General features: G+C 43.1%; 2 protein-coding genes and 1 non-coding gene across 4 annotated transcripts in view; 1 reads left to right on the top strand and 2 right to left on the bottom strand.

Annotated features, from left to right (window-relative positions):
- Positions 1-1,507: 1,507 nt before the first annotated feature.
- Positions 1,508-109,085, top strand: LOC121541403 (solute carrier family 12 member 2-like). 2 transcript variants are annotated; one of them, XM_041850389.2, is made up of 27 exons: positions 1,508-2,563; positions 56,787-56,906; positions 63,156-63,231; positions 63,650-63,745; positions 67,535-67,674; positions 68,404-68,514; positions 68,782-68,890; positions 69,330-69,457; positions 69,632-69,716; positions 69,825-69,991; positions 75,014-75,121; positions 75,384-75,507; positions 75,847-75,948; positions 77,777-77,932; positions 79,350-79,449; positions 81,488-81,599; positions 82,564-82,704; positions 83,209-83,315; positions 84,071-84,150; positions 85,230-85,370; positions 91,922-91,969; positions 93,051-93,167; positions 93,649-93,760; positions 97,875-97,961; positions 106,943-107,078; positions 107,395-107,462; positions 108,724-109,085. In XM_041850389.2, exons 1-27 carry the CDS (start codon positions 2,006-2,008, stop codon positions 108,857-108,859), a joined length of 3,465 nt encoding a protein of 1,154 aa, XP_041706323.2. In that variant the 5' UTR covers positions 1,508-2,005; the 3' UTR covers positions 108,860-109,085. The 2 variants fall into 2 exon arrangements, with proteins under 2 accessions (XP_041706323.2, XP_041706324.2); XM_041850390.2 differs by lacking the exon at positions 91,922-91,969.
- A 31,016-nt stretch (positions 109,086-140,101) lies between these two features.
- LOC121541404 (F-box/WD repeat-containing protein 2) overlaps positions 140,102-144,179 on the bottom strand; it is a 6,693-nt gene continuing 2,615 nt past the window's right edge. Inside the window, exons 4-9 of the mRNA XM_041850391.1 lie at positions 143,463-143,685; positions 142,806-143,000; positions 142,298-142,431; positions 141,783-141,869; positions 141,418-141,587; positions 140,102-141,176 (exon numbers count right to left, since the gene is read on the bottom strand). Coding sequence (XP_041706325.1) covers positions 140,888-141,176; positions 141,418-141,587; positions 141,783-141,869; positions 142,298-142,431; positions 142,806-143,000; positions 143,463-143,685 — 1,098 coding nt within the window. The 3' untranslated portion in view covers positions 140,102-140,887. The remainder of the gene's footprint in view (positions 141,177-141,417; positions 141,588-141,782; positions 141,870-142,297; positions 142,432-142,805; positions 143,001-143,462; positions 143,686-144,179) is intronic.
- Positions 142,560-142,695, bottom strand: LOC121542273. Its single transcript, XR_005995880.1, has one exon. It is a non-coding gene; the product is annotated as a small nucleolar RNA SNORA84 (small nucleolar RNA).

The following is a 144,179-nucleotide window of genomic DNA, read 5'->3' on the forward strand; positions in this document are numbered from 1 at the left end:
CTTTTACCAAATAGGGCTATCTTCTGTATACTCCCCCACCTTGTCACAACACAACTGATTGGCTCAAATGCATTAAGAAGGAAATCAATTCCACAAATTAACTTTTAACAAGGCACACCTGTTAATTGAAATGCATTCCAGGTGACTACCTCATGAAGCTGGTTGAGAGAATGCCAAGTGTGCAAAGCTTCTTCAAAAAGGGGGAACATTTGTTTTTTTATCAATTGTATTGCCTTTGTGACTCAATTCAAATCAATTGTTCACAAAAAATGCATTATAGCTGTTGGTAAAGTGTTATCACACGTTTGGTTGGCTTGGAGAGGGTAGAGTGTGTTGTAGAGAGGGGACGATCAGGAATTAGGGGTGTGGTGTCACATTGCTGACGATCCATTGATATAAATATGATCTATGCATGTAGATGTAACACTAAACACACCCACAACAATGTGCCCTGAACAGCCACTCTCCAGACAGCCCTCCAAAATCCTTTTGCATCAGTAATATAGCCTACAAGAAAACACTCAAACACACAGCAATCCGATCTCTTTGTTTCTCCTGTACCTAATCTTGACTACAAACACCAATACAGATTAGGATTAGATATACTTCAATCATTATATGAATAGTTTTGTTGTTGTGGGGGAAAAAGTCATCTCAACATGTACTGTAAAGTTAGGGTGGCCCCTAATTGAATTGGTGAAAAACAAAAAGTACAACAGCTGGCGCGTTTTGACCCAGACAACCTCCAAACACAGACCAATTACGGCTTGGCATAGTGTAAACCTACAGATCTTTATCTTGCTAGAGGCTACAACATGCCCTCTCCGTTGTTATAACAAACAGGTGGATGAGTTTTAAAGTTTAGGCACAAGCCTTTATTTACAAAACTACACCTTATGACAAGAGTTTAGAAAATGGTAGGGTGGGCTATGTCTACATCCCGTCTCCACATATTGTTTACATTAAAGGCATTCCACCAAAAGTTCCAAGCACATCTGCCAAGTAGATTAAATTGGAAAAATAAGCCACACATGACCATAATGGAGGATACTAACTACACCATAATGATATGTTTGACTATAAAGTAACTTTGAACTGAAAAAAAGTCACTGACTTAAATTATTACATTGCAATAAGCTCAGGCCAAATTCTCCGTTTTGTCTGGACATTCTGTAAATTACACTGTATGAATTGACATTACTTCAAACTTGTAATGTTTTCTATGATCAGAATTTGTGGTAGGCAACTTTAATTTCATGGTCATACTACTCATCTCTGGTTTGTTGCTTTATTGATTGTATACCTTTTTCGCCACCGCACCTACAGACTGTAAATGTAACTGGTACAGACTTCGTATAAGGTACAACAACAAAAAATGATACACGCCTTCCCCTCTTTTCCCTTTAAAAAAAGATGAGCTGAAATCTCGCGAGCTTTACCTCCCGTTTGGAACCCACCCTTCAGTATATTTGACAATGCCCTACTGCAGCGTGTATTGCAGCGAGGATGCAATGTGAGTCTAGGAAGAGTTGCGCCAAGGTCAATGCAGCATCCACTCTAAAAAGCACCGAAAACATCACACCGCGGATTTTATTCGCTTTTGTACAACTGTGCTGAAAGCGAGAGGACCGTGAAGCGTTAGCCAGCGCTGAAAGTTGATGCCTTTTCCTCGCTTTTTTGAAGGTATATAGTGAGGCAAATAGCAAGCCATCCTTCTCCATTTGTAACTCTCCACATGTCTGTGGACTACCTTTTTGAGAAAGGCAGAAATACTATTCGCATTTTTCTGAATTCAGAAGCACCGCGTTTCTGTGGGAGCGAATATCCCGACGGTCTTCCTCCACTTGGATGGTATCAGGAGAGTGAGCTGCCTAACTTCCTTCTATGTCGGAAAGAACTTGGGTTTAGAAGCAGTGTAGCTTTGCTATTGTACAGGAGTTGTGCCGGACATTTAGCTAGCTAGGTTTGTTTCTGCAAGCTCGTTCATTCATCGGTAATATTTGCCATGTCAGCGCCATCCTCCACGCCTCCCGCTCAGGGAGAGAACCAGGCGCCAGAAAATGAGGGACTGACCGTGGATACAGGTTTGAAGCCCGCCGGCCCGACACCCAGCTCGAGTCGGTTCCAGGTGGACCTAGTGGCTGAAGCAGCCAGCGCCGCTGATAAAACGCCCTGCTCGGATGAGTCCACGCTCGCATCTGGCGACAAAGCCACCCCCGCCCCCGAAGGTTCGGAGCCAGCGGCGGGTGGCGAGGAGGCAAAAGGCCGGTTCCGAGTGGTGAACTTTGTGGATCCGAGTGGAGCGAGCCCACCAGAAGTAGTGCCCGCTGAAGGTTTCCAGAATGGAGACACCGTAATGAGCGAGGGCAGCCTGCATTCTTCGACAGGAGGCCAGCATCACTACCACTACGACACCCATACAAACACCTATTACCTGAGGACTTTTGGCCACAACACCATCGATGCTGTGCCCAACATCGATTTCTACCGGCAAAGTGCTGCTCCACTGGGGGACAAGCTGATAAGACCCACCCTTTCGGCGCTGCACGACGAACTTGACAAGGTAAGCAACCACGAATGTATGCTTTTTACAAGGATGCTAGCCCCGTAGCCCGTGCTAGGACAGATGCCGCGTTCAAAACAACTGGGAACTGGGAAATCTCCGACTTCAGTGCGTTCAAGACAACTGGGGAAAAAACGAGCTCTGACTGGGGAAATGGGTTTTTAACTCGGAATTCCGAGGCGGGAAATTTGGGCCTCTTTCTAGAGCTCTGACTTTTCGACCTGAAGATCACTGACGTCATGATTCGACCTCATACTTTTTTTTTACGAGTTCCTAGTTGTCTTGAAAGCACAGATGTGGCTCTGTGCAAAATGTAATTTTGACATAGTTGCGGTCAAGCCTATATTGTTTACAGTGGCTCATTTTACAGTCTCTTATACTTGTTTTAAAATGATGGCTAAGTAGCTACATGCCTGTTATTGGTAACATTGGTGAGACGTCAGTGTATGGAAAGGAGCAGCTTTGCGCATTATTCGATAGAAACTCATGTACACGTTATTCGTTGTACTTGAATAGTGTGGTTACAGATTATTTGGATATCAGTTTACGCAGCGCAGAGAACGCACAGTTTCAGTTCACAAGAATGAACGCTTTTGTCATAAAGTAGGAAATAGTCACTACAGGAATTGACAATCAATAGGATGTTTTACTTAGGTAAACAAATGTTTTTGCTATGGCCTGTCATCAATATTTCAGTGTATCTGACAGTTCCACTTGAGTACTGTGAGCACATTTAAAATACCCAAATGCATGACAACAGGATGATTTTGCGGGACAGTGTAGCCTACATTCATAAAAACATTTTGCAGCACCCCCCCCACCCCCTCAAAGTTTGTATTGACAGATGTAGCCTATAGATGAATGTCATTATAGAATATGCATACAATGCATCCTCCAATTGCAACGTCTGCCTATGCCCACACAAATTGTCTCCAGAAAATGTAGTATTTTTACCCTCAAACACCAAGTTAGGCATACCTAACATCAATGGGCCATGGCATCATCACAGTAAATTGTGAATGATTCACGTTTTACCAGTGAAATGTCCAAATTGCATCTGCATGCCAGTTATTTGATCTCAATCAGTTTTATGGGAATAGAGTGCATTCGGAAAGTATTCGGACCCCTTCCCTTTTTCCACAATTTGTTACGTTACAGCCTTATTCTAAAATTGATTAAATATTTTTTCCCCTCATTAATCTACACACAATACCCCATAATGATGAAGCGAAAACAGATTTTTATAATTTTTAAGTAAGTATTCAGACCCTTTGCTATGAGACGCGAAATTGAGCTCAGGTGCATCCTGTTTCCATTGATCATCATTGAGATGTTTCTACAACTTGATTAGAGTCCACTTGTGGTTAGGGCTGTTAAGGTGACCGTATTACCGCCACACCGGCGGTAATACGTGACCGTTTAGTCACGGTAATTAGGCTTCTCCAAGCTCTGATGCTGCTGATGGTCATTAGTAGCCTACCAAACTTGCTAACTGCCTGGTACTCAGCACTCTTATTGTCCCTCAAATCACTCTGACATCAATGCAAATGTAATCGAAAATCGAATCAAACACTTCATATGATAGCTCATGTTGCGCAACATTTCTATAGGCTATGCAATTGTGTGAGAAAACAGAATGATGGCCTCTATTAAAAAGAGGAGGATCCCATCACCTTTCTATAGGCTAGGCCTACTATATTTATTTCTCAACGTTCCTAATATTAAGCACATTGCTTCTCTTTACAGCAGGAGTTAGTAGATTGACACAGGCTAGTGCTTTTGCTGTTCGTTAGGCCTACTCATCTTGTTGGCTGACCAAAAGTAAATGTGGTCAGTTCTTCCAATATCTTCAATATGCGCCTCGAAATTAGATAAGGACGCGCGCAGTTGCATCCCCAATGTGTCAGTCTTCACTTGTAGCCTGTGAGAAAGACCCGAGCACGTAGGGAGAAGGGGGGAGAAAAAAAAGAATTATTCAGCCCAAGGGCACAACAGCCACTGGCCGCAAAGGCATGGATTTTTCTAGGGGGCATTACGGCCACAAAAAGGGGATGCCACTGGGAAATTCGAGGCATTATCAGGTGATTGTCAAATTGTGAATGAGAGACTGAAGTTTGTACAGCCTGCACAAAAAACTAAGCAGAGCTCATGCCATTCATGCGACTTTTTTCAAATCCTCATTAGTCGCATCATGCAGCCTTAGAATATATAAAAAATCAGAACATACAGTGGCTTGTGGAAGTATTCACCCCCCTTGGCATTTTTCCTATATTGTTGCCTTACAACCTTGAATTAAAAGGGATTTGTTTGGGGGGTTTGTATCATTTGATTTACATTTTAGTCATTTAGCAGACGCTCTTATCCAGAGCGACTTACAGTTAGTTAGTGAGTGCAAACATTTTTTTATACTGGCCCCCTGTGGGAATCGAACCCACAACCCTGGCGTTGCACAGCATGCCTACCACTTTGAAGATGCACAATAGTTTTTATTGTGAAACAAACAAGAAATAAGACAAAAAACAACTTGAGCGTGCATAACTATTCACCCCCCCAAAGTCAGTACTTCGTAGAGACACCTTTTGCAGCAATTACAGCTGCAAGTCTCTCTTGGGGTATGTCTCTATAAGCTTGGCACATCTAGCCACTGGGATTTATGCCCATTCTTCAAGGCAAAACTGCTCCAGCTCCTTCAAGTTGGATGGGTTCCACTGGTGTACAGCAATCTTTAAGTCAAACCACAGATTCTCAATTGGATTGAGGTCTGGGCTTTGACTAGGCCATTCCAAGACATTTAAATGTTTCCCCTTAAACCACTCGAGTGTTGCTTTAGCAGTATGCTTAGGGTCATTGTCCTGCTGGAAGGTGAACCTCCGTCCCAGTCTCAAATATCTGGAAGACTGAAACAGGTTTCCCTCAAGAACTTCCCTGTATTTAGCGCCATCCATCATTCCTTCAATTCTGACCAGTTTCCCAGTCCCTGCCGATGGGTCTCGTCATGGTATCTTTGTGCATTCAAATTGCCATTGATAAAATGTGGTTGTGTTCGTTGTCCGTAGCTTATGCCTGCCCATACCATAACCCCACTGCCACCATGGGGCACTCTGTTCACAACGTTGACATCCGCAAAACGCTCACCCAAACGACGCCATACACATGGTCTGCGGATGTGAGGCCGGTTGGACGTTCTGCTAAATTCTCTAAAACAACGTTGTAGGTGGCTCTCTGGCAACAGCTCTGGTGGACATTCCTGCAGTCAGCATGCCAATTGCACACTCCCTCAAACCTTGAGACATCTGTGGCATTGTGTTGTGACAAAACTGCACATTTTAGTTGCCTTTTATTGTCCCAAGCACAAGGTGCACCTGTGTAATGATCATGCTGTTTAATCAGCTTCTTGATATGCCACACCTGCCAGGTGGATGGATTATCTTGGCAATGCAGAAATGCTCACTAACAGGGATGTAAACAAATTTGTGGACAACATTTGAGAGAAATAAGCTTTCTCTGCATATGGAACATTTCTGGGGTATTTTATTTCAGCTCATGAAACATGGGACCAACATGTTCATGAAGAGCTACAAAAGTAACTAAATAGCTGTAATAGATTGTGTGTGTATATATATATATATATATATATATATATATATATATATACACACACAGTGGGGAGAACAAGTATTTGATACACTGCCGATTTTGCAGGTTTTCCTACTTACAAAGCATGTAGAGGTCTGTAATTTTTATCATAGGTACACTTCAACTGTGAGAGACGGAATCTAAAACAAAAAACCAGAAAATCACATTGTATGATTTTTAAGTAATTAATTTAATTAATTTGCAAAGAGTATTTGACCCCCTCTCAATCAGAAAGATTTCTGGCTCCCAGGTATCTTTTATACAGGTAACGAGCTGAGATTAGGAGCACACTCTTAAAGGGAGTGCTCCTAATCGCAGCTTGTTACCTGTATAAAAGACACCTGTCCACAGAAGCAATCAATCAATCAGATTCCAAACTCTCCACCATGGCCAAGACCAAAGAGCTCTCCAAGGATGTCAGGGACAAGATTGTAGACCTACACAAGGCTGGACTGGGCTACAAGACCATCGCCAAGCAGCTTGGTGAGAAGGTGAAAACAGTTTGTGCGATTATTCGCTAATGGAAGAAACACAAAAGTACTGTCAATCTCCCTCGGCCTGGGGCTCCATGCAAGATCTCACCTCGTGGAGTTGCAATGATAATGAGAACGGTGAGGAATCAGCCCAGAATTACACGGGAGGATCTTGTCAATGATCTCAAGGCAGCTGGGACCATAGTCACCAAGAAACATGGAGGTGGAAACATTATGCTTTGTGGGTGTTTTTCTGCTAAGGGGACAGGACAACTTCACCGCATCAAAGGGATGATGGACGGGCCAAATCTTGGGTGAGAACCTCCTTCCCTCAGCCAGGGCATTGAAAATGGGTCGTGGATGGGTATTCCAGCATGACAATGACCCAAAACACACGGCCAAGGCAACAAAGGAGTGGCTCAAGAAGAAGCTTATTAAGGTCCTGGAGTGTCCTAGCCAGTCTCCAGACCTTAATCCCATAGAAATTATGTGGAGGGAGCTGAAGGTTCGAGTTGCCAAACGTCAGCCTCGAAACCTTAATGACTTGGAGAAGATCTGCAAAGAGGAGTGGGACAAAATCCCTCCTGAGATGTGTGCAAACCTGGTGGCCAACTACAAGACCTCTGTGATTGCCAACAAGGGTTTTGCCACCAAATACTAAGTCATGTTTTGCAGAGGGGTCAAATACTTATTTCCCTCATTAAAATGCAAATCAATGTATTAAATATTTGCCATGCGTTTTTCTATATAGAATCGTGAAAATTGTAATGCATATTGTATCAGCACCTACAGTATTGTGATCAATATCGCTGAAGACTACATCCCGTATCCTGGCTAGCAGATTGTAATGGGCTAATGTGATACTCCATTAGCCGTTACAGGTTAGGTACTTTTTGGTGTAGCACAGAGAATTTTTGACCAACCTTAACTTGTTGATACTTCCTCAATTCCCAATTTGGAAGAAAATGTCTTCTATACGTCCATGCCTAGTTGATCTTCTCTCATTGATTGAGACAGGTGAATGTCATCATGACATGCGGCACTTTGTTGTGGACACCCACCTGTCTCAATCAGTGAGAGTAGATTTGAAATAGACAAGATGGCGACATACACATTGTTGGATTACTTCATGGAGCAAAACTATTTAATTTAATAATGGTGCATTTTCTAAATTCAAACGAAACCGCTGCAACTAAACATGGACATTTCGACGAAAGTATCAACAAGCTAAGGTTGGTTGAGAATTCTCTGTGCTACACCAAACAGTACCTGTCTAATCAAGCCAATCAGCAAGCTGGAACAGAGTAATGGTCTGACTAGGCATATTTTGAATAGCTACAGGTATCCCTGAAAACATATATTTACCAGCCCTCTGGTTTACCTATTTCCGAGAAACTTTTCCTGTCTCCTGGAGCGAAGAGGCTAGAGAACATCATGCATCTCGCAGCTCAGCTATCTGTTCTGATGTACACTATCTAGCTACTTATCCTCAGTCACTCAAATCATTGTTGCTTTGGTGAAGCTATGCTGTAAGTATTCTATTGGCATTTTGTTATTTGCTTGAAGACATTTTACTTGGCTTTTGATGTGGTCGGTCAAGACACACCCACTTCCTGCTTTGTAATATTAGAAGTTGCCTAACATCATTCTCAAATAGTTAATTGCGTCCTAATTTAGAGTACCTGACATTTGACAATGATGGTTAAAATTGATATCATTTGAATGTCGAGTAGCCTATGGGTTTAGCTGAGTACTGAAGTCTTTCACACTTTACCATGACAACGCAATCCTAGGCACACTGGCCAGTGTCCACAATGTCAGCCCTTTCATTTGGTCAGCAAATCTACCGAAATCCTTCTCTATTTGAAACGCGCCCCTAATAATACCCCAAACGTAGCTCTCAATTCCAGCGCATTACTGCTAAGCGTTGACACCATTTCCCTGGCATGCCCATGGCATTGATATGGCATGCCAGCCCTGAGCGCTCCATATCGTTCTGTTCAACTTATTGGAAGATGAAAGGAAAAACAACGGAAGGCCGTGTGCCATGTTGACATTCCAGGGTCTGTTATGTCTCAGAGACATCATGGTAAGGAGGCGGGGTCCGTTCCCGATGGACACACGGGAGGACGCTCAAGTTTAACTGTCAGCATGACCCCTCCCTTTATCCATTAGCCTTTGTCTCGGCTCCATATCTCCAGACGTGATTTTCCACATTCCACCAATGTCCTCTCAATCCCTACATTTTGGGTCATATTTTATTTGAGATGTTCTTGTGGTGTCCATTCTAACTGCCAGTATGGATGGAGAGTGGAGACAGTTCCCATATGCCTTTTGGAACTGTAAGCCTTACAGCTTGTATGTAGAGTACACAGTTATGATCTTCGTAAGACGTGGGACAGTATATTTAGCATGATGAACTTGTAAAGCAACAACCCTCAACATGTTAGCTTTGACATGGGTCCTTTGTGGGCAATTGTGTGCCATGCTCTGGTGACCCAGTATATAACAGGCTACATGAGGGGTAATGGTTCATTGAAACCCAAACTGAAAATCTATTCTAGTCATACTACAATCTCAGTGTCCTACTATAGTAGTGCAATCTCTCCTCCTTAGTTTCCACTATTGGTTTATGCGGTTCGATCTGTGGTCGTCTCCTTATCCCAGCATTGATATGTATCCCAGCTGCATAATACATTACCATAGACCTTTTGACATCCTGTTTGAATACATAAACACATTCCTCATTCCTCCCTTTTCTTGAAGTAGGTTAATGACTGATCTATACGTGATTGAATAAATGAAAGCAAGGTGTCCATCCTATACTGCTTTCACCAATCCAACTCTTTCCAGATTTGCATTTACTTTAAGAAAGCGAGGAAGTGCTGTTTTTTTCTACTATTCCAAACAGGGCCTTAGTCAGCATATTGTTGTACTTGTCACCATTTTTGTCCTGGTGGCATCAGTTGAACATGTGGCATTTTTGGCCAAATGCGTGCGGTTGTACATCGGCAGCTGTCAGTAACCGGACACTGGTCAAATTTACCATTATATTTTGCTATGGCTAGGCCTATAAATATAGATGTCACATTTTTCTGCATGCTTAAGCCGAAGCTTAGTGTTTTCTGTATTATAAACTAAGGCCAACCCTTCCTCCTATGCTCCTATTCATCAATTGGTATCAAGAGAGCAACACGGTGTGTAGACATCCAACGTTTTAATGAAAAGTAGCATCCTATTGGTCCAAGGTCATGTAGTTGGAAGAGCAGCCCTATTGTATGCAGATGGACTATATTAAAGTTATTTCACCACCTTAGAATTACTTGTACTGGTAGTGTTAACTGATACTCCTAGTATAAAATTTGAGGGCATTTGCTATAGTTGTCCACATACGCTATATGTTCTAATCAGTCAACATCAATGAACCCTAACCCTTTTTGCTGGATTTCTTTTCCCGCTCTGTGCCACAGAGCGGGAAAATTCAGTCTGTTCGTGCCTGTAGCTTCAAAGCCAAGGTCTCACTACTACCATTGAAAAGTTTTTCCCTTTTATTATCAGTAGAGTGAGCTAAATGGAAATTCCACTGTACCCAATCGAACTGTGCCTGTGGACCTACACAGAAATCAATCAGTCAACCAATTAGCCATTGTTAGTGTTGCTAAAAGGGGACTTGTCAAGTGATAGACTGCAACGTTAACTGACCATTGCTAGGCACACTGGCTCCATTCCACACACAAACTCTCAGTGATGCAACCAATGGCAGTTGCAGATTCCACTGAAATAGAATAAAAAGGGGCATCATTCTGCATTTGTAATGTGGCACTTTTCCGATACTACTGCTGCTGCCACCCGTTTTTTGGCGGGGTAGATGGTAGCCTTTTACTGTGTTCCGATTGGGCCCTGAACCTGTTACTCGGCAGTAGCAGCAATAGCCGCATGCAACTCATTATATTGACCAGCAAGAGGGGAAACCCTGACAGGGCAGATTTATTCAGTGCCGGGCGGCCAAGCAGAAGCGGATTGTGCTGAAATATTGACGTCTTCCCACTGCCACTACAGTTGACGAGCCCAAACAGCCAGCTAACTTCCAACTATAGTATGAGTCAGTACTGTGTGGCTTCTTGGCCTTAGTAATGGGGGACCAGGCATGGAGTAGACATGTCTGCCTGTAATGTCTATCTATATCCCAGTTAGATGTTTAATGTAATTTGAACATGTGGCCCAGTGAAAAGAGAGCACAGCTTACGGTAAGTAAGCCTTTGGTATTGGCTAACCTTTGTCAATGTTTAAAGCCTTTTGGATGCAATGCCCTTATTGCTCCGATTACGACCTCTTGTGTATTTCCAGTTCAAGTTGGGTACAAAGTCTGCAATATGCCCATGCCATCACTGTCTGTTACAATCCAATTACAGTCATGTCAGCATGTGGGTTTTGTTCTCATACATTCTTTGGATGGTGATGCTGAGTGCCGGTACTTTTGTGTTCCCATTGGCTCATGTTGTTAGACGCTGACCAATCCATTCTTTAGCAGTTAGCAAATGTAGTGTGAAGTCTTGACCCCCTCCCTCTCTCTGTGGAGTGTTGGGTAGGCAGGGCCTCATCTTTAAGAAGAGGCCATTTTAATAGGGCATTGTCGACAGACCTGTGTTCCCCCCCTATAGACATTGTTGTGCTTTTCAGTGGCTTTTCTCATTGAACTGAATTCCCAGTTATGCGTTTTCATGGACACCAATAGGAAGCCCTCAGTGGTGGGGAGACCAAGGGACATGTCAGGTGATGTGACACCTGACTTTTGTTTTTATTGTATGGTATGTAGCCACATGAATGATTGGATAGTCCCTTATTTGACATGATCAGTCTTCTGAAATTACAGGGCCCTTAAGTGCAACGATTTTGGTTGCATATGTTCATAGATATTAGGCTTGGGCGGTATACCGTGTATACTGAGGTATTTGGAAATAGCCAAGGGGATGGTTTTTCAATACCGTCAATACCATTGAAACTATTTATTTGAAGTTTTTCAATAAATTGTCATATTTGTAGCTACTTTAAGTAAATACCTGCAGTCAACTTGTGCAATACGTTAGGAGTTAAAGCAGATCGCATTCTTCATTTCACCTGAATTCAGTGGCCACATGCTGTTCGTCCCATCCCCGGACGCTTAATCCCGTTTTCTAAACGTTATGTGTTTGTGCCACACTAAACCTGTCACTGATAGTCACACTTCTACTCAATACAACACATATTGAATTTAACTTCACACTGTTCACTGTATAATAGAATATTGCATAAAATGGCTAATTTGCTCATATTTGCAAAGGCCTACATGGAATGGGAGGAAGGAATATACATGCATGCCATTGTGGCAGTAAGGGGAAAAAACACTGCATGAAGCCTACTCTTCAGCTAACACCTCGACACACACACTCCCTCCATCACACACACTCTCCCACAAACATACACACACTGCTCCCGACTTAAAACATGTTAGGCACCAAACAGAATGTAAGGAGCATAAGAAAGAGAGATTTTGATATACACCACCGGTCAAAAGTTTTAGAACACCTACTCTTTTCAAGGGTTTTTCTTTATTTCATTTTTTTTCCTACATTCTAGAATAATAGTGAAGACATCAAAACTATGAAATAACACATGGAATCATGTAGTAACCCAAAAAGTGTTAAACAAATCAAAATATGTTATATTTGAGATTCTTCAAATAGCCACCCTTTGCCTTGATGACAGCTTTGCACACTCTTGGAATTCTCTCAACCAGCTTCACCTGGAATGCTTTTTCAACAATCTTGAAGGAGTTCCTACATATGCTGAGCACTTGTTGGCTGCTTTTCCTTCACCCTGCCGTCCGACTCATCCCAAACCATCTCAATTGGGTTGAGGTCGGGGGATTGTGGAGGCCAGGTCATCTGATGCAGCACTCCATCACTTGCCTTCTTGGTCAAATAGCCCTTACACAGCCTGGAGGTGTGTTGGGTCATTGTCCTGTAGACAAGAATTAGTCCCACTAAGCCCAAACCAGATGGGATGGCGTATCGATGCAGAATGCTGTGGGAGCCATGCTGGTTAAGTGTGCCTTGAATTCTAAATAAATCACAGACAGTGTCACCAGCAAAGCACCATAACACCACCTCCTCCATGCTTTACGGTGGGAACTACACATGCGGAGATCATCCGTTCACCCACACCACATCTCACAAAGATTTGGACTCCAGACCAAAGGACACATTTCCACCGGTCTAATGTCCTTTACTCGTGTTTTTTGGCACAAGCAAGTCTCTTATTTTTATTGGTGTCCTTTAGTAGTGGTTTCTTTGCAGCAATTCGACCATGAAGGCCTGATTCACACAGTCCCCTATGAACAGTTGATGTTGATGTGTCTGTGACTTGAACTCATGAGGCTGATAACTCTAATGAACATTTCTGGGTCTTCATTCCTGTGGCGGTCCTCATGAGAGCCAGTTTCATCATAGCGCTTGATGGTTTTTGCGACTGCACTTGAAGAAACTTTCAAAGTTCTTGAAATGTTCCGTATTGACTGACCTTCATGTCTTAAAGTAATGATGGACTGTCGTTTCTCTTTGCTTATTTGAGCTGTTCTTGCCATAATATGGTCTTGGTCTTTTACAAAACAGGGCTATCTTCTGTATACCCCCTGCCTTGTCACAACACAACTGATTGATTGTCTCAAATGCATTAAATTCCACAAATTGACTTTGAAGAAGGCACACCTGTTAATTGAAACACATTCCAGGTGACTGCCTCAGGAAGTTGGTTGAGAGAATGCCAAGAGTGTGCAAAGCTGTCATCAAGGCAAAGGGTGGCTATTTGAAGAATCTCAAATATATTTTGATTTATTTAACACTTTTTTGGTTACTACATGATTCCATATGTGTTATTTCATAGTTTTGATGTCTTCACTATTATTCTACAAAAAAATAAAGAAAAACCCTTGAAAGAGTAGGTGTCCAAACTTTTGACTGGTATTGTATATCAAGGTCAATGAGAGAAGTGAGATTCTCCATTAGTTGTTAATTTTCTAAAAATCTAAAGGCACAACCTAGATTCAAGCCAATGTGTTAAGTAGATTAATATGTTATTACTCCAACCTTGTGAAAGTGACAAACTGACACGTTTTCATTTGTCAAAAACAACTTGATATCGAAGGAGTGCCTTTTGATTTGACAGCCTGCACATGCACAGTTTGTCGCGAGACGACCCTTATACCTGATGACGTGTTTCTGCGCATGGGCTTAGCTAGCCAACGTCGACATGACAATGCTTAGAAGCGTGATCGCGGATTTCTATTGGTGAAGCAGTTTCTACGTATCTTCATACTAAACCATCTTTGGTAATGCATCTCAAAAGGTAGTGCTTTTACACAATGTAGATACCTAATATTCCACAAATGATCTGTCATTTCAATGACAGGTTTTTGTGTCAAGAGTTTAGCTTTTCTATAATAAACATCTTTACATGGTCAAATATTAGTTTCTAGAGCACAACATGTGCTTCAAAAGTAGCTAGAATTCATATAGGCCCAATATGCTATATCTCAATATAAAAATTAAAAGATATCTTCTGGTGCTCCTAAATTGTATGTTGTGCTCCTAACTTGTTTAAGTTGGGGCACCAGTGCTACCCAGGTCCACCCAATCAGATTGATCAAAAAAACTAAAAGAAAACAAATGTATATATTTTTTTACTGCTCTTGTCAGTGTTCCAAATGGGACATTATATGTATTTTTACCTAAACATGCAAACACCATCAGATATAATTAATAGCAAGCAGTGCATTGTGTTAGTCAGATTTGCTGAAGTGAGCTCCAATGTTCAAAAAGTGCTGTAATTTCTAAACTATTCAACCAATATGGATGAAAATATCCTCAAATTAAAACTGACAGTCTGCACTTTAACGTCATTGTATCATTTCAAATCCAATCTGCTGGAGTACAGAGCCAAAACAACAAAAATGTTGTCACTGTCCCAATACTTTTGGAGCTCACTGTATAACAGAACAGATGGGTGTAGGGTCTGAGTACACCCAAAGGAGGGCACTACGTTCATCCACCTCTGGCCTGCTAGCTCCAATACCTCTACGGAAGCACAGTTCCCGCTCAGCCCAGTCAAAGCTATTCGCTGCTCTGGCACCCCAATGGTGGAACAAGCTCCCCCACAACGCCAGGACAGCGGAGTCACTGACCACCTTCCGGAGACACTTGAAACCATACCTCTTTAAGGAATACCTGGAATAGTATAAAGTAATCCTTCTTCCCCCCCAAAAAAAAAGTGGTTGTCCCATCATAAGTTGAATGCACCAATTTGTAAGTCGCTCTGGATAAGAGCGTCTGCTAAATGATGTAAATGAATGACAATCACTGCACATTTTGCTCTCAGCCTCATGGCAAAATGTGTAGAATAGCATGAGAGTAGCTATAAAACTGCACCTTTTTCACATTGCCCCATGGCGAAATGTGTAAAATTTCTGCAGGGCCACCCACCAATGAATTTCTGGCCACGCCACTGGTGCTACCAATTAAATGTTTTAATTTAGAGCCCTGCACAAACTCGTTCTGGGGGAAGTTGAGCATCTCCGGTTATCGCCCTCTTGAGAAGGGGGACATCTTCCCTTCTTGTTATTACATTTCCGTTGTACCTTTTGGAGGAGCTCCAGCTAATACTACATAATTTCTCTCCATGGCAATACCAGTCCCGTGGCCAGGGCTTGCAGTCAACAGGTTGTCTCCCGTGGCCCTTTTCAGAGCAGGAAGCCTGGTGATCAGGCTTTATTAACTGATTGAGCTGGAAGTGACAATGTAGCGAGCATGCAATCCACAGATAGGCTTTGACCTCAATGTCCACCCATTACTCTCACTCATTATAGGCCTACTCTCAGATGATAGGAAGCAGAAGTTGTGTGTAGTGTGTTCCGATTAGAACTGTTACGGTGACCGTATTACCGCCACATCAGCAGTCAAATTCAATGTGACCGTTTAGTCCTGGTAATTAGGCTTCTGCAAGCTCTGATGCTGCTGATGGTCATTAGTAGCCTACCACACTTGCTAACTGCCTGGTACTCAACACTCTATTGTCCCTCTAATCACTCTGACATCAATGCAAATGTAATTGAAAATCTAATCAAACACTTCATGAGAGCCCATGAGCTCATGTTGCGCAACATTTCAATAGGCTATGCAATTGCGTGAGAAAACAGAGTGATGGCCTCTATTAAAAAGAGGATCCCATCAGCTTTCTATAGGCTAGGCCTACTATATTTATTTCTCAACCTTCCTAATATTAAGCATATTGCTTCTCTTTAAAACAGGAGTATAGCCTACCTGGCTGGCATGAAAATGATGATGCTATTTACAGTTGAAGTCGGAAGTTTACATACACCTTAGCCAAATGCATTTAAACTCAGTTTTTCACAATTCCTGACATTTAATCCTAGTAAAAGTTCACTGTCTTAGGTCAGTTAGGATCACCACTTTATTTTAAGAATGTGAAATTTCAGAATAATAGTAGAGATTTTATTTCTGCTTTTATTTCTTTCATCACATTCCCAGTTGGTCAGAAGTTTACATACACTCAATTAGTATTGGGTAGCATTGCCTTTAAATTGTTTAACTTGGGTCAAACGTTTCGGGTAGCCTTCCACAAGCTTCCCACAATAAGTTGGGTGAATTTTGGCCCATTCCTCCTGACAGAGCTGGTGTAACTGAGTCAGGTTTGTAGGCCTCCTTGCTCGCACACGCTTTTTCAGTTCTGCCCACAAATGTTCTATAGGATTGAGATCAGGGCTTTGTGATGGCCACTCCAATACCTTGATTATGTTGTCCATAAGCCATAACTTTGGAAGTATGCTTGGGGTCATTGTCCATTTGGAAGACCCATTTGCGACCAAGCTTTAACTTCATGACTGATGTCTTGAGATGTTGCTTCAATATATCCACATAATTGTCCTTCCTCATGATGCCATCTATTTTGTGAAGTGCACCAGTCCCTCATGCAGCAGAGCACCCCCACAGCATGATGCTGCCACCCCCATGCTTCACGGTTGGGATGGTGTTATTCGGCTTGCAAGCATCCCCCTTTTTCCTCCAAACATAACGATGGTCATTCTGGCCAAACAGTTCTATTTTCGTTTCATCAGACCAGAGGACATTTCTCCAAAAAGTACGATCTTTGTCCCCATGTGCAGTTGCAAACCGTAGTCTGGCTTTTTTATGGCGGTTTTGGAGCAGTGGCTTCTTCCTTGCTGAGCGGTCTTTCAGGTTATGTCGATATAGGACTCGTTTTTCTGTGGATATAGATACTTTTGTACCCGTTTCCTCCAGCATTTTCACCTTTTGCTGTTGCTCTGGGATTGATTTGCACTTTTCGCACCAAAGTACGTTCATCTCTAGGAGACAGAACGCGTCTCCTTCCTGAGCGGTATGACGGCTGCGTGGTCCCATGGTATTTATACTTGGTTACTATTGTTTGTACAGATGAACGTGGTACCTTCAGGCGTTTTAAAATTGCTCCCAAGGATGAACCAGACTTTTTTTTCAGAGGTCTTGGCTGATTTCTTTTGAATTTCCCATGACGTCAAGCAAAGAGGCACTGAGTTTGAAGGTAGGCCCTGAAATACATCCACAGGTACACCTCCAATTGACTCAAATTATGTCAATTAGCTTATCAGAAGCTTCTAAAGCCATGACATCATTTTCTGGAAAGTTCCAAGCTGTTTAAAAGCACAGTCAACATAGTGTATGTAATCTTCTGACCCTCTGGAATTGTGATACAGTGAATTATAAGTGAAATAATCTGTCTATAAACAATTGTTGGAAAACTTACTTGTCATGCACAAAGTAGATGTCCTAACCGACTTGCCAAAACTATAGTTTGTTAACAAGAAATGTGTGGAGTGGTTAAAACTAGTTTTTCAATGACTCCACCCTAAGTGTATTTAAACTTCCGACTTCAACTGTAAGTGCATAGATGATTGTATTTTTCCCCCCGCTGACCCTGTTTCGAGAATGGTGCATGATAAAGGTCCATTTTAAATCAAAACAAATTTCACACATATATATTATTTAGTATACAGTGGGGGAAAAAAGTATTTAGTCAGCCACCAATTGTGCAAGTTCTCCCACTTAAAAAGATGAGAGAGGCCTGTAATTTTCATCATAGGTACACGTCAACTATGACAGACAAAATGAGAAGAAAAAAAATCCTGAAAATCACATTTTAGGATTTTTTATGAATTTATTTGCAAATTATGGTGGAAAATAAGTATTTGGTCAATAACAAAGTTTCTCAATACTTTTATATACCCTTTGTTGGCAATGACACAGGTCAAACGTTTTCTGTAAGTCTTCACAAGGTTTTCACACACTGTTGCTGGTATTTTGGCCCATTCCTCCATGCAGATCTCCTCTAGAGCAGTGATGTTTTGGGGCTGTAGCTGGGCAACACGGACTTTCAACTCCCTCCAAAGATTTTCTATGGGGTTGAGATCTGGAGACTGGCTAGGCCACTCAAGGACCTTGAAATGCTTCTTACGAAGCCACTCCTTCGTTGCCCGTGCGGTGTGTTTGGGATCATTGTCATGCTGAAAGACCCAGCCATGTTTCATCTTCAATGCCCTTGCTCATAGAAGGAGGTTTTCACTCAAAATCTCACGATACATGGCCCCATTCATTCTTTCCTTTACACGGATCAGTCGTCCTGGTCCCTTTGCAGAAAAACAGCCCCAAAGCATGATGTTTCCACCCCCATGCTTCACAGTAGGTATGGTGTTCTTTGGATGCAACTCAGCATTCTTTGTCCTCCAAACACGACAAGTTGAGTTTTTACCAAAAAGTTCTATTTTGGTTTCATGTGATCATATGACATTCTCCCAATCCTCTTCTGGATCATCCAAATGCACTCTAGCAAACTTCAGACGGGCCTGGACATGTACTGGCTTAAGCAGGGGGACAGGTCTGGCACTGCAGGATTTGAGTCCCTGGCGGCGTAGTGTGTTACTGATGGTAGGCTTTGTTACTTTGGTCCCAGCTCTCTGCAGGTCATTCACTAGGTCCCCCCCGTGTGGTTCTTTTGCTCACCGTTCTTGTGATCATTTTGACCCCACGGGGTGAGATCTTGCGTGGAGCCCCAGATCGAGGGAGATTATCAGTGGTCTTGTATGTCTTCCATTTCCTAATAATTGCTCCCACAGTTGATTTCTTCAAACCAAGCTGCTTACCTATTGCAGATTCAGTCTTCCCAGCCTGGTGCAGGTCTACAATTTTGTTTCTGGTGTCCTTTGACAGCTCTTTGGTCTTGGCCATAGTGGAGTTTGGAGTGTGACTGTTTGAGGTTGTGGACAGGTGTCTTTTATACTGATAACAAGTTCAAACAGGTGCCATTAATACAGGTAACGAGTGGAGGACAGAGGAGCCTCTTAAAGAAGAAGTTACAGGTCTGTGAGAGCCAGAAATCTTGCTTGTTTGTAGGTGACCAAATACTTATTTTCCACCATAATTTGCAAATAAATTCATTAAAAATCCTACAATGTGATTTTCTGGAATTTGTTTTCTCAATTTGTCTGTCATAGTTGACGTGTACCTATGATGAAAATTACAGGCCTCTCTCATCTTTTTAAGTGGGAGAACTTGCACAATTGGTGGCTGACTAAATACTTTTTTCCCCCACTGTATGTAAAGACGAGATGAAATCAAGAATAGTGTGATGGGTGACAATATTAGCCTATTACTTGTGAATTATATTTTTTCACTTGTGAATGATGCCCAGTTTAAGGCAAACAGCGCATGCTTTTTTTTTTCTTCAACTTTTTCAAATCATAGTCACACACCTCATGTAGCCGAGCCCATAAGCCTATATGTTTTGATAAGGTTTGTATCACAACCTAAAGTGGCCAAATAATTTCTTAAAATGAATCACGGATTAACCGCTTTACAACGGGTGTACAGCCTATCTGTTATACATACGCAGCGCGTGAGTTTCAAGTTTGGGGAAGATTATTTTCACCACAAAAATGCACCTTTTATAATAAAAGCATTACATGCATAATCACATTTGTGGTTGCTTTTGAGAATGTGTTTACCTGCTAATGGAACATTCGCGCTTATAGCATGCTGCCATGTGCGCATATAATTTGACGAAATAGCCTAATAGTTTATCAACATTTTAAGCTAAACGTTCTCGTCTGTTGTGTCAGGCTCATTGCTTAAAACAGGTTTTTTGATGCTAGTGGTTGTATTAATTTGGGATCAATGGCATCCGACAACTGTCCCGGACTATGTTTGGAATATTTATTTCTCGCACAGAATAGAATAGGCCAACTTTTGTACTATGGGGGATAGTAGATTGACATAGGCTAGTGCTTTTGCTGTTCGTTAGGCCTACTCATCTTGTTGGCTGACAAAATGTAAATGTGGACAGTTCTTCCAATATCTTCAATATGCGCCTCGGAATTGGATAAGGACGCACGCAGTTTGGTGTCACTCCCTCAAATCGTTTGGAGAAAATATCCTTTCTATTTTATTCAGCTATGTTCAATTGTATTCTTCATACTATAAAATAATGCCATGGAATTCTAAGTAAATCTTGTCTGCTAAATGAACTAGTGTAGCCCACAGCCATATGGCATAGCCAGATCAGGACTTAACATAAGGACAACGCAGAGTATGCTATTCTGTTCTTTTGAAATAGACTACATTTTCTTCATATCATGTTTCTTTAGACCTGTCTAAACTAAATAATGTATTTATTGTGATGTTGTAGGCTATATTACATGGATTTATTAGACTTTTTAAAATGTAGATGTTCCAACGGTCTGCATCAGTGGCTTGTAGGCTAAGCGTGGAAGCCAGGAGATGCTAAATGCGTTTGTTAATTAACGGTCAATTACCGTGAGGCCGGCAGTTATTTGCTTGACAATCACCGGCTGACAAAATGTAATGACCGCCACAGCCCTAGTTCCGATGATTGCACAAAGGAAATGGCAGCTGAGGTGAAAATGCGCTTCCTTAGATCTAGGCTAGATCTCATCTAGATAAGCCCGATGTTTGACGTCTTTTCAGCATTAATAACCTGTTATCAGTTGTAGCTTCTGGTCCCACATGCTTGGAGTTCGATCAAAGCTGAGCATCGACGCTGGGAGCCTCAGCCTGCAATGGCAGAGGTCTGTCTGTCACTCACGCTAGTGTTTTGTGGTGACTTGTGACGTAGGTCGTCTGGTGGCTGTCACCATGAGTTTAATACAAATAGAGTTAAATGGCCAAAGAGTAGAGGTCAGAGTGCACCCTTCAAATTGAATAGGCCTAAGTGATGGCTGTGACTTCTACTGTAACCATTACAAGCCCAATGTTGCACTACATTTGAATTAGGGTTGGGTGGTTTCAGAGATTTTCATGTCATCATCCTGTCCTTCTCTTAACAAAGGCAATGAAATTAACAGATAGCAGTGGCAGCTGTACAGAACTCATCCAAAGGGCTTTGACTTTTCAAACACGGCAGAAAGCTTACACAATATGATGCCCCGTCACCTTATTCCTTCAGTAACTTTATTTAGATAACTAGCAAGTTATACTTAGGGGTCACGTTAACGCAGAATTCCTCATTTTTCACGCAGGGAAACAAATATTTGAATCACGTAAAATCTCTTGCTGTGTTTTGTAAACGCATATCTAAAATGCTTCTTATTGTAATTTCTGCTCGGCTTCAGACTAATTTTGTGCTTCAGTTGCACTTCTCCACTCTGAGAATTTACGAATGGCAGCAGATCAGCATACGGCGCTCTGACTGATGTGTAGCTTTTTTCTCTGGTACTTTTTTCTCAGTGTAGCCAGCCTACTTTTCTCAGGTAGATTAACAAGATTAACTTCAAGCAAAACATTAGGACATGTAGTGCTACATTCGTTCTATGATAAACATTAGAACCATGATGGCCATGCATCGTTTTTGCAAAAAAATACCTTGCTTTTTCATCGTAAGCTCATTTGCTTGTTTGGCTGCCAGCCAAATAGCGTAGCACTTCTGAAAATAAAGCTACTTTCTACCAAATGTGTTGCACTAATATATTTTCTGTGAAGGAAAACTATAGTTGCACGTCCCTGATCACTCTGAAGCAAAATAATCACTGACTTCAAAGTTGTTTTTAAGGCATTACATTTACTTTAGATTAATACATGGCTACTAGCAGTAGGTGTTTATATTTAGAGATGTAGCTAATGTGTTTTGTTTCCACTTCCTCAGGTGTATAATATATAATATTAGTGAACATAAAGATGAAGACAAATTCATCTCGATTGAACAAAAAATAAAGGAAATTCTGGAGCCCTATTTTGACAGTAAAATATAACAAAAATAGCCTAATTGTCAAGCCAAAATTCATGACAATCACTGGATTAGGTTGCATCAAAATATTTAGTATCATGCATTCCTGCTTGGAGATGTTAGATGTAATAATTGATTTATTAAATACCATCACAGTTGTCTATTACACTTCTTAATAAAGCATTGTGATTGACTTTATAAGATGACAAAAATGTATTGTGTGACGCTGCAATTTCTTTTGGGGTGCCACCAAATCATGGGCTGGTGCCACCAACTGAAAAAGTTAGTGGCACCAGTGCCACCAGGGGAAAATGTTAATCTGGAGCGCTGTCTGAGGTAAGACTTGAGTTTGAGTTTAAGTTTATTTTTACAGGGACAGTGCACATTAATCAACGTTTCAGTAAAAGTGCCGGTTTTAGCCAGCCGGCTAATTTTCAACCGCAGTCCCTTGCACCGTTTGTCGTTGTTAAAATGGGAAGCTGTCATGAAGTTAGCTAGCTTGCACAAGGGAGGCTATGTGCAGTAGCCTAGCTGGCTAGGACCAACTCCACGTGGGCTTGTGTTTATGTTCTCTCTCGCTCTCTCGCCTCGCCCCCCCCCCTCTTTGCTGGTTGTGCCCAAGATTGCATGCAGTGTCAGAAACAGGAAGAGGAAGCAGGTCCGGGGCTTCTGGTCTAGCCTGCGACTGGAGAGGGAGGCCTTTTGTCTCAGTTCTAGACTGTGTTGTGGGTCTGCAGCTGGTGTAATGTATACACAAGCCATTTGGCAGTCACTTGTAAGTGGTTGTGCAAATGTTCTTGTGTGAGTCTGGCTTCTCTCTTATCCCCGGCCATATTTTGTGAGAGTCACAGTAAGAATGATTACAATATTTTCTTGGAGTAGGCTACTCTCTCTGGGAAGGACATAAGATGGCACTGCCACACAGTCACAGATTGAGGGGGTTGGTTCAGCTGTGTCTGACAAACTCCACAGCAATTTTTTTTACTTTCTCTTTTAGGGACTAAATACTTCCATACTGACAATTGTTTTTATTTTTGTGAGTGTAAATCTTTTCTCGGTCTTTAATAGAAGACTTGTGGCTAATTCTTATTTACTGAACAGTACACCCCTGACATGACCACTAATAGGCCTATGATGCTTTCACAAAGTCTTCTCACATGGCAGGGCTTGACATTAACTTTTTTAGCCACTTGTCCTTTGGACAAGTAGGACAGATTTTTTTTTTTACTTGTCCGAAAGCTGAAGTCACTTGTCCCAACAAAACAAAAAATTCCGTAACACCATCGGCCAAAAGAGTGACTGAAAATGATTGAAGTAGGACATAGGAGGGATCTGAAATAATTTTCAGTGGGCTGCAGAGCAACTCTGCTGTCCACAGAACTGGATAATTATAAACGGATTCACATTTTTTTCTTCATCCTCCTCTCTTATTGGCCTAGACTACTGTATGCGTTGTAGGTAGGTTGCACATTGCTTGAATAATATGGAAATAGGCCCAGGCCAACTATGACGTAAATGTAAACTACATATTTCTTTCCTCAGCTGTAGCCTAAGTTTTCTTTTGACTTCTCATTTGATTTCTCCATCTTGGTATTGTTTGCTAAATTTCACTTCTTGTGCCCTAAAATATTTGACATTCAAAATAAATCTTTGAATGAGAATAGCATAGACTCTGACTTTCATAATTATTCCTATTTAAAAGCTGTAACTTTAGGACAAACACTTTTATTAGAATAGTTAAGAAAATACTCTTCAGAACTTTAATTTGTCTTAATGCTTTTTTAGTATTTCAGTTAGTAGGATTAGGCTTTTGGTCATTTGGTTCGCAATGGCAAGGATTAGGAATTATTTTTTCTGGCCTTACATGCATGCCTCATTTCTGTCTTTTTATAATGCTTTTTCAAGTGTAAGGTTTGTTCAAATTTCTCATTAGATTTGTATATCTTGCTATTGTTTCTCCTATCTCTCTTATTATTACCTTAGGCCTCCCATGTTTTCGCGTTATTCAAAAACAACTTAACTTTCTGATATAGCCTAGAACGCCGTTAGATTAATTCATTGTTTGATCATGAAATAGTGCGGCAGGAGAAATCTAGCGTGCATTAAACTGACATTTTTATTTAAATAGGCTATAGCAATAGCAATATAGGCAATTTACTCAATGTCAACCATGCACTGCCCTGCTGTGCGCTGCCGCTGCCTGATGGGAGTAGGCCTAATTGTTTTATATTGTGATTTTTTTGCTTGTCCATTCGGACAACTGAAATCTATATTCTGGTTGTCCGACAAGCCTTGATGTCGAGCCCTGCATGGGCCTGGCTTCTGAGAACATTAACTTTGTGACAAAACAGTGTTGACCTTCACAAGTAAACTTATTTCCTGTCGCCTGCTGTAGCTATTGGATATGGAACCAGGACAGATCAGTAATTCGCTACTAGCCATAGCCACATGCTATCATCAGTATTGGTGTCTTTTGGCATACAACAATTATTTCCATTCACGCTGCATCATCTTCAAGTAGTTACACGCACTGATGAAAAGTACATGACCGAGCATACAGAACAGGGGTCTTTTTTGCACATTGAACTGTACATTTGTGTCAAACTTCTTCAGCTATTAGGCTAACAGTAATGGCTTTTTAGGATATCTTTCTTTGCCCTGTGTTTCACTTTCTCTGGGTCTCTGAGAACGATCAGATGTCACAGCATGAGTGCCTCAAATCTCCTGCAAAAAAAACAAATCCATCCAATTAATTCATTATTCATGTTCAAACTCTCTGGGAGTCAAACCCAGGGCGTTTAGTGTGTGGAACTGCAATGGCTTGGACTGTGTTGCTGCTGGGCAATTCCATGGTAACAGAGTGACGCTGAGACTCTTTTTAAATAAAAAATGTATGCCAAGCAAAAACCATTGATTGCAAAGTTTAACAAACCATACACCTACAGTATATGCAGAAGTCTACCAGTGTTTGTCCTATATTCATTTAGCAGTGGCAGGCTACTTTTCAGGATGGTAAGTTTTCAGTGTAAACTTAAACGACTAAAACCAGATGTAGAAAGTATGTGGAAAAGATGATGGAGCTATATATTTTTAAATAAGATAATTTTTGAGAACTAACAATCACCAAAATGAAAACTAGACATTCAGGGAGAATAAAACATTCAAATAATGTCATGGCATGGGGCCCCCATTGATTTTGTTATGTTTGAGTCACACACATAGCATAAGAACACGGCATAAGCCATGGCACGTGTAGAATTGCAGGAAATTTGCTTTAAAACTAATATTTTCACACTGCCCATGGCAGAATGTGCAGAATTGCAGAAAATTTGCTTTAAAATATTTGGTCTCTGTGGCCAAGAGGACAGCCTCTAACATTTCTGGTCAGAGCCTGCGACATTGGCTATGCCCACCACCACTCTAACTTTGCCACCGCTGCTGGAAAAAATCCTAGGGGAAACACTGAGTCTACTTTTAACAATTGCTACAGAAAATGTTACTAAAACACATTTACATGAGGAGCAGTGCAGATGCAAAGTTTGAGAACTAAATGAGTTTAGTTGTTTTGGTCAAAGTTCCATTCATGAGATTTCTTTGACTGGCTTAGTTGCTTGCATGAGCCATATAGTGGTAGTTGCCAGATTCATCCAAAAACGTGCTTCAAAACGTCTCCACATAAAATTCTAAAGACGTATGTTTTCGGGGGGCTTGTAGAAAAATGTGATTAATAGTTATTTTTTCTACAAACATCCGCAATTGTGCTTTTGAAGAAAAATGGACTAGATACTTCAGCCGAAGCACATTGCCAGTGTTGTTTTGCTCACATGAGCAACAAGGCTGACGCTCCGGAGTAGGCATGTCATCTCTCGCTTGTCTACAGAGCGCGTGGCTACACATATGGAAATACGGATGAGGAAAACAAGCAGCATTTCACTAGCTAGGACAGGGATAAGGATACGGATAGCCTAGATGTCAAATAAGAAGCTACATATGTAGTTGAATTGCTAAAGTAGTAGTGTAGAACATGTTTATGTTCATTTACTTATTGAAAAGTGTATTTTTCTATTAGTTGTATGTGTTTACTTTTATAACCTTATTACAAATTGATTGTCTACAACACACACAGTGTTGTCTTTATTTGGGAATATGTTTGTCATAAAAACAAGCTTTATTTGGGAACAAGTTGAAGAACAAGTAACTTTGTTGTTCACATGGTCATAGCCACCTTGTACACCTTGTATTTACATGGATGTTGTGTAATAAAACTTTGTCATTATGTGTTCAGTCTTCATACATTCTAGAGAATCATGTGGTTCTGACTCCTTTAATCCAACGTATACTCCTGAACGCGAAGGATACATTCTACGAAGGGCCTCAACGATGCAGGACGGCATTACTCGTCTGTTACCTTTTCCAAGCTTCTCTTTTGAGATCAATAACGGATCATTATAGAAAACAGATCATACGTTCAAATTGAAATGCATGGCATCTAAAGGCACTTTTAAAAGTGTCCCATACAATAAGGGGATCTGCTTTACCGATGTTATGTCGGAAAAAGTCAGTTATACATTCTTCTGTCCTAGTTAAAAACAAGTTATAATCCTATAAGCTTTAATTACATTTCCAATATCCTCGCCCACATGGAAATTCTGTAAGAGTAATATATACAGTGGGGAGAACAAGTATTTGATACACTGCTGATTTTTGCAGGTTTTCCTACTTACAAAGCATGTAGAGGTCTGTAATTTTTTATCATAGGTACACTTCAACTGTGAGAGACGGAATCTAAAACAAAAATCCAGAAAATCACATTGTATGATTAAGTAATTAATTTGCGTTTTATTGCATGACATAAGTATTTGATCACCTACCAACCAGTAAGAATTCTGGCTCTCACAAACCTGTTAGTTTTTCTTTAAGAAGCCCTCCTGTTCTCCACTCATTACCTGTATTAACTGCACCTGTTTGAACTCGTTACCTGTATAAAACACACCTGTCCACACACTCAATCAAACAGACTCCAACCTCTCCACAATGGCCAAGACCAGAGAGCTGTGTAAGGACATCAGGGATAAAACTGTAGACCTGCACAAGGCTGGGATGGGCTACAGGACAATAGGCAAGCAGCTTGGTGAGAAGGCAACAACTGTTGGCGCAATTATTAGAAAATGGAAGAAGTTCAAGATGACGGTCAATCAACCTCGGTCTGGGGCTCCATGCAAGATCTCACCTCGTGGGGCATCAATGATCATGAGGAAGGTGAGGGATCAGACCAGAACTACATGGCAGGACCTGGTCAATGACCTGAAGAGAGCTGGGACCACAGTCTCAAAGAGAACCATTAGTAACACACTACGCCGTCATGGATTAAAATCCTGCAGCGCACGCAAGGTCCCCCTGCTCAAGCCAGCGCATGTCCAGGCCCTTCTGAAGTTTGCCAATGACCATCTGGATGATCCAGAGGAGGAATGGGAGAAGGTAATGTGGTCTGATGAGACATAAACCCCAAGAACAACCCCAAGAACACCATCCCAACCGTGAAGCATGGAGGTGGAAACATCATTCTTTGGGGATACTTTTCTGCAAAGGGGACAGGACGACTGCACCGTATTGAGGGGAGGATGGATGGGGCCATGTATCGCGAGATCTTGGCCAACAACCTCCTTCCCTCAGTAAGAGCATTGAAGATGGGTCGTGGCTGGGTCTTCCAGCATGACAACGACCCGAAACCCACAGCCAGGGCAACTAAGGAGTGGCTCCGTAAGAAGCATCTCAAGGTCCTGGAGTGGCCTAGCCAGTCTCCAGACCTGAACCCAATAGAACATCTTTGGAGGGAGCTGAAAGTCCGTATTGCCCAGCGACAGCCCCGAAACCTGAAGGATCTGGAGAAGGTCTGTATGGAGGAGTGGGCCAAAATCCCTGCTGCTGTGTGTGCAAACCTGGTCAAGACCTACAGGAAACGTATGATCTCTGTAATTGCAAACACAGGTTTCTGTACCAAATATTAGTTCTGCTTTTCTGATGTATCAAATACTTATGTCATGCAATAAAATGCAAATGAATTACTTAATCATACAATGTGATTTTCTGGATTTTAGTTTTAGATTCCGTCTCTCACAGTTGAAGTGTACCTATGATAAAAATTACAGACCTCTACATGCTTTGTAAGTAGGAAAACCTGCAAAATCGGCAGTGTATCAAATACTTGTTCTCCCCACTGTATATATTACCAATCCTGCTGATCTTAATTTCCATAATTAACAAATATTATTAGTATTAATGTAGGCAGTTCATGCAAAGGATTGTTACCTCTAACCAGGATTGCCATTACAAAAATTACATTTTTGGCAAGCAGTTAATATTTTAGCAAAATATTATTGTGCTTCATTCATATATTGTCCCTGTTACATTGATGCTGTTGACCTGGATCACTGGTTGCTGTGGAAAAGGAGGAGGTCAAAGGGGGGGTGAGTAACCGGTGTGAAATGGCTAGCTAGTTAGCGGTGCGCGCTAGTAGCGTTTCAGTCGTTGACATCACTCGCTCTGAGACCTTGAAGTAGTTGTTTCCCTCCACGGCTTTTGTGGAGCGATTGGTAACGGTACTTCGAGAGTGACTTGTCGATGTGTGCAGAGGGTCCTTGGTTCAAGCCCAGGTAGGGGCGAGGAGAGGGACGGAAGCAACACTGTTGCGTGCGCACACACACACACACACAACCACTCATACACACTCAACACCTTTCCCCCACAAACAACCATAAACTCAGATGCTCAACAATTGTTCCATCCCAGAGCCCCACTCAAGAAAGGACTTGCATATACAGTTGCAGCTGTTTGGGAAGGCATGCAAAAATGGGGAGATTAACCATTGTCAAGTCCTAGGTGATGGAGATCAGATACACCACCTTCCCCTGAAACACACACATGCTGGTCCCCCATTGTGACCATTTTCCCAAGCATCTCTGTGCAGTCAGACGTTAGTCAGATGTTACTATGGTATACTGAAGTATAATTACAAGCATTCCATAAGTGTCAAAAGCTTCTATTGACAATTACATTAAGTTTATGCAAGAGTCAATATTTGCAGTATTGACCTTTTCTTTTTCAAGACCTCTGCAATCCGCCCTGGCATGCTGTCAATTAACTTCTGGGCCACATCCTGACTGATGGCAGCCCATTCTTGCACAATCAATGCTTGGAGTTTGTCAATTTGTCCACCCACCTCTTGAGGATTGACCACAAGTTCTCAATGGGATTAAGGTCTGGGGAGTTTCCTGGCCATGGACCCAAAATGTCGATGTTTTGTTCCCCGAGCCACTTAGTTATCACTTTTTCCTTATGGCAAGGTGCTCCAACATGCTGGAAAAGGCATTGGTCGTCACCAAACTGTTCTTGGATGGTTGGGAGAAGTTGCTCTCGGAGGATGTGTTGGTACCATTCTTTATTCATGGCTGTGTTCTTAGGCAAAATTGTGAGTGAGCCCACTCCCTTGGCTGAGAAGCAACCCCACACATGAATGGTCTCAGGATGCTTTACTGTTGGGATGACACAGGACTGATGGTAGTGCTCACCTTGTCTTCTCCGGACAAGCTTTTTTCCGGAGAGAAGTGGCTTCCTCGCTGCCCTTCTTGACACCAGGCCATCCTCCAAAAGTCTTCGCCTCACTGTGCTTGCAGATGCACTCACACCTGCCTGCTGCCATTCCTGAGCAAGCTCTGCACTGGTGGTGCCCCAATCCTGCAGCGGAGTCAACTTTAGGAGACGGTCCTGGCGCTTGCTGGACTTTCTTGGGCGCCCTGACGCCTTCTTCACAACAATTGAACCTCTCTCCTTGAAGTTCTTGATGATCCGATAAATGGTTGATTTAGGTGCAATCTTACTAGCAGCAATATCCTTGCCTGTGAAGCCCTTTTTGTGCAAAGCAATGATGACTGCACGTGTTTCCTTGCAGGTAACCATGGTTAACAGAGGAAGAACAATGATTTCAAGCACCCTCCTTTTTAAAGCATCTAGTCTGTTATTCTAACTCAATCAGCATGAGAGTGATCTTCAGCCTTGTACTCGTCAACACTCTCACCTATGTTAACGAGAGAATCACTGACATGATGTCAGCTGGTCTTTTTGTGGCAGGGCTGAAATGCAGTGGAAATGTTTTTTGGGGATTAAGTTCATTTTCATGGCAAAGAGGGACTTTAATTAATTGCAATTCATCTGATCACTCTTCATAACATTCTGGAGTATATGCAAATTGCCATCATAACTGAGGCAGCAGACTTTGTGAAAATTCATATTTGTGTCATTCTCAAAATGTTTCACCACAACTGTATATTATGCTCTCCTATCAGGGGGCTTTGTGTGGATGAATTGCATGAAATGTGTTTTTCACCAGAAGTACATTCATTTCCAATGGAACGCTGCGTTTGCTTTGCAGCATTGCATTGCAGAGGCAGTTGCAGTGCATTCTGTGTGGTGCATACGTTGGATTTATTGAACGTATGTGTCAAACTGTATGCGTAAACGTGTTGACAGAAATGGTAGCAGAAGGTGAGTGTTGAACTTTTGTTTTTAAAACACCAGAAATTAGGCCAATAACATATTGGTACAATTATTTAAACATATTGGAGCATGGATATAGCCTATGCATGGTCCATATGATCAGGTATGCTATTAGCAATAAGCATTATCACCCAGTAGCCCAACTGATGCAGCATAGTGGCTATAAACAAATAGGGTTGGGTTTGCATTTACACTATTGGGCTAATCATTAGCCAGATCCCAAATGTGATCATTTAACTAGTTGGACACAGTGAATGAGGGTAATTTGGGGGAATCCGCCACCCACGGGAACACACCTCTTGCCTGTACCTCTCACAGACCCCCCACCGTGTTTTACCCCAAGTTACCCTACTTGCACTCAAGGGGAATTGCAGAGTTGGAGTTGAGAAATAAAAAAATAAAGTAGGAATGGAAAGCTGGGATCCCCCTCTTTCTAACAAAGGCCATTAAAACAGAACAGGACAGAAAAAGGTTCTACTCGCCTGAGTTAGAATACCTTATGATAAGCTGTCGACCAAACTATTTACCAAGAGTTTGTCTACATTGCCTTCAGAAAGTACACACCCCTTTACTTTTTCCAAATTTTGTGTTACAGCCTGCATTTAAAATTAATTACATTGAGATGTGTCACTGATCTACACACAGTTCCCATAATGTCAAAGGAGAATGTTTGTTGAAATGTTTTGCAATTTAATAAAAAATGAAAAACTGAAATGTCTTGAGTCAATAGGTATTCAACCCCTTTGTTATGGCAAGCCTAAATAAGTTCAGGAGTAAAAATGTGCTTAACAAATCTCGTAATAAGTTGCATGGACTCATTCCGTTTTCAATAATAGTGGTTAACATATATTTTTATAACTACCCCATCTCTGTACCCCACACATACAATTATCTGTAAGGTCCCTCAATCGAGTAGTGAATTTCAACCACAAAGACCAGGGAGGTTTTTCAATAAAAAAAAGAAAATGCTGAATATCCATTTGAGCATGGTGAAGTTATTAATTAGGGTTTGGATGGTGTATCAATACACCCAGTCACTACAAAGACACATGCGCATCTGGCCCTCTGTAGCTCAGTTGGTAGAGCATGGCGTTTGCAACGCCAGGGTTGTGGGTTCGATCCCCACGGGGGGCCAGTATGAAAAAAAGTATGAAAATGTATGCACTCACTAACTGTAAGTCGCTCTGGATAAGAGCGTCTGCTAAATGACTAAAATGTAAAAATGTAATTGCGTCCTTCCTAACGCAATTGCTGGAGAGGATGGAAACTGCTCAGGGATTTCACCACGAGGCCAATGGTGATTTTAAAACAGAGTTGAATGGCATTGTAGTTACTCCATAAAACTAACCTAAATGACTGAGTGAAAAGAAGGAAGCCTGTGTAGAATAAAAATATTCTAAAATATGCACCCTGTTTGCAACAAGGCACTTAAGTAATACTGCAAAAACTAATGGGAAATAAATTAAGTTTATTTTCCGTTATGTTTGGGGCAAATCAACACATCACTGAGTACCACTCTTAATATTTTCAAGCATGGTCGTGGCTGCATCATGTAATGGGTATGCTTGTCATGGGCAAGGACTAGTGAGTTTTTTTCAGAATAAAAGTGAAAGGAATACAGATATAAGCACAGGCAAAATCCCAGATGGTTCAGTCTTCTTTTTTAACTCTGCATTGTTGGGAAAGGGCTCGTAAGTAAGTCTAGCCACAGCAACATAACTGCAGCGGAAACATTGGTACGCCTTTACACTTAAAGAAGGAAAATAATATGTGTTTATTAGTTAGCAGGGGTCTTTACTTTACTGTTTTGACGTATTCCTAATACCTTTTAAGACCTATTTCTGGTAGATGTTGTCCAAGACCACTTTTCCATCTGTTTGATCAGAAATCAAAGTCTTTGCGTATTCCCAATTTTTAGGATGGAAAATGGTTGAAGTATTCAGACCCCTTCACTCTTTCCTCATTTTGTTACATTACAGCCTTATTCTAAAATGGATTAAGTAATTTTTTCCCCTCATCATCTACACAAAATACCCCATAATGACAAAGCGAAAATAATTGTATTGAAATTTTAGCAATTCTATAAAAATAAAAAAAACATACCTTATTTACATAAGTATTCAGACCCTTTGCTATGAGACTCGAAATATGGCTCAGGTGCATCCTGTTTCGATTGATCATCCTTGAGATGTTTCTACATCTTGATTGGAGTCCACCTGTGGTCAATTCAATTGATTGGACATGAATTGGAAAGGCACCCACCTGTTTATATGAGGTCCCACTGTTGACAGTTCATGTCAGAGCAAAGACCAAGCCATGAGGTCGAAGGAATTGTCTGTAGAGCTCTGAGACAGGATCATGTCGAGGGGCAGATCTGGGGATGGGTACCAACAAATGTCTGCAGCATTGAAGGTCCCCAAGAACACAGTGGCCTCCATCATTCTTAAATGGAAGAAGTTTGGAACCACCAAGACTCTTCCTAGAGCTGGCCGCCCGTCCAAACTGAGCAATCGGGGAGAAGGGCCTTGGTCAGGGAGGTGACCAAGAACCCTATGGTCACTCTGACAGAACTCCAGCGTTCCTCTGTGGAGTTGGGAGAACTTTCCAGAAGAACAGCCATCTCAGCAACACTCCACCAATCAGGCCTTTATGGTAGAGTGGCCAGACGAAAGCCACTCCTCAGTAAAAGGCACATGACAGCCCGCTGTGAGTTTACCAAAAGGCACCTAAAGGACTCTCAGACCATGACAAACAAGATTATCTGGTCTGATGAAACCAAGATTGAACTCTGGAGGAAACCTGGCACAATCCCTACGGTGAAGCATGCTGTGGGGATGTTTTTCAGCGGCAGGGACTGGGAGACTAGTCAGGATAGAGGGAAAGATGAACGGAGCAAAGTACAAAGAGATCCTTGTTGAGAACTTGCTCCAGACCGCTCAGGAACTCATACTGGGGTAAAGGTTCAACTTCCAACAGGACAATGACCCTAAGTACACAGCCAAGACAATGCGGGAGTGGCTTCGGGACAAGTCTCTGAATGTCCTTGGGTGGCCCGGACTTGAACCCGATCGAATATCTCTGGAGAGACCTGAAAATAGCTGTGCAGTGACGCTCTCCATCCAACCTGACAGAGCTTGAGAGGATCTGCAGAGAAGAATGGGAGGAACTCTCCAAATACAGGTGTGTCAAGCTTTTAGCATCATACCCAAGAAGACTCGAGGCTGTAATCGCTGCCAAAGGTAGTTCAACAAAGTACTGAGTAAAGGGTCTGAATAATTATGTAAATGTAATAGTTCCGTTTTATTTTATACACTTGCAAAAATGTCTAAACTTGTTTTTGCTTTGTCATTATGGGGTTGTGTGTGTGTGTGTGTGTGTGTGTGTGTGTGTGTATATATATATATATATATATATATATATATATATATATATATATATATATATATTTTGATGAGGGGGAAAACAATTTAATACATTTTAGAATAAGGCTGTAACGTAACAAAATGTGGAAAAAGTCAAGGGGTCTGAATACTTTCCGAATGCACTGTATGCCTTAATTTCCCCAAAATAGAGACTCTTAGCTTTCGTTTGACACCCAATTTGGCATGCTCATATGATCTTCACATGTTGGTGGTTATGGGTCTTTTAATATGGAAATGCCTGTGTTGTTTTTTTAGGAGATTGCCAGCAGTACAATATCAGTTCTCGGCATGTCCTCGAGCTGTATTTGAGCTACCCTGATTCTCTCTCTCCTTCTGCAGAATAGAAGCAGCATCTTGTGCCCCTTCCAGGCAGCAAAATATGGTGTATAAAAATTCCTATGTAGTCCAGCTGTACCCCCCCACACACACACACACACACACACACAATTGGCCCAGCATCGTCTGAGTTTGGCCGGTGTAGGCCGTCGTTGTAAATAAGAATTTGCTCTTAACTGACTTGCCTAGTTAAATAAAGGTTAAATAATAACAACTAAACATAACCAGACAATGCTTAATTAAAGCCGGAAATAATGGTTTTTGACTTTTTAACTACTGTTTTGGGAATGAGCTTGCAAGAAAGGCATTTCACTGTACTTGTGCACGTGACAAAACTTGAAACTTTGCCACAAAGAACTTTAGGTCCCTAGATCTCTTTATTATTGCCTTTTGGGACTGCATTACATGTGATCCAAGCTCCTTATCAGTCTACTGGGGGAAAATATGCCTCTCTATAAACCTAGTACAGCCATAATGATGGACTACAGTAGAAGTGGAACTGATTTGGCCATGCTTGGACTCTGAGCTTTATTGTGTCACTCCTTAAAGTCGAAATTGTCTCACCACAGGCAGTGTGTTTGCCATTCATCATACAGTTGGCTCATTTAGAAGTGATTCATATTACTGCGCATGAATGACAGAAATGAATTAGGCTACTTCATGTAAAATGGTAGAACGAGCAAACAGGGAGTATTGCATTTACCCACAAAGCAGAGTAATTTATTTATTCTAGAAGTGTAACAACTTGAAAATGCCCAATCTGGTTAACATTAACAAGTAGAAAAGCTACCAAGAAAAATGCAGTGTCAGCAACTGGATTTCACCAAATAGCCTCAAGTCTGTGTCTGGCAAAGTGATAAATTCCATTACTTTTAAATCAAAAAGTTAACATATTTTTGCATAATCCCATTTGTTAGTGACAATATTGTCTCAACAAGCTAGCTAGTAGGCCTACCTGTTGGACTTATTGATCAAATGAACCATATTCTGCTAATTTATGTTGAGGCTAGACACTAAACGGTTTGATGTGCTAATGCAGAATTCTCAGCAGCTCCCTACTTTCCCCCGAACCTCCTCACCCAGTATGACTCATGTTGCTTTTAGTCATGACATGACTGACTCGTCTCTATACCTCGACTGTCCCAATCCAATCAATAAGAAGCCTCGCCTGCCCTCCTGTGAAAAACCTGTGAAAAATGAATTGGCTTGTTAATCCAGAAAATATCATATTCGCTTCGTGACGGTGCATCTCAATTTGTTTTCCCTCATCTGAACACTCATAAAGTCAGATCAACAATAATTGTTTCAGGAACAGTCAGGCCGAAGCCATCAAAGTAAATCACTGTGTTAATGGGTTTGTCCTCAACCCGCCATTTAGGGTTGTAGCCCCTTGTGATATACATTAGAGAAGTGTAGATTACTGCCAATCAATCCTATACATTGTGCATAATGAGATGAAAATATAGTCCAATGCAGCTGCAGCCATATGATAAAATGAATAATGGAAATAATTTCCTCATTTTATTCAGTCTCACTGCTCTGCACTCAGTTGGCAGTTTAGGGGGGAATTTCAGAAATATAGCCTACTCCTATAAACCAGTAATGGTATGAGGTAGCCTACAATGCCTTCAGAAAGTATTCACACCCCTTGACTTATTCACATTTTGTGTTCCAGCGTGAATTTAAAATTGATTAAATTGAGATTTTGTGTCACTGGCCTACACACAATACCCCATAATGTGAAAGTGGAATTATGTTTTTTGAAATGTTTACAAATTAATAAAAAAATGAAAAGCTGAAATGTCTTGAGTCTGAGTATTCAACCCCTTTGTTATGGCAAACCTAAATAAGTTCAGGAGTAAAAAGTTGCTTAACAAGTCACATAATAAGTTGCATTGACTCACTCTGTGTGCAATTATAGTGTTTAACATGATTTTTGGAATGACTACCTCATCCTTGTACCCCACACATCTGTAAGGTCCCTCAGTCAAACAGTGAATTTCAAACACACATTCAACCACAAAGACCAAGAAGGTTTTTTAATGCCTTGCAAAGAAGGGCACTTATTGGTAGATGGGTCAAAATAAAAAAGCAGACATTGAATATCCCTTTGAGCATGGTGAAGTTATTAATTACAGTATGGATGGTGTATCAATACACAGTCACTACAAAGATACCGCCGTCCTTCCTAACTCAGTTGCCGGAGAGGAAGGAAACCGCTCAAGTGACTTTAAAACAGAGTTTAATGGCTGTGATAGGAGAAGACTGAGGATGGATCAACATTGTACTTACTCCACAATATTAACCTAAATGACCGAGTGAAAATAAGGAAGTCTCTGAATATTTTTATTATGTACAAACATGCAGCCTGTTTGCAATAAGGCACTAAAGTAAAACTGCAAAAAATATGGCAAAGAAATGAACTTTAGGTCCTGAATACAAAGCGTTATGTTTGGGGCAAATACAACACATCATTGAGTACCCGTCTTCATATTTTCAAGCATGGTGGTGGCTGCATCATGTTATGGGTATGCTTGTCATTGGCAAGGACTAGGGAGGTTTTTTAGGATACAAAAAACGGAATCGAGCTAAACACAGGAAAAATCCTAAAGGGAAACCTGGTTCAGCCTGCTTTCCAACAGACACTGGGAGACGGATTCACATTTCAGCAGGACAATAACCTAAAATACAAGGCCAAATCTACACTGGAGTTGCTTACCAAGACGACATTGAATGTTCCTGAGTGGCCTAGTTACAGTTTTGACTTAAATCTGCTTGAAAATATATGGCAAGACTTGAAAATGGCTGTCTAGCAATGATCAACAATAAACTTGAGAGCTTGAAGATTTGTTTTTATAATAATGTGCAAATATTGTACAATCCAAGTGTGCAAAGCTCCTAGAGACTTACCCAAAAAGACTCACAGCTGTAATCGCTGCCAAAGGTGCTTCTACAAAGTATTGACTCGGGTGTGAATACTTATGTAAATTGTATCTATTTCGTTTTCAAGAAATTTGCAAACATTTCTAAATATGTTTTCACTTTGTCATTATGGGCTACTGTTTGTAGATGGGTGATTATGTTATTTTTTTATTCTATCTCTCATCCATTTTGAATTCAGGCTGTAACACAAAGTGAAATAAGTCAAGGGGTATGAATACTTTCTGAAGGCACTGTAACTCTCTTAGAGAATTTCCACATGAACGGGAGTATTGGAAATGTAAAAAAAGCCTACTGAATGACAATTTCTTTTTAAGACTAAAGAATTTAGAACATCATTTTTCCTGCACAACATAGGTACAGCTGATCCCCTTATTGTATGGGACACTTTCAAATATACCTTTTTAGAGGCCATTCAATTCAATATTCTTCTTTAAAACAAAAGCAGTTTCCGTCGAAAGAGATTAGACTAACAAAGGAAATAAAGGAACTAACAGCACAGGTAGATAGTCAATGAAAACTGAATACTATAGAGGCACAGAATAAGTTGGAGGAAAAACAAAGAACTGGAGGAACTTATTGAACAAACAAGTGTAATTTTGTACAAAAATAAAGCAAACTGGATGGAAAATAGTGAAAAATGCACTACATCTTTCTTGAATCTTCAACATAGAAATGCTACCAAAAAGATGATTCACCAAATTATATTTTGGAAGAGGAAGCAAAATATTTAATATTTTCTTTGAAGTCTCCTCCATCTCCACTGAATGATGTTAACTGTAAGGATTTTTTTCCTAATAATTATAATGAAAAATTAACAAATATACAGAAAGATGTGTGAAGGCTAACATAACATCTTGAGGCAATTAAATCATTTTAGTCTGTAAAAACCCCAGGGCTTGATGGCATACCAGTAGGGATACAGTGCCTTCAGAAAGTATTCACACCCCTTGACTTTTTCCACATTTTTGTTGTGTTACAAAGTGGAATCACTGGGCGAAAAGGGTCATTATCAGGGGATATCTTGATCTATATATTTTCGGATATCTGACATTTTATTAGATCTAAGGAAGTAGACATGCTCCAGATATGCATGTCCTTAATTTCACATACAGAGCTAGGATATTCTCAGTAATGGGACAGTTTTTACATGCATCCAATCCGGACCTCAGAAATCTCCCTGCTACCGTATGAGTCCAGGGAGATATCTGGGGTGAGATACGTTCAAGACATGCACCTGATACGTGTGCACTCGCTTACATATTTGTAGAATATTCTAACTCCGGAAAGGGTATGTGTCAACATGCTGACATCTAAGCCTTTTTACTTAAGCATGAACGAATCCACATTTTCAGAAATGTATCATATCTGTAGTCATTACCTGATCATTTATGCATCATTTCGATAGATATCCTTACGTGATATGCAATATTCATCCTCTTATGTCTGATCGAAAACGGGCTAAATCCGACTCATGAAAGGTCCAGCAGCCAAATTATTTTACCTGTTCAGGCACCGAAAGTCATTGTGCTTCTCACATGAAGATGACACATCTGAGCATACATTTGCGCCATATTCAGTAGTAGGCTATACAAGACACGGAAAGGCAAACATCATTAATCGAAGTTGCTATTTCCAAAGCACATCTGTTTCTGTTTTTAAAATGCAGCATAGCAAATCCAGAGCTCCAATCACAACAAATTTTCCGTAAAGATGCAAACGTAGGCTAATATTTGCTAAATTTTTATTTTATTTAACAGAAAATAAAAGTTGCACACCCTCAATACCCCTGCCTGCCCTGTTTGTTATGGATGCGATGGGTGCAGATTGTGTCGTCAGCGGCGGTCCCTCGCAGTCCAGACCTAACGTTATGGTAGTGGAGAATTTGTTCTTAACTGACTTGCCTAGTAAAAAAAAAAAAGAGTTGTCTGTGATGCACTCCGAACTGTCAATGCATAAATCATGAATCAAAATTGTGTCGATATTTCAAGAAAATGTTGTAATTTCACATAACCATACCACCAGGTAGCTACACTACTGGTTTCATTCATGACGAGAAAATTAACTGGAACAAGCTAGCTAGCCAAGTTGCTAGTTAGTCAGCTATCTTATATTAACCAATAATACAAAATACGCCTAAATGTTTTGAAACGTTAGTTGTCACCTTGAGGCTTGATAGGGGGTCAAAATAAATCCCTGAAGGGAAGGCAATTTCGTTATTTGTTAGCTAGCTAGGTTACCAGGTAGCTTTTACCCCCTATCAAAGTGTGTCATGTAAAGATGTCCATATCAGGGGATCCTTTTCGCCCAGTGGATTAAAATGGATTGAATTGACATTTTTTGTCAATGATCTACACAAAATACTCGAACAATTGTAAAAATATATACAGTGAGGGGAAAAAAGTATTTGATCCCCTGCTGATTTTGTACGTTTGCCCACTGACAAAGACATGATCAGTCTATAATTTTAATGGTAGGTTTATTTGAACAGTGAGAGACAGAATATCAACAAAAAAAATACAGAAAAACGCATGTCAAAAATTGTATTAATTGATTTGCATTTTAATGAGGGAAATAAGTATTTGACCCCTCTGCAAAACATTACTTAGTACTTGGTGGTAAAACCCTTGTTGGCAATCAGAGGTCAGATGTTTCTTGTAGTTGGCCACCAGGTTTGCACACGTCTCAGGAGGGATTTTGTCCCACTCCTCTTTGCAGATCTTCTGCTAGTCATTAAGGTTTCGAACCTGACGTTTGGCAACTCGAACCTTCAGCTCCCTCCACAGATTTTCTATGGGATTAAGGTCTGGAGACTGGCTAGGCTACTCCAGGACCTTAATGTGCTTCTTCTTGAGCCACTCCTTTGTTGCTTTGGCCGTGTGTTTTGGGTCATTGTCATGCTGGAATACCCATCCACGACCCATTTTCAATGCCCTGGCTGAGAGAAGGAGGTTCTCACCCAAGATTTGACAGTAAATCGCTCCGTTCATCGTCCCTTTGATGCGGTGAAGTTGTCCTGTCCCCTTAGCAGAAAAACACCCCCAAAGCATAATGTTTCCACCTCCATGTTTGATGGTGGGGATGGTGTTCTTGGGGTCATAGGCAGCATTCCTCCTCCTCCAAACATGGCGAGTTGAGTTGATGCCAAAGAGCTCGATTTTGGTCTCATCTGACCACAACACTTTCACCCAGTTCTCCTCTGAATCATTCAGATGTTAATTGGCAAACTTCAGACGGGCCTGTATATGTGCTTTCTTGAGCAGGGTGACCTTGCGGGCGCTGCAGGATTTCAGTCCTTCACGGCGTAGTGTGTTACCAATTGTTTTCTTGGTGACTATGGTCCCAGCTGCCTTGAGATCATTGACAAGATCCTCCCGTGTAGTTCTGGGCTGATTCCTCACCGTTCTCATGATCATTGCAACTCCACGAGGTGAGATCTTGCATGGAGTCCCAGGCCGAGGGAGATTGACAGTTATTTTGTGTTTCTTCCATTTGCAAATAATCACACCAACTGTTGTCACCTTCTCACCAAGCTGCTTGGCGATGGTCTTGTAGCCCATTCCAGCCTTGTGTAGGTCTACAATCTTGTCCCTGACATCCTTGGAGAGCTCTTTGGTCTTGGCCATGGTGGAGAGTTTGGAATCTGATTGATTGATTGGTTCTGTGGACAGGTGTCTTTTATACAGGTAACAAGCTGAGATTAGGAGCACTCCCTTTAAGAGTGTGCTCCTAATCTCAGCCGTTACCTGTATAAAAGACACCTGGGAGCCAGAAATCTTTCTGATTGAGAGGGGTTCAATACGTATTTCCCTCATTAAAATGCAAATCAATTTATAACATTTTTGACATGCGTTTTTCTGGATTTTTTTGTTGTTATTCTGTCTCTCACTGTTCAAATAAACCTACCATTAAAATTATAGACTGATCATTTCTTTGTCAGTGGGCAAACGTACAAAATCTGCAGAGGATCAAATACTTTTTTCCCTCACTGTATATAATATGAAAAATAAAACATTAATATATCTTGATTAAATACAGTGGCTTGCGAAAGTATTCACCCCCCTTGGCATTATTTCCTATTTTGTTGCCTTACAACCTGGGATTAAAATTGATTTTTGGGGGGTTTGTATCATTTGATTTATACAACATGCCTACCACTTTTTTTGTGTGAAACAAACACGAAATAATACACAAAAACAGAACTTGAGCGTGCATAACTATTCACCCACCCCAAAGTCAATACTTTGTAGAGCCACCTTTTGCAGCAATTACAGCTGCAAGTATCTTGGGGTATGTCTCTATAAGCTTGGCACATCTAGCCACTGGGATTTTTGCCAATTCTTCAAGGCAAAACTGCTCCAGCTCCTTCAAGATGGATGGGTTCCGCTGGTGTACAGCAATCTTTAAGTCATACCACAGATTCTCAATTGGATTGAGGTCTGGGCTTTAACTAGGCCATTCCAAGACATTTAAATGTTTCCCCATAACCCTCCCGTTGTTTCCCCTTTAAACAACTCAAGTGTTGCTTTAGCAGTATGCTTAGGGTCATTGTCCTGCTGGAAGGTGAACCTCCGTCCCAGTCTCAAATCTCTGGAAGACTGAAACAGGTTTCCCTCAAGAACTTCCCTGTATTTAGCGCCATCCATCATTCCTTCAATTCTGACCAGTTTCCCAGTCGCTGCCGATGGAAAAACATCCCCACAGCATGATGGTGTTCTCGGGGTGATGAGAGGTGTTGGGTTTGCGCCAGACATAGCGTTTTCCTTGATGGCCAAAAAGCTCAATTTTAGTCTCATCTGACCAGAGTACCTTCTTCCATATGTTTGTGGAGTCTCCCACATGTTTTTTGGCCTACACCAAATGTGTTTGCTTATTTTTTTCTTTAAGCAATGGCTTTTTTCTGGCCACTCTTCCGTAAAGCCCAGCTCTGTGGAGTGTACGGCTTAAAGTGGTCCAATGGACAGATACTCCAGTCTCCGCTGTTGAGCTTTGCAGCTCCTTCAGGGTTGTCTTTGGTCTCTTTGTTGCCTCTGATTAATGCCCTCCTTGGCTGGTCCGTGAGTTTTGGTGGGCAGCATTCTCTTGGCAGGTTTGTTGTGGTGCCATATTCTTTCGAATTTTTGAATAATGCATTTAATGGTGCTCCGTGGGATGTTCAATGTTTCTGATATTTTTTTATAACCCAACCCTGATCTGTACTTCTCCACAACTTTGTCCCTGACCTGTTTGGAGAGCTCCATGGTCTTCATGGTGCCGCTTGATTGGTGGTGCCACTTGCTTAGTGGTGTTGCAGACTCTGGGGCCTTTCAGAACAGGTTTATATATACTGAGATCATGTGGCACGTAGTTTGCACACAAGTGGACTTTAACTAATTATTTGACTTCTGAAGGTAATTGGTTTCACCAGATCTTATTTAGAGGGTTCATAGCAAAGGGGGTGAATACAAATGCACCCACCACTTTTCCGTTATTTAATTTTTAGAATATTTTGAAAGTTTTATTTTTTTCACTTCACCAATTTAAATTACAGGTTGTAATGCAACAAAATAGGAAAAACTCCAAGTGGGATGAATACTTTTGCAAGGCACTGTAGGTATTCAACCCCCTGAGTCAATACATGTTAGAATCACCTTCGGCAACAATTACAGCTCTCTCAAAGAGCTTTCCACACCTGGATTGTGCAACATTTTTTAAATTATTTTTCAAAATTCTTCAAGCTCTGTCAAATCAAATCAAAAATCAAATGTGATTTGCCACATTCGCCTAATACAGCAGGAGTTGACCTTAGTGAAATGCTTACTTACAAGCCCTTAACCAACAATGCAGTTTTAAGAAAATAAAAGTGTTAAGCAAAAAATAAAAATAGCAAATAATTAAAGAGCAGCAGTAAAATAAAATAATAGTAAGGAGGCTATTTACAGGGGGTACCGGTACAGAGTCAATGTGCGGGGGCACCGGTTAGTCGAGGTAATTTAGGTAATATGTACATGTGGGTAGAGTTAAAGTGACTATGCATGGATAAGAGCATCTGCTAAATGACTAAAATGTAAATATAATAATAAACAGAGTAGCAGCAGCGCAAAAGAGGGGGTGGGGGTGTAATACAAATAGTCCGGGTAGCCATGATTAGCTGTTCAGGAGTCTTATGGCTTGGAGGTAGAAGCTGTTGAAGTCTTTTGGACCTAGACTTGGCGCTCCGGTACCACTTTCCGTGCGGTAGCAGAGAGAACAGTCTATGACTAGGGTGGATGGAGTCATTGACAATTTCTAGGGCCTTCTTCAAGACACAGCCTGGTATAGAGGTCCCGGATGGCAGGAAGCTTGGCCCCAGTGATGTACTGGGCCATACGCACTACCCTCTTGCGGTCGGCGGCAGAGCAGTTGCCATATCAGGTGGTGATGCAACCAGTCAGGATGCTCTCGATGGTGCAGCTGTAGAACTTTTTGAGGATCTGAGGACCCATGCCAAATCTTTTCAGTCACCTGAGGGGGAATAGGTTTTGTCGTGCCCTCTTCACAACTGTCTTGGTGTGTTTGGACCATGATATTTTGTTGGTGATGTGGACACCAAGGAACTTGAAGCTCTCAACCAGTTCCAATACAGCCCCGTCGATGAGAATGGGGGCGTGCTCAGTCCTCTTTTTGTTTAGTTTTTTCTGTAGTCCACAATCATCTCCTTTGTCTTGATCATGTTGAGGGAGAGGTTGTTATCCTGGCACCACACAGCCAGGTCTCTGACCTCCTCCCTATAGGCTGTCTCGTCGTTGTCGGTGATCAGGCCTACTTAATGACGGCGTTGGAGTCGTGCCTGGCCATGCAGTCATGGGTGAACAGGGAGTACAGGAGGGGACTGAGCATGCACCCCTGAGGGGCCCCCGTGTTGAGGATCAGCGTGGCAGATGTGTTGTTACCTACCCTTACCACCTGGGGGCGGCCCGTCAGGAAGTCCAGGATCCAGTTGCAGAGGGAGGTGTTTAGTCCCAGGGTCCTTAGCTTAGTGATGAGCTTTGAGGGCACTATAGTGTTGAACGCTGAGCTGTAGTCAATGAATAGCATTCTCACGTAGGTGTTCCTCTTGTCCAGGTGGGAAAGGGCAGTGTGGAGTGCAATAGAGATTGCATCATCTGTGGATCTGTTGGGGCGGTATGCAAATTGGAGTGTGTCTAGGGATTCTGGGATAATGGTGTTAATGTGAGCCATGACCAGCCTTTCAAAGCACTTCATGAATACAGACATGAGTGGTACAGGTCAGTAGTCATTTAGGCAGGTTATTTTAGTGTTCTTGGGCACAGGGATTATGTTGGTCTGCATGAAACATGTTGGTATTACAGACATGTTGAAAATGTCAGTGAAGAAACTTGCCAGTTGGTCAGTGCATGCTCGGAGTACACGTCCTGGTAATCCGTCTGGCCCTGCGGCCTTGTGAATGTTGACCTCCTTAAAAGTCTTAGTCACATCGGCTACGGAGAGCGTGATCACATAGTCATCCGGAACAGCTGATGCTCTCATGCATTTTTCAGTGTTGCTTGCCTCAAAGCGAGCATAGAAGTGATTTAGCTCATCTTGAAGGCTTGTGTCACTGGGCAGCTCGCACCTGTGCTTCCCTTTTGTAGTCTGTAATAGTTTTCAAGCCCTGCCACATCTGACGAGCTAACATTTGAATCTAGTTGGTTAGCTTTAGCTACCTGTTAGGGGTGTAACGATTCGTTTTAACAACGATTCGATTTGTATCATGATTCGTGGTTGTCGATAAGATTCAAGGACGATATTGGTTCATTTAGAACGATACGATCCGAAACGATTCAGTGACTTGAAATCGATTCAGTAACCTTTTAGCCAAAAATTCAACCAGTGTGACTGAAATAAATACCTGGATACTGGACAGTGCAGGTGAAGTTTCCTAGATTCCTGTTTCTTGTAAGGACCGCAATGGTGGCTTGATAATTTCTCGCTCGTCGGCTTCTCTGTCGTCCGCCATGCTATGTTTTGTTGTCTTTGCGCCTTTGCGCTGCTGCTGGCGCGGGGCGATGACGTCACGGATAGGCAGACTGAATCGAGTAATGTTTAAAGCCTTTATCATTAAAAGTGCTAAGAAAAAACATCCATATAAAGTCTGACGTGCTTAAATCCAATGGGTTATTTCCTAGTATCGATACAATCGATTTATTACATTTTGAAACGATGTTAGATTGATATATGTTGTCCAAAAGGCCAACTCGCCAAGCACAGATCGATGTAGTTGGATCATAGGAATATAAATCGATACATCGATGTAGTAGATGGATCGTTACACCCCTAATGCGGATGACTCAACACTATACACGTCAGCTACTACAGCGAGCAAAATCACTGCAACACTTAATAAAGAGTTGCAGTTAGTTTCGGAATGGGTGTCAAGTAATAAGTTAGTCCTAAATATTTCAAAAACTAAAAGCATTGAATTTGGGACAAATCATTCACTAAACAACTAAATATTGTAATAAATAAATGTGGAAATTGAGCAAGTTGAGGTGACTAAACTGCTTGGAGTAACCCTGGATTGTAAACTGTCATGGTCAAAACATGTTGATACAACAGCAGCTAACATGGGAAGAAGTCTGTCCATATTAAAGTGCTGCTCTGCTTTTAATAACACTATCAACAAGGCAGGTCCTACAGGCTCTAGTTTTGTCACACCGGGACTACTGTTCAGTCGTGTGGTCAGGTGCCACAAAGAGGGACCTCAGAAAATTACAATTGGCTCAGAACAGGGCAGCACAGCTGGCCCTTAAATGTACACAGAGCTAACATGAATAATATGCTTGTAAATCTCTCATGGCTCAAAGTGGAAGAGAGATTGCATTCATCACTACTTGTTTTTGTAAGAAGTGTTGACATGCACCAAGCTGTCTGTTTAAACTACTAGCACACAGCTCATACACCCATGCATACCACACAAGACATGCCACCAAAAGGTCTGTTCACAATCCCCAAATGAAGAACAGACTATGGGAGGCGCACAGTACTACATAGAGCCATGGCTACATGGAACTCTATTCCACATTAGGTAACTGATGCAAGCAGTAGAATCAGATTTGAAAAACAGATAGAAATCCACCTTAGTGGGGACTGTGAAGAGACACACACAGGCACATAAGACACTCACTCTACACACACGTACACATGGATGTTGTATTGTAAATATGTGACAGTGGAGTAGTGGCCTGAGGGAACACACTAAATGTATTGGGTAAAGTGTTATGAAATGTAATGTCATGTAACATTTGAAATGGTGTATATAACTGCCTTAATGTTGCTGGACCTCAGGAAGAGTAGCTGCTGCCTTGGCAGCAGCTAATGGGGATCCATAATACATACAAATACCAGGGACAGCACAGGAGAGGAAGCCCCATCCCAGCCACACATTCAAAGACTTTTACAACATCCCGTCCCTGGGCCCCCCACCTATTAACGCAAGACAAAAAGAGGCCCAGAAAAAGAGGAAGCTCGAAGACAGGATCTTAAACCAGCCTCGACTTCCTGCGTTACGGGCACTGAACAAAAGGCCGACCCCAAACGACATTTACATATGTATAGTAGTGATGGGGGGATTTTTTTTTGATAGTTACATATCGGGATATTATTTTTGATGATATCATAATTTTGACAATATCGCAATAGTATTTTTGCACTAGTTGGCTGTACCTGCACCAAAACTCCACAGTATTTCTTCTTAATAGTTTGTTCTCAATCTTCTTTTTAAAATAGGGAGACAATTTGTTTTCAGCAGTTTTATTTCCCTGACTGATCAAAACTCTTTTCTCATGTTCTCTCGTCTCTCTGCAGCAGACATATGGTGAGCGCTATGTTTGGAATGTCGAATTGCAATAACGTCACAGTATCGAATCGTGAGAATCGCAATACATACAGTGCCTTGCAAAAGTATTCATCCCCATTGGCGTTTTTCCTATTTTGTTGCATTACAACCTGTAATTTAAATGGATTTTTATTTGGATTTCATGTAATGGACATACACAAAATAGTCGAAATTGGTGAAGTGAAATGAAAAAAATTACTTGTTTCAATTTAAAAAAAAATTATTATAACAGAAAAGTATGCTAAGAAGCCCCTAAATAACATCTGGTGCAACCAATTACCTTCAGATGTCACATAATTAGTTAAATAAAGTCTACCTGTGTGCAATCTAAGTGTCACATGATCTGTCACATGATCTCAGTATATACACACACACACACACCTGTTCGGAAAGACCCCAGAGTCTGCAACACCACTAAGCAAGGGGCACCACCAAGCAAGCGGCACCACGTTTGGTGTTCGCCAAAAGGCATTTGGGAGACTCCCCAAACATATGGAAGAAGGTGCTCTGGTCAGATGAGACTAAAATTGAGCTTTTTGGCCATCAAGGAAAATGTCTGACGCAAACCCAACACCTCTCATCACCCAGAGAACACAATCCCCACAGTGAAGCATGGTGGTGGCAGCATCATGCTGTGGGGATGTTTTTCCATCGGCAGGGACTGGGAAACTGGTCAGAATTGAAGGAATGATGGATGGGGCTAAATATAGGGAAATTCTTGAGGGAAACCTGTTTCAGTCTTCCAGAGATTTGAGACTGGGACAGAGGTTTACCTTCCAGCAGGACAATGACCCTAAGCATACTGCTAAAGCAACACTCGAGTGGTTTAAGGGGAAACATTTATATGGCTTACAATGGCCTATTCAAAGCCCAGACCTCAATCCAATTGAGAATATGTGGTATGACTTAAAGTTTGCTGTACACCAGCGGAACCCATCCAACTTGAAGGAGCTGGAGCAGTTTTGCCTTGAAGAATGGGCAAAAATCCCAGTGGCTAGATGTGCCAAGCTTATAGAGACATACCACAAGAGACTTGCAGATGTAATTGCTGCAAAAGGTGGCTCTACAAAGTATTGACTTTGGGGTGGGTGAATAGTTATGCACACTCAAGTTCTGTTTTTTTGTCTTATTTCTTGTTTGTTTCACAGAAAAAATATATTTTTCATCTTCAAAGTGGTAGGCATGTTGTGTAAATCAAATGATACAAACTACCAAAAAAACTATTTTAATTCCAGGTTGTAAGGCAACAAAATAAGAAAAATGCCAAGGGGAGAGAATACTTTCGCAAGCCACTGCATTGTATCGGTACCAAAGTAATAATATCGTATTGTGAGGTCCCTGGCAATTCCTAGCCCTAATGTAAAGTGATAAGCCCACTCGCCACTGGCGGTGTGGAAAAATAAGTGACCATCGACTGCATGCAAATGTCCGCCTGGCTGCGCGCTCAACAGGGCATTGACGTTCTGCCAGGGTTCGATACACCACTCATGCCAGGGTTCGATACACCACTCAGGCCCAGAGAGAGGGCCAGACAGCGGAGTCACGGTCAGCCACGGTTCCATAGTCTCTGTTTCGGGAGGACTTTAAATAAACATAGGAACAGGAGATAAGATCTAACCGACGTGATAATGCAGGGCTTGTTCTCTTCCACGGTCCTAGGATTGGCATTCCGAGGCCAGCGATACCACAGACTTTAAGCTGGTCATTGTACTGTGCCCTAAGGCACATTAGAGGGTGATGAGAGATTACATTTAAATAGTTTTTATTGAATGCATGTATGTATGACATTGGGTTTATTGATCGCCCCGGTCCGCAGGGTGACCGTGATGCAGAGCAGATACAGGCTGGCTGATACAGCAGGGGCATTTGCCCTCCATATTCAGTGATCAGGACAGTGATTTTCGCCCCACTCCGGGCACTTTGCGACATTGACTCATCATGCTAGCTATCGGATGGGCACGTTCGTTGGCCAGCATTATCGAGTTGCAGAACAAAGCGCTACCATCCCACGATCATTCATTTAATTTGCCTTAAACTTACATTCTGCCCTTTAATCATCAATGTACATAGTGACTGTTTGTGAAGTTATGCTGCTATAGCTACTACCGAACAATGCAGAATGACTTTGCAAATGTTCTACTTGTAAGATCGATAATTTTTTCAACAAAGTAATGGATAATGTATTAAGCAATGGATGAGAGTCATAAAATTAGATTAAGCTAGATGTGGTCTATACTCACTCCATGCGTCACTTGCAGCAGTTTGCACTCTGTACATGTCTCTAGAGAAAAGGTGAAGAGGGGAGCATCTCCTCATCCTCACACCACACTTTTCCTTGGGGTCTCTTGCCTTCTTCCTCAGCATTCTGAGCTCCTCACTCAAGGACAACCCCCATCCCGTCACCTCTCATTCGTCTTGGCAACCACTGTGCTGACTGAAGTAGCACTGAGCTGCACTCATCCACTTAAAACAGAAGAGCCTACTGAGTGTTTTTGTATTATCTGATGGGAAAGCGGATTCTCTCGGGAAGCTCTGACACTATCACACAAAACGTAATCCTCCCTTTGTGTTTTGGGTATACAGAGATTAAACAGCTGCAGGGAGGGATTAAAACTATGGGGGGAACGGCACCATCTACTCTAGCATGTCTGGTAGGTAAACTGAGGTCTATTGGAGGCATGGTTCCATTACAATGGGTATATAAATAGGTGTATAAATTATACAAGAGCACTGGCATGTACCCCAGCATATGACAGGGTTGGGTTGTCTGGATAGGAGGGGAGACTCAGCATTTGCGTCGCCAAGGCCATCTGTCAACAGGGGCTCCCTGCTTGCATCCCCTAACAATGACTCGGCAGCCTCGATGGGGTCTGGTGGTGGCAAGTACACTGGGCTATTGAAGGAGGAGATGGGAGATTCTAGGAAATTAAAAAAGGGACGGTATTGTTGGTTGGCTCGGGTGTTGTCAACGCCCCTCTGTGGGGGACCAGGGAGGCGCTGCCAGGGGCCAGGTGAGAGGGGGCATGTGGGGACTAGGTGTGGACAAGCATAGGGAGGGTGGGATGAACAGCACACTTATTGAGCTATAAGAGTCTCTACTATTGCCTCAATAGGTATGTCTAGTCAGAGTGCTGTAAGTAACCAACCTCTAAAACAAAGGAGCTCGCCTCAGCTATGGTGATAGTAGTGAAATTGGAATTTGGCAGTCACCAGCTCACACGGAAGACATCCTCAAAAAAAGCAGACAAACTAAAAAGCTTGGTTTCAACACAGGAGGAAGAGATCAGGAAACCAACAAACAATATCCATAGCGTTCCACCATTAGGTCATGGCACAAACAATAAATGAGCTCCTTGTGAGGGGCAAGGCCCAGAGCCTTAGGAAGTGAGTCATGCATCCCATCTCACTCTCATCCCATCTAACTCTCAGCTCCCTCGGTCTCTTTGTTAGTCAGCAGCCCTCAGGGTGTCTCGGTTTCGGAGAGGCTCATGTCAACAACCTATTGTTCAGAATAAAATCTGATCTTGAGTGTTGGCTAGGTCATCCTAGTCTGGGACACTTGATTCTTCTGACTTCACTACAGCAGCATTGCATTACTCAGCCTTCCAGTGAGTCTAAAAAGTCACTACATTCTATAGGGATTTTACAAAGCTGGTAAAGAATTCACACATCTAAAGCACATGGCCTTTTCCTCTAATCACTTTTTGCATGCTAATGACTAGAGCTGGAAAACTTACCAGACTAAAGGCTGGTTTATACTATGTCTATCGACATGTCTGTATACAGTTGTCGCAGTGACATCAAGAACATTCTATTGTTGTCCGACATCAAAGTTGTCGTTGTTGTTATGAAAAAGTATAAAAACTAAAACGACAGGCTGCATGACATCAGCAGCTTGGTGGTCCAAAATAGCATAACTGGTGTATTTTAATACCAATAAACCCATCCGTTTAAAAATGAATTTAGTATATGTCAATCTAGCAAACCAGCAAACTAAAAGCAACTTTCTAAACTTTGTTTTGATTTGTTTCTAGCTTGTTAGCTAGCTAGCTAACGTTAAGTTAGCTGGATTGCCAGTTCAAATAATGTCCATTATCATATAGCTGACGTCTTAACTTTAGCTAATTTGTATTCATTATTACAGGAAAATAAACTCGCAACAACCTGAAAATGTTAGAACTTGGACACTGTCTCATTGGCCTAACGTTATATCCTAAATTGACTTTGGTGCAGGTCATGTTGTTCTTCACATTACCGTATCTGGTAAACACAAACAATGTCAAATAAAATCCAAGTTTATTTGTTACATGCACATGTTACAAAAAGGTGTAAATGGTACAGTGAAATGGTTACTTGCATAGTGGAGTATTTTGTTTAGACATGTACAGAGGCTTGCGAAAGTATTCTACCCCTTGGCATTTTTCCTATTTTGTTGCCTTACAACCTAGAATTAAAATGGATTTTTGGGGTGTTGTATCATTTGATTTACACAACATGCCTACCACTTTGAAGACACAAAATATTTTTTATCGTGAAACAAACAAGAAATAAGACCAAAAAAAAGAACTTGAGCGTGCATAACTATTCACCCCCCAAAGTCAACACTGTGTAAAGCCACCTTTTGCAGCAATTACATCTGCAAGTCTCTTGGGGTAGGTCTCTATAAGCTTGGCACATCTAGCCACTTGGATTTTTTCCCATTCTTCTTAAACCACTCGAGTGTTGCTTTAGCAGTATGCTTAGGGTCATTGTCCTGCTGGAAGGTGAACCTCAGTCCCAGTCTCAAATCTCTGGAAGACTGAAACAGGTTTCCCTCAAGAATTTCCCTGTATTTACCGCCATCCTTCAATTCTAACCAGTTTCCCAGTCCTTGGCAATAAAAAACATCCCCACAGCATGACGCTGCCACCACCATGCTTCACTGTAGGGATGGTGTTCTCAGGGTGATGAGGTGTTGGGTTTGCGCCAGACACAGCATTTTCCTTGATGGCCAAAAAGGTCAATTTTAATCTCATCTGACCAGAGCACCTTCTTCCATATGTTTGGGGAGTCTCCCACATGCCTTTTGGCGAACACCAAACGTGTTTGCTTATTTTTTTCTTTAAGCAATGGCTTTTTTTCTGGCCACTCTTCCGTAAAGCCCAGCTCTGGAGTGTACGGCTTAAAGTGGTCGTATGGACAGATACTCCAATCTCCGCTGAAGAGCTTTGCAGCTCCTTCAGGGTTATCTTTGGTCTCTTTGTTGCTTCTCTGATTAATGCCCTACTTGCCTGGTCCGTGAGTTTTGGTGGGCGGCCCTCTCTTGGCAGGTTTGTTGTGGTGCCATATTCTTTAAATTTTTTAATAATGGATTTAATGGTGCTCCGTGGGATGTTCAAAGTTTCTGATATTTTTTTTATAACCCATCTGTACTTCTCCACAACTTTGTCCCTGACCTGTTTGGAGAGCTCCTTGGTCTTCATGGTACCCCTTGCTTAGTGATGTCGCTGACTCTGGGGCCTTTCAGAACAGGTGTGTATTTATACAATGAGATCATGTGACAGATCATGTGACACTTAAAGTCCACCTGTGTGCAATCTAACTAATTATGTGACTTCTGAAGGTAATTGGTTGCACCAGATCTTATTTAGGGGCTTCATAGCAAAGGGGGTGAATTCATTTGCACGCACTACTTTTCTGTTATTTCTTTTTATTTTTTTCATTTCACTTCACCAATTTGGACTATTTTGTGTATGTCCATTACATGAAATCCAAATAAAAATCCATTTAAATTACAGGTTGTAATGCAACAAAATAGGAAAAACGCCAAGGGGGATGAACACTTTTGCAAGGCACTGTAGCAAGCTAGCTAGCTAAACAACTGACCATAATCCCAACTCATAACGTTACCACCCTGCATGAATCTACAGGTAGTAGGGGTGTAACGATCCATCTACTACATCGATGTATCGATTTATATTCCTATGATCCAACTACATCGATCTGTGCTCGGCGAGTTGGCCTTTTGGACAACATATATCAATCTAACATTGTTTTAAAATGTAATAAATCGATTGTATCGATACTAGGAAATAACCCATTGGATTTAAGCACGTCAGACTTTATATGGATGTTTTTTCTTAGCACTTTTAATGATAAAGGCTTTAAACATTACTCGATTCAGTCTGCCTATCCGTGACGTCATCGCCCGCGCCAGCAGCAGCGCAAAGGCGCAAAGACAACAAAACATAGCATGGCGGACGACAGAGGAGAAGCCGACGAGCGAGAAATTATCAAGCCACCATTGCGGTCCTTACAAGAAACAGGAATCTAGGAAACTTCACCTGCACTGTCCAGTATCCAGGTATTTATTTCAGTCACACTGGTTGAATTTTTGGCTAAAAGGTTACTGAATCGATTTCAAGTCACTGAATCGTTTCGGATCGTATCGTTCTAAATGAACCAATATCGTCCTTGAATCGTATCGACAACCACGAATCGTGATACAAATCGAATCGTTGTTAAAACGAATCGTTACACCCCTACTTTCTAGTAGTCTTAGATTGGAGATATGGCAAATAGGAGTAGCAATATCATCCGCTATTATCCTCAGTCATTTTCCATCCACATTTTCAGACCCCGGTGGCTTGTCATTGTTGATAGACAACAATATTTTTAAAATTTCTTCCACATTCACTTTAATGAATTCAAAATTACATTGCTTGTCTTTCATAATTTGATCAGTTATACTTGGATTTGTAGTGTCAGCGTTTGTTGCTGGCATGTCATGCCTAAGTTTGGTAATCTTGCCAATGAAAATATAATTAAAGTAATTGGCAATATCAGTTGGTTTTGTGATGAATGAGCCATCTGATTCAATGAATGATGGAGCTGAGTTTGCCTTTTTGCCCAAAATGTCATTTTAAGGTGCTCCAAAGCTTTTTTCTGTCATTCTTTGTAATTTATTTTTGTTTCATAGTATAGTAGTTTCTTATTTTTATTCAGTTTAATCACATGATTTCTCAATTTGCAGTACATTTGCCAATCGGTTGTACAGCCAGACTTATTTGCCATTCCTTTTGCCTCATCCCTCTCAACAATAACATTTTTCAATTCCTCATCAATCCACGGGGATTTAACAGTTTTTACAGTCATTTTCTTAATGGGTGCATTCTTATTAGTAACTGGAATAAGCAATTTCATAAATGTGTCAAGTGCAGCGTCTGGTTGCTCCTCATTACACACCACAGACCAACAAATATTCAACATAGGAATCACTACAAAACTTATTGTATGACCTCTTATTAGGCCCAGCATTTGGCACTTTGGTTTTCCTAGATATGGCTACTATATTGTGATCAATACATCCGATGGATTTGGATACTGCTTTAAAGCACATTTTTGCAGCAGATTATTTAATTCCTGTGCTGTTTTTAACTACACTGGTAGGTTGACTGATAACCAGAACCAGGTTGCAGGCACTAGTTACAGTTTGAAGCTTTTTCTTGAGTGGACAGCTTGATGAATGCCAGTCCAATATTTTAAATCACCCAGAAAATATACCTCTCTTTTGATATCACATACATTATCAAGCATTTCACACATGTTATCCTGCTATTGACTGTTAGCACTTGGTGGTCTATAGCAGATTCCCACCAGAATTGGCTTTAGGTGAGGCAGATGAACCTGTAGCCATATTACTTCAACAGTATTTAACATAAGATCCTCCCTAAGCTTTACAGGAATGTGGTTCTGAATATAAAGGGAAACACCTCCACCTTTTGGCATTTCTGTCTTTTCTGTAGATGTTATAATCATGTATTGCTACCACTGTATCATCAAAGGTATTATCTAAGTGAGTTTCAGAGATTGTCAGAATATGAATGGCATCTGTTACTAGCAAATTATTGATTTCATGAACCTTGTTTCTTAAGCTACATATGTTAACGTGGGCTATTTGTAGCACTTTTCTGGGATGCTTGATTGTTTTCATTGCTTTACTGAGAAGCTTAGCAGAAGTAGACATGCTCATGTTATTTCTGTTAGTGCAGGGTGAGCTGCACAGTGGACTTCCTACTAGGTCACACCGCCTCAGTGCTAACAGTATAACTCTGGTTCATAGGCACATAATTACTTCATTCAATAGCTGTAGGATCAGCAGAGGCATTCAGGGCATTTAGAGGGAAATAAATTAATTAAGTCTTCCAATGCCCCTGGGATAATGTACATTTGCTGAAGCATTATGACAATTTAGCGACACAATGGTAGGGATTAACTGAGCTGGGCTTGAGTCATTGATAATACATTGTCTCAATGCAGCCTTATAATGGTAATGCAGCCTCTGCTGGAACGTTCGATGCCACGATGGGTATTATGGGAGGGTATTATGGGGTGTTTGTTGGTGTCAAGCAGAGACCCAATCAGTTCTTTAAAATCTATATTCAGCTGTTCTGAGCTGCCCTTCATAATGTCATTGAATCCCACATGAACTATGATCGACTCAATTTCCTGATGCATGTTTTAAAATGTTTGGGATCAGGTTATTGATGTCCGGTACTCGTGCTCCTGGATAGCACAATGTTTTTGCTCCAGGGGGTGAGACATTTCTCACCATTGAACTGCCCAATACAATGGCCGGAGAAGGGGATGGAGAAATCCGCCCATTCCTACCCCTCACACAATTCGTTGACCCTTTCACGGGCCCACGAGAAGCAGGATAGCATACGCCCGCTACTCCCGGCGATAGGTCCAGATCTCCCGCAGCAGCCAGTGCCCCAGTGCCTCCCTGGAGTCAGGGACACTCCAGTCCGCTTAGCAGCTGATTGGAGCAATCCTCTTGATGTTCTCTGTCTACTCCACTACAAGATGGAGGAGGAGAAGCAGATGGAGATGGCTTCCTTGGCAGGCAAGTTCCAGGTAGCACAGGCTTTTTGGATAGGGACAGATGACAAGGCGGGGATACATCCATCAGGCCCGAGCGGCGACCAGCCACAGGAGTTGAGAACGAGAGAGTTCCAATTTGTGTTATCCCCATAAGTGCGCGCATAATTGAAATTTGCTAGCTAAGGATTGCCAGCTCATTCCTTTAATCCTCCGCAAGCAAACAATTGCCTCATTGGAACTCCGGATTGTCAATATTGTCCTGGACAAGCGCTTCTACAGCTCTGGAAACGTTTGTTAGCTATTCCAGGGGAAGTGGGCTCCATTGCAACCTTGCTAGCTAGCTGGCTAGTTGGTAGCAGGTGTTGACACAAACACTTATGAATAAAACTTTTGAAAAAACTGGCCCGAAACAGTAGCTCGATGCGCAGGATTTATCCGAGTTCGTGAGTGGTCGGGGGTGGGGTGCAGGCTATGAGCGTCCTGGGACACATAGCTGGAACAGGTTGGGTTGTGGGCCCTGAGAGACCCACCCGGTGGGACAGCTACCCACGTCACGGTATTGTCTCTGCACAGGAGGGATGCTTCCTGTGTTTGACCTTCTCCAGCTGATACGAGGACAGATTAATCAGTGTCTGTGTGTGAGAGAATACATGTTCTGTCAGATAAAGATACAAATCTGGTAGATTGTTTATAGAAATGAATAAACATGGGTGAACAACAGTTTAATTCAGAGATATTGTTATTCAGATGTCTTTCTCCATTGTGTATGCTGACCATAGCGGTCTGTCTCGTTTTGTTTACAGGAACCATTTGAGGATGGCTTCGCCAACGGGGATGAGCTGACACCGGCCGAGGAGGCCGCAGCCAAGGAGGCGGCCGAGCCTAAGGGAGCGGTCAAGTTCGGATGGATCAAAGGGGTGCTGGTGAGTGGTCAACCGACAGACTCTGTTGGACCTTTTGGATCTCCTGAGAGCTTTGTCCTCCTGGTTACCTTTTGTAATGTGACACAATGTGACGTTTCCCCATCAACATCCCTCTATTTCGATCTCCATCTCCCCCTCCCTTTAAATGTCTACACTTTCTGCCTTTTCTCTGTGACCCCTGCCTCTACCATTGCTACTGCATCATAAGCACTTCTCTTTTTAGTTCTGACATTGTAGGGAATGCAGTGTCCTCAAGTTATTCTTGAACACAATGTTCAATGGCATAGATGTAAATCCTGACTGTACGTGCATTTCAAGTCAGGATTTTGACCATAGTATATTTTTCTGCCCTCTCATTCAAAGTACAGAGAAATTCATTCAGGACCCCACAATCAAGCAAGGCCTCTTCAGTATTAAGTTCCCAGGTGGTAACTACGAATTATTTGGATTTCAGATATCAATATGCACATATCATTCGACTTAAGATTCCCTTGGCTGTCTAAGCGTATTTTATCAGATCCTATAGCAGTCAAAGAGGAACCTCAATAATTGAGATGTATGTGTGTGAGTCGATCACACTCTACTCAAGATTCTGTGCTACTAGCAAGAATTGCTTTGGTGATTAATCCTTCGAGGTCTGTACAGGCCATAGAATGTTTCTGAGAGTCTAGTGTAAGAATCTGGCAGGGTTGTATGAATTTGTCACACATTACATAAAGTATCCAAAATGTTAAGTATTTTTAACTACATTCATGACAACTAGTAGAAACAGTTTATTTAAAGCCATTTCCACTTTGTTTGAAGTTCTGACAGATGATGTGCAGCACACTTAGTTCTTTCTCAGAAAATCTGTTTCTTGTTACCCAGCTTGTATTTTGACATGTAAAAGCCTTCCTTCCTCTCCTTCCTCATCATCTGTGCTCTCTCACCCATCTGACTGTTTTAATAGCAGCAGGGCTGTGACGGTCATGGAATTTTGGATGACTGTTATTGGCCAGCCAAATGACCGCAGTCACTGTAATAGCCGTTAGAATAGCATGTGCTGCCATAGAAATAAAAAGAATAGAACGGGTTTCCCCATTCAAGTCAATGATGGCATAATGGGTGGACTGGCGGCCATTGCGAGTGTACCCATAGAAGCAAAGCAGGAAGTGTACCCATCAATTTGTGCTGCATTGTCTCATCAGATGGCGATGCTCATCCTGCAACCAATTTGTCTTGTAGGACGCAGAACTCGTATTCAAATTTAAATATTGAGCATCCAGCATTAAAAAATGAAAACATTAGTTCCTAAAAAGAAATGTATATCACTGCGCTCTCGTATGACTCTCCATTAAATAGGCAGAATAACGTGCTAGCTAAATTATTACAAACGTTGTGACAGGTAATAGTTTGTAATTGTGAGAAAATAAAAACAAACCAGATGGCTATCTCCTGCACAAATTCTGTGCAAGGACGTTGGTCGCCAGTGCAGTGACTTGATCCGCTGTGTAGCCAACTGTTGTAGCTAGCTAGCTTACTGACATAGCTAGCTAGCTAGTCAGCTAGCTCTTCCTTCACTGACATAAAAAGCTTGCTTAGCCTGTTTAAATTACCCTGAAGTTGTAGACATGCAGCCCCACAATTAAGAGTAACTGACTGTTATCAGAAATTGGTCTGTAGATCAGCATGTTTCTCCGCGATAGTATTGTTGGGTCAGCTGAGCACAGCAGCTGACTCGGGAAGCTACTGCAATGACTTGTGGTAGAAGAACAGCTGCTTCATGAAACATCATAATGTAAGCATTATCACTACTAGCTGCAGTAGCTTGATAGCTAGCATTTGTTGGAAGATTTAGCATTGTGTGTGCAGCACTAAGTAGGTAGCTGGTTGGTTAGCAGCATTGTTTCAGTCAAAGAAGATTTCAGTGACTGGCTCCACTGTTGCCAACAAATATGCTAGCTTTCGTGCCCATAGTAAAATTTCAGAAGTACTGCTCATTGAAGCACAATATTCCTTAGCTAGATGTAAAATGGGGTGACTCAGACTTCCACACCAAAAAAAAAAAAACATTTTATTGTTTCAGCTTAAATTATTTCAGGCAGTTCTGAAGCAGAAATGGGGTTCAGCAGATGATGTCACCTAGGTAATATTTTTCAATGTTGTGGCAGCCCATTGTAGCCGGACTATGTTTGATCCAAATCAAATCAAATTTTATTGGCCACATGCGCTGAATACAACAGGTGTAGACATTACAGTGAAATGCTTACTTACAGCCCTTAACCAACAATGCATTTATTTTTTAAATTAAAAAGTAAATTAAAACAACAAAGTGTTGAGAAAAAAAGAGCAGAAGTAAAATAAAATAACAGTAGGGGGGTACCAGTGCAGAGTCAATGTGTGGGGGCACCGGCTAGTTGAGGTAGTTGAGGTAATATGTACATGTGGGTAGAGTTAAAGTGACTATGCATAAATAATTAACAGAGTAGTAGCAGCGTAAAAAGATGGGGTGGGGGTGGGGGGGCAGTGCAAATAGTCCGGGTAGCCATGATTAGCTGTTCAGGAGTCTTATGGGTTGGGGGTAGAAGCTGTTGAGAAGTCTTTTGGACCTAGACTTGGCACTCCAGTACCGCTTGCCATGCGGTAGCAGAGAGAACAGTCTATGACTAGGGTGGCTGGAGTCTGACAATTTTCAGGACCTTCCTCTGACACCGCCTGGTATAGAGGTCCAGGATGGCAGGAAGCTTGGCCGTACGCACTACCCTCTGTAGTGCCTTGCGGTCGGAGGCCGAGCAGTTGCCATATCAGGCTGTGATGCAACCAGTCAGGATGCTCTCGATGGTGCAGCTGTATAACTTTTTGAGTATCTGAGGACCCATGCCAAATCTTTTCAGTCTACTGGGGGGGAATAGGCTTTGTTGTGCCCTCTTCACGACTGTCTTGGTGTGTTTGGACCACGATAGTTTGTTGGTGATGTGGACACCAAGGAACTTGAAGCTCTCAACCTGTTCCACTACAGCCCTGTCGATGAGAATGGGGGCGTGCTCAGTCCTCTTTTTTTTCCCCTGTAGTCCACAATCTTCTCCTTTGTCTTGGTCACATTGAGGGAGAAGTTGTTATCCTGGCACCACACGGCCAGGTCTCTGACCACCTCCCTATAGGTTGTCTCATCGTTGTCGGTGATCAGGCCTACCACTGTTGTGTCGTCGGCAAACTTAATGATGGTGTTGGAATCGTGCCTGGCCATGCAGTCATGGGTGAACAGGGAGTACAGGAGGGGACTGAGCACGCACCCCTGAGGGGCCCCGTGTTGAGGATCAGTGTGGGAGATGTGTTGTTACGTACCTGGGGGCGGCCCGTCAGGAAGTCGAGGATCCAGTTGCAGAGGGAGGTGTTTAGTCCCAGGATCCTTAGCTTAGTGATGAGCTTTGAGGGCACTATGGTGTTGAATGCTGAGCTGTAGTCAATGAATAGCATTATCACGTAGGTGTTCCTCTTGTCCAGGTGGGAAAGGGCAGTGTGGAATGCAATAGAGATTGCATCATCTGTGGATCTGTTGGGGCGGTATTCAAATTGGAGTGGGTCTAAGGTTTCTGGGATAATGGTGTTGATGTGAGCCATGACCAGCCTTTCAGAGCACTTCATGGCTACAGATGTCAGTGCTACGGGTCGGTATTCACTTAGGCAGGTTATCTTAGTGTCCTTGGGCACGGGGACTATGGTGGTCTGCTTGAAACATGTTGGTATTACAGACTCCGTCAGGGACATGTTCAAAATGTCAGCACATGCTCGGAGTACTCATCCTGGTAATCCGTCTGGCCCTGCGGCCTTGTGAATGTTGACCTGCTTAAAAGTCTTACTCACATTAGCTACAGAGAGCGTGATCACATAGTCATCCGGAACAGCTGGTGCTCTCATGCATGCTTCAGTGTTGCTTGCCTCAAAGCGAGCATAGAAGTTGTTTAGCTCGTCTGGAAGTCTTGTGTCACTGGGCAGCTCTCGGCTGTGCTTCCCTTTGTAGTCTGTAATAGTTTTCATGCCCTGCCACATCCGACGAGCGTCAGAGCCGTTGTAGTACGATTCAATCTTAGTCCTGTACTGACTCTTTGCCTGTTTGATGGTTCGTCAGAGGGCATAGTGGGATTTCTTATAAGCGTCCGGGTTAGAGTCCCGCTCCTTGAAAGCGGCAGCTCTACCCTTTAGCTCAGTGCGGATGTTGCCTGTAATCCATGGCTTCTGGTTGGGGTATGTACGTACGGTCACTGTGGGGACGACGTCATCGATGCACTTATTGATGAAGCCAGTGACTGATGTGGTGTACTCCTCAATGCTATCTGAAGAATCCCGGAACATGTTCCAGTCTGTGCTAGCAAAACAGTCCTGTAGCTTAGCATCTGCGTCATCTGACCACTTTTTTGTTAACCGAGTCACTGGTGCTTCCTGCTTTAGTTTTTGCTTATAAGCAGGAATCAGGAGGATAGAGTTATGGTCAGATTTGCCAAATGGAGGGCGAGGGAGAGCTTTGTATGCGTCTCTGTGTGTGGAGTAAAGGTGGTCTAGAGTTTTTTTTTTTTTTTCCTCTGGTTGCACATTTAACATGCAGGTAGAAATTAGGTTTACAGATTTAAATTTCCCTGCATTAAAGTCCCCGGCCACTAGGAGCTCTGCCTCTGGATGAGCGTTTTCCTGTTCACTTATGGCCTTATACAGCTCATTTAGTGCAATCTTAATGCCAGCATTGGTTTGTGGTGGTAAATAGACAGCTATGAAAAATATAGATAAACTCTCTTGGTAAATAGGGTGGTCTACAGCTTATCATAAGATACTCTAACCTTGAGACTTCCTTAGTATTTTATTTTGTGCACCAGCTGTTGTTTACAAATATACACAGACTGCTACCCCTTGTCTTACCGGAGTCTGCCGTTCTATCCTGCCAATGTAGCGTATAGCCCGCTAGCTGTATGTTGTCCATGTCGTTGTTCAGCCATGACTCGGTGAAACATAATATATTACAGTTTTTAATGTCCCGTTGGTAGGATAACCGTAATCTTAGGTCATCTATCCCATTATCCTTTGCGAGGTACGAGACAGATCAGTGCAGGTGGAATCGACGCGCTATCTGATGTAAGACAGTGTATGTGCTATGATTTGTTGATTCAACTCAACTGACAGGACAAAAAATACATTCCATTGCATGAGCCACATCAGTTAACATAATTTGAATGAACATTTTACATTGCCATGGAAATTATTGCGTCACAATACCAGGCAGCCACTGCGAGTGTACCCATGAGTTTACCAGTCAAATTGCCAGGGTTAGAAGTTCCAAGCACATTCTATTCATTATATTTCTATGTGTGCTGCTGCTACAGGGAAGAGGGGGTGTTGCCTAGGCAACCGAAGACTCGTTTGCTACAACACCTTAATTGTTTCAGCAAGGAGCAACAAAGTTTCATCAATTTAGGAGTCCATGTTACTGCAAAAACGAACTCAACCATACGAATGCCCGGCTGTCCTGTCTTCAGTCAGCAGTTTGTTCCACAATTTAAAAAATTAATACAATTACGGTTATGACTGTTATTTTACTTTCATGACAATCTTCATCCATAACTGTCGGTTACAAGGTAATTGTGCCAGCCCTACATTTATTCTTTATTCCACATTCTGACTAGAGAAAAGATTCCTGGTGGGTATGATACTAATCAATGAGTTTATGATACTACTCAATGACAAGATATTTGCACTGAAATTGATAAAATGTGGTAGATACTGATGAATTTTCTTAGAGGTTGACAGTGATTTGATTTTAGATTAGGCTGGTTATTAAATGTTCAATTTTCCTTACATCAGCCTTGGCCAGGTTTTCAAATGTTATCTTTTAAAGACAAGGGCTAGTCGGGCAGCCAACATTTCTTTTCACGTCATAGCAAAATTGTATATTCTGTATTTCATTGTTGTCCAAAGAGTTTTCCAATTTATATTAGGACTTAAATCACTGTTTGAACCTTTCTTCTAACCTTAAGTTGCAATCTTGGTGCTCGTAGCAATTTTTAAGACAAGTCGGTGAAACTGCTACTTTCACTACGTTTGGAATTGTGCCATTAACATTCATTCAGGCCAAATTGTGATTGAATCCTGCATCAGGTCTTGGACATCTAGTGGATTCCCACCAGCAATGTTCCAAGGCCAGGTTATTGGAAAGCACTTTGTTGGGTGAAGTGTTCCCATTACCAGACATGCATCCTAACTGCCACCCCTTCCTTTGTGCAGGTGCGCTGCATGTTGAACATTTGGGGCGTGATGCTCTTCATCCGCATGTCATGGATCGTGGGCCAGGCGGGAATTGGTAAGACTACACCATGGAGTAGATCTTGGAGTTCATGTGAATTACTGTTTTAATTCACACACAACGTCACCCCGAACCCCCAGCCAACCGACCAAACCACCCCTCTTTCTCCCATCACCTTTCGACCATTTTACCATCCAGATGCGAAATGCTGCCTCACGGCAACCCATGCAGGCAACTGTCACGCACTAGCTTGTTTTTGTAGCGGTGCCCGCTACGATTCACAGGCCATCTAACCCTAACCCATGTGTGAATACCAGGAGAGGTAGAGCGAGTGAGAGAGAAAGAGGCTCAACAAGCAAGTTAGCTGCTTATTGATGCTCATTATTGCAGTTATTTGCCTCCTAGGTGTTTGTAGAAAATGTTAATGCTGATTTTGTTTTGTCGCTAGATAATCATGTCCTCCATTTTCTTTCAGTTCTCTCCTGTGTGATCGTTCTCATGGCAACAGTTGTGACCACCATCACCGGCCTTTCGACCTCAGCGATTGCGACCAACGGCTTTGTACGAGGAGGTATGAACCTTTGCATCTTTAAAGGTCCAATGCAGCCATTTTTATCTTAATATCAAATCGTTTCTGGGTAACAATTAAGTACCTTACTGTGATTGTTTTCAATTAAAATGGTCAAAAAGAAACATGGCTTTTAACAAAGAGCAATTTCCTAAGCAAGACTTTTGCTTGAAATGTCTGGGAGTGGTCTGAGTGGTGAGGGGAGAACTTTTCGTGAGTGTGGACGTTTACGTTTTTTTTCTTGCCCAGAGTGAGGCTTTTATTAGCAAACGTGAAGATAAGCCGGCGACTGTAAAAGTATTTACAAAAACAAACAGGACGATGAACAAAAAGGTAGGCCTAATAAACTCAAAAGAAAACCCAGGCTCCAATCATGCCTGTAAACCCTGCAGCATGCCAACCTGTTACCTGTCTATTCAGTTCATAAACATATGTATTCATACCAGCACACATATTAATAAATGTGCTTCTCATGAATCATTAACCGTTTACAATGTCTGGTTATTTATAATAAGGCTTTAGATTAGGTGACGGAGGACATAAGGATGATCATCAGTGTTTTTGTAAAATGTTCAGTGGAAAATGTTTGACACATTTTAAAGTGAAAAATCTGAGTCTTGGCATCAACCTGTTATCGTGGAATTGCCCTTTACCGTTTTTACCAGCGCTGTCTGATCTTGGCACTTCCAAACACTAGACTAGACTATTGGTGCATAGAAATGAGCCTCTCACATCAATAGATTTAATACTGTAGAAAAAAATTAATCATTCAAGAGATGGCTCTCCCAACAGTCTGCTTAGTGCTCAGTTTTGCATTCATAATTCCACATTCATATATTTATCATGATACATGACTGATGAAAGTTGTGCAAGGTCGCTTCATGCTGATTTTTATTTACAGTGTGGTTTTGTTCTTACCTTTTCTTGGCATGTTTGGATGAATGGGGCTGAGGGCTCCCACGCTAGTCTTATTTAGGCTAACCTTTAACTTTTCTCTGGAATCCATTCAAACGTGCATCCCGCAGAGCAGTGGCCGGCTCACGTGACATTTGCTTAGTCTCCTGTGTTTGGATATGGAATTAGGTTTCTTGTACAGGTGTGATTTTTAGCAGCTGGACTTGGCTATCATTATTACCATCATGCACGGAACTGAAGATGTATTATCGGTTGAGGGCCTCAATGAGATGTTCCCTGATTAATTTGGAGTCGAATGAAGGAGGGGGAAAACACTGTCCACACATTGGTCCCAGTTGTCGCAGCATGAGGGGAAATTCAATATTGTGTTTCTAAATTCACAGCAGTTCTCCCTCAAGTCACTGAAAGAGACCAGTGCTGGCAGGGAGGTCTGAAATGGATGTTAGGACACTCTCCACATGGGCGAGGGCAAGGGAAAACAAAATATTTAGTTTAAAATGTCCTGGTGATGAAATCATATTGTAGTAAATGATATTTGTGTTTTCTGCAGGGTACTCCTCCTGGAGACTGCATATTCGATTCATTCTCGTAAGGTTTCACACTACCACAGCCAGATTGTTTTCGACTACAGGCGGCAAGAGAGGCTCCATATAGTGGCTATTGTTTTGTCTAGAACAGCACAGTAACCAAAGCATGCACACTATCTAGTTTCAACATCCGCTCCTCCATGAATTGATTTTCTTTCGAAGTGGGCTAATCCATTACCCTTCGGTAGAATGCTAAAACTTTTCACAAAGGCTAAAACCTTTTTTTGCCCCTTGGTAATATTACATTTACATTTAAGTCATTTAGCAGACGCTCTTATCCAGAGCGACTTACAAATTGGTGCATTCAACTTAGGATAGCCAGTGGGACAACCACATCTTGATCACAGTAAGTACATTTCTTTAAACAAGTCAGTGCTAGCAGGTGAAATAAGTCAGGTGTTAGTTTAGACAAAAGACAGTGGTTGTAGAGGGGGGGTGGGGTAGAAGGATTACTATTATACTATTCCAGGTATTCCTTAAAGAGGTAGGGTTTCAAGTGTCTCCGGAAGGTGGTCAGTAACTCCGCTGTCGTGGGGGAGCTTGTTCCACCATTGGGGTGCCAGAGCAGCGAATAGCTTTGACTGGGTTGAGCGGGAACTGTGCTTCCGTAGAGGTTGGGGGGCTAGCAGGCCCTCGTTTGGGTGTAGGGTCTGATCAGAGCCTGAAGGTAAGGAGGTGCCATTCCCCTCACAGCTCCGTAGGCAAGCACCATGGTTTTGTAGTAGATGCGAGCTTCAACTGGAAGCCAGTGGAGTGTGCGGAGGAGCGGGGTGACGTGAGAGAACTTGGGAAGGTTGAACACCAGACGGGCTGCAGTGTTCTGGATAAGGTGCAGGGGTTTAATGGCACAGGCAGGGAGCCCAGCCAACAGCGAGTTGCAGTAATCCAGGCGGGAGATGACAAGTGCCTGGATTAGGACCTGTGCCGCTTTCTGTGTAAGGTAGGGTTGTACTCTATGAATGTTGTAGAGCATGAACCTGCAGGATCGGGTCACCGCTTTGATGTTAGCAGAGAACGACAGGGTGTTGTCCAGGGTCACGCCAAGGTTCTTTGCACTCTGGGAGGAGGACACAAAGGAGTTGTCAACCGTGATGGCGAGATCATGGAGCGGGCAGTCCTTCCCCGGGAGGAAGAGCAGCTCCGTTTTGCCGAGGTTCAGCTTGAGGTGGTGATCCGACATCCACACTGATATGTCTGCCAGACATGCAGAGATGCGATTTGCCACCTGGATATCAGAAGGGGGAATGGAGAAAATGTAATATCTGTAACATGTTCAAACAAACATTTGCCTAAGTGAAAGTTCCTCCTGCTGCTACTGCACCTGCTCTAGCAAAGTAAATTTGGTGCACTATGATGCAGTAAAATTAGTTATTTGTCGTCTGTCAAGAGTAGATTGAAATCACATGCCATTCGTAGGGATTACTGTAATACTCCCAATTACAGCACCGTGTAGGTTTTTAATCCCATCCAAACTAATATTTCCACATATTCCAGTTATTCCCACATCTCCCTCCAAATGGTCTCTCAATATCAAAATGTCCCTTTTACAGAGGGCAAATCAAAATGTGCTCTCTAAAAGTTTGACTTTCAAGGGATATTCCTGAACGGTTGTTTAATTTGACGTACTGATGTTGACGCTTGAGTGGACTTGTGTAGGTGGAACGAATAGAGCCAGCAAAATATCCCCCATGTGCTCAAGCATGACCCCACATTCATTTCTCCACCCACGCATGCCCTCACAGATGTAGTCCCCTGTAGCTCAGTTGGTAGAGCATGGCGCTTGCAATGCCAGGGTTGTGGGTTCGTTTCCCACAGGGGGGCCAGTATGAAAATGTATGCACTCACTAACTGTATATGTACTCTGGATAAGAGAGTCTGCTAAATTACTAAAAATGTAAATGAGTCGTTTTGGTTCCTGCCTTTGTCTTGTCCCCCACTCGTGTCTGTATGATCACTTGAGGTGCTCTCCAAAGCTATCAGCAGAGAGGTCATATAAAGAGAGATCAACGAGGAACACTACTCGGACTGTCGCACTACGAACTCATTGTGCAGTTAAATGTGTCAATTAATTTGGCTCCCATCTTGGAGCCCCTCCATCCTTTCCACTCATTTGAGCAGACATGTTGTTTTAAGGGTGTCGTTGAGGTGAGTGGACTAGGCTGTACTGCAGTTAGTATTACTGATGTATGCAAATTAAATAGGCTAGCCTACATATAACAGTTATTTGATTAAACGATTTGTGTTTCACCTTTCATTTAAAAATGCTTTGTCCATCTGTCTGTCTTTGCAGGAGGGGCATATTATTTGATATCCAGAAGTTTGGGGCCAGAGTTTGGCGGCTCCATTGGTCTGATCTTTGCCTTTGCCAACGCTGTGGCCGTCGCCATGTACGTGGTGGGCTTCGCCGAGACGGTTGTGGAGCTCCTCGGAGTAAGTCACCCAATCCATCCCCACGTCACCATCCAAGATCAACACTTTCTTTCAGTTTTATTGGTTACTTTGTTCACTTTGATGAAATCTTTGGTTTTCCCTCAAAAGTTTATCATGAAGATTCAATAATGCTGCTTTTTAACACCATTGTTTCAACATCTCTAATAAGCGTAATCTCATTTCGGTAAGGGATGCTTTGGGTCTCCTGATGTTCAGTGTTTATTCTTGGGTTGTTTGCAAGGAGGACTAAAAACCCACTGTTTTTAGGGGCGGCTCATGCAAAGGTAATAATGATGACTCATCCTAATCCTTCCTCCACACACAACCTATTGGTTATTCCTTGGTCACAGATGAGGGCAGTAGTTTTGCACTTTGCTGATTGAAGCGTGCCATTGGCGTCAAGTGTAAGCAGCATTAAATTGATTTGAGGATAATTAATTGTTGTTTTCTCTGTTCATCAGACTTTCATGCCCCTGAATTTGTTTTGCGTTTCAGTAGTGTTATTTTTTAAATTCCACGTTTGGTAATAAAATTAGGTCAGATGTCTTTCCGCCTTTTTAGATGGGGTTGGTTAATTGTTTATGTTGCATTTTAATTGAAAGTCTATCAAAATATTTGCAGTGCTTTTTCAACTAGCCAGTATCATAGGAACATGGGATGAATTTGAGAGGATTTCTCCTACCTCTTGGTCTGACAGTGAAGTTGATATTCTCCTGTGATTTCTCACAGAGCGTGGATTGTATCATGACGGATGAGATCAATGACATCCGAATCATCGGCACCATCACAGTCATCCTTCTCCTGGGTATCTCCGTGGCAGGGATGGAATGGGAAGCTAAGGTAAGATAACATACAACTAGGTTTGGTTGAATAGAGCCCTCAGTCATAGTTTCTATCTAGAACTTAAGGTGATATTGAACTGCAACTCATCTCTGACGTCAAGCTGAAATGGACCTAAAATAAGCAGACTTCCTTCCAGACTGACTGAATGCAGACATTGATGTGCAGTAGGCTAGATGTAATGCATGCTCTGTTTTGTGGTTAATGCTAGTTGGGAGGTGTGGTGAAAGTGTAGCTAACATGTCCAAATGTTCATTCTGTCCACAGGCTCAGATATTCCTGCTGGTCGTTCTGATCACGGCCATCTTCAACTACTTCATCGGCTCCTTCATCCCCCTCAAGTCCAAGGAGTCACAGGGCTTCTTTGGCTATGACAGTACGACCCTCTTTGGTTCTCCCTTTACACAACACAAACTGACATGACTGTCAAGCTAAAGTAAAGACTGTCCAAGACGTGTCAAGGGAAATTAGATTTTCACACTACCGGCGGTTTCGTTGTGGAGCTATAATTCTGAATTTATGTATTCTTCTCTGAACTCATGATCTACATGACTACTGTACGCGGCATGAAGCACTGGCTACTCCTTAAAGTTGTACTAGAGATTTTTGCTGAAATCACAAGACCAAACCAGTTGGATTATTTGAAATTCACTTTGCGACCTGATTCCCAACTCTAAGATCAACTGATCGAGTCTGATTGTCCTAAGATGCACACTGCATGCTTTGTAACTCTTGCTCTCTCTTGCGTTCTCTCTTGTTCTGCTCACCCCACCTTTCTCTCTATTGCTCTCTCCCCCCTGCTCTCTTGCTCTAAGGTGCAATTATGATGGAGAACATGGGTCCGGACTTCCGAGGCACAGAGTCGTTTTTCTCCGTCTTTGCCATCTTCTTCCCTGCAGCCACTGGCATTCTGGCCGGCGCCAACATCTCAGGAGATCTTTCTGTAAGAACCCCTGGTCATTGTTTAAAACAAAATCACAAACAAGCAGATTACTTATCCCAATCCATATAAAATGGATGAAATCAATGGAACTCATATTGTCTTGATTAAAGGCTTAATGTGTGGGACTTTATATGAAATCAGTGTGGGGGACTAGGCATTTCTTTAAATTCACAGGACCCACAACTGTCCATTCCAAGAGGAACACTCTTAGCCATTCTGATCACTGGCATTGTCTACCTGGGGGTTGCCATTTCTACTGGTATGTGGAATTTCTTCTAATTTGCCCCCAACAAGACCGAATAAATTATACAGATTACAGATAGAGAGTTTGTGAGAATTTGTATTTGTCTCTTGTTTCTCATTAAAGGCTCTTGCATCGTGAGAGACGCCACAGGAAACGACAATGACACACTCAGCGCTCAGTTCATGGCCAACTGCACTGACGCCGCCTGCAAGTTTAGCTATGACTTCTCCTCCTGCAAGGGTGTCGATGGCCAGTACAACTGCAGATATGGACTCCAGAACGACTTCCAGGTACACTACATGACTACACTACAAAGCATGTGGACACCTGCTCGTCGAACATCCAATTAAAAAATCATGGCCATTAATATGGAGTTGGTCCCCCCTTTGCTGCTATAACAGCCTCCACTCTTCTGGGAAGGCTTTCCACTAGATGTTGGAACATTGCTGTGGGGACTTGCTTCCATTCAGCCACAAGAGCATTAGTGAGGTCGGGCACTGATGTTGGGCGATTCGGCCTGGCTCGCAGTCTGCGTTCCAATTCATCCCAAAGGTGTTCGATGGAGTTGAGGTCAGGGCTCTGTGCAGGCCAGTCAAATTCTAACACATCGATCTCGACAAACAATTTCTGTATGAACTTTACTTTGTGCACAGGGGCATTGTCTTGCTGAAACAGGAAAGGGCCTTCCTGTTTCAGGAAGATTTCCCTTCGCTGGAACTAAGGGTCCTAGCCTGAACCATGAAAAACAGCCCCAGAACATTATTCGTCCTCCACCAAACTTTACAGGTGGCACTATCCATTGGGGCAGGTAGCTTTCTCCTGGCATCCGCCAAACCCAGATTTGTCTGTCAGACTGCCAGATGTGTGCACCCCCCTATCCACATCGACAGGACCGCAGTGGAGAAGGTGGAAATCTTCAAGTTCCTTGGCATACACATCACTGAGAAACTGAAATGGTCCACCCACACAGACAGTGTGGTGAAGAAGGCGCAACAGAGCCATTTTGTGGCAATATCTATTTTTACATTTACATTTACTTCATTTAGCAGACGCTATTATCCAGAGCGACTTACATATCGGTGCATTCGACTTACGATAGCAAGTGGGACAACCACTTTTTTTCTTTTTTTTATGGGGGGGGGGGTAGAAGGATTGCTTTATACTATTCCAGGTATTCCTTAAAGAGGTAGGGTTTCAAGTGTCTCCGGAAGGTAGTCAGTGACTCCGCTGTCCTAGTGTCGTGGGGGAGCTTGTTCCACCATTGGGGTGCCAGAGCAGCAAATAGCTTTGACTGGGCTGAGCGGGAACTGTGCTTCTGTAGAGGTAGGGGAGCTAGCAGGCCAGAGGTGGATGAACGTAGTGCCCTCGTTTGGGTGTAGGGTCTGATCAGAGCCTGAAGGTAAGGAGGTGCCGTTCCCCTCACAGCTCCGTAGGCAAGCACCATGGTATTGTAGTAGATGTGAGCCTCAACTGGAAGCCAGTGGAGTGTGCGGAGGAGCGGGGTGACATGAGAGAACTTGGGAAGGTCGAACACCAGACGGGCTGCGGCGTTCTGGATAAGTTTTAGGGGTTTAATGGCACAGGCAGGGAGCCCAGCCAACAGTGAGTTGCAGTAATCCAGAAGGGAGATGACAAGTGCCTGGATTAGGACCTCTGCCGCTTTCTGTGTAACGTAGGGTCATACTCTGCGAATGTTGTAGAACATGTACCTGCAGGATTGGGTCACCACTTTGATGTTAGCAGAGAACGACAGGGTGTTGTCCAGGGTCACGTCAAGGCTCTTTGCACTCTGGGAGGAGGACACAATGGAGTTGTCAACCGTGATGGCGAGATCATGGAGCGGGCAGTCCTTCCCAGGGAGGAAGAGCAGCTCCGTCTTGCCGAGGTACAGCTTGAGGTGGTGATCCGACATCCACACTGATATGTCTGCCAGACATGCAGAGATGCGATTCGCCACCTGGTTATCAGAAGGGGGAAAGGAGAAAATTAATTGTCGTCTGCGTAGCAATGATAGGAGAGACCATGTGAGGATATGACAGAGCCAAGTGACTTGGTGTATAGAGAGAATAGGAGAGGGCCTAGAACTGAGCCCTGGGGGACACCAGTGGTGAGAGCACGTGGTGCGGAGACAGATTCTCGCCACGCCACCTGGTAGGAGCGACCTGTCAGGTAGGACGCAATCCAAGAGTGAGCAGCGCCGGAGATGCCCAACTCGGAAAGGGTGGAGAGGAGGATCTGATGGTTCACAGTATCAAAGGCAGCGGATAGGTCTAGAAGAATAAGAGCAGAGGAGAGAGAGTTAGCTTTAGCAGTGCGGAGAGCCTCCGTGACAGAGAAGAGCAGTCTCAGTTGAATGACCAGTTTTAACCTGACTGGTTTGGATCAAGAAGGTCATTCTGAGAGAGATAGCAGGAGAGTTGGCTAGAGACGGCACGCTCGAGTTTTGGAGAGAAAAGAAAGAAGGGATACTGGTCTGTAATTGTTGACATCGGAGGGATTGAGTGTAGGTTTTTTGAGGAGGGGTGCAACTCTCGCTCTCTTGAAGACGGAAGGGACATGGCCAGCGGTCAAGGATGAGTTGATGAGCAAGGTGAGGTAAGGGAGAAGGTCTCCGGAAATGGTCTGGAGAAGAGAGGAGGGGATAGGGTCAAGCGGGCAGGATGTTGGGTGGCCGGCCGTCACAAGTCGCAAGATTTCATCTGGAGAAAGAGGGGAGAAAGAAGTCAAAGCATAGGGTAGGGCAGTGTGAGCAGGACCACCGGTGTCATTTGACTTAATAAATGAGGAAGTCATCCACAGAGAGGGAGGGGGAGGAGGAGGAGGATTCAGCGGAGCAGGAGGGGAGGACCGAGCCGGCCGGGAGGATAGGGGACATAGAGAGTCAAAAGATGCAGAAAGGGAGGAGAGGAGGGTTGAGGAGGCAGAATCAGGAGATCGGAGGGAGAAGGATTGAGCAGAGGGAAGAGATGATAGGATGGAAGAGGAGAGAGTAGCGGGAGAGAGAGAGCGAAAGTTGCGATGGCACATTACCATCTGAGTAGGGGCAGAGTGCGTAGTGTTGGAGGAGAGCGAGAGAGAAAAGGATACAAAGTAGTGGTCGGAGACTTGGAGGGGAGTTGCAGTGAGATTAGTAGAAGAACAGCATCTAGTAAAGATGAGGTCAAGCGTATTGCCTGCCTTGTGAGTAGGGGGGGACGGTGAGAGGGTGAGGTCAAAAGAGGAAAGGAGTGGAAATAAGGAGGCAGAGAGAAATTAGTCAAAGGCAGACGTAGGGAGGTTAACGTCACCCAGAACTGTGAGGGGTGAGCCATCCTCAGGAAAGGAACTTATCAAGGCGTCAAGCTCATTGATGAACTCTCCAAGGGAACCTGGAGGGCGATAAATGACAAGGATGTTAAGCTTGAATGGGCTAGTGACTGTGAACGCATGGAATTCAAATGAGGAGATAGACAGATGGGTCAGGGGAAAAAGAGAGAATGTCCACTTTGGAGAGATGAGGATTCCTGTGCCACCGCTGCGCTGACCAGATGCTCTCGGGGTATGCGAGAACTCATGGTTAGATGAGGAAAGAGCAGTAGGAGTAGCAGAGTTTTCTGTGGTAATCCATTTTTCCGTCAGCGCCAAGAAGTCGAGGGACTGGAGGGTAGCATAGGCTGAGATGAACTCTGCCTTGTTGGCCGCAGAACGGCAGTTCCAGAGGCTGCCAGAGACCTGGAACTCCACGTGGGTCGTGTGCGCAGGGACCACCAGATTAGTGGCAACAGCCACGTGGTGTGACGCATTTGTATGGCGTGTGCAGAGAGGAGAGAACAGGGATAGACAGATGCATAGTTGACAGGCTACAGAGAAAGGCTACAATAATGCAAAGGAGATCGGAATGAAATGTACTAAACATCTGGGAAAGCGAGAGAGCGGGGCCTCCCTCACTTACGTTTCACTGAAACACTCAAATATAACTCTCCCAACTTCCACTTTAGAAATTATAAGTGTTGTAATCTATAGCGGTTCAATGTTTCTAAGAATAGACTCTAACTTAGTTTATTCAGCTAGCTAACTTGGTACACCGAATCATATGACGCCAAAGCCAACTAGCATGCCAGCCTCCAATAACACGGTTTAGCACCAATACTCGGTTACAACAAACCACCAGTGTGTTAACACGCCAAGCAGATCATTCGTGTCCGTGTCTAACGTTGTGTAAGGTTTTGGGGTAGTTTTGACAGTTTGAGTGAGTACGTCGTCAACTTATTCAGCCAGTTAGTTAGCTAGAATAGTTAGCATACTAGCTAGCCATTGCTCTCTGCCAACATAACTAACCCCTCCTCCCACGGCACGAACACACAGAGAGCCAAGCTAACGTTAGCTAGTCACCCATGTCCCGAATTCCCTTGAACGACTCTGGTTACCAGTATGTAAGAACTAAACAAAAATAAATGTAGGTTATAGCTTACCCTTAGTAGCTACTGTTAGCCAGTTAAGTGCAAAGGTAGCCACTGAATCGATTCAGCCAGTTCGCGTCTGTCCCAACGGAGAGAAAGCGTCTCCAAATATTAACGCTAGGTCGTTCCAGCTATTGTTTAGTTAGCTATCCAGGTATCCTCTGTAGCTCAGCTGGTAGAGCACGGCGCTTGTAACGCCAGGGTAGTGGGTTCGATCCCCGGGACCACCCATACACAAAAATGTATGCACGCATGACTGTAAGTCGCTTTGGATAAAAGCGTCTGCTAAGTGGCATATTATTATTATTACATTTCGAGTACAGTAGCTACTAACTACCTAACGTTAACGCTTCAGTAAATGAGGTAAGAAAAACAGCTGAATGGTAGGTAGCTAGTTGGCATAATTACAGGTACTCTTAAGCGTGGAATAACATTGGAAACAACTATCCACAGTTGCTAATAGTTACCAGTAGCTACCCGCTAGCTAGCTAGCTTTATTGGTCCAGGTAGTGAGTTAGCTAGCTTCGTGCTTCACAGGGCTCAGTCGAATACAATACTTACCTACAATAATTACCTACAATAACCTACAATAACTACCTAGATAAACAACCTACAATACCTACCTACCTACAATCTAAATACATGGTTTAGTCTTTACTCGACACCATATGAGCCAAGCTTACCTCCCACCAGAGATAGACACAAGCTCACCCGTCGCTGTCCAAGTCCAACTCTATCACAGTTGAGTGGTGATGGGAACTTGTAGAAACGTATATACTTAGTCCTCTTCGTCCCGGGTGGGACAGAAGTTGTCGAAGAAAGGTATGGCCTTATGGGCTCAGCTGTTTAACCGGTATCATGCCTTTTCCTTAGGTCATGAGCATCGTGTCTGGGTTTGGCCCCATCATCACTGCCGGAATCTTCTCCGCCACTCTGTCCTCTGCCCTGGCCTCTCTAGTCAGCGCCCCCAAAGTGTTCCAGGTAAGCCCCTAGACTCCCTCCCCAGATCCCGCTTCCTTAATCTGTCCTTGTTAGTCACTTTATCCTTTTACCATATTATCCTTACTGTTTGGAATAGCCTGCAGAGTTTATGCATGTCCTGTTACAGTTACTGTCCCATAGACACAAATCAAAGGAAAGATTGTGATCTCGTATCCCAATGTTCCTCTGGTCGTCGTCTAGTGTCCCATCCGCTGATTAGTATAGCGGTGTCCAATTCCAATGGTTTTTCCTTCTCCTCCAGGCTCTATGCAAAGACAATATCTACCCTGGCCTTGAGATGTTCGCCAAGGGCTATGGCAAGAACAACGAGCCCCTTCGCGGCTACATCCTCACCTTCTGCATCGCTCTGGCCTTCATCCTAATTGGTACTTACGCTGTCCAGGTTTAGACATCTAACAATTAAACTATTATTCACAATATGACATTCTGTAGTATGTCAGTAATATGTCATTCAGTCGTATAATTTAGTCCTAAAGTGCACTATTGAATGTCTATAGTCCCCTGTAGCTCAGTTGGTAGAGCATGGCGCTTGCAACGCCAGGGTTGTGGGTTCGTTTCCCACGGGGGGTCAGTATGAAAATGTATGCACCTTACTAACTGTAAGTCGCTCTTGATAAGAGCGTCTGCTAAATGACTAAAATGTAAATGTATGGACAGTTCCCTATGAACAGCTAAACTGCCATGTTTTTGTCTCTTTATTTTAGCCCAGTTGAATATTATTGCTCCCATCATCTCCAACTTCTTCCTGGCCTCCTATGCTCTCATCAACTTCTCTGTATTCCACGCCTCTCTGGCCAACTCTCCAGGTAAGGCCTTTTTGGACAACAACAACACTTTCCTGAGGAAAAGTTATATCTGCAGAAAGTCCGGAATTTCAATGCGACCAAAAAACAGAGCCACAAAGGTCCTGACTATGGCCAGAATGAAGTCATGAGTCTTAGGAGTTAAATCATTAGGCTTAAAGGCGAGATTTAATAGGAAATTATAGGACTTCCAAACAAATTATTTATAGGTGGGGGCTCTGTCATTCTTAGTGAATAACACTTATTTAATATGGCTCCACTGTTATGCGTTGCATCAAGTCTCATATGTCTTTGCCATTCCCAAATAGCTTAAGCCTTGAGATAACAGATGTAATGACATGCCTGAGTAATGGGAACATTTTCATAACTGGACAATTGTTGTATTAAAGAATGGCAACTGCGATCTTTATCTGATAAGGCCCACAGTCTGCTTCTTAAGGAAGTAGATTGGAAGAAATGGGATTGTCTCAATGACACTCAGTATTATGCAAATAATTGATACTGACAATACTGCTGGGAAGCAACGTGTGCTGCTGCTTATTATTCAATGCAACACATTCCATATATTGGATTTGACGGTTTTTCTGACTGATGTGATTTGTGTAAAGGTCAAACCTCCAGGGGCTGTGGTTTAGCAGTGAGGCTAACTTGGCATGATAGCACAGTGTCAATAATTAATTAATCACTTGGTTAATCCAAGATGGAAGACGTCCACTCAGTTTCAACTGTCAGTCTATTGGTGTCAAGAAATCAAGGTCTTTGCTTAGATTGACTGTAATTTTTTATGCCTAGTGGTCATCAGTTGTGCCTTAGTCGTGATGGAAAAAACAAATGGGTGTACGAATTTGAAACAACCATTTCATTGTGAAATAAATGTGATCTTTTCAACCTGTTGTATCATCCAGCAGTCGACGTATAAAGTGGTGTTTGTTTTTCTGTTAATTCCACACACAAAAAAGTGCTAGGAGAACGCCAGGTACAGATTTTATATCTAATTCTGACATTGTCAGCGCAGACCATTTCATTACACAGATTTAAAGGGTACATGACTCACCAAGAGGCAAGGCAATAGACACTTGGCTTCTCGCCTCTGGAAACTCAAACCGGCAATGTCTAACTCCTTCTTTTCTGGCCACCTAGAGCCCATTTTCGCTCTCCCATGAGTGTATGTAAAAACGGTCATGGGGCAAAGAATGACGTCACTCAAATGTACCCTTTACATCCTGTGGTTTTTGTAGTTCTTGTCATTGTGTAACTGTGCGCACAGTTAAACTGTACCCCATTGTTCCAGTTTACTAAACTCCCACTAGTCTAGTCTCTTTAGTACCTAATTAACCGGTATCCAGTAGTGGATGTAACATTATTGTACAATGTTCTAACTGGTTGCTAACTCCAATTTTTTTAAACACCATTTTTAATCCAAGTGCATATCCATGCTCTTTTCTTAAATTAGTGACATTGAGCCGCCTCCCATTTTTTATGATTCAGTAATTTAATTTATAACAATGATGTTTGTTGGAATATGTGAAGAAGTAATGCAAGTTATAAATGAACAAGAGCTGTCAGCTATGGTAAGCAGCTCTCCATAGCGACTTGCTGGATCTTCATAGACATGAGTGGCAGATTTGATCTAACCTTTTGGATTCTACCTCTGTTCATGTTCACATGTTATTCCTTAAATTTGGTTATAAACCCATTCAAACCTCTCTACAGTATTTTACAATAAGGACAAAGGTCATATGCTGGCACCCTTTGGTATGGCTGGCCCCCAAAGTGAATTTTTATGAGGGTACTTATAAGGGAGTCCACCTAACGTTTCTCTGACCCTTAGGGTGGCGCCCCAGCTTCAAGTTCTACAACATGTGGGTGTCCCTGGCTGGAGCTGTGCTGTGCTGCGTGGTCATGTTCGTCATCAATTGGTGGGCAGCCCTAATGACCAACGTTATTGTCATGGGCCTCTACATCTACGTGAGCTACAAGAAGCCCGGTGAGTAACTCAGCACCAGGCCAAGTCGGCCATCTTGGATTGCCTCAACATCGACTAGTGTTATTTTGCCAAGATAGGTGATCATTGTGAAACTTGGCTAACGTGGATTATGATTATCTTACTTTACAAATATTATTACCATATTCTTTCATGAATTAGCCTACCCTTTTAATTTGAAAAAACATAGCAATTTCCCCAAAAGAGCATGTGTTGAATGTCAATCGCTGTGAATTACACCTCACCACTTAGTGTAAATCATTTCCTAGTTATTTTGATTCCACTGAAATATCAACCTTTATGACTAAGGCACATTAGCACAATGCACTGAAAGTCCCCTGACGCCCAAGGATGCTTTGAACACAAAATGTGAATCAGGCCCCACTATTGATATTTCAAGCTTTTTTATTGCTGATGCACACATGTATTTTGGTGTAGTGGTAAGCATTTGCATCACAATTATGTTTTTGTTGCGCACCCTCTGCTGCAGTGCAGCCCAACACGGTTGAAATGTATTTATAGCTAAATGCAGGGGTGTGGAAACTAATGTTAGTATGACTACAGCTGAAATGAACCAGCTATTCACAATGTGATGCTGTATTAAGGGCATTACATTTGAATCAAGGAAAGCAGAATGTGGGTTGTCAAAAACAATAGCTCTCTATTTGCAGGGTAGGTAGAACATATGATTTCACAAAAATATTCTGTCAACTTCGTGATTCAGTCTGTTGATTAGCATACGGATTTATACATTATAATTTTTACCTAGTACATTAATAGACTTTCCCTCCAATGTTTCTATGGTGATTTGCCAAAGGGCTGGCTCATTCTCCTGTTAACTTTTCTTAAGCTGCCCACCCACGCAAGGCAGCGTTGACATTAAATGGGGGGCTTTGAAATGTCTAGTGCTGGGTGGGGGCAGTGGGTGAGGGTGTGGATACATGCGGTTACATGTGTTCGACTGTATTAGTGCTCAGGCTCTCTGGCCTGGCTGGGCTGATTTCTATTCTGGAGCAAGCTGGGGACTGGACTGTTGAGGTTCCCATAGGGGTCAGATGGCCAATTGGGTCCCACATGGTAGGAAGTTCCCATATGGGACCGCTGGCTCTGGGTAAACACACCTGACCCGCGCTGGAAACCCCAGGGGAGCACCAGACATGAATATAGACATCCACGAGGCACACTTGTATGAACACACACATACACAAATAGCTTCACACACTCAGTTTGACACGCAGCTCTATACACACATTCTCACACATGCAGAGTCACAGCTTCACACACAGCTCTACACACACATGCACAGCATCCCTACGGACTCCCACACTGCATGGAACTTGCTCCAATGGCCTGACTGGCTAATGGCCACCCACACAGGGTCCTGACTCCAGAATGTGACTATGTTTGTCCTGTCTTCCAGATGTGAACTGGGGCTCCTCGACCCAGGCTCTGACATACCACCAGGCCCTGACCCACAGTCTGCACCTCAGCAGTGTTGAGGACCACATCAAGAACTTCAGGTACAGTATAGAACACACACACTCACTTCTTAGACCAAAGGAAAGGTCTGCTTTGAAATGCATTCGCCCGTAGAAAGGCTTTATTCTTGACACTCAATAAACCACCTTAATTTCATCCACCAGCGTCGTCCAGCTGTTAAAGTTTCATTATCCTACTTTTAAATTATTTACTGGGTAAAATGTTCTGTATTCAGGAAATGTCCGTCATTCACATTGTCATAAAGGCTGTTGCCTTGTTAGTTCTAAAAGTATCTGATAGGCAAATTTGATTAACAACTCCTCCACTTAATTACCCTTCGATGTTGCTCGGCAAGTTGTCGCTAACACATGCTCACTGAGGCGTGCAGATCCGGTAAGGCTGCAGCAAGCTCCGACTGCATCCGAGTGGCAGGGGAGGATATTGCTGTTTGTCCAGTCAGGCTACAGCAGAGCCCTCTCTCCGTCTTGGCATGACACATCCCCTTGGAGAGGGTTGTGTAGCTGCACACCTGGGACAACAGTGGCAGACACTTGGCATCCTTCACACTGCCTCGCCTCAGAGGACAAAGGTGTGAGACTAAATTGTCTATTCTCGGAAACCTAGCATCGGTCATCATATAGCAACGGTGGCGAGCATGGGAGTTAGGGTATAGAACCGTGTTTTCTCAAAGACGTGGACACAGCCACAACCACACAAACAAGGGGGCAGACAGACAGACAGACGCACACACATGCATGGCATGGCACGGAGGCTGGCAACTACCCAAGAGCCCGCTAGCTCTCTCGGGGAAGACAGGGGCCACAACAATATAAAGCAAGGCTTTCCATTGAACATTTCTGGGGGAGTATATAAATCTGGACTGGAAAGATGGCGGGCTGAATAGTCCATACGTGGGCTCTCGTTCTCTGGTGCGTTGGCGGTCAAGTGGAGTGCCCTCCTCCACTGTTTCATGCATGGACCGTAGCGGGGGATGCATCTAACAGTCGAAGCACTGCCTTACAAAAAAACTCTCCAAACACTTCCGACCTACGCCTGCCCGGACTTCCCTACTGCGACGTGTACTTTCGTTCATCCCCACCCTCGGCGCCACCCGTGACTCCCGCGCCAAGCTCCGCCCCGAGGTGTACGCCTACCACAGGCGCTTGAAACTAGCGGCCTACTTTGAAACTTGGAATCATTCCATCTAGCTAACTAGATATGTGATGTACTAGTGTTCTAGTGATACAATATCTAATTGATGCTTACCTTCATTTTAATCAAGCGTACTCTCATTCAGGGTCTTGTTTAGAAACACTGATATAGGAAAAGAGCTCCATCAGGTCACCCTCAGAACTAAACCGTTGTGTCAAAGTTGTCCGAGCCACAATACGACAATCTCATGCTCTATTGTTCACCCACTCACACATGGACTGTAAGAGTTGCTATGGATGCTATTCGGATTGCGCAATTCACCCTGGAAGCGTTCCCATGGCAATAAACCGGCAGTGAGAGATTATGGAGAATCTGATATTGTCTTCAGAATTGAAACGTGTTACTCCTGCTCTTTTCTCCCCCCCCCCTCCTGGCTCTCGTAATCCCATGTGCTTAACATAGCTTTGCTTTGATGTGCGCTACTCCGGAGCTCTCCATCCAAGTCTGTTCTTGTTCCTCGCCGAGGAGATTAAAACTTCTTCTCTCAAGGTCATTAGAAGACATTAAGTGAGATGAAGCACTGAGGAGTACTGTGTGCATGTGACCTAGCGGAGAAAGTCAAAAGGGTTAGGCCAGCAGTGGCCGTTGGCCAACCCTCCTGGAGAGCTAGTGGGTGCATGCTTTTGTTTCAGCTCTGCTCTAACCCCCACCTGAATCTACTAAATCAGCTGCTCATTAGAACTTTGATTAGTAGAATCAGGTGTGTTGGAGCAGGGCTGTAACAAATGCCTGCTTATCTAGTAGGTCTCCATGAGGAGGGTTGGCCACCCTTGGGTTAGATCTTGGTGTCCCTAGTATGTGTACCACTTACTATTAGCATGGATGCTAGCTAAATGCTGTTTTCGTATTGACTATGTTTTACCACAGACCCCAGTGCTTGGTGATGACGGGATACCCCAACTCCCGTCCGGCTCTGCTCCACCTGGTCCACGCCTTCACCAAGAACGTGGGCCTGATGATCTGCGGCCATGTGCGCACGGTGAGTAACCAGAGACTTTGCCTACCTGGAGACCATTTTGACTGTACTATGGCACACAACGGGGCCACTTTGGCTCCATTTCACAATGTTTCACTCTTATCTTATAGCATACACTACACCTTAGATGACTAATCTCAATGCAATGTCATAATTTATTCTAGTTAACTACCAGTGACTAAGTGCTTTATTAACTCCCATGAATACCATTAGAACCAATTTGCGGGAAACAGAACACAGTGGCTGCCCTATTGTTTTGGACCTTGTTTGTTGTGTTGCTCATATGAATCCCCTGTTTACTTTAAAATCCACATATCCCGTTGATTGAGTCATTGCTCCCAATTAGCGATTTTTCACGACTTTTAGCAACTTTTTTCATCTAAATCCCTCACTTGTGGGTTACCAAGGGGGCAATAAAATTACCGCTCCATTAAGGCGGTGTGGGACTGGGGAAATGCGCTGTGCCCACAATGTAAAAGGGCACTTTACAGACACTCCCCCGCCAGTAGCAGCGAAAAGTCTCTGGCCTTAATCAAAAGCACATTTGTCTGGATGTGATGAGGCCTCCGCACAGATCCCTCCACAGGTCCTCTGGGCCTACTGTGGAATATAGTGCCCTCCAACAGTGCCCTCTCTCTCCGTGTTTCTCTCGCTCTCCATCTCTCACTCTCTCTTTCTCTCTCATAAACACACACACTCTCTCTATTCTTCAATTAATACTGGCAAAGAAAAGAGTGCTCCAACACCAGCCAACAGTGAAAACATTCCCTCCTAATGGCCGTACATTTTTCTGGCTTAGGGATGCTTTTTACACTAAAGCCCTTCTCTTTAGAAATATGCAAGACCCTTTTAAGAAGTGGCTGTTTGAATTGGGGCTTCTTCCATCTACGTTTGTTAATGAGTTGCTAAATACTACACTTAGCCTTTAGCGTGACTGTGTTCTTATCTATGTGTGTTGTGTCCACAGGGCTCCAGAAGGCCCAACTTCAAAGAGCTGTCCAACGACCAGACGCGTTACCAGCGCTGGCTGCTGAAAAACGAGACCAAGGCTTTCTACACCCCTGTGTTCGCCGACGACATGAGACAGGGCACCCAGTATCTGTTACAGGTGAGAACAGACACGCTGCAATTTGTGGAAGCGGTGGGATCTGCTGTAATTGTTTTTATAAGTATAAAATTTTTGTTCTATATATATTTGAATTCTACTCTTGTTTCCCTAGAAACACAAGCCTTTGGACTTATGCTAAGTTTGAATTATTTTTCCTAAAGTTCAAGCACATTCAGTCAAAGTGCACGATAATATATTGAAACCCATGGTAGTGTGGTGTTGAGGTCAACTCCAGTTCAACTCCATGGAATGGTCTAATGACATGGAAAAAATATTTTAATGGTCGAGATTGAATTGACCCCAACGCAGGTGGTGCACTTTGATGTTATGATCGCCGGCCAAACTGACTTTTTCATGCTTGAAAGCGATTGCGTAAGCTTATCTTTGGGAGGTGCAGCACCCAGTGAATTGATCTACAGTAGGGGGTTGAAACTCCTGATAGGGATTTATTTATTAGTTGCTTTAGGTTGTTCTGACCTGTTCTCCCCCTCTGTTTTACCCAAGGCTGCCGGACTGGGTCGCCTGAGGCCCAACACTCTGGTGATTGGCTACAAGAGCGACTGGAGGGACGGAGACATGATGAACGTGGAGACCTACATCCACATGATCCAGTGAGTAAGCGGGGGCTTTGCAAGCCACCTCATCAAAAGGCTGTCCACAAAGACACCTGATTTAGAACAGTAATTGTTTTAAAGCACCTGAACATGCGGTGGGTTGTGATGATAACAAGCTTTGACACACAACCAAAGTACTCTATATGGAATAGTACACACGCGCACACACACACACACACACACACACACACACACACACACACACACACACACACAAACACACTACTTTGAACTTATGAAAAGCTCTGTCAACTTTTATTCAGAGTCACAAATCAAATTTTAAACAACAGGTGTAGACTAACAGTGAAATGCTTACTTACGGGCCCTTCCCAACAATGTAGAGAGAAAGAAAATAGATAAATAATAGAAAAGTTAAACATGTAATAATACACAATGAGTAACGATAACTTGGTTATGAGATTATGACCAATGGATTTAGGTTGAATCAGTTCCTGCAGTATTATAGAATGGGTGAAGTCATGCTTTCACATGGTCTGTTAAGATCCCACCTCAACCAGTAAGGCATTTTACTTTGTCCTTCGAAACTTGGCCTCTTTCATTGTGGCTTGAGTCCTTAGCTAGTTTGTTTGCGTTAGCCTGGTTAAAGTGTGTATACGTGTTTAGTCCGAGTGGAAAAGTACACGTTTAATGTAGTGTGTTATACACATACACACACACACAGGCCCTGCTCAGTGTCAAGCGTCTTCCTGTGAAATGCAAACAGAATGCGTTTGTTTGTTTGTGCCTTTCAGCGATGCCTTTGACTTCCAGTATGGTGCCGTGGTCCTCAGACTGAAGGAGGGACTAGACGTGTCCCACATCTCAGAACAAGGTGTACACACACACACACTGAAACACTTTCATACCAAATGACATGATATACTTACCCACACACACATGCTCAAACACTCCCTTGCCAAATGACTAATCTTATCAGCTTGTCTCATATTTGTTTCCTCCAAAAACGTTATTCAGTTATTGAAGCACCAGTATTTTGCCGCGTCATGTTAATTTGTTCAGCGCAACGATTGTGTCTGGGCCAATTTGCAACTACACCTGGAATCGAGAGCATCCAATTATGAGGTGTGGTTGTTACAGTTGGAGAGAGATGAATCAAACAAGTGACTCAAAGGGATTTTTCAGTAGATTAACCTTCCAAAGACAGTCCAGCTGCAGATTAAAGACATTAGGCTCTTTGATTTGTTCTTACGCAGTCACTCCCTGTTAACCTTCTTATTCATCTTCACTTAAAGGTTAACATTTTCTATCTCTGTTTAGTTTTGGATTTGAAACCCATTTGTTCTACATAATAAGGAAGATAATGTCTTGGTTGATACATAGACGTGTTACTCACATACCATTCGTTCACCAATAAGTCTTAGTCAATGCATGTAGATAATAACTGCATTCAAATAAAATAAAACTCAAGTTTTTGCTTGTCTGTGGGAAGCAACTGCATCGATTTTTACAGAGCCATACATGACTGCTTGTACTTTCTAGTTGAATTCATCTTCCTTAGTCCAGTCACTTGACCTGGCTTGTACCATGGCCAATAGTTGGCGTCGACTCTGCTTGTCCACCTAAATTCACCTAAATTGTCCCAAATGGTTCAGCCACCATTTTAGAACACTGTTTGCCTTTTACCCATCAACTAACCCCATCATCAAGATTATTTCCTACATTTTAAGAGTTACCGTTCACATCTGTGTTTAGTGGACACACAAATTACTCTTGTTTAAGTTGTATTCCACTTACAAAGCCCATGCTATTTTCCAGGTAATTGGTTTTTGACGTTTCTAGATGTTATTTTTGCACTAGGCTAATAGTTCAGCGTCACGGATAATTTGTTAACAGAACGTCCGGTAAACATGGTTTTCAGTTGGCTAATGGTTTCGCTTTGTCATTTCACAGATGACATGCTGTCATCGCAGGAGAAGACGTCAGGGATGAAGGACTTGGTTGTGTCCATCGACATGAAGGACTCTGACGGAGACTCGTCCAAGCCTTCGTCCAAGGCCACCAGTGTCCAGAACAGCCCAGCCATCCAGAAAGGTCAGGCGTCATTCTAAAGTAACCCACACATAAACAGTGAGTGCCTTTTTACTTAGCTTTCACACCAGTGGTTGTGTGCACATACCTGATTCGGCTAATCGAAGTCCTGCTAGCTGTGCAGGACGAAAACACTCTGTCGCTCTGCAGGAGCAGGAGGGTTGGTCACCTTATTTTTAATAACTTCACATTGAGATATGGAACATTAGGCGTTTGTGAAGACATTCAATGGTTTGATACTGTACCAAAGTTATGAAATCACAATGTGAATGTGCTGTTTTGGCTCTTGAGAAAGAGGAAGGGGTTTATGGGTCAGGATGTAAGAATTCTGAAAGCAGTTTACCGCCACTTGCTGATCCCCCTCTAGATCTCTCAAAGGCCTCCCTTATGCTCCTCCTGCCAGCCACTCACTAGGCTACACTGAGTAAGCTGCTCTACGCCGAGAGGAAGTGGCCTCTGACCCTGTGACCCCCAGCCTTCCCACTGGGCCCAGTTTGTTAGTCTCCACAGCCCACAGATGGCTTTACTACAGAGTGTGTGTCCTTGTTTGTTTACACACACACACACACATGTGCATGTACACAAACATACACAAAAATATATCATGCATGTATACTCATGTGCGCACACACACACACACACACACACAGATGGCTTCAAGTTTTTGTCTGTGTCTGCTGCCTCCTTAAACTGTGGACAAACAAACAGGGAAACTGTTCCCACAGTGTTTTACGGACAGGCTGGGAAATTCAGTTGATTCCCGACCCGGAATTCTATTTACGCCACACACGTCATGTTTAATTGTTTCCTCCCGTAGGGAGTCCCATGACCCTGTGGATAGGGCTGGCGATATAGCCTAAAAATCATATACTTTTTTTTTTCAAACATATGGACGATTCACACCCATTGACTTTTTCCACATTTTGTTACATTACAGCCTTATTCTAAAATGGATGAAAGATATTGTTTTCTCATCAATATACACACAATACCCCATAATGACGAAGCGAAAACAAGTTTTTCGATATTTCTGCAAATGTGTATATATACAGTGGGGAGAACAAGTATTTGATACACTGCCGATCTTGCAGGTTTTCCTACTTACAAAGCATGTAGAGGTCTGTAATTTTTATCATAGGTACACTTCAAAAATCCTGAAAATGACATTGTATGATTTTTAAGTAATTAATTTGCATTTTATTGCATGACATAATTATTTGATCACCTACCAACCAGTAAGAATTCCGGCTCTCACAGACCTGTTAGTTTTTTTAAAGAAGCCCTCCTGTTCTCCACTCATTACCTGTACTAACTGCACCTGTTTGAACTCGTTACCTGTATAAAAGACACCTGTCCACACACTCAATCAAACAGACTCCAACCTCTCCACAATGGCCAAGACCAGAGAGCTGTGTAAGGACATCAGGGATAAAATTATAGACCTGCACAATGCTGGGATGGGTTACAGGCCAATAGACAAGCAGCTTGGTGAGAAGGCAGCAACTATTGGCTCAATTATTAGAAAATGGAAGAAGTTCAAGATGACGGTCAATCACCCTCGGTCTGGGGCTCCATGCAAGATCTCACCTCGTGGGGCATCAATGATCATGAGGAAGGTGAGGGATCAGCCCAGAACTACACGGCAGGACCTGGTCAATGACCTGAAGAGAGCTGGGATCACAGTCTCAAAGAAAACCATTAGTAACACACTACGCCATCATGGATTAAAATCCTGCAGCGCACGCAAGGTCCCCCTGCTCAAGCCAGCGCATGTCCAGGCCCGTCTGAAGTTTGCCAATGACCATCTGGATGATCCAGAGGAGGAATGGGAGAAGGTCATGTGGTCTGATGAGACAAAAATAGAGCTTTTTGGTCTAAACTCCACTCGCCGTGTTTGGAGGAAGAAGGATGAGTACAACCCCAAGAACACCATCCCAACCGTGAAGCATGGAGGTGGAAACATCATTCTTTGGGGATACTTTTCTGCAAAGGGGACAGGACGACTGCACCGTATTGAGTGGAGGATGGATGGGGCCATGTATCGCGAGATCTTGGCCAACAACCTCCTTCCCTCAGTAAGAGCATTGAAGATGGGTCGTGGCTGGGTCTTCCAGCATGACAATGACCCGAAACACACAGCCAGGGCGACTAAGGAGTGGCTCCGTAAGAAGCATCTCAAGGTCCTGGAGTGGCCTAGCCAGTCTCCAGACCTGAACCCAATAGAAAATCTTTGGAGGGGGCTGAAAGTCCTTATTGCCCAGCGACAGCCCCGAAACCTGAAGGATCTGGAGAAGGTCTGTATGGAGGAGCGGGCCAAAATCCCTGCTGCAGTGTGTGCAAACCTGGTCAAGACCTACAGGAAACGTATGATCTCTGTAATTTCAAACAAAGGTTTCTGTACCAAATATTAAGTTCTGCTTTTCTGAAGTATCAAATACTTATGTCATGCAATAAAATGCAAATTCATTACTTAAAAATCATACAATGTGATTTTCTGGATTTTTGTTTTAGATTCCGTCTCTCTCAGTTGAAGTGTACCTATGATAAAAATTACAAACCTCTACATGCTTTGTAAGTAGGAACACCTGCAAAATCGGCAGTGTATCAAATGCTTGTTCTCCCCACTGTGTGTGTGTGTGTGTGTGTGTGTATGTATGTATATATGTGTATATATATATATATATATATATATATATATATATATATATATATATATATAAAAAATATACCTTATTTACATAAGTATTCAGACCCCTTTGCTATGACACTTGAAATTGAGATCAGGTGCATCCTGTTTCCATTGATCATCCTTAAGATGTTTCTACAACTTGATTGGAGTCCATCTGGGGTAAATTAAATTGATTGGACATGATTTGGAAAGGCACACACTGGTCTATGTAAGGCCCCACAGTTGACAGTGCATGTCAGAGCAAAAACCAAGCCATGAGGTCGAAAGAATTTTCTGTAGAGATCGGAGACAGGATTGTGTCGAGGCACAGATCTGGGGAAGGGTACCACAACATTTCTGCAGCATTGAAGGTCTCCAAGAACACAGTGGCCTCCATCATTCTTAAATTGAAGAAAGTTTGGAACCAACAAGACTCTTCCTAGAGCAGGCCTCCCAGCCAAACTGAGCAATCGGGGGAGAAGGGCTTTGTTCAGGGAGGTGCCAAGAAGCCGATGGTCACACTGATAGAGCTCCAGAGTTCCTCTGTGGAGATGGGAGAACCTTCCAGAAGGACAACCATCTCTGCAGCACTCCACCAATCAGGCTTTATGGTAGAGTGGCCAGACGGAAGCCACTCCTCAGTAAAAGGCACATGACAGCCCGCTTGGAGTTTGCCAAAAGGCATCTAAAGACACTCAGACCATTAGAAACAAGATTCTCTGGTCTGATGAAACCAAGATTTAACTCTTTGGCCTGTATGCCAAGCGTCACATCTGGAGGAAAGCTGGCACCATCCCTATGGTGAAGCATGGTGGTGGCAGCATCATGCTGTGGGGATGTCTTTCAGCGGCAAGGACTGGGAGACTAGTCAGGATCGTGGGAAAGCTGAACGGAGAAAAGTACAGAGATCCTTGATGAAAACCTGCTCCAGAGGGCTCAGTACCTCAGACTGGGGCGAAGGTTCACCTTCCAACAGGACAATGACCCTAAGCACACAGCCAAGACAATGCAGGAGTGGCTTCGGAACAAGTCCCTTAATGTCCTTGAGTGGCCCAGCCAGAACCCGATCCAACATCTCTGGAGAGACCTGAAAATAGCTGTGCAGCGACGCTCCCCATCCAAACTGACAGAGCTTGAGAGGATCTGCAGAGAAGAATGGAAGTTTTTCACAACATTATTCTCCATCTTCTCACACTCGACCAGAAAACCTCTCCAAAATACTTCAGAATTAAGTGATTTAGGCCAAGGCGTTGTATGTTTTTTAACTCCTTAAGGTTGACATCTGCGCCCCTGCAGAAATGTAATTAGTATAATAAAAATATCTGCATAAAAATCTGTCCGTTTAAGCTAGAGAGATCTGTTTTTTTGCATCGGATGCATCTCAATCCACCGCATCCGCCTATGTCGCATTTACGAATCTGCGGTGAAAAGTTACAGAGCTAGAGCAGTGTGTCAGACTATGAGATCCCGAAAATCAGTCTTCTCACAAAATCGTCTGTAGCGTCCTAACGGTTTGGCCTACAAAACTATTATGACCCCTCTATGGAAAGATGAGACTCTCACGAACACGATGGTGTTCTCCGTTTTGCTCTACGACCCCTCATGGGACTCGTCTGAAGTCGGTACAGCCGATCTGCTAACTTCTGTCTGTAGCATCCGAACAGTTTGGGCTACACACTAATGTGACCCCCACTAATGTGACCCCCTCACTAACATGCACGTCGGTTGTTTTGCTCTAGGACGCCCACAAGCCTCACAAGACTTGTTGAAAGGTCACCCGGCACCAGTTGAAAAAATTAATGGAAGGACATATGGAGACAGAAAAATAATATCCTGATCTTTCTTATAGGACAGACACTAGAGAACAAACTTATTTGGATTTTTTGGGGACTATCTGTTGTTCTATGTAGTGCATCTGTTATTCAATGTGTTTGTATGGGCTAATAGCAGGAAGGCCAAAATGTTATTTTTTAATCAAATAATTTTGGGTATATTTTTGTATATTTCAAATTCTAACTCAAATAGCTAAATGATCCTTGGGATGACCTTCTTAAAACAATTGCATATACACTACCGTTCAAAAGTTTGGGGTCACTTAGAAATGTTTTTTGTCCATTAAAATAACATAAAATTGATCAGAAATGGTTGAGTATCTGGAGAATCAGCAATTGTGGGTTTGATTACAGGCTCAAAATGGCCAGAAACAAATAACCTTCTTCTGAAAGTCGTCAATCTATTCTTGTTCTGAGTAATTGCCATGAAACTGAAGATCTCGTACAACGCTGTGTACTACTCCCTTCACAGAACAGCGCAAACTGGCTCTAACCAGAATAGAAAGAGGAGTGGGAGGCCCCGGTGCACAACTGAGCAAGAGGACAAATACATTAGTGTCTAGTTTGAGAAACAGATGCCTCACAGGTCCTCAACTGGCAGCTTCATTAAATAGTACCTGCAAAACACCAGTCTCAACTGAAGAGGTGACTCCGGGATGCTGACCTTCTAGGCAGAGATGCAAAGAAAAAGCCGTATCTCAGACTGGCCAATAAAAATAAAAGATTAAGATGGGCAAAAGAACACAGACACTGGACAGTTGAAGATTGGAAAAAAGTGTTATGGACAGATGAATCGAAGTTTGAGGAAGAAGAACATTTGTGAGACGCAGACCAAATGAAAAGATGCTGGAGTAGTGCTTGATGCCATCTGTCAAGGATGGTGGAGGCAATGTGATGGTCTGGGGGTGCTTTGGTGGTGGTAAAGTGGGAGATTTGTACAGGGTAAAAGGGATCTTGAAGAAGGAAGGCTATCACTCCATTTTGCAATGCCATGCCATACCCTGTGGACGGTGCTTGATTGGATCCAATTTCCTCCTACAACAGGACAATGACCCAAAGCACAGCTCCAAACGATGCAATATCTATTTAGGGAAGAAGCAGTCAGCTGGTATTCTGTCTAAAATGGAGTGGCCAGCACAGTTACCGGATCTCAACCCTATTGAGCTGTTGTGGGAACAGCTTGACCGTAAGAGGTGCCGATCAAGCCAATTCAAGTTGTGGGAGGTGCTTCAGGAAGTATGAGGTGAAATCTCTTCAGATTACCTCAACAAATGGACAACTAGAATACCAAAGGTCTGCAAGGCTGTAATTGCTGCACATTGAGGATTCTTTGACGAAAGCAAAGTTTGAGGGACACAATTATTATTTCAATTAAAAATAAATATTTTTTAACCTTGCCAATGACTACATTTCCTATTCATTCTGCTATAATTCCTATTCAAACTCATTTCATGTATGTTTTCATGGAAAACAAGGACATTTCTAAGTGACCCCAAACCTTGGAACGGTAGTGTAGCTTAGTAGAACCCCCCCCCCCTCCCCTGGCTTAGACAGAGCTTAGAATCTTATGGGTTAAACTGTGAAGTTGTCGTGAAGCAGTGTTTTGCAGCCAATTATTTTGGTCTCTCTGAAGCCTAAAGGGTGTGTCCTGGCTATAAACACTGGTTTCACTAGCTAACGGCATGTCCCAAGAAATTTACAAAGTGCCCGTCCACAACCAAGCCAGTAGTGGAGTTTTCCGATTACACGATTTCTAACCATTGCCGGGGTTCACAATTCCTTTCCTGAGGGACCCCAAGTGTGTGTGCTTGTGTGTTACCACTGATTACTTTTCCATTGGAGCCCATTCCATCTCGTTTGGCGCAGGGATAAATGACATAGCGGCTCCCTAACACACGCACCCCCCACCCCCCAGAACAGACCCCTCATTGTAGCGGTGTTATTGACGCATGTTTCCAATCATGGCGGCAACAGCATAAACATTAACTTCTCCATTCTCGCTCTCTTTTTCTTCTTTATCTCCCTCCATCTTTTTTTTTTTTTACATTATCCAGATGACGATGACGAATGCAAAGCCGCAACGAAGCCCCTGTTGAAAAAAGGCAGGCAGCCCGCCTTTGAGTTACCTTACTTTTCCTTTTCTCTCCTTCTATTACTTTCACTCACTCGCACACATACTCATTCTTTCTCTCTGTCATATAACCGTATTAAAAAATATATATATCTTGCTCTCACTCTGTCATGAGCTTTCGAAAAGCAGTCGAACCTGGTTGAGTTTGGTTTTCTGTTTCTATTGCTCTCACCGTCATGCACACACTGTCTCTCACTCTTTGTTACTCTGTCTTTCTCTGTCATCTAGTAGTCTTAACTGCCTTGCTAGCTGCCTGGCTCTGGGAATAACTGTGTACGTTTTTCCTCCTTTCCTCTTTCCGCTCCTAACTCACTCTGGCTTCCTGTAGCTCTAACGCAGTCTCTGAAGCACCGTTGCGTGTGTGTGTGCTCTGATGTTGTATTTTCTTTAAATCCTTTCTTTCCTGGACTTCCTCAGTCTTAAGTGCCTGTTTCTTCTCTCAACAGAGATGACACTGTCTTCAGTACTTTGTCACTGTCTCTGTCTGTTCCTTTCTAGCAGGCTGCTCTTTGGATTTGTCCCTCTTCTCTTTCTTCCTCTCTGTCTATGTCTCGCTCTCCTGTTGTAATAGTCATATGCTTTTCAGGTACAGCTGTTTGATATCCATTCTGTCACCTTAGCCAAGTCACAGACATTCACTAAGACAGACCGAGTAGAGAAGGGAATGTTACAATAAAGACACTCACTGACTGCACACAGTTTACATTCCACTGAGCCCACTTCAGAGATGGTTTCCATTGTACCGTGACTGTTAGATAAATACCCCACTTCCTTGGATTTCTATCACACACTCAAAGTAAGTCACACACAGCCTGGTGCCAGATCTGTTTAGGCTGTCTTGCTAATGACCACAGTGCTTATCTAGGATCAGGTCCGTATAATCTTATTCATTATGATCTGAAAGACAAAACGGATCCTAGACACTTTATGAATGTGTGCCCAGTCTTAGTCACACATAGTGAGGAATTTCTAGCTAAGTCGTCTCCCTCATTGAGGATGCAACTTCCTGTCTTGATCTTAGTGTCTGACATAGCACTTTTTTGGCCACACAGACAAGAGCCCCCAGAGGTTGAACGTGGCAGACCAGAGGCTGCTGGACGCCAGTCAGCTGTTCAAGAGGAAACAGGGCAAGGGCACCGTGGACGTGTGGTGGCTCTTTGACGATGGCGGTGAGTTTGGCCCTCCAGACCACCAGGGGGTGATTTGTGGTTACTTTTTGCCTATTGGTTGCTGTTACAGAGCAGCTTGGTTGTAGTATGAAGATTTACAAACACTGTATTGAGTATAGAATTCAGGACAGTCAATTCAGGAAGAGGTCAGGATGACTGAGCAGTCTAAAGCGTGCTGCGCTCACAATTAGAATTGGTTGAGAATATCACTTCTGTTACTGGTTGTGAATATCACTGGTGAGTAACATATGTAACAAGAGTAACATGCCACTGAGCAATTTGAAAAACATACATTGGACAAGTAACATTGCACCAACATGAGTGGAGTAGGCACAGCAGCCATGTTGACACTTTGAAAACATTTAAAGAGACCTTAGTGTGCGACCATAACTCTGCACATCAGTAAGAAGAGACTGGTATTGCTGCATTGCACCAAAGGCAGATGGTGACTGACTGTGTCTCTGTATTGTGACTGTGCCAGGCCTTACCCTGCTCATCCCCTACCTGCTCACCAACAAGAAGAAGTGGAAGGACTGCAAGATCCGCGTCTTCATCGGAGGCAAGATCAACAGGATCGACCACGACCGCAGAGCGTGAGTCACCTTCTATTCACTACAGATCTTTATTGCTGTTCTATTCACTGTAGATCTATACTGCCAATGGGAATGTATTGAAAGTACACTACATGACCACAAGTATGTGGACAGCTGCTCGTCGAACATCTCATTCCAAAATCATGGGCATTAATATGGAGTTGGACCCCCCTTTGCTGCCTCCACTCTTCTGGGAGGCTTTCCACTAGATTTTGGAACATTGCTGCAGGGACTTGCTTCCATTCAGCCACAAGAGCATTAGTGAGGTCGGGCACCGATGTTAGGCGATTAGGCCTGGCTCGCAGTCGGCGTTCAAATTCATCCCAAAGGTGTTCGATAGAGTTGAGGTCAGGGCTCTGTGCAGGCCAGTCCAGTTATTCCACACCGATCTCAACAAACCATTTCTGTATGGACCTCGCTTTGTGCGCAGGGGCATTGTCATGCTGAAACAGGAAAGGGCGTTCCCCAAACTGTTGCCACAAAGTTGGAAGCATAGAATCGTCTAGAATGTCATTGTATGATGTAGCGTTAAGATTTCCCTTCACTGGAACTAAGGGGCCTAGCCAGAACCATGAAAAACAGCCCTAGACCATTATTCATCTTCCACCTAACTTTACAGTTGGCACTATGCATTCCGCCAGGTAGCGTTCTCCTGGCATCTGCTAAACCCAGATTTGTCCGTCGGACTGCCAGATGGTGATGCGTGATTAATCACTCCAGAGAACGCGTTCCCACTCCAGCTGACGCTTGGCATTGCGCATGGGGATCTTAGACTTGTGTGCGGCTGCTTGGCCATGGAAATGGAAACCCATTTCATAAAGCTCCCGACAAACAGTTAATGTGTAGACGTTGCTTCCAGAGGTAGTTTGGAACTTGGTAGTGAGTGTTGCAACCGTGGACAGACGATTTTTACGTGCTTCAGCACTCGGCGGTCCCGTTCTGTGAGCTTGTGTGGCCTACCACTTCGCAGCTGAGCCGTTGTTGCTCCTAGACATTTCCACTTCACAATAACAGCACTTACATTTGCCCGGGCAGCTCTAGCAGGGCAGAAATTTGACAAACAGACTTGTTGGAAAGGTGGCATCCTATGACGGTGCCACGTTGAAAGTCACTGGGCTCTTCAGTAAGACCGTTCTAATGCCAATGTTTGTCTATGGAGATTGCATGGCTGTGTGCTCGATTTAATACACCTGTCAGCAACGGGTGTTGCTAAAATAGCCGAATCAACTAATCTGAAGCGGTGTCCACATACTTTTGTATATACAGTGGGGAGAACAAGTATTTGATACACTGCCGATTTTGCAGGTTTTCCTACTTACAAAGCATGTAGAGGTCTGTAATTTTTATCATAGGTACACTTCAACTGTGAGAGACAGAATCTAAAACAAAAATCCAGAAAATCACATTGTATGATTTTTAAGTAATTAATTTGCATTTTATTGCATGACATAAGTATTTGATACATCAGAAAAGCAGAACTTAATATTTGGTACAGAAACCTTTGTTTGCAATTACAGAGATCATACGTTTCCTGTAGGTCTTGACCAGGTTTGCACACACTGCAGCAGGGATTTTGGCCCACTCCTCCATACAGACCTTCTCCAGATCCTTCAGGTTTCGGGGCTGTTGATGGGCAACACAGACTTTCAGCTCCCTCCAAAGATGTTCTATTGGGTTCAGGTCTGGAGACTGGCTAGGCCACTCCAGGACCTTGAGATGCTTCTTACGGAGCCACTCCTTAGTTGCCCTGGCTGTGTGTTTCAGGTCGTTGTCATGCTGGAAGACCCAGCCACGACCCATCTTCAATGCTCTTACTGATGGAAGGAGGTTGTTGGCCAAGATCTCGCGATACATGGCCCCATCCATCCTCCCCTCAATACGGTGCAGTCGTCCTGTCCCCTTTGCAGAAAAGCATCCCCAAAGAATTATGTTTCCACCTCCATGCTTCACGGTTGGGATGGTGTTCTTGGGGTTGTACTCATCCTTCTTCTTCCTCCAAACACAGCGAGTGGAGTTTAGACCAAAAAGCTCTATTTTTGTCTCATCAGACCACATGACCTTCTCCCATTCCTCCTCTGGATCATTCAGATGGTCATTGGCAAACTTCAGACGGGCCTGGACATGCGCTGGCTTGAGCAGGGGGACCTTGCGTGCGCTGCAGGATTTTAATCCATGACGGCGTAGTGTGTTACTAATGGTTTTCTTTGAGACTGTGGTCCCAGCTCTCTTCAGGTCATTGACCAGGTCCTGCTGTGTAGTTCTGGGCTGATCCCTCACCTTCCTCATGATCATTGATGCCCCACGAGGTGAGATCTTGCATGGAGCCCCAGACCGAGGGTGATTGACCGTCATCTTGAACTTCTTCCATTTTCTAATAATTGTGCCAACAGTTGTTGCCTTCTCACCAAGCTGCTTGCCTATTGTCCTGTAGCCCATCCCAGCCTTGTGCAGGTCTACAATTTTATCCCTGATGTCCTTACACAGCTCTCTGTTCTTGGCCATTGTGGAGAGGTTGGAGTCTGTTTGATTGAGTGTGTGGACAGGTGTTTTTTATACAGGTAACGAGTTCAAACAGGTGCAGTTAATACAGGTAATGAGTGGAGAACAGGAGGGCTTCTTAAAGAAAAACTAACAGGTCTGTGAGAGCTGGAATTCTTACTGTTTGGTAGGTGATCAAATACTTATGTCATGCAATAAAATGCAAATTAATTACTTAAAAATCATACAATGTGATTTTCTGGATTTTTGTTTTAGATTCCGTCTCTCATAGTTGAAGTGTACCTATGATAAAAATTACAGACCTCTACATGCTTTGTAAGTAGGAAAACCTGCAAAATCGGCAGTGTATCAAATACTTGTTCTGTACATTGTATTAGTGAATGACGCATTTTCCTATTCTTCCATTCTTTCCATTCCATAATGAGTAATACATTTTTATATTCTCTTACATCCTAGATTTAGGTCTGTCTGGCAAATTCCCTCTAAAACTCTCAAACCCCTAATACCTCCAATGCTAAATACGATCAGTGTGTTACTGGTTCGAGGGATGAGCTCGCTCTGCTCTTAGCTGCCCGTCAGAGCCCTAAGCTGCATCGCCTTCCAAAAATACTGCTTAGTCACTGACTGGCATGGGCACGGCCCAACGGGATTAAATCCACGTTGTTCCACCACCACATTAAATCTGCATGTCTTTTTATATAACAATGTATTGTTGTATTCGCTTCACAGAAGCAGGTTAGGGTCTCTATCTTTCTCTCTCTCTTTCACACTATTTCTGATTCTATTCATCTCTATCTCTCTCTTTCTCCCACTCTTCTGTTTTCTCTCTGTCTCTCTCTTTCAGTCTCTTTCTCTCTGTGTTCTGTAAATTACAAACCAACGTGGCGGCAGTGTTATTGTCCAACGCAAATGTCCTGACCCTCACTCTCATTGTCCCCCACAGCTGCCTCCTGCCTCCTTTTGTTGGCTAAAATTAGCACCGCACTGGCAACCCAGGCCTTCCACCCTAGAGTGTGTGTGTGTGTGTGTGTGTCTGTGTGTGTGTGTGTCTGTGTGTGTGTGTGTCACAAGCCATATGTTTGTGCGTTCATTACTTGAAAAACCAGGAACAGACATTTCCTCACTAATTTAAAAAAGTTTCAGTATTGGCAATCTATCTTTTTTGGACATCATTCGTTCAATACTTTATTGCAATAATATCCCATCCAAACTCTCCGCATGTAATTGAGGATTCAAGTATCCCTTTGATATAAAAGTTGTTGGATATAAAAGTCGCCGTACTTAGGCAGACATGACATGTTTGGAGTCGCTGACCATGAAAATGTTTTGAGGTAGAAGTTATCCTTAGATTTAAAAAAGCCTAGGGAAATGACTGTCATAAACAGAAAGCCTCTCAACAGCCACAACAGCTTTTTTTTCTCTCCAAAATATCTGGAAAATATCGACATCAGCTCGCACCCGTTCGCTGTGATACTTCAAACAGCGGCAATCCTTTCAAATGGCTTATTGATGTCCTCAGTGGCTTGTGCGGTCTCTCCGAAGCTCTTGGATGTAAGTTGCATGAAATGTGGCTTCAGTGTTTTATAAAGCGTTTGTTATTCAATTTTCTCCTCAGGATGGCCACACTGCTCAGCAAGTTCAGGATAGACTTCTCCGACATCAACGTACTAGGAGACATCAACACCAAGCCCAAGAAAGAGAAGTATGTTGTTTTTCTTATGACCGTTCTGAGGTTGTCGGGCGGGTTGGGGTTGGCAATGATTTTAAAATGTCTATTTTAATTTCACAAATTTGTTCTAAATTGAAATGTCAAGGCAAAATGTATGTGAAAAGCGTCGTCCGGGGTAGGGGAGGGTTTGGCCCGGGGGCTTTACCTGGCTCATCGTGCTGCAGGCTAACTTCGGTCGTCAGTTGCACAGTGTTTCCTCTGACACATTAGTGCAGCTGGCTTCCGGGTTAAGCAGGCGGGTGTTAAGAACCGCGGTTTGGCGGGTCATGTTTCGGAGGACGCATGACTCGACCTTCACCTCTCCCGAGCCCGTTGGGGAGTTGCAGCAATGAGATTGGATTGCAATTGGGGAGAAAAAGGGGGTAAAATACAACAAGAAAAAGGAAAGTGAAGTGAGCACACCCTGTTCTTTGAACTGGGAGTCAACCAGTCTGCAAGCACTTAAATATTTACAGGAAACCCTTTTTATTGACATTCTCAAATATTAATAATGGGATAATTCCCTTTTGGACGCTTAAGTGGCATATTGCTGATTGCTAATGTAAGCTGCAGGCCGTAGAAAACGGATTATTGTGCATAGTAACAGACAGTAGCGTTTTGAAAATGTTAGTTTTTTCCTAGTTAGCTATGTTTCTCATCGACTTTTAATTATTTCCAATGCCTTGCGTAAAGAGACATTCATCGAAATGTATGCTACTAATGATAGCAGTCAGAAACAATCAAATTGAATGGTCCCCACGTTATTGTAACACAACCATTGCAATAATTCCAAATAATAATATAATATGCCATTTAGCAGATGCTTTTATCCAAAGCGACTTACAGTCATGTGCGCATACATTTTTACGTATGGGTGGTGCCAGGGATCGAACCCACTACCCTGGCGTTACAAGCGCCATGCTCTACCAATTGAGCTACAGAGGACCACCAAATCAAGTTCATTTGACTTGAATTTTTTTTGAATGAAACATATTACTGCAATATACAGGTAACTGCCTAAATAAAGGAAGTGCTTGAGTAAATGAGGGATACAAAGTATATTGAAAGCAGGTCCTTCCACACAGGTGTGGTTCCTGAGTTAATTAAGCAATTAACATCCCATCATGCTCAGGGTCATGTATAAAAATGCCCAGTTGCCCATTATATTGGCTACCATGGCTAGAAGAAGAGATCTGTGACTTTAAAAGAGTGGTCTCAAAGGAGCATAGCGGGGTTAAATTGTGTGTGTGATAGTGGGGTTAAATTGTGTGTATCAGTCACCAGATCTCAACCCAATTGAAGATTCTGGAGCGGCGCCTGAGACAGCGTTTTCCACCACCGTTATCAAAACACCAAATTTGGTATTTGTTAGGATACCCATTAGCAGCTGCAAAAGCATCAGCTACTCATCATGTGGTCCACATGACATAATACATAGTACAGACAATTATTAGTCAAGGACTGAAATACATAAATTTTTAACATCATACATAGCCTACATATCAGTACATACACACAATATCTAGGTCTAATACATAGTACAGTGCAAATTACAATACAATATATATATAAAATGGCGGTGTCTCTTCACAGTCCCCTTTGTGCAGTAAGGTGTTCTTTATTCCGTTTTTTTTAAACTGGTTTTATTGCTAGCTTGAGTTACCTGGGGTGGCAGAGTTCCATGTAGTCATGGCTCTATTTAATACTGTGCGTTTCCCAACCTCTGTTCTGGACCAGGGGCAGGGGAAAAATACATGTAATCTATGCACTTACATAGTGACTGGAGGACGCTTTTCCCGTGGTTCCTGTTGTAACGAGAAGCAATGTGCTTAATATTAGTAATGTTGCGCAACATGAGCTCATGGGCTCTCATGAAGTGTTTGTTTAGATTTGCATTGATGTCAGAGTGGTTAGAGGGACAATAGAGTGCTGAGTACCAGGCAATTAGCAAGTTTGGTAGGCTACTAATGGCCATCAGCAGCATTTACATTTTCGTCATTTAGCAGACGCTCTTATCCAGAGTGACTTACAAATTGGTGCATTCACCTTATGATAGCCAGTGGGACAACCACTTTACAATATGTTATTTTTTATTTATTTTTCTCTTTGGGGTGGGGTAAGGGGGGGTAGAAGGATTACTTTATCCTATCCCAGGTATTCCTTAAAGAGGTTGGGTTTCAAGTGTCTCCGGAAGGTGGTGAGTGACTCCGCTGTCCTGGCGTCGTGAGGGAGCTTGTTCCACCATTGGGGTGCCAGAGCAGCGAACAATTTTGACTGGGCTGAGCGGGAACTGTGCTTCCGCAGAGGTAGGGGGGCCAGCAGGCCAGAGGTGGATGAACGCAATGCCCTCGTTTGGGTGTAGGGACTGATCAGAGCCTGAAGGTACGGAGGTGCCGTTCCCCTCACAGCTCCGTAGCCAAGCACCATGGTCTTGTAGCAGATGCGAGCTTCAACTGGAAGCCAGTGGAGTGTGCGGAGGAGCAGGGTGACGTGAGAGAACTTGGGAAGGTTGAACACCAGACGGGCTGCGGCGTTCTGGATGAGTTGTAGGGGTTTAATGGCACAGGCAGGGAGCCCAGCCAACAGCGAGTTGCAGTAATCCAGACGGGAGATGACAAGTGCCTGGATTAGGACCTGTGCCGCTTCCTGTGTAAGGCAGGGTCGTACTCTGCAAATGTTGTAGAGCATGAACCTATAGGATCGGGTCACCGCCTTGATGTTAGCGGAGAACGAAAGGGTGTTGTCCAGGGTCACGCCAAGGCTCTGTGCACTCTGGGAGAAGGACACAACGTAGTTCTCAACCGTGATGGCGAGATCATGGAATGGGCAGTCCTTCCCCGGGAGGAAGAGCAGCACCGTCTTGCCGAGGTTCAGCTTGAGGTGGTGATCCGTCATCCACACTGATATGTCTGCCAGACATGCAGAGATGCGATTCGCCACCTGGTTATCAGAAGGGGGAAAGGAGAATATTAATTGTGTGTCGTCTGCGTAGCAATGATAGGAGAGGCCATGTGAGGATATGACGGAGCCAAGTGACTTGGTGTATAGCGAGAATAGGAGAGGGCCTAGAACTGAGCCCTGGGGGACACCAGTGGTGAGAGCACGTGGTGCGGAGACAGATTCTCGCAACGCCACCTGGTAGGAGCGACCTGTCAGGTAGGACGCAATCCAAGAGTGAGCCGCGCCAGAGATGCCCAACTCGGAGAGGGTGGAGAGGAGGATCTGATGGTTCACAGTATCAAAGGCAGCAGATAGGTCTAGAAGGACGAGAGCAGAGGAGAGAGAGTTAGCTTTAGCAGTGCGGAGAGCCTCCGTGACACAGAGAAGAGCAGTCTCAGTTGAATGACCAGTCTTGAAACCTGACTGGTTTGGATCAAGAAGGTCATTCTGAGAGAGATGGCAAGAGTTGGCTAAAGACGGCACGCTCAAGAGTTTTGTAGAGAAAAGAAAGAAGGGATACTGGTCTATAGTTGTTGACATCGGAGGGATTGAGTGTAGGTTTTTTGAGAAGGGGTGCAACTCTCGCTCTCTTGAAGATGGAAGGGACATAGCCAGCGGTCAAGGATGAGTTGATGAGCGAGGTGAGGTAAGGGAGAAGGTCTCCGGAAATGGTCTGGAGAAGAGAGGAGGGGATAGGGTCAAGCGGGCAGATTGTTGGGCGGCCGGCCGTCACAAGTCGCAAGATTTCATCTGGAGAGAGAGGGAGAAAGAAGTCAAAGCATAGGGTAGGGCAGTGTGAGCAGGACCAGCGGTGTCATTTGACTTAACGAGGATCGGATGTCGTCAACCTTCTTTTCAAAATGGTTGTGAAGTCATCCACAGAGAGGGAGGAGGAGGGAGGGAGGGGGGGAGGGGGGGGGGATTCAGCAGGGAGGAGAAGGTGGCAAAGAGCTTCCTAGGGTTAGAGGCAGGGGCTTGGAATTTAGAGTGGTAGAAAGTGGCTTTAGCAGCAGAAACAGAGGAAGAAAATGTAGAGACGAGGGAGTGAAAAGATGCCAGGTCCGCAGGACATCTAGTTTTCCTCCATTTCCGCTCGGCTGCCCGGAGCCCTGTTCTGTGAGCTCGCAATGAGTCGTCAAGCCACGGAGCAGGAGGGGAGGACCGAGCCGGACGGGAGGATAGAGGACATAGAGAGTCAAAGGATGCAGAAAGGGAGGAGAGGAGGGTTGAGGAGGCAGAATCAGGAGATTGGAGGGAGAAGGATTGAGCAGAGGGAAGAGATGATAGGATGGAAGAGGAGAGAGTAGCGGGAGAGAGAGAGCGAAGGTTCCGACGGCGCATTACCATCTGAGTAGGGGCAGAGTGAGTAGTGTTGGAGGAGAGCGAGAGAGAAAAGGATACAAAGTAGTGGTCAGAGACTTGGAGGGGATTTGCATTGAGATTAGTAGAAGAACAGCATCTAGTAAAGATGAGGTCAAGCGTATTGCCTGCCTTGTGAGTAGGGGGGGACGGTGAGAGGGTGAGGTCAAAAGAGGAGAGGAGTAGAAAGGAGGCAGAGAGAAATGAGTCAAAGGTAGACGTAGGGAGGTTAAAGTCACCCAGAACTGTGAGGGGTGAGCCATCCTCAGGAAAGGAACTTATCAAGGTGTCAAGCTTATTGATGAACTCTCCAAGGGAAGGGCGAAAAAGGGCGAAAAATGGAGGGCGAAAAATGACAAGGATGTTAAGCTTGAATGGGCTAGTGACTGTGACAGCATGGAATTCAAATGAGGAGATAGACAGATGGGTCAGGGGAAAAAGAGAGAACGTCCACTTGGGAGAGATAGGATTCCTGTGCCACCACCCCGCTGACCAGATGCTCTCGGGGTATGCGAGAACACATGGTCAGACGAGGAGAGAGCAGTAGGAGTAGCAGTGTTTTCTGTGGTAATCCATGTCTCCGTCAGCGCCAAGAAGTCGAGGGTCTGGAGGGTAGCATAGGCAGAGATGAACTCTGCCTTGTTGGCCGCAGAACGGCAGTTCCAGAGACTGCCGGAGACCTGGAACTCCACGTGGGTCGTGCGTGCAGGGACCACCAAATTAGAGTGGCAGCAGCCACACGGTGTGAGGCGTTTGTATGGCCTGTGCAGAGAGGAGAGAACAGGGATAGACAGACACATAGTTGACAGGCTACAGAAAATGGCTACAATAATGCAAAGGAGATCGGAATGAAATGAACTAAACATCTGGGAAAGCGAGAGAGCGGGGCCTCCCTCACTTATGTTTCACTGAAACACTCAAATATAACTCTCCCAACTTCCACTTTAGAAATTATAATTGTTGTAAACTACAGTGGTTCAATATTTCTAGGAATAAACTAACTTCGTTTATTCAGCTAGCTAACTTGGTACAGTATTCTTCAGTGAAAACCGTCCAGGGCACCGAATCCTATGACGCCATAGCCAAGTAGCATGCCAGCCTCCAATAACACGGTTTAGCACCAATACTCGGTTACAACAAACCACCAGTGTGTTAACATGCCAAGCAGATCATTCGTGTCCATGTCTAACGTTGTGTAAAGTTTTGGGTTAGTTTTGACAGTTTGAGTGAGTTCGTCAACTTATTCAGCCAGTTAGTTAGCTAGAATAGTTAGCATACTAGCTAGCCATTGCTCTCTGCCAACAAAAAAACCCTCCTTCCACGGCACAAACACACAGAGAGAGCTGGGAGAAGCCTAATTACCGTGATCAACAGTCACGTGTAATTTGACTGCCTTCATGACTCGTGACCGCCGGTGTGGCGGTAATATGGTCAACGTAAAAGCCCTAGTCGGTACAAGATGGTTTGTCCTTATTTATACAGTGGGGAAAAAAGTATTTAGTCAGCCACCAATTGTGCAAGTTCTCCCACTTAAAAAGATGAGAGAGGCCTGTAATTTTCATCATAGGTACACGTCAACTATGACAGACAAATTGAGAAAAAAAATCCAGAAAATCACATTGTAGGAGTAAGTATTTGGTCACCTACAAACAAGCAAGATTTCTGGCTCTCACAGACCTGTAACTTCTTCTTTAAGAGGCTCCTCTGTCCTCCACTCGTTACCTGTATTAATGGCACCTGTTTGAACTTGTTATCAGTATAAAAGACACCTGTCCACAACCTCAAACAGTCACACTCCAAACTCCACTATGGCCAAGACCAAAGAGCTGTCAAAGGACACCAGAAACAAAATTGTAGACCTGCACCAGGCTGGGAAGACTGAATCTGCAATAGGTAAGCAGCTTGGTTTGAAGAAATCAACTGTGGGAGCAATTATTAGGAAATGGAAGACATACAAGACCACTGATAATCTCCCTCGATCTGGGGCTCCACGCAAGATCTCACCCCGTGGGGTCAAAATGATCACAAGAACGGTGAGCAAAAATCCCAGAACCACACAGGGGGACCTAGTGAATGACCTGCAGAGAGCTGGGACCAAAGTAACAAAGCCTACCATCAGCAACACACTACGCCGCCAGGGACTCAAATCCTGCAGTGCCAGACGTGTCCCACCTGCTTAAGCCAGTACATGTCCAGGCCCGTCTGAAGTTTGCTAGAGTGCATTTGGATGATCCAGAAGAGGATTGGGAGAATGTCATACGGTCAGATGAAACCAAAATAGAACTTTTTGGTAAAAACTCAACTCGTCGTGTTTGGAGGACAAAGAATGCTGAGTTGCATCCAAAGAACAACATACCTACTGTTAAGCATGGGGGTGGAAACATGCTTTTGGGCTGTTTTTCTGCAAAGGGACCAGGACGACTGATCCGTGTAAAGGAAAGAATGAATGGGGCCATGTATCGTGAGATTTTGAGTGAAAACCTCCTTCCATCAGCAAGGGCATTGAAGATGAAACGTGGCTGGGTCTTTCAGCATGACAATTATCCCAAACACACCGCCCGGGCAACGAAGGAGTGGCTTCGTAAGAAGCATTTCAAGGTCCTGGAGTGGCCTAGCCAGTCTCCAGATCTCAACCCCATAGAAAATCTTTGGAGGGAGTTGAAAGTATGTGTTGCCCAGCGACAGCCCCAAAACATCACTGCTCTAGAGGAGATCTGCATGGAGGAATGGGCCAAAATACCAGCAACAGTGTGTGAAAACCTTGTGAAGACTTACAGAAAACGTTTGACCTGTGTCATTGCCAACAAAGGGTATTTAACAAAGTATTGAGAAACTTTTGTTATTGACCAAATACTTATTTTCCACCATAATTTGCAAATAAATTCATAAAAAATCCTACAATGTGATTTTCTGGATTTTTTTCTTTCTCATTTTGTCTGTCATAGTTGACGTGTACCTATGATGAAAATTACAGGCCTCTCTCATCTTTTTAAGTGGGAGAACTTGCACAATTGGTGGCTGACTAAATACCTGTTTTCCCCACTGTATATAGCAACAATTGTTTCACCTCTTCCACTGCCACTTTGTGAAACTCAAAACTACAGTGCTTGTCTTTCATTATTTGGTCCATTATGCATGCATATGAAGGCTCAGCATTTGTTGTCTGCATGTCATACCGAAGTTTGTAATCGTGTAAACAAAAAAGTTATTAAAGTGGTTGGCAATATCAAAGGGTTTTGTTATGAACAAGAATTTAATTTAAAGTACTATCATTCTTTATATCATTTATCTTTGTTCCATAGTATAGTTTCTTCTTTTTGTTACATGATTTCTCAATTTACTGTAGGTTTGCCAGTCTGCTGTGTTGTCAGACTTGTTTGCTATTCCCTTTGCCTTATCCCTCTCAGCCATACAGTTTTTCAATTCCCCATCTATCCATTGGTATTTGGCAGCTCTAACAGTCAGTTTCTTGTAGCATCCGGATGTTCCTCATTACACACATCAGACCAACAAATATTTTTCACATCTTCGACACTTAGGTCTAGTGTTTGGAACTTTGTATTTCTAGATATGGCTATTATATTATGATCACTACATCCGGTGGATGTGGATACTGCTTTAGAGCAGATTTCTGCAACATTAGTAAAGATGTGATCAATACACGTGGATGATTTAGTTACTGTTCTGTTTGTAAATACCCTGGTAGGTTGACTGATGACTTGAACCAGATTGCAGTCACTAGTTACAGCTTGGAGCTTCTTTTTGAGTGGGCAGCTTGATGACAACCAGATCAATACCGCCCTACTCATCGACCCCTTGGCTGTAAGAGGCATTCAGAACAGAAATTCTGTGTGCCTAGGCTGCATCAAAGTACTTAGAAAGCACATCTTGTTTTTCCCGCAGCTGAGCTAGCAGACGGAGAATCTCTTCCCTAAGCTGCTTGATGATGATACATTTGGAACAGACAAAGAATTTATGTTCATGAATGAGTTCCAACTTATTTTCCTCCTCTTGCATTGATATCATCTCGCACCTAGCGCATTTGAGCCCAGATGTAGACGCAAATACCACTGGTGTTTTGACTCTAACACTGCTAGCGTTATCTTGCTCTCTTAGCATGATGGCTAACCGCTAACTATTGTGTTTTTTAAGCAGGAATCCGGGACACAAACTTGCGTTCCCAGCTATCAGAACTTCCAATGGTTAAAGATAGTTGTTGTTGACATGATTAAAAACTATTTCATAAAAACAACAGATCGAGTGTCGACAGTACACTGATCTGTTGCGTGCTCAGATTTTTTATTTTCTTTATTTTTTTATTTTGTCACTTAGCAGACGCTCTTATCCAGAGCGACTTACAGTTAGTGAGTGCATACATTTTCATACTGGCCCCCCGTGGGAATCGAACCCACAACCCTGGCGTTGCATGGGACTATGATAGCTGTTGCGTGATGACGTATGCTCTCACATAGCATTGGGTTGAACTTTGACACATTCAATAATCATGACAGTGTTGGCTCTTGGGGGGATGCAACTCAATCTTAGGAAGGTGTTCCTAATGTTTGATATACTCAGTGTATAAACTCCAATATACTGGCCTGTCAAATATACTGTGCGTGTGTACTAATGTTTCTAACTAATCGTTTACTAACCTTTGATCCCCTGTGGTTGTGCAGTGTGACTGCTTTTGAAGAGATGATCGAGCCGTACCGGCTGAAGGAGGACGACATGGAGCAGGATACAGCGGAGGCACTGAAGGCCAGCGAGCCCTGGAGGATCACAGACAACGAGCTGGAGCTCTTTAGGGCCAAAGTAAATCTAACCACTCTAGCCATCACCATATTACTTACTCCTATCCAGTTATTTCAGATCTGTGAACATGGAAGTGGTAGGGGCTAGCTGTAGGATGCTAGGAGCCAAATAGAACCAAGCCTATAAACCATTTTGAAATGGGGTCCTCCAGAGTCTGGTATTGTGCCCAATGTCTTTGATGAGCTATATGGGGATGAAAGTACTCCCATATCTGCCTATCCTACAGCAAAGTGTGGCTGCTGCTTTAGATGGTAATCTCGTAACCCGACGGATGTGTGTCCACCTTAACCTGTGTTTTTGTTTTGGTTCTTCTCAGACTAATCGTCAGATCAGACTGAACGAACTGCTGAAGGAGCACTCAAGCACAGCTAACCTCATTGTCATGTAAGTAGATTTAAGAGCATTTATTTTTGTGTGTGTATTGAGGCCTTGTGTCTGGGGGCGGCAGGTAGCCTAGCGGATAAGAGCGTTGGGCCAGTAACCGAAAGATCACTGGTTAGAATCCCAGAACTGACTAGGTGAAAAATCTGTCAATGTGCCCTTGAGCAAGGCACTTAACCCAAATTGCTCCTGTAAGTCTCTCTGGATAAGAGCGTCTGCTAAATTACTAAAATGTAAATTGTAATAACAGCTGCTAAGTGAATCAGCTGGGTGCCCTGTAAACTGAGACGCCAGCCGCCCTCACATAAACACTCACTCTCCTCTGTCATCCTCTGTCACCTTTCCTCCATTTCCCCCCACTTCCCTGCCTCTTCTCTTCCACCTTTTCGCTCTGTTGCTCTCCCTTCTCTCTCTCAATCCACTCTTCATCCTCCTTTCTCTCTGCTATATTTACCTATTTTCCTATTCTCCCCCTCTCCATTTTCCTCTCATTTATTCTCCCTCTGCTTCCTCACTCGTCCTTCCCTCTCTATGCATGGGCGCACACAGACAATACTCCACTCGCACTCATTCAGTAGGGCTGTAGGTTAATTGCCCTAGCGTTGTCTCTCTCCACCACTGGCTTGGCTCTGCTTCAGTCCCTGCTGTCCTATCCTATTCACAACACCACATCACTACTGCTCTTCTCACCTCCACCACTGATACTGAATGGGGCCAGTGTCACTGGTTCTCCATTTTGTATCTCATTAATGGATGTGAAGAATATGATGTTTCAATGCTCTGTTAGTCAAACTGCACTTTATTGAAGTATGCGTGTGGTATTGAGTTGTTTATTGTGCTGTTGATATACGGGGCACAAGGGTGAGATTTGAAAGGATCCGAAACAGATAGGGCTATTTCTGTCCCTCATCACATTGTGTGAGAGAGTGAGTGCTGTTGTGAAGTCTGTGGGGAAACAAGACTAATGCAATACAAGTGGGACCTGATGGTGGGGCTGGTAACATGATTGATAGCCAGCCCATGTGAAGAACTCTTTATGTAACTGCCCAGGGAGTGTGACCGTATTGGTGATGTAACGGGAGCCCATCAGACCTAGGGTACATTTTAACAAAGCTTTTGTGGACATACGCCCAATCCCAAATCGACTCCTAGCCTCTACCCCATGGGTATTTTTCTCAACAGGTTATCTTCCCTATTGTGCCTTTTGGTAAGCACACTGTATGACAGTATGACTTCCTAAATCTATCTATCTATCTATCTACAGGAGCATGCCCTTGGCCAGAAAGGGAGCGGTGTCCAGTGCTCTTTACATGTCCTGGCTGGAGACTCTGTCCAAGGACCTGCCTCCCCTCCTCCTGGTGCGCGGCAACCACCAGAGCGTCCTCACCTTCTACTCTTAAACACACACACACACACACGCTGCCTTTGGGACTTCCCATCCCAGCGCCAGTCCTAACTAAGACACGCACACATACACTTCAATGAAGGTAGAAACAGTAGCAATTGATGATAATATAGTAATGATAAAGGATATGGTGTGGAGGTCCAGCCTCTTACACTACATGACCAAAAGTATGTGGACACCTGCTCGTCGACCATCTCATTCCAAAATTATGGGCATTAATATGGAGTTGGTCCCCCATTTGCTGCTATAACAGCCTCCACTCTTCTGGGAAGGCTTTCCACTAGATGTTGGAACGTTGCTGAAGGGACTTGCTTCCATTCAGCCACAAGCATTAGTGAGGTCTAGCACTGACGTTGGGCGATTAGGCCTGGCTCGCAGTCGGCATTCCAATTCATCCCAAAGATGTTCGATGGGGTTGAGGTCAGGGCTCTGTGCAGGCCAGTCAAGTTCTTCCACACCGGTCTCAACAAACCATTTCTATATGGACCTTGCTTTGTGCACGGGGGCATTGTCATGCTGAAACAGGAAAGGGCCTTCCCCAAACTGTTGCCACAAAGTTGAAAGCACAGAATCGTCTAGAATGTCATTGTATGCTGTAGCAATAAGATTTCCCTTCACTGGAACTAAGTGACCTAGCCCGAACCATGAAAGACAGCCCCAGACCATTATTCCTCCTCCACAAAACTTTACAGTTGGCACTATGTATTGGGGCAGGTAGCCTTCTCTTGGCATCCGCCAAACACAGATTTGTCCGTCGGACTGCCAGATGGTGAAGCGTGATTCATCACTCCAGAGAACACGTTTCCACTGCTCCAGAGTCCAATGGCGGTGAGCTTTACACTACTCCAGCCGACGCTTGGCATTGCGCATGGTGATCTTAGGCTTGTGTGCGGCTGCTCGGCCATGGAAACCCATTTAATGAAGCTCACTGTGAACAGTTCTTGTGCTGATGTTGCTTCCAGAGGCAGTTTGGAACTCTGTACTGAGTGTTGCAACCGAGGACAAACGATTTTTACGCACTCTGTGGTCCCGTTCTTTGAGCTTATGTGGTCTACCACTTCGCGGCTGAACCGATGTTGCTCCTAGACGTTTCCACTTCACAATAACAGCACTTACAGTTGACCGGGTCAGCTCTAGCGGGGCAGACATTTTACAAACTGACTTGTTGGAAAGGTGGCATCCCATGACAGGGCCACGTTGCAAGTTACTGATCTCTTCAGTAAGGCCATTCTACTGCCAATGTTTGTCTATGGAGATTGCATGGCGGTGTGCTCGATTTTATACACCTGTCAGCAACGGGTGTGGCTGAAATAGCCGAATCCACTAATTTGAAGGGGTGTCCACATACTTTTGTGTATATATACTGTATGTGAAAGGGCAGTCGGTCAGTGAAGTCCCCACTACTCTTTTCAAAATGGAGACTGAAGAACACGAGGGTGTTCGTTCCTGCACTTCTGGCTAACACCTCCAACCTCCTAACGCGCAAAGAAGTGAACAATTTAATTTACAAAGTCGATTTCCTCTCTGTCTTGAAAGCGCCTGTGCAGGCTATTCACATTATGTTGTTATTAATATTGTTATTATTATTCAGATTCTTCTTGATGTCACGTTTTTAAGTTATAGATCATTTAAAAAAATGTCAATGCAGCAATAATCCCCCTCAAATGTTTCATTTTCTTGTGTTGGGAGAGAAGCATGCTTTGCAACACTTTTTATAGCCTTATGGATGTGCCTTCCAGTTGAAATAAAAATAATTAAACTATTAATCGCTCTACCCAGATTGAACGGTATGAAAAATATATATAGATGGATAAGAGTTATTTTCGTTATAAGGTTTTAAATGTAATCATCTTTGTTTTTATTGAGGATTTTTATGCAAGTGGATTGTAGGAGGTTAGCACAGTCTCCACTTGATGGCATAAAAAGCTTTCTCTGCTGTTTATTTTCCTCCTCTCCCTCCATCCCTAAATGGTTTCCTGTTTTTTTTTTTCTGGCCTCTGATTTTATTTTCTCTTAAGTTTTTATTTGTCTTCCTTTTAAGCTGTGTAAATGAAATATAATTCCTAGTGCAGTACCCTCTACTTACTTAATACTAGAGGCAATCTGCTTCAATTCTGAAAGTTGATTAGATGACGTCGAAGAGTCTCTTAACAAAAAGAATCCGTGGGTCTTGAATTTGAAGTTCCAGGGTTCTTATTTCCACACTGTGTCAGAAATTACTGCAGTTGGCTAGAATTGGGCTTAGCTTCAGATTAGCTTTGCCATGCTAAAGAGCCAGTTGTCTCACAAAAGCTGCTAACACAAGTATTTCAACCAAGACTCAAGTAGGTCCCCACATTGAAGTCTATGTCACCATAGTGGAATCTATCGGCTGAATCCTAACTTCAGATGCTCCAATTTTACTCAAACCCTTTTGCGGAATTCGTGTATCCATGTCCATGGGAGACTTGAAAGTCTGAGTTACTTGCATATCTCAAGTTAGGACACGGCCCCGCAGGTTCCCCACATTGGAGTGAATCTATGAAGGAACTGATCTAGCCCTTACAACCGAATTAAGATTTTGCCTTAATGCTAGAAGTAATGATTGTTGTCATTGTATTTCTCTTCTAAGTTGTATGATTGAACTAGTGGGTCAGTGCAGATGTAGCTATAGAGGAGTATTGCATAAAGAAGAAGGTACTGTCACTCTACTTTATCCAGTATTTTAAAAACAATTCTGTATATGTATATACCATCTTATTATTGTGTTTCCATTTCAAGAAAGCCCCCCTAACTTAGTCTGTTACATGGAACAGTCTGGAATTTGTGCTTGCTGCAGGTTCAACCATTGCTAGAAAAGTGATGTTTCGTGTCAGTCTTTTCTCCAGTAGTGGTGGCATTACCTCATTCTGCCTCACACAATGGTCCCTGGACATACTCTGGTGTAGACTGTGTTACGTATACCACTAAACAGTGGACCGGAGTCCTGCGTTCATTCATGCCCACGTGTCTGGCTGTTTGTCTGCTTGCCCTGATGTACATTGGACTAGTAGCCTCAATTCTCCCCTGTTTTGTTTCTGTTCAATGCAAAAACAACTCCCACTCTGTCTAGCCTGTGAAGATGAGTAGGCACTTTGCTGAGTATCTTTCAGTGGCTGTTCTTTTTGAGTGTTCAAAAGTGGGGAAATTGTAGGTAGAAGCTATGGATTAGCATGTTTCAAGAGAGCACTGATGCATACCTCTATGCAGGTGAGCTACTGTAATAAGATATTGGGATAAAATCCCATGCATGGTTTATTTGAAAGGTTCCACTGTCCCTCAGTTAATTTCTGACCATTTAGGCTGGCCCATAAACCTATTGTCAGCACACTTTGCCATTGTTCTGGGAGAGTTAAAGTAGTGGGGCCTTTCTCGCGGGGGTGAAAATGTCCCAAAGCAGGTGGCCATGTTAACTGTTTCTTTAACTTGTGAATGAGGGTTTTATAATAAGAACTGCCGAAAGATACTGGATCAAAACAGGGCTATTTGCGTTTATAACGTACAGTATTGCCCAAGCCTTACCCAAAACGCTGTCTATATGTCATAGCATCTAAGGCCAACCACGTCATTGCCCCTCTCTTCCCTAGTTCTTATCCTTTATGCAATTTCTAAAAAAGAATGTGACTTTTTCGGCAAGAGGCTTGGGTCAGTTGAATGTAAATCTGATAAACACTAAAGTTGCTGGGAGTTGCTTTTATTTTTTACTTCTGCAGTGCCGAGTTTTCTCAATGTTTTCGCTATAAGCTACATCCTTTTAGATTTCAGTCCCACATGGAAATCCAAGTGCAGTGTGCTTTGTATTTCAGGTTCAATTAACTATTACCACCCACATGACTGCATCTCACCATTCTGTGTCCTTTATCTAGAGAATGACTACGCCATGTGATTATGAATGTGTCTATATACACATATAGTGTAAATATACTAGTGTATAAAATTATATTTCTTTGAAATATGTGCAAAGCATGTAATTATCTTTTTTTAAATGGGTGGGGGATTGTAAAGCTTTTTAGAAACCAGATGGTACAATCTTACCAAGATCTGTTCTGTGTACCGGTGAGTAAACCACTCAACCCTCAGTTACTATACAAAGCAACAATGTTACAAACAAAAACACGGGTTACTCTACATTTATATTTAAATATATAAATAAGAAAATGTATGTCAATACAACCGACCGGGGATCTTTGTCGTGAGTGTGTGTTGCTTTTTTCATCTATGTATAAGTGTGAGGAGTGGAATACTGTAACATCCTCAAAACGTCATTATTTAGCCGAAACCTGACACTACTGTGCTCTGTCCAAGAGACCAAAACATGTTGCCTGTAACTTGTGGCCAAGCCATGTTGAGACGTCTTCATCCTCTGTATTTATATTGATATGCTGTACTGTTAACTGTCACAGATATGCTTTTTTCTAACATTTTGACATTAAGGTTACCAATACTTTGTACATGTTTATTGCAATAAATCAATCAATCATCACTGAAGAACTTGGGTGTTTTTTTTAAAACTTATGTTTGTTTAGGTTCTTCCTTTATCCACCTATAACTAGCATCTCATGCATTTCTTAGTTGCGCCAGACTGGCATTCAATCCATTACAAATTGTTTTTAAACAAGATATCACCTTCAGAAGTGCTTGATTTGCAAAGCAGGATACAGTGCCTACAGAAAGTATTCACCCCCCTTGGCATTTTTCCTATTTTGTTGCCTTACAACCTGGAATTAAAATGGATTTTGGGGGGGTTTGTATCATTTGATTTACACAACATGCCTACCACTTTCCTCTTAAACCACTCGATTGTTGCTTTATGCTTAGGGTCATTGTCCTGCTGGAAGGTGAACCTCCGTCCCAGTCTCAAATCTCTGGAAGACTGAAACAGGTTTCCCTCAAGAATTTCCCTGTATTTAGCGCCATCCATCATTCCTTCAATTCTGACCAGTTTCCCAGTCCCTGCCGATGAAAAACATCCCCACAGCATGATGCTGCCACCACCATGCTTCACTGTGGGGATGGTGTTCTCGGGGTGATGAGGGGTGTTGGGTTTGCGCCAGACATAGCGTTTCCTTGATGGCCAAAAAGCTCAATTTTAGTCTCATCTGACCAGAGTACCTTCCATATGTTTGGGGAGTCTCCCACATGGCTTTTGGCGAACACCAAATGTGTTTGCTTATTTCTTCTTTAAGCAATGGTTTTTTTCTGGCCACTCTTCCGTAAAGCCTAGCTCTGGAGTGAATGGCTTAAAGTGGTCCTATGGACAGATACTCCAATCTCTGCTGTGGAGCTTTGCAGCTCCTTCAGGGTTATCTTTGGTCTCTGTGTTGCCTCTCTGATTAATGCCCTCCTTGCCTGGTCCCTGAGTTTGGTGGGTGGCCGTCTCTTGGCAGGTTTGTTGTGGTGCCATATTCTTTCAATTTTTTAATAATGGATTTAATGGTGCTCCGTGGGATGTTCAAATTTTCTGATATTTTTTTATAACCCAACCCTGATCTGTACTTCTTCAGAACTTTGTCCCTGACCTGTTTGGAGAGCTCATTGGTCTTCATGGTGCCGCTTGCTTGGTGGTGCCCCTTGCTTAGTGGTGTTGCAGACTCTGGGGCCTTTCAGAACAGGTGTATATATACTGAGATCATGTGACAGATCATGTGGCACTTAGATTGCACACGGGTGGACTTTATTTAACTCATTATGTGACTTCTGAAGGTAATTGGTTGCACCAGATCTTATGTAGGGGCTTCATAGCAAAAGGGGTGAATACATATGCACGCACCACTTTTCCGTTATTTATTTTGTATACTTTTTTGAAATAAGCAATTTTTTTCACTTCACCAATTTGGACTATTTAGTGTATGTCCATTACATGAAATCCAAATAAAAATCCATTTCAATTACAGGTTGTAATGCAACAAAATAGGAAAAACGGCAATGGGGATGAATACTTTTGCAAGACACTGTGTGTGTGTGTATGTGTATATATATATATATATATATATATATCGTGAGGGGAAAAAGTATTTGATCTCCTGCTGATTTTGTTCGTTTGCCCACTGACAAAGACATGATCAGTCTATAATTTTTATGGTAGGTTTATTTGAACAGTGAGAGACAGAATAACAACAAAAAAATCAAAAAAAACGCATGTCAAAAATGTTATAAATTGATTAGCATTTTAATTAGGGAAATAAGTATTTGACCCCTCTGCAAAACATAACTTAGTACTTGGTGGAAAAACCCTTTGAGGTCAGACGTTTCTTGTAGTTGGCCACCAGGTTTTCACACATCTCAGGAGGGATTTTGTTCCACTCCTCTTTGCAGATCTTCTCCAAGTCATTAAGGTTTCGAGGCTGACGTTTGGCAACTCGAACCTTCAGCTCCCTCCCAGAGATTTTCTATGGGATTAAGGTCTGGAGACTGGCTAGGCCACTCCAGGACCTTAATGTGCTTCTTCTTGAGCAACTCCTTTGTTGCCTTGGCCGTGAGTTTTGGGTCATTGTCATGCTGGAATACCCATCCACGACCCATTTTCAATGCACTGGCTGAGGGAAGGAGGTTCTCACCCAAGATTTGACGGTACATGACCCCGTCCATCGTCCCTTTGATGTGGTGAAGTTGTCCTGTCCCCTTAGCAGAAAAACACCCCCTAAGCATAATGTTTCCACCTCCATTTTTGACGGTGGGGATGGTGTTCTTGGGGTCATAGGCAGCATTCCTCCTCCTCCAAACACGGCGAGTTGAGTTGATGCCAAAGAGCTCGATTTTGGTCTCATCTGACCACAACACTTTCACCCAGTTCTCCTCTGAATCATTCAGATGTTCATTGGCAAACTTCAGACGGGCATGTATATGTGCTTTCTTGAGCAGGGGGACCTTGCGGGCGCTGCAGGATTTCAGTCTTTCACGGCGTAGTGTGTTAGCAATTGTTTTCTTGGTGACTATGGTCCCAGCTGCCTTGAGATCATTGACAAGATCCTCCCGTGTAGTTCTGGGCTGATTCCTCACCGTTCTCATGATCATTGCAACTCCACGAGGTGAGATCTTGCATGGAGCCCCAGGCCGAGGGAGATTGACAGTTATTTTGTGTTTCTTCCATTTGCGAATAATCGCACCAACTGTTGTCACCTTCTCACCAAGCTGCTTGGCGATGGTCTTGTAGCCCATTCCAGCCTTGTGTAGGTCTACAATCTTGTCCCTGACATCCTTGGAGAGCTCTTTGGTCTTGGCCATGGTGGAGAGTTTGGAATCTGATTGATTGATTGCTTCTGTGGACAGGTGTCTTTTATACAGGTAACAAGCTGAGATTAGGAGCACTCCCTTTAAGAGTGTGCTCCTAATCTCAGCTCGTTACCTGTATAAAAGACACCTGGGAGCCAGAAATCTTTCTGATTGAGAGGGGGTCAAATACTTATTTCCCTCATTAAAATGCAAATCAATTTATAACATTTTTGACATGTGTTTTTCTGGATTTTTTAGTTATTCTGTCTCTCACTGTTCAAATAAACCTACCATTAAAATTATAGACTGATCATGTCTTTGTCAGTGGGCAAACGTACAAAATCAGCAGGGGATCAAATACTTTTTCCCCCTATCAATACTTTTTTAAACTTTTGGTGCCAACGAGAATGACATAAGAAAGAAGTCAAGACGACTAGCTTGATTGAGTCTCTGCCATGTATATCTCACTAGATCAGGATATTTAAGCCTCCATATACAGTGGGGAGAACAAGTATTTGATACACTGCCGATTTTGCAGGTTTTCCTACTTACAAAGCATGTAGAGGTTTGTAATTTTTATCATAGGTACACTTCAACTGTGAGAGATGGAATCTAAAACAAAAGTCCAGAAAATCACATTTGTATGATTTTTAAGTAATTAATTTGCATTTTATTGCATGACATAAGTATTTGATACATCAGAAAAGCAGAACTTAATATTTGGTACAGAAACCTTTGTTTGCAATTACAGAGATCATACGTTTCCTGTAGGTCTTGACCAGGTTTGCACACACTGCAGCAGGGATTTTGGCCCACTTCTCCATACAGACCTTCTCCAGATCCTTCAGGTTTCGGGGCTGTCGCTGGGCAATACGGACTTTCAGCTCCCTCCAAAGATGTTCTATTGGGTTCAGGTCTGGAGACTGGCTAGGCCACTCCAGGACCTTGAGATGCTTCTTACGGAGGCACTCCTTAGTTGCCCTGGCTGTGTGTTTCCGGTCGTTGTCATGCTGGAAGACCCAGCCACGACCCATCTTCAATGCTCTTACTGAGGGAAGGAGGTTGTTGGCCAAGATCTCGCGATACATGGCCCCATCCATCCTCCCCTCAATACGGTGCAGTCGTCCTGTCCCCTTTGCAGAAAAGCATCCCCAAAGAATGATGTTTCCACCTCCATGCTTCACGGTTGGGATGGTGTTCTTGGGGTTGTACTCATCCTTCATCTTCCTCCAAACACGACGAGTGGAGTTTAGACCAAAAAGCTATATTTTTGTCTCATCAGACCACATGACCTTCTCCCATTCCTCCTCTGGATCATCCAGATGGTCATTGGCAAACTTCAGATGGGCCTGGACATGTGCTGGCTTGAGCAGGGGGACCTTGCGTGCGCTGCAGGATTTTAATTCATGACGGCGTAGTGTGTTACTAATGGTTTTCTTTGAGACTGTGGTCCCAGCTCTCTTCAGGTCATTGACCAGGTCCTGCCGTGTTGTTCTGGGCTGATCCCTCACCTTCCTCATGATCATTGATGACCCACGAGGTGAGATCTTGCATGGAGCCCCAGACCGAGGGTGATTGACCGTCATCTTGAACTTCCATTTTCTAATAATTGCGCCAACAGTTGTTGCCTTCTCACCAAGCTGCTTGCCTATTGTCATGTAGCCCATCCCAGCCTTGTAAAGGTCTACAATTTTATCCCTGATGTCCTTACACAGCTCTCTGGTCTTGGCCATTGTGGAGAGGTTGGAGTCTATTTGATTGAGTGTGTGGACAGGTGTCTTTTATACAGGTAACGAGTTCAAACAGGTGCAGTTAATACAGGTAATGAGTGGAGAACAGGAGGGTTTCTTAAAGAAAAACTAACAGGTCTGTGAGAGCCGGAATTCTTACTGGTTGGTAGGTGATCAAATACTTATGTCATGCAATAAAATGCAAATTAATTACTTAAAAATCATGTGATTTTCTGGATTTCTGTTTTAGATTCCGTCTCTCACGGTTGAAGTGTACCTATGATAAAAAATTACAGACCTCTACATGCTTTGTAAGTAGGAAAACCTGCAAAATCGGCAGTGTATCAAATACTTGTTCTCCCCACTGTATATATAGCTATTTAAAAATATATATCTATTCAAATATAGCTATTTACAAATATATATATATTCAAATATCTTGCATATCTTATTTTCCATCATTATCAATTAATATGTGTAATAATGTCGGCAGTTCATGCGTAGGATTTTAACCTATAACCCGGATTGCCATTGTATTACATTACATGTTTGACAAGCAATTCTTATTTTACCAAGCAATTATTGTGGTTCATCCTATATTCTCCCTAACATCCTTACCCCCTTGCAACAGATGTGGGATAAACACACACGCACATACTCTAACACACTCAACCCCTTTCCTCCACAATCAACCATAAAATCAGATGCTCAACGGTTGTTACACCCCAGAGCCCAACTCAAGAAAGGAACTGATTTACGAATGCATATTCAGTTACAGCTGTTTGAGAAAGCATGCAAGATTGAGAAAAAATTTACAACAATGTGAGATTTGATTTTTCTATTTAATCTATGTGAAGTCCTAGGTGATGGAGATCAGATCCACCCTCTTCACCTGAGACACAAACATTCTGGTCCCCCGTTGTAACCATTTTTCCCAAGTATCTCCGTGCAATCAGACCTTTGATTATTTTGTGCCACCTGGGCCACAATGATAAGCCCCCTCTCTGATTGTCCGAGTGTGACCCCCTCCCCATGGGTTACTGCAGCCAGTGTTGCCAGCACTGCCACTACCTGGGTGGGGGTACCCACCGGCTAGGTACAAGGTCGTCAAGGTTCTCATTAGCAGCTTTGAGAATTTCCTTGTATATTATGCTTTCCCATCAGGGGGCTCTGGCTTTGTAGGACCAACCCTGCCAGACAGGCTCAGAATCTTGAGGGGACAGTGCTGCTCAAGTATGTCTCTGACCGCATTTATTTTACTGTTTTGGCTGCATATAGGGACCTCACAGCAAGTCCATAAAACGATGGGGACTTCTCTTTGGTGTATGGGTCGCTCAGGTGGGTGTCTATGATATAGGGTTGGGGATCGTTCCATCATGATAGGACAAGAAAAAAATATTAGATGTATACTATATTAAAAAATGTATATCCCTCATTGAAAGCTCTCTCTCACAACCCCTGCTCAGAGACACACGTTGGTTCTGGGATATGCAACCATTTCCTTTCTCACTCACTTAACGCCACACTTATTCAAACACAAAAACGCACACCACACCTTCCATCACAATTCATCCACACATACCCACATACTGTGCCTTCTATGTCTTCTGTTTGCTATGTTTTTATCTCCACTATGTTGATTGAGTACTTGTGTTCTAATTTAGTTCTATTTGAAGATGTATTATTTTGCTTGTTATCATTTCTTGTAATACCGTCTTATCCCTTTAGAAAATACTATACCTACTATAAATGTGCTTTATTATTACAATCCCTACCTTGGCTAGTATTGGGTGTTCTATTATTCGACTCCTCTATTAGAACTTTCAGAATAGCCATGGAGTAGTCTTTGTGTCGCGGAACATTTGGTTGTCAATATACAGTTTATCGACAACAAGAGCAACATGCTTCCCTTTTAATCTATTTTCCTTGAAGATTGGGTACAGAACTTTGCGCCGTTCTGCAATCTCCCTCAGGAACTGATCATTCATGCCTATTTTCGTGCCAGCAAAGTTTTTTTTGTATCGCTCTCCATTATCGCAGCTTTTCCGTCACTCATTTCAAGACTCGCCTTCAACTCTTACATCATTACTGACCAACTTTAGTATGCCCAGTTTGTCATTTATCGACTTCAACAGGTCGCTTTCCACACTTACCAGTCCCAGTGGTGAAAAGCATAAATCATCTGTATCAGTCGAGGAGTCCCGTTTTCTCTTGGAGAATGATTCTCCTCGTTTATCTTCCGTCATGTTTGGGTGTTGCGTGTTGAAATATTTGTCGATACATTTCTCTAGCCTTATAATTTGTTTTGTGTTATTATCCAGATTGAATGTTATTACCCTCAAATATATGAAATGTTAATATTTAGTCTAAATTACTGATATTGAATATTATGTTTTTATCTTGAGGTGATTTGTACCGCTGTGTATTCAATACGCCATCTTGTATACCTGCCCTCTACCGGAAGTTCCCTACCTCTTGTGTAATTTACTGGTGGTCCCAACTAGCCTCATAGGGATATCGAATGTTAAACCAAATTGACCATGGGCATTACAATCCGCTCCAAATTGATGATTACTTGGAAGCTGCCAGCAGAATTTAAATAAACCCAACCCAAAGAAAACCATTACGGTACCCTTCATTCCACGACATACCATTTTTTCCTATCTTGCAAATCTCCGTTTTGGATCAGACTGACTTTATGACCAAATTATCCTATTTACACTTTGTAGTCAATTTTGACACTAGAATAAAAGTTTTACTCATATCGACGCCACATAGGTTGTTTTCAAAACAAGAAGGTGCATATGTTGGCTTAATCGGAAATGACCTTTACATTTTGATTGCACAATCTGTAACACACTTCAGAGATACAGATCGAATCAATCCCAAAGTTGACAGCCTATAAATGGAGATACCTTTAAACCACCAGAACAGCTGAGTGATTGTGTAGTAGGCAAATTATATTTAAGAATTATAATTATGTTAATCGCAGTGCCTAGCCCACTGTGTCAGCAGGGTGAAGACACCACTCGTGTTTTTTCACATATATAAAGCTATTCGGTCAGTTACTCATTTAGAATGTCAGTAGATTCATGTTGTGATTATTAAAGTATGTTGGAAAACAAAAGCATTAGGATTGGAACACGCAACCCACATTTAACACCCTCCGTCCACCTCCAACCTACCTCACTGTGAGCCTTTTCCTTATTTGACTCTCACCTGTAAACTCCACCTACTGACCTGTCACTCTGCCCATTACTGAGCTTTCATCCAACCAATCACAATCATTCTGCCAGTGCCCTGGAGGCAGAGCACATAGGACACGGTTGAGGACGAGATTCAATGGAAAGTGTGTTATAGTGCAGCGCAGGGGGCTTGGATCATCTCATCCATTGCGGTTTGTGCGGGGCCTAGTAGAGCCCTATACTAAAACTGCTTAAAGGCCCAGTGCAGTCAAAAACATGATTGTCCTGTGTTTTATGTCCAAGCAGTGGCTAGTTTATTAGGTACATCCCCACGTTCACGAAAATCGTTCGCTCCTACAGACAGTGAGTCATTGCTATATAAAGCAGGCAGACAGGCATCGAGGCATTCAGTTACTGTTCAATTGAACTACAGCTTTATTAACGCAGCTCCATGGTAAGACTCAGATTTTTTACTTTAAAATGTAGACGGAAAAGGGAGGGTAGGCAACATAGGAGGAAAAGTATATGGCATCACGCAATTTTCATGGGTGTGTCAGCTCTCCCACCCCAAATGGTGTGGTCACTATTTTGGGGAAGGGTTCTTCCAGGGCCCTCAGAGTCATCGCTTCTACCAGGCTGCAGCAAGTCAGTACGGATAGATGCGGGAGGCAGGCTCTCTCCGGACAAAGCAGCCAGCGGCAAGACGTCAGGCAATATATCCAGAGGAAGAAGGAAATGACTGCAGTGCACTATTCCTAATCCTGGGATGTAGAACAACTACGTAACTGGTATGTCTTGGCCTTGCTCCATGGAGGAGGGTTGTCAAGGAGACCCATGGGGCGGCGCACAATTGGCCCAGCGTCGTCCAGGGTAGGGGAGGGAATGGCCGGCAGGGGTGTAGCTCAGTTGGTAGAGCATGGCGTTTGCAACGCCAGGGTTGTGGGTTTGATTCCCACGGGGGGCCAGTATAAAAAAATATAATGTATGCACTCACTAACTGTAAGTCGCTCTGGATAAGAGCGTCTGCTAAATGACTTAAATGTAAATGTCAAGAGCGAAGATATATCCTCAGCCGTATGGTGTCAATTCCAATTCAAAAGTCGAACGGACGCGAGATGGCGTGCGCGAGCTAGACAAAACATCATTGCACGAACAAACATTTGAGTCGAGAGAGAACTATGGTCGAGAGCGAGCAGAGGATGTGTGCCGCAAGCTCAGGCCAGTGTGGTGCGCACAAATTAAACTTGAGGGCTTGAACGAGCAGAACTGCATTTCCTCACGCAGTAAATCCGAGAGCAGAGATTTTTGTTCGCCTGAAGAAATACTTACTACATGTCAAAACTCAGAAATTACTGTTGTCATAGTATGCCAATGAACATAGCCAGTAGCAGTCTACTGAAACGCAATTGGTCAGGTTTTTGGACCAATCACAGCTTCACTGCTCTCTAACCAGATTTATGAGCATAGGGGACAGTGATAGGTGAACGATGGCTGACAAAATTAGAGGTAAGTTCGATAGATGTTAAGTAGAGAAACTAGCTAGCTAATCAACTATGATTTCAATATTGAAATTGAAGTAGGTAGTTATTTTGTCTTCTGTTATTAAAGCAGGCTTTTGATGAGGCAAGCTAGGTGAACGTCAGCTAGCTAACGTTAGCTAACTAACAAACATTATGCCATGTGGTTTAACCACATGGTCTATTGGTTAGAAAGATAGTTCTATACTGAATGTATGTGATAGTCATTGCTAAACAATATGAGTAGTGTAGGTAAGGGATTAAGTTAACCTATAGGAGGTTAGCTCCCCCACTAGGTGGGTTGGGCATGAACTGACAGCATGCTGTTCAATACTGAGTCATGCTGACTGACAAGTTGCGTGGATTGCCCTACAGCTCGGCTCAGTCCCACATCTTATCACTTATTTGGCTAAATGATTAACCATAGTTTCCTCTTTTGATACGGCCACAGCAGTCTTAAAATGGACTGTTATCTTGAATGCAACATTAAAGATGTTGAAACATTTAAACTCCAATTGAACTCTGTCTGTGACTTTTCCTCTCTCTCACTTCAGTTGTTCTCAGGAGAGAGGTCAGTGTGTGTAGAGAAAACACATTTGACCAGGTGGAGTCAGGCTTCTACTTCATCGCCCTGGACTACAACACCAAAGATGCATAGGACCTCAAGTTTGGACCAGTGAGTCACCCACTCATCTTATGCCTTAGACAACTCAGCACATATGTATCACACCACCTTCCTCAAACTCCATTGCCATACTTTTGTTTACCTTTTTACCAATGTTTATGGATTGTACAATAATTTTAAGTTGGTACTAAATCTAATTCCATCTTCTGTATTGTTCTGCCCTCTCTATAGATTATGCTGATGCCCCACTGTAAGAACCCGGAGATCTTCACTGGTTCTGAGGGAGGTGTCGTGGCCATAAACAGTGCCTGGGACACCTTCCAGCGCTACTGCTGTCTACAGAACAGCCAGAGGGTGGTCAAGACATCTGCCACAACTTAATATTTCATGTGTCAGCTCTGCTGCACCTGGGAGCTAAAGGTATGGCACCACACTTCCAACAGTCATGTATGCTTAAACATACTTGTATGCTAATTTCTGTGTTTCTTAAAGCGGCAATCAGCAATTGAAACAATAACAAAGCGTTCTCCTCGCCCGTTTCGTAAAAGGCTGAGGGATGGGGCTGGAGAAATGTAACCACTCACATTTTTTTTTTCATAGACAGAGCTATGGATGCAAGGACTGACCATCACGCCTCCTTCTAAAACCCCATTATAGGAGACAACCCAAGGTTCCTCGCCCCTCCAATGGGTTTTGAGAAGGATGCGAGTAGAGCGGAAGTGAGGAGTTCAGCAGAGATTAATTGGGAGAGAGCTCATGTCATTGTTTTAGGTGCAATCTTATGTTGAATGATACATTTATTCTGTTTGCACTTATTTGTTCTACTTGTGCTCTTTCCACAGATTGCTCTGGCTTGCTGACAACATCTGATCTGATGAGACTCCCTATGCGATTTGACTACTATTACTGACTCTATTCAATAAAACTTGTCAAATATAAATAATTTGGGATTTTGTAATTGATAGACGATGGTAGTTCCCAATCAGACAATTAGTATAACAAAATATGTTTTCCTCAGTGCAATGTTTGGTAAATGCATGGTGTTGTTTGGTCCTCAGTCCTCTTTTGAATGCTGTGTGTACTGATTCAGTTCTAAATTACCATCAGTCCATCCTCACTTCCTCCATCACTGAAACGGATTGTCCGGTCTGCTAAGAGGGTCATTGGCTGCCACCTGCCCTCCATCGAGGTCCTGCACGACTCCAGGGCAAGGAAGCATGCAGGAAAGATTATTGCCGACCCCTTCCACCACATCTTCCAAAGACTCCCCTCTGGCAAACGGTTCAGATCAATCACGACCTGAACAGTTTCTCCCCCTTGTCGTGGGAGAAACAACCATCCACCTGGTCCTCTCATCCATGGACTCTGCATCCATAGACTATGTACCCTGCACTATCATCCCAGAACTGCACACTGTCCTTTGCACATCTCATATATGCATAAATTATAATGTAGCTTTTTTTTATTTTTATTTTTTACATTTTAGTCATTTAGCAGATGCTCTTATCCAGAGCAATGTATAGGATCAATTAGGGTAAAGTGTGAATAAAGCTGATTCTGACATGCTAACCTGAGTTTAGCTGGTTTATCATACTGTATGTCAGTTTACATTCTATTAGTAGCAGATCCTCCCCTTTGTGTCTTCATATAATTCAAAATCCCCCATGAGCTGTGTGTGTCCTTGGGCTTAATACCCTACATATTGGCTCCTGCCTGCAATTACTGGACTCGTTTTATGGTGTTTGCTAGCTAACAAGTAACGTTGCTGGCTAACAAGTAATAAGCTAGCTAAATTTAGCAAGTAGATTCCACTCAACTCAAGGTATAGTATAACTATTAGAATGTATTTCTCCATTCAATTGGTTATCCCCAAGACGTTCAGCGCTTAGTTTTTTACAATCACTTTGGCACTAATTTCAGAACCTTGACGTCATTTTTCAAAACTCTAGACACAAAACTCACAACCAATGATCAAAATGCACATTTTTCAAAACTAACACTTTTTTCAATTGCTTGGATACAATACACATAACTAAGATCATTTGTTCATTTAAAAAAAATCACCTGTTCAATATGACAACTTAACATCTAGGTACTACTATTTCAAAAGGCAATTCACACATTACATTTCAGATGAGTGTCTACTCATTTCATTACAATTATCCAACAATCAATTGATACAACTGCTCAAAATGATAAGTAACTGTTGCATTACTCTTAATGCATAGTTGTATGGAAACAGACAAACAATATTCCATGTTTAGATCATGAAAGTTTCAAGATAACGAGATTCATTGTCACCAATTAGCGTGGAGCATGAACCAATTAGACTACATTATCTATGGATGTAATATTTCATCATTCTTTATCAGACACCGTTTCTATGGTCCCATGTACCACCTTTTCAGACTATTTACAGTATTGACAGTATTGCACTGTATGGATGCAGGCCCTTGTAATTGCTTGTCCAATTCTGCCAACTCATTACTGATGATTGAGTTCACATTGTGGAACGAGTATATAAAGAATTGATTGGAATCCACTTGCAACAACATAGCGATACGTACTGTAACATGGAGCCGGCAGGTGATCCAGGTCACAAGAGGTCAAGCAGTGGTGGGAGGAAGACGTGTTGGTCAAAGGAATGGCAGGGGACAAGCACCCCTTCTGAGAGGTGGTCGTGGGCCTCGTTTGAGAGGTGTGGGGGAATGTGGTAGAGGACAAGGACACGGACCAAGACAGCGGCAGCAACAGCAAAGAGTGTTCAAAGAAATCAGAGCAATAGTTGTAGACCATGTCAAAAATCATGGCATGACAATGACTGAGGCGGCTACAATGATACAACCAAACCTCAGAAGGTCAACCGTGGCCTCAATAATCAGAACTTTCCGCAATGAGAACGTCAGCATGCACTAAACGTAAGTCGTCAGCATGCACTAAACATTATGCTACTCTCAATTGTCAAATGACTGCATACCAATGTGTATCACAGAGTAAGTGTCTTCTTACTGTAATGTTCCCTGTAGAATTGAGACTAGGCCAAATAGGGGAGGCAGAGGCAAAATTCTGACTGACCAACAAGAGCAGGCTGTGGTCGATTTGGTTCGGGCCAGAAATGATATTCGCCTTACAGAAATTCAGCAGCATATCTTGGACGATGAAGACATGTTGAACAATGTGGAATCCATAAGTTTGCCGACTATTGCACGCATGCTGAAAAGGCACCAGGTGTCTTAAAAACAACTATACCGTGTGCCTTTTGAAAGAAATGCAGACAGTGAAGCAAATGAGGACTGAGTATGTTCAGTTTCAAGATGGCTGTTGTAATCTCTTTCCAAAATGTATTTTTAGAGGGTGATGGAGCTGGATGCTGATGACAACCATCACAAATTCATATATTTGGATGATGCAGGCTTTAACCTTGCCAAGACAAGGAGGGGAGGTCGGAATTTCATTGGCCAGCGGGCAACCATCCATGTACCTGGACAACGTGGGGCCAACATTACCATGTGTGCGGCTATATCAGAAGATGGTGTGGTGGGACGCAGACCTAGTATTGGATCATATAATGCAGCTCTCCTTGTAACCTTCCTTGATGAGCTCGATCAGGTCTGTAGAGCTGATGGCGTGACCTATGTCATTGTGTGGGATAATGTCAGGTTCCACCATGCTCATATGGTGCAAGCATGGTTTCAGGCCCATGCACAATTTACCACCCTGTATTTACCCCCATACTCTCCTTTCCTTAACCCGATTGAGGAATTTTTCTCCACATGGAGATGGAAGGTTTATGATAGGCGCCCTCATGAACAAGTCACTCTTCTCCAGGCCATGGATGTCGCATGCAATGACATCACGGCAGACCAGTGTCAGGTCTGGATTCGCCATGCCCAAAGGTTTTTTCCAAGATGTTTGGCTAATGAAAACATCCATTGTGATGTAGATGAGAACCTGTGGCCAAATCCACAAGACAGAGTTGATGAAAATGTAGAAGTACAGTAATCACTCCTATGTTTTGCTTTTTACAGTACAAGTAAGCAAGTTGAGGAACACTGCATTTGATGTTTTACAGTACTGTATTGTATTTCATCAATATTTCAGATTTTGTTCAATGATTCAACTGTGTCTGTAGTATTCTCTCTACTACTGCAGTACTTTTACAGGGATGTATTTACATGTAGTACCATAATGAAACATGTATCACCTATTTTGTACTACAATATTTAATGATTGTACGAACAATGACACAGCGAAACTATTGGTTGCTTGTGTGTGGGTGATCTAAATTAATGTTTCATTGGTATTTCACAATACATTTGTTTTTTGAACCAATGATTGTGCAAGTGCAAGATTTCTTTAAAGATATGAATGCACAATGCAATGTTTTGAACATTGGACAGCCTGTGTTACAAGTGATGACCGTTTTGAGTTTTGTGTCTAGAGTTTTGAAAAATGACGTCAAGGTTCTGAAATTAGTGCCAAAGTGATTGTAAAAAACTGTAATGCTCAAACCAGCTAGCTAGCTAAACAGACGGCTCTGCAGTGTGTCGCAAACAGAAAGCTCGTAATAGCCAATCACAACACTGGACTGGCCAACGGCAGTAATTTGTAAGTTCTTCCATCATTCCAGTGAAAGTTACCAATCTAAGGTTTCTAAACACGTACCTGCCTTAATCCCGCCCCCCCATCTGCCTGAAATCCAAACCCAAAGATGCCAAGACTTGAGGGAGGAGTTTGAGAAATTGAGAACGAAAAAGTGACTATTGCCGGTGGACAATTTAATGCGTTCACATTAATTTTTTACACGTATGTACTGTTTAATACTTTGTTCTTTTTGATCTATGACAATGATGTTATGCTCGCTCAAAGTCACACTTGCAAGCTCTCAAATTTAATTTGCGCTCTTGACTGGGCTGTGCACCCGCGGGACCCGTCCTCTGCTCGCTCTACCATTTCCTTCTCTCTCGACTCTTAGTGTCGCGCCATCTCGTCCTCGTTTGACTTTTGAATCGGATTTCACACCATACAGCCACTCACTCCTGTAGGTAAGGGAGGCAGAGCAGGCAGTGGCCCGGTTGCGTGAACCAAGCGCAGTAATACCGGGATGAGGAAAAGCTGAAGCTTTGTGGACTGAGGAGTACCAGATAGCTGTCTGGGGCTCTGAAGCCTGATGAGGTCGCCGTAAAGAATTACTATACTGACTGACGTTTAGCTCAATCGAGGGTGTTCTCCTTAATAATAGAACCAGTCACCTTTGCCATGTAGAACAAAAACGCCCCTCAGAACCTAAAAAGGGCTAAGGTGGTTTCAAAGTGTGCCCTGGAAACCTGTTCTCCCGTAGAATGGGGAAGCGAATATGGTTAGGGTTCTCCTGCCTTGTTGTCTATAGTGGCAGCGCCCTCTGGTGGGAAAGCCGGAGCGGCGCGTCTCAGAGATGGCTTGACTGCTTGCTCGCACAATAAGTCAGGCAAAAAGGCCATAGGCAAGGGGAAAAGAGCCACAGTGAATGGCGAAAGACAGATTGTCCTAGAGAGATTTACACAGTTATCAAAATGTTACACCAGGGTAAGTCTACATGAAACACAGCCCTTATTTTAAGTGTTTCTAAAATCCCCTATGGGAAAAATGAATGATGGAAAAACGATTGGAACCATTTCCTTGCTTGACCGCTAGGTTTTATGGGTATTATGACTATGCCTGCAGTACTGCGTTCGGCCTTGAACTTCCATGGCTTCAATGAGAGGGGGCAGTCGTTCTCCCCTGAGTTTAGCCAACAAAAAACTAGTGAACAATAGGTGTGCTAAACGAAAGTAGCAAGCTGGCCAATAGTAGCTGGCTTTTCAGCATTGCTGTGAATTAGCCTTGACAGGCATGAGCTAGCTCATTAGATGCCTTGCGGCTAATGGCTAGCTGAAGTGAGCACTGTGCATGAACGCTAGCCGTGAGGCCAGAGTAGGTGTTAGCTAGCTAGCAATAGCTATAGCTAGCACAGTCCAAGCCGAAGGGAACAGTGTGGTGCGTTGTTCGAATTCGGTCTGAAAATCACCCAGAACCGTAATGCCATGAGACTAAACCGGTCAGTCTAGTAAACACAAACGGGTGTATGTAGGTTGTGCTAAACAAGAGAAGGGAGCTAGCAATACTACCATCTTGGCAGGTAGGGAACTTGTTTCCAAGTTATCTAGCCATGCTTATGCAGCCGTATGTGCAGGTATGTGCTAGTGTGGTTAGCTTGCTTTCCAGCGAGCTAGCCACTGTAAGCTAGCTAGTTAGAAGCCTCACCGCTAATGCTAGATAGTTGAGCATAGTAATGCGTAAACAATTAGCAGCTACCTCGTGGTGAAGGTGTGCCATGTCTAGCTCAGTGGTGGCTGAAGGAAACCACATAAGGGAGAGTTAGCCTTCTGATAGTGTATTCCGCGACCGAAAGAGCCTTGAGACGTTTTTGTTAACACAAAACGGGTGAACGTATGTTTTACTAGACGAAAGAAGGGAGCTAGCAATGCTACCGTGTTACAAGCAGGGTATGTTAGTGAGGTTAGCTGGCCTCTTAGCGAGCTAGCCAAGTTAGCTTTGCAGCGTGGGCTACAGGAAATGGAGGCAGAGCACACCCCCATTCACATCAACAGGGCTGTAGTGGAGACGGTCAAGAGCTTCAAGTACCTCGGTGTCCACATCACTAAGGACCTGTCATGGTCCAAATACACCAACACAGTTGTAAAGAGGGCATGACAACGCCTCGTCCCCCTCAGGAGGCTGAAAAGATTTGGCATGGGCCCTCAGATCCTCAAAAGGTTATAGAGCTGCACCATCGAGAGCATCTTGACTGCATCACCGCTTGGTATGGCAACTGCTTGGCATCCGACCGCAAGGCGCTACAGAGGGTAGTGCGTACGGCCCAGTACACCACTTGGGCCGAGGTTCCTGTCATCCAGGACCTCTATACCAGGCACATCACATTCCCAGTGGGTCAGAAGTTTACATACACTCAATTAGTATTTGGTAGCATTGCCTTTAAATTGTTTAACGTTTCGGGTAGCCTTCCACAAGGTTCCCACAATAAGTTGGGTGAATTGTGGCCCATTCCTCCTGACAGAGCTGGTGTAACTGAGTCAGGTTTGTAAGCCTCCTTGCTCGCACATGCTTTTTCAGTTCTGCCCACAAATGTTCTATAGGATTGAGGTCAGGGCTTTGTGATGGCCACTCCAATACCTTGACTTTGTTGTCCTTAAGTCATTTTGCCACAACTTTGGAAGTATGCTTGGGGTCATTGTCCAGTTGAAGACCCATTTGCGACCAAGCTTTAACTTCCTGACTGATGTCTTGAGATGTTGCTTCAATATATCCACATAATTGTCCTTCCTCATGAGGCCATCTATTTTGTGAAGTGCACCAGTCCCTCCTGCAGCAAAGCCCCCACAGCATGATGCTGCCACCCCCCTGCTTCACGGTTGGGATGGTGTTCTTCGGCTTGCAAGCAATCCCCTTTTTCCTCCAAACATAACGATGGTCATTATGGCCAAACAGTTCTATTTTTGTTTCATCAGACCAGAGGACATTTCTCCAAAAAGTACGATCTTTGTCCCCATCAGGGGCGGTGTGTTCATTAGGGCGATATGGGCGACGCACTGCCAAACGGGAAAAGGAAGGGATTTTTTTTCTAATCAATTATATCACGGCAACAGTAGTTATCAGTGTTCTAATCTAGACGTCTGATCTGCCACTAAATGTCCAATCAGGCTAAAGTCGTGCTTCAAATGGCCCCGCCCGTTTTGGGGCGATTTCAGTCAGGTTGAAAATCGCCCCAGAAGTCTCTCATAGACTCTCATGTAAAATCTTTTTTTTTTCAAATATCAGAGCTTTCAATACAATCTCTATGGGTTCCGGGAGGGCTTGCACTTACGCGCTTTCGCATACGTAACATAACCATGAACATAACTAAGAAAAGAGCGGGTAGCAGCGTCAATCAATTCACGTACTACTGTCAAGATGGCTAGCGTTCAGTGCAACTCGATTGTCTCTTTGAAAGAAGTTCATTTTTGTCGGCGAACAAATCAAGATAAATTGGCAACGAAACAATTAGGACCTCCCAGACCAAATTTAATAATTCAACAGGTTTATACTAAAGGGGGAAAGTCCTACACCCGAGGATTTTCCAAAAATTGGTACGAACGAAAAACCTGGCTAGCAGGCTGCGATGTAGCTAATGCAGTCTTCTGCTACCCCTGCTTACTCTTTCACCCTGAAGGCGGGTTCATTGGGTTCATTTGACCAGCCCACCGTGAGAGAGGCATCTGGCTACGTGAGGATGCTACATGATGAAGATTTAATTTTTTTCCTGGGGCTTTTTCACAAAATCATGCCCCACGTCGACATTCTGTACCAGAAGCTACAGAAGAAGGACATCGATGCTGTCTTCATCAAACGTGCCCTCGACAGCTTCACAAGCAGTGTGCAGGCCATAAGGTAAGATTAAACAATATCATTCGATCTTTCTCAAAGCAGAGCTTTATTTGAAAATGTATGCATGAAAGGAGACTGCATTTGTGTTTGAAATTACATTATTCTCATTATATATGGCCAGTGGTGTAATCTAGCTTATTTTATATACTATGTGTACTGTACAGTGGTGCTCATAAGTGTATGAACACATTCTAAAGTTGACTAAAAAGAGGAATACAAAAATAAAAAATCATCTTTTGGAAATTGATCTTAATGACTTAATTAAAAAAGTTGGAAAATCCAACCTTTAAGGACACCAATTTTCTTTTCTTTTTATTCCTCTTTTAGTCAACTTTAGCATGGGCTCATAAGCTTATGAGCACCACTGTATACTGTGCTGAACATCCAGGCTATGTGAGACACAAAGGCTAACTTAAACACTAAAGACTTTATGCATCCCTGCCCATTTTAAGTGGAACTGAAGTATTTGTACTATACATGGATACATTGCATATACCTGTGCGTCACATAGACAACAATACTGTACAAAGCCAACAAACACATTGGTCTGTTTGCCTTCAGGGACTCCTCTCAACAGCAGCTGCAAGAAGCAACAGGAGCCAAAAGACCCAGAACAGCTTTGAGAGAAGAGGAGAAGCAGAGGCTGTCTGAAGAGGTCTGCAACACCATCCTGGATCACACCAAAGAAAGGTTCTCTTTCTCTGGCCACCTTGTGAGTGCTACCTTACTGCAAGCAGACATGTTTGAAAGGTACTGCCATTCATTTCCTGATGAGGCTCTGAATGCCACTGTGAATGCATACCCCATGCTGAGCAAGGCAAAGCTCAAGACAGAACTATCTCTGATCTATGAGAATCCGAATTCAAGGGCTGCTGTGGTGCACTGGCACTGTACCAGGTTCTCATGAGCTACAACCTCCAGGAGACGTTCTCTGAGACTGTGACTCTGTTGAACATCCTCATAACTACTCCCATGACAACAGCTGAAGCTGAGAGATGTTTCTCAACTTTGACACGAGTTAAGACATTCCTGCGAAATTCAATGGGCCAGGAACGTCTGAATGCACTGGCCATGCTTTCCATGGAGAGGGAACTAGTCCTCAGCATGCCTGATTTCAATGAGAAAGTCATTGACCGCTTTGCTTTATTGAAAGAGAGAAGAGAACAGTTTCAGTACAAGTAATGTAGCCTCTCTCTCTCTTTGTCCCTCCCTGTCTGTCTCTTTAACACACACACGCCCAAATCAGTTCACAGTTGATGTTGTTTAAAATAGTTATTTTTCATTTAAAAAAAAGTTAACAACAAAAAAAATTCTGTTCATGTTCATTTTTACAAATCTATACAATTGGCCAGAATATGGTTGTTCATATTTACAAATCTATACAATTGGCCAGAATATGGTTGTTCATTTTTACAAAGCCATACAGATAGCTGTGTTTACCTTTTCTAGAAATTATTTTCAAATTCTGTTTTCAGGCAAAATGTCTATCACTGTTCATTTTCACAAATCTATACAAGAGGGCAGAATATGGAAGTCTATAAAAATTTCTTATTACCAATAACTTGCATCAATGTTTTCAGTAGCCTCTATCAAAAGCTCCTGCTTGCTTGTTGTGAATTATGCTCAGGTGCACATATTTCCAATTCAACCATGAGGCCTTTTTGAAGCAAGTAATGTGTATATCAGTATTGACTTATATGCTGCCCCTGTCTTCATGTTGTTGCTGGACATATATATTTTTTAATGTGTGTAGGTCACCTAAATCATCAGAAAAATTGCCCCCCCTGAGAATTTTTTCAGGAGCCGCCACTGGTCCCCATGTGCAGTTGCAAACCGTAGTCTGGCTTTTTTATGGCGGTGTTGGAGCAGTGGCTTCTTCCTTGCTGAGTGGCCTTTCAGGTTATGTCGATATAGGACTTGTTGTACTGTGGATATAGATACTTTTGTACCTGTTTCCTCCAGCATGTTCACAAGGTCCTTTGCTGTTGTTCTGGGATTGATTTGCACTTTTCGCACCAAAGTACGTTCATCTCTAGGAGACAGAATGCGTCTCCTTCCTGAGCGGTATGACAGCTGTGTGGTCCTATGGTGTTTATACTTGTGTACTATTGTTTGTACAGATGAACGTGGTACCTTCAGGAGTTTGGAAATTGCTCCCAAGGATGAACCAGACTTGTGGGGGTCTACAATGTTTTTTTCTGAGGTCTTGGCTGATTTCTTTTGATTTACCCATGATGTCAAGCAAAGAGGCACTGAGTTTGAAGGTAGGCCTTGAAATACATCCACAGGTACACCTCCAATTGACTCAAAAGATGTCAATTAGCCTATCAGAAGCTTCTAAAGCCATGACATCATTTTCTGTGTGTGTGTAAACTTCTGACCCACTGGAATTGTGATACAGTGAATTAAAAGTGAAATAATCTGTCTAAACAATTGTTGGAAAAATTGTCCGGGTGGCCATTTCATTAATTGTTAAGCAGTCTTATGGCTTGGGGGTAGAAGCTGTTAAGAAGCCTTTTGGACCTAGACTTGGCACTCCGGTACCGCTTGCCATGCGGTAGCAGAGATAATAGTCTATGACTTGGGTGACTGGAGTCTTTGAACACTAAGGAACTTAACTCTCGACCCGCTCCACTACAGCCCCGTTGATGTTAATGGGGGCGTGTTCGGTCCTCTTTTCCTGTAGTCACAATCAGCTCCTTTGTCTTGCTCACATTGAGGGAGAGGTTGTCGTCGACCTGGCACCACACTGTCAGGTCTCTGACCTCCTCCCTATAGGCTGTCTCATTGTTGTCGGTGATCAAGCCTACCACTGCTGTGTCGTCAGCAAACTTAATGATGGTGTTGGAGTTGTGCTTGGCCACACAATTGTGGGTGAACAGGGAGTACAGGAGGGGCTAAGCATGCACCCCTAAGGGGCCCCAGTGTTTAGGATCAGCGTGGCAGATGTGTTGTTGCCTACCTTTACCACCTGGGGGCGGCCCATCAGGAAGTCCAGGATCCAGTTGCAGAGGGAGTTGTTCATTCCCAGGGTCCTTAGCTTAGTTTTGAGCTTTGTGGGCACTATGGTGTTGAACGCTGAGCTGTAGTCAATGAACAGCATTCTCACATAGGTGTTCCTTTTGTCCAGGTGGGGAAGGGCAGTGTGTAGCGCAATTGCGTGATCTGTGGATCTGTTGGGGCGGTATGCGAATTGGAGTGGGTCTAGGGTTTCCGGGATGATGGTGTTGATGTGAGTCATGTCCAGCCTTTCAAAGCACTTCATGGCTACCGACGTGAGTGCTACGGGGCGGTAGTCAATCAATGGTTCTCTTTCAAATATTTGTTTCGATATTTTACAATGGGGGATTCGCTAGGATCACCTACTCTTGGAAGAACATATCAAAAGCATCTGCTAATTCCATTACCGCGAATTGCCCTGCAGTAATTTATTAAACCTACCCCTATTTCCTCTTTCTGGCTCCTTACCCTCAAGTCAACAAAAACTGTGACATTCTATAGAATCTTCTCTTATTAGAGTGCTTATTAAATTCCACGAAATTGTCACTTCTTTCAGTTCTTCCAAAATTTCTGTAAGAGGTCTACTTTTAAAGCAGATCTAACAACAGAGAAAAGACGACCGTTTTATGGAGTTTTAGAACTAAGAGCTGGATTCAATCCGTATCGTAGAAGTAATTAAGTATGTTAAAAATCAGCTTTTCTGTGTTGGAATGGTGTGGGTGTACCCCAACAACAGAATGGTATGGGCGTATACCGGCTATAAAAAATATTAATGCCAGTAGACCGCTGATTGGCCAGCTCAGCCAATGAGCCAATATGACATGTTCTATGAGGAAATAGCAAGCATTTTTGAAATGGTCTGTTTGAGATACAAGTTTGAGGTGGGGTTTTGAAGTGTTTTTTCTCCAATTTATGCATTGGCCACAAATACGAGTATAGGACGAGTCAACAACATTATTTGGGTATGAGTTAACAGAATATGAACTTTTAAAAGTGAGATTTTCACTGGACAGTTACAGTGGGGGAAGAAAGTATTTAGTCAGCCACCAATTGTGCAAGTTCTCCCACTTAAAAAGATGAGAGAGGCCTGTAATTTTCATCATAGGTACGCGTCAACTATGACAGACAAAATGAGAAAAAAAATCCAAAAAATCACATTGTAGGATTTTTATGAATTTATTTGAAAATTATGGTGGAAAATAAGTATTTGGTCAATAACAAAAGTTTCTCAATACTTTGTTATATACCCTTTGTTGGCAATGACACAGGTCAAACGTTTTCTGTAAGTCTTCACAAGGTTTTCACACACTGTTGCTGGTATTTTGGCCCATTCCTCCATGCAGATCTCCTCTAGAGCAGTGATGTTTTGGGGCTGTCGCTGGGCAACACAGACTTTCAACTCCCTCCAAAGATTTTCTATGGGGTTGAGATCTGGAGACTGGCTAGGCCACTCCAGGACCTTGAAATGCTTCTTACGAAGCCACTCCTTCATTGCCCGGGCGGTGTGTTTGGGATCATTGTCATGCTGAAAGACCCAGCCACGTTTCATCTTCAATGCCCTTGCTGATGGAAGGAGGTTTTCACTCAAAATCTCACGATACATGGCCCTATTCATCCTTTCCTTTACACGGATCAGTTGTCCTGGTCCCTTTGCAGAAAAACAGCCCAAAAGCATGATGTTTCCACCCCCATGCTTCACAGTAGGTATGGTGTTCTTTGGATGCAACTCAGCATTCTTTGTCCTCCAAACACGACGAGTTGAGTTTTTACCAAAAAGTTATATTTTGGTTTCATCTGACCATATGACATTCTCCCAATCCTCTTCTGGATCATCCAAATGCACTCTAGCAAACTTCAGACGGGCCTGGACATGTACTGGCTTAAGCAGGGGGACACGCCTGGCACTGCAGGATTTGAGTCCCTGGCGGCGTAGTGTGTTACTGATGGTAGGCTTTGTTACTTTGGTCCCAGCTCTCTGCAGGTCATTCACTAGGTCCCCCCGTGTGGTTCTGGGATTTTTGCTCACCTTTCTTGTGATCATTTTGACCCCACGTGGTGAGATCTTGCGTGGAGCCCCAGATCGAGGGAGATTATCAGTGGTCTTGTATGTCTTCCATTTCTTAATAATTGCTCCCACAGATGATTTCTTCAAACCAAGCTGCTTACCTATTGCAGATTCAGTCTTCCCAGCCTGGTGCAGGTCTACAATTTTGTTTCTGGTGTCCTTTGACAGCTCTTTGGTCTTGGCCATAGTGGAGTTTGGAGTGTGACTGTTTGAGGTTGTGGACAGGTGTCTTTTATACTGATAACAAGTTCAAACAGGTGCCATTAATACAGGTAACGAGTGGAGGACAGAGGAGCCTCTTAAAGAAGAAGTTACAGGTATGTGAGATCCAGAAATCTTGCTTGTTTGTAGGTGACCAAATACTTATTTTCCACCATAATTTGCAAATAAATTCATTAAAAATCCTACAATGTAATTTTCTGGATTTTCTTTTCTCAATTTGTCTATCATAGTTGACGTGTACCTATGATGAAAATTACAGGCCTCTCATCTTTTTAAGTGGGAGAACTTGCACAATTGGTGGCTGACTAAATACTTTTTTTCCCCACTGTACTTTAAGAAAGTTAAAGAGAAAAGTGTGGATTGCTGTCTCTCCTTGTACATAGACGGCTTTCAAGGCAAGGAAACATATCTAATTTCCCTATTTAACACAGGGTGGAAAACTATCATTAGGGTTAGCGACTTCCATTTATTTGAAAGACTGCAATACTGTTATATACAACCAACAGACCTGAATTAAGCTGACTGATGTATGCAAGTGAAAAAATATGATTGTGGATGGATGTGTGATGCTGTTACAGTGCAATACAGGTTAGTGAGGTCTGACCTCAGAGGCCTTCTTGTTTGAACTAATGAAACATGAGATCCTTTCGAAACAGATGTATCAGCAAAAATGTCTAGGTTTACCAGACCATTTACCATCTGCTTAGTAAGGCATCAACAGAATGGCAAGAGAGCTACCTGTCTGTACAGATTACAGAACTTCGAAGTGGGGTTCAGGAATCCTTGGGAGAAGGGAAGCATAGGCTGTGTCTGAAAATGTTACTAGCTGTCAAATCCTTGCTGCCTCCGTCCTTGTTTCCTCAACTACCTCTTTACCTTTCAAAGTGCATTGGAGGAGAAGATCCTAGGTCCCTCCCTCGGATCTCCTCCAATGAGCTTTGAGAGGGAGGGCAAGGAATTGACAAAACAAGGATGAACGAAGCATGCATTTAACAGCTATTAACGTTTTCAGAAACAGCCTTGGTGTAAAATCTATCCCGTCTTTCCACTTATCATCGGCTGCTGTCTTGTCACAGCATGGGAACTGGGAAGACTCCTAATATGTTTGAAGTTTCTTTCTGAGTATGGAAACAATCTTTGGGCTAAATTCAACTAAGAGCAACCAATGTGATCTTTTGAGAAAATCACAAATAATGTAATAGTGTTGAAATGGACATTTAAAAACTGCATGGATGGGGATTTGCTCTGAAATTAGGGACTCGGTTCCTCTGGGTCTGCCAAGTACACTGCTGAACCTAATGTCACAATAATACATAGCTGTGAGTCAAGCCTTGCATTGACTCCCAAGCTGATAACCACCTGCTCACTCTCAATCACTACATTGTGCAAACGTGCAACTTCAAAGCCTGTCGAAAAATAAACCTTGTCTATACTTCAATACTGCAATTCACAATAAATATTCAAGTGAATCCTGTAGGGTAAATTGTGGTAAGATTTTGTTGCACGGTATACCAGTACCACGGTAATATCAAGGTACCAAAATGGCATGATACTTACGATACCAACATTTTAGAATACCGTAGTACAGTTTCATGATACTACCGACTTTTTCAGCCCTACCGATCTAAAGAACCTGCTGGTGCCTGTTATAAAATGTTTATAAAGTCAGTTTTGTTGATAAATTCAGTTGAATTTAAGGAACAGCCACTAGTCTCTTGTATGCGCAGGTCCAATGATATCCACTTCACTTTCATTTGCATATCAGGTGTCAGCTGTAATCAGTGCGCTGCATCCTCTACCAGCCCTCACTCACATGCTTCTCTCTGTCTGCTCTTCATGCGAGTCTATTCCTCCGTCAGTTTTAAAATATATAATTTAGCCGTGATGGCGAGCGGGGATCCAGACCCTGATGAGTCTGTTAGATGTGTACATTTGTTACATTGGAGTAGCGCGCAAAGCGAGCAATGTTGATACATAGTATAATTTATCGCCTGTTATAACCAAGCGCATCGACCAGTCGGAGTAGACTTTGCAAGTTCACCGTCATGCAGCGTTAGTGTCAGAGAGATAATAATAATAATAATATGCCATTTAGCTGACGCTTTTATCCAAAGCAACTTACAGTCAAGTGTGCATACATTTTTACGTATGGGTGGTCCCGGGGATCGAACCCACTACCCTGGCGTTACAAGCGCCATGCTCTACCAATTGAGCTACAGAGCACCGTTTCGTGACAGGCATGCTTGCAGCTTTACAGCAAAAAAAATTTATCATCTCGAGCTAGGCTAAAAAAATATGACCCATATTACCGGAGATGCCTTTTTTCTTTATCGGGATTCGCAAACTTTTTATATAATTTCACAAACCATGTCGCGGGCCGTTATAGACTAATACCGGTTCTTTAATTATTGGTTTGATAACAAACAACGTTGTTCAGTCATGTTCCCTAGCTAGCTAACAACCTGGTAACTTGACAGTAGGTTTAGGCTAATTTGATTGGCACAGGAAGAAAGGAAAAGGGTCTGCTACTCATGAGATGTGCTTCAAAAGGTAGGATTAATATAGGCCTAATGTAAGCCTAACCTATATCAAAAATCTATTACTTTCTGGTGCTCCTTAAATTCTGTTTGGTGCCTATCCTTTTAAAAGTTGTGAGCATGGGAGTATGTGTGTTTGTGGGAGGGAGAGTGGTGTGTGAATGAGTGTGAGGGAGACAGAGTGTTTTCCCCTTAATGACAATGTCATGCAGATCATTATGCATGTATATTCCTTCCTCCCATGTAGGCCTTTGCAAATGAGCAAATTAGCCATTCTATGCAGTATTATATTATACACTGAACAGTGTGAAGTTAAATTCAATGTGTTGTATTGAGTAGAAGTGTGAATTTCAGTGACAGGTTTTTGGAGAACGTTTAGAAAATGTGAACAAGCGTCCGTGGCAAACAGGATGCTAGGCCACTGATTTTTTTCCAACATGGTATCGTGATACTTGGCCTGGTATCATTTGTAAAATGTTGGTATCGTGACAAGCCTAGTAAGATTAGAAATACATTGTATGCGTTGGTTATAGTATGGAGAGTACAAAAGATATACAATTACAACGCAGTCATTATCTTATTGCAATGTGCCTAGTAATAATTGAATTTTAGTTTGATTTGTCACACCTAGGTGAATATTCAAATCAAATGAAAAGGCACAACTAAATGTCTGAAGTTGACTTTAAAAACAAGCACCCCTAAGAAAAGCATTATCAAACTATGGAGTTACATTGAATATCCAACAAAGCTTCATATGGTACAAATCCGATGCACCAAACCACTTTGAACATTTCAACATCAAACTCTCATGGGGATGGTTGGTGACAGTCTAGGAAAAACCTAGGCCACACTGTGCCAAAGTCATAGATGTACTTCCTTGTAAAGAAGTACTGTGTTATTAAGGCAACTCCCCGCCTCGTTGCTGCTTGGAGAACCCTGCCCGAAATTCTGATACATGGTAATACAGGGGAAATGTCTACAGCTGTAGAGCCTGACATGTTTTGCTATGTTTTTGTAAAATTGTCACAGTCAATAATGGTTATAGACAACTTTTGTCATTGACCACGCCGTTTTCCGAGAGTTCGGTCTTCATTCAGCCACCCTCCCGGTCCTTGTATTTCCTTCAAAGTGAGAGGACCCATGGCAGGGTTGGAACTAAAACCAACTGCTGCCTTGGCCCTCTGAACTGGGCCTTTCATCCCCTTGTATTCATAGCAGCGTTTCGGTGCGTCTTATGGTGGTTGGTGAAGCCATCTCCAATACTCTTTCTGACAGCATGTCACATGATGCATGTATGTATGTATGAGAGCATGTGTCGAGAGAAAAAAGGTAGAAAAACAACTTTGGCCCATGCATTATCTAACTTGGCGGTGGGTTTCGAAAGTCGGAGCACCCCGTTTACATAGCAATTGACAACCTAGCCATCGTAGGTTTCGCCGCTAGCTTTCTTTATCGGTTTTCTTTCCACAGAACCAAGTGAATGCTATGGTCAGGCATGCTCGTGGCAAACACGAGGCCAGAGTCATTTCGCCCATCCAGCCCATTGAGCCAGGAGGTGACTCCCGGCAGGAAGCTGGAACCTCGTTTGGACTTCCTGTAGGCAGGCAGAGGCCAACGGCCCGTTATCTTTTCTGTCCTCAGGTCCATGACATACAGGAAGTCGGTGTCGAAGAGGAGCGAAAACACCTCGCCGAAGCTGAGCAGGGAGAGGTTGGCAGGGTCCTGCGTTTTGATGACCCTGGAAAGAAGGAGGAGATTCAGCAACTGATTGTTGGCAGGTATAAAGGGCTCCGTTACATTCCATGTATGAACACCCACACAACTCCTTTTGTTCGCAACCATGGATATTGTCAGTGATATACTCACTCCAAAGTTCTGAGGATTTTGTGGCTTATTCACAGCAAGTCGTTTACAACCTGGTTGTTTTGAGGGTTAAAGTTCTGTTTCTATCAGGAAACAAGGCCCTGGGCAGTTTTTACCTGAGGATATCGAAGCTGGCAAAGTCCCACTGGTAGACCCCCAGGTCCGAGCTACAGACAATGTAGCGGCCGTCAAACTGCAGGCGAGGCTGCAGACACACACTACGGTCCTCTGACACAGACAGGGTCTTCAAGCACTTGCAGTTGATTTCCCTGCCTATAGGCCAAACCTGTGAAATAACCAATGATACATATAAACAAATGAATGTGTGTGTGAATATATGCATCTCTGTAGAGATAACACAGCACTGTGGTCAAACATCTTAAGTATTACAGTGACAAAAGACAGAGCACAGGGTCAATTATTGCATGAAAGTTGAAGAAGCAGCAGATGCAAAGAAGCACAAATGAATTAACCATATTACCTTTATTTCATATTTATCTGCACTCAACAGAATGTAGTCACCAGGACAGTGCACCATGGATTCTACTTCACTCTTCTGAAGAATCACCTACACAGGGGAAAAGGTTTGATAGTCTTAAGATGTGAGACAGGTTTGGGTCCTTCATCTAGTATTCTTACACTGGGCAGCTTGCAGTTTGTAGACAAAATGTACCAGCAAAAAAAAATAAAAAAAACAGTGAATGTGCTAGATAGGCCTTTGTTATGGATTGCAACACTGCAAAACCTTCTCCTTTCATCCATTTCACAGGCATTTGCACAAGACAATGGGCACAATCACTGATCTACAAATCACCTTGCATCCCAAATATCTACTCATTATGTGATAAAGATTAGCAAAAAAAATGTTGTGGTATTCTGCCCCAGGTCCTCAATGGATCCCCACAAACATGCTGATTACATTTTCCAATTCAAAATCTGCAGTTGGGCAGCGATCCTGAACGTAACCCAGGACAGGAGGTTGACAGCCAGGTTTACCTTGGTGACCCACTCTGTGTGTCCCGTGAGGGTGTTGAGGCAGGCGCCTGCCGACAAGGCCCACACCTTCACCGAGAAGTCGGCCGAGCCGCTCACCAGCGTGTCCAGGTCATCGTTGTAGTCCACGCTGAACACTGCCAGAGCCAAGGAGAGAGACCTGGCGTTAGTACACCAACACACATGGCTATGCCATTTGTGAACATCATAATTCGTAGCCTTAAGATGTTTTTATTATTGTAAAATAGAGCCATTTAGACCCTGATACGGTCTCTGCAACCGGGCTATGGAGGCTACTTGAAGTGGCAGCTCCCATGCATAAAATCACAGAGTTCATATTTGCCTGTCAATCAAAAACCCACAGATCAGCACAGTCCAGCTGTCTCTAGGAACCACAAGGCACAAGAATGCCTAACTCACAAAAGTTATTTCCTAAAACCCAAATGAACAATGGATGTAACACCCCTAAGTCAGCAACTGGGAAAGGTAGGGACCCCAGCGGTACACTGACCTGCACCCGTGTGACCACGGAACTGCTGGATCTTGACCCCCGTGCTCCACTCCCAGCAGGCGATGGTGTTGTCAAAGGACCCCGTCACCAGCTTCTGCTCGTCAAACTTCACTGTGGCACAGGTGTGCGTCTGAATGCCGTAGATGCACTGCCCGGTGCGGACATCCCACAGTTTGGCAGAAAGGTCATCGGAGCCTACGAAATAATTTGTGAATTTTACAATGCGGAATTACACACAATGAAACGCTGATGAAGACAGCTTGGCTGTCGAAACGTTGGTGAACTAAATTATTGCATCGGAGCTATTAGAGGTTGCAGCTTTAAAATTGTATTTTAAAGAAAGGTCATCAGAGCCTACGAAATAATGTGAGTTTTACAATGAGGAATTAAACAATTACATGTATGAATGTAACGGCAACATTTTAACAGACTACAAAAGACCTCCAGCAAACTAGCGATTGTTACAGATACTCAATTTTGCACAAAAGGGCAAATTGAAGCATTATTCACAGATGCTAACACCTAAACCTTAAATTCAACCCAACAGAGGCAAAAGACGGCACAGAGTAAAGTAAGAGGGCCGCCCGGTCAAAGTTATGGTAGAACACTGAAGACCACTCCACCACACCCCAGAATGACCATATGCCTATAACCCACCTGTGCAGAGAAGGCCGTCCTTGTAGTAGAGGGCGTAGACGCGCGCACTGTGCCCGATGAGCGACGACGTCTCAAAGGCCTCCTGGTCCTTCAACTGCATCATGCGCAGCTTGGCCTTGAGGTAGACACCCTTCCAGTGGGACGCGTCCTGGATGGAGTCGTCGATGCGCCAGCCCAGGTCCCGGCACACACCCTGCCACACCTCTGTGCACGCGCTGATCACCTGCGGGAGTTACCAAAAACATTATATAGTTAAACCGGAACCGAGGACAAAGAAACCCAAACATACGTCAAATCTAACCGAGGCAAATCTTAGGAGGAAATGTTCAAAATGTGGAGGTCCAATATCCAAGTTAACCTCAGTAATGTTGGAGTAAGTCCCATTTTACAACACACATGTTAAAATAGGTCCTTACTTGCACCACTAGTAAATTTATTATCTCAATCCTTCAACAAAATGTTATCAGTAAACACGTTTCCATCCAGTTATGCGAGTAAAGTAATACTGTATTTAAAAAAAATCACAACAGCTGTGATGGAAACAGGAAGTGTCGGTAGAATTTTATAAATGCCGACCGAATCTCTTTTGTTCGACATGGTGGGATCTTTGTGTCAGTAAAATTAATTATGCGAGAAATGGCAGTGGAAACGCCTTTATGCGCAAATATTGATATAATAACCAACATATCGCGATGTCACACAATGATATGGATGTGT

The sequence above is a fragment of the Coregonus clupeaformis genome, chromosome 27 (assembly GCF_020615455.1).
Source record: "Coregonus clupeaformis isolate EN_2021a chromosome 27, ASM2061545v1, whole genome shotgun sequence".
NCBI classification, from domain to species: Eukaryota; Metazoa; Chordata; class Actinopteri; order Salmoniformes; family Salmonidae; genus Coregonus; species Coregonus clupeaformis.

What these genes read in the sequence shown, in the direction of transcription:
- LOC121541403 (XM_041850389.2), top strand. Translation starts at nt 2,006, where the DNA reads ATGTCAGCGCCATCCTCCACGCCTCCCGCTCAGGGAGAGAACCAGGCG. An exon ending in CAACGGCTTTGTACGAGGAG is followed by an intron (nt 63,746 to 67,534) that starts GTATGAACCTTT and finishes CTGTCTTTGCAG; the next exon opens with GAGGGGCATATTATTTGATA. An exon ending in GGGCTTCTTTGGCTATGACA is followed by an intron (nt 68,891 to 69,329) that starts GTACGACCCTCT and finishes TCTTGCTCTAAG; the next exon opens with GTGCAATTATGATGGAGAAC.